The following is a 144,179-nucleotide window of genomic DNA, read 5'->3' as shown; positions in this document are numbered from 1 at the left end:
ATGTTATGAGAGCCGAAACAGTAAAAAAGGTTATAACCATTAAGGGACACTAAAGTTGCAGAAGGGTTTTTTGATAGATCCTTTTGACAGTTTGTTAGAATTTTGTTTTTGTGCAATTCATCTTCTCAGTAGTTGCTGCATGTCTGTGATAAATATTCATGTCAGCTCAAAATTTGCAGATGTAATTGCAAGTGATTCATGTGTCTCAATATGGCTGTATTCCAGTGGCAGCTGCTGGTCTTTCAAAGAGGGGAAGCTCATTTTCGGCCTACATTATAAACTTATTTACCCTATTTTTTGCACTAAATCAATCTTAGGTGTTGATCTGCCCTGCTGTTTAATTCTAATTTTTTCCTCGTAAGGAAGACTTTCAAATGGCTTCGCCAAAATCAGGTCGACAATATTAGCACCGTCTGCCATCGTGCACAGTTTCACCCGTACGACGCTAGCCTAGCCTACTGTATAAATGAATGAATGAACGAACGAACGAACGCTCTAAAACAAAATATGTTAAACTTGGTAAAACTGAAACAAGGAATGTGGTGTATAATTGTGTGAAATGTATTATGCAAATTGACTAGCAATTTCACCAAACAAATATAAAGAAATAGGTTGCAGCAGTTTGTCTTTCGACTACACTTGAGAAATCCGCGATGGGACTGAGCGCGAAATAGCTTCAGTGACTTCTTATAGTACAGATTCGCTGTCAATCAAAAGGAGATGCAGTCTTTCGACAGATCCTCCAATCATCACGCGGAAGCCCAGAGTCCGGGCCAGCCCACTCCTCATTCACCCCCAGAGATGCAGAGATGCTGAGCGTCCGTGGGCGGGACATAATCGCAGCATTTATCCAATGACCGTCTATTTTCGGAGCACTGAAAAAAACTGTTCAGAGCAGCCTCATTGAAGTCAATGGACGCTCGGCTTCAACAGGGAAATGCACTGACGCTACGGGAATGTATGAGAAGTAAATCGAGTCAGCCGACCTGCTATATGTAATGTAGCTGATTCTGAACAAACTCGTCTTCGAGATGAACGTGTTCTAACGCATTTTTAGTCAATAAATTGTTTACACAATAGTACATATTTGACCATTATTTTTTTGACATTATAGGGGAAGCTGAGCTTCCCTTGCAGTCTTAAAGAAATCCCCACTGCTGTATTCCTGAACTGCAGTAATGTTGACAAGATAAACTCAGAGGCTGAAAGATATTACATAAATTCTATTCATGTATATAAGTTGGTCCCCTCCTCATTCTTGGGTGTTGCTGCTGAGCTGTGGTTGAAGTAAATAGGATGAGAGGTTGATTGAGAAGCACTGGTCTTATTATCAGTCAGTGTCAATGTGGGTAGAACTGGGGCGCCAGGCGATAGGTGAACTGTGGTGATGTGGGCCCCGACCAGATCTCCTGGAGATGGTTTGGATAGGGTAAGGTCAAGGTCAGATGACAGGTAATGTCACTCAACAGAGGCTTGTCAAAAGTGTCTGTACAGCTGTGCCAAAGATTGCTGGAAATATACCAATAGTTTACGGAGTGGTTGAAGAGGCAAACAGAACCTATCAAGAAATAATACCCATTCATAATCACTGCATTAAATCAGTGACTGTACTGCAGTTTAAAGTAGTTTTGTATTTCATGAATAGTGCTTGCAAAGCAATAAAAGCAACCTGGTCTTTTTTGCAAAATGATTTTTATGTGGCTCCTTGTATGTACTGTGGCAGTTTCCTGGTGAAATCAACACTAGAGGCACTACAGCAACAATTACTTTGATTCCCTTTCACACAGATCACAAGTTCAAGAGTGGTGTAAGCTAACTGGTCCTTTGACGTAATCTCTTAGTCTAACATTTAAATTGCAAAATATTGCAGATAAGGTGGTTTCATTGCAGTGAGCTACAAGAGTTTTCTCTGAAACCCACCTCCACCCTAGCATCAATTGTCTAGATCTGCTACATGAGGATTTGTAATGTCTGCTTGTGCAGCATGTCTTGAGTTAACTCTAATTATGCAGCAGCATGACCACATGCATAACTCAGTTTGTCTGTGTATTTTCTAACAGTTGCAAGTCTCTGAAGTGCTCTGGAGCAACAGCAGCATAGCAAATCTAATCTGCCATGACCAATATCCTATACATATATCATTCCCACATTCAAATGCAAAATCTTTCAAAGAGTTGTCATGACTGAACTACATTTACAAGCTTGTTAAAACACGATCAAATTGTGCAGGAACTTAACTAATAAAGCACTGCACTTGCAATGCAAAGGACCGTGGTATGAGTCATGAAGGGAAACGAAAATAATAAATATCAGAAGCATCTCAAAATGACATGGTTGCTTCAGCAATTGCATTTTTCATGTCAAACTTTTAGCACCACACAGTGGACATTTAACCTCAGTACTGTTGCGATATGCATATGAAACCACATATTATAATTTAGCAAAAATATTTCAATAGACACATCATTTTCATGAGATACAGCTGAATAAAAAGAATGGTAATAAAAGTGAATGTAAAATTAGGTTTTCTGTTTTGGTTTTATGTACATGAAAAGCTAAATTAAAACCGTTTTGCTGTTGTCATATACAATATTCTGTCGGCTGTGCACAAGAATAACAGTGCAACTCTGGCTTTGCAGAGTGGCACTGATTAATAAAAGGACAATAACAATTCATAATGCAAATAAATGTTAAATATAGATATCCTATGCAAATATATCAATCAGTTGTATTTTGAAATGCGGAACATGCTTTCAATGCTTTTGGGAGATTTTATGGGAGGTCTTAAATTTCTTAAATTATAACATTTACAAAAAACAAATGTAGAAAAATAATGAAATTATTGATAAAACAAAGTTTGAAAGCTGTCTGTATGTTAAGATTTAGGCAAAAAAAATGGTGTACATTTGTAGAGAAGAAAACGAGATACAATTGAAATATAGTGCTCACCTTGCAAGTGCTACAATAAAGTGGCCTGATCAAATGTATATTCTATGCTGCAGTAATTCTGTAAATTCATTTATAATTGTAAAGTTTGACTCCACTGCCACTGTGGTTTGGATTGCAAAGCTGGTGACAGTTATATCAATATTGTATTACTATTCTAGTAAACATAGGAAATGTGGTACCCTATATAAAAAGTCAACTGTTCAGCCTTGGCACATTCCATGTGGCTTTTAAATGACAGTTTCCACTGCTTAACTGAGGACAGCAGAACAAGTTTCCATCACAGAGTTTATGGTCTGACAAATGTCAACTTCCTTCCAAAGGGGAAGCTTTGTCATCCCAAAAGAATATTCACAAACTTCACAACAATCTTGCTGCATACCATATTAAAAAAGAAAACATATCTATCCATGTTCAAGTCAAGTCAAATCAAGTCAATTTTATTTGTATAGCGCCTTTCACAACACACATCGTTTCAAAGCAGCTTTACAGAAGATCAGGCATCAACAGACGATAAAACTAATGTCTATAATGTCGATGAATCATCATTGTGTAATTAGATAAAATATGATTGTTTATCGTGTTTAAAAATAAGTAATTAAATAATAATTGTATTAATAACCCCAGTGAGCAAGCTGAAAGCGACTCATCATCACCAACTCCTACTGTTTTGTCAGAATTGAGTAGAAGGAAATTTCCAATCCAATCTTTTATTTAATTGATACACGCCATGTTCTTATTATTTGTCTGTGTTCATATGTAATAAGCAAGTTGTAAATAATATGGTTATATGGCTTACATTAGTGGCCATGTTACAGTGTAATTACAGTAAGTATTTAATATGTGTATTGCAGTTCTTATTGATTTTTTATATTAATGGTGCTTACTAAGGCAGGTATTGATTTTAGTATTATACCTAGGGTTAGGTTAGAATAGAATTAAACTTTTGTTTGTATTTGCAACTCTATAGGAACAAGTATTATGAGTATTATAGTGACATTGGGGTAGGTACTTTTGACTTGGGTCAGTATCTAGCATGTACCCAGAACACTGCTTATCAAAATACTAAAGCCACTCACATCACCTAGGCAATGCTCTGGAAACCACCTCAACATAGTTACATTGATAAAACTTGGTGTGCAAGCACAACATTTTCTTCAGAAATGTAAAAATGTAATAACAGAATTTGATGCTATTAGATACGTAACCTGAACACAATCATGTATAATATGAGCAATATGAAGAGCAAGAAGTGATGGTTTGGGGTTTATTTCAGTAAATTAGAGTCCATTGATTACTATGTCCCACTGTGCTAATGGGCTAGGTTTACTAGAACCTTACAGCATTAAGGTAATTTATTTATCACTTCCATGTGCTGAACCACAGTACAAAGCTGCTGTTATCAGTGGCTGAAGGGCAGGGAGCCACTGCAGGAGACTGGTGGTCAGGTTATCTGCTGAAGTGGGGAAAGGAATGGCTGCTCACATAAATAGCAAAGCACAGCCAGATAGAGCTTCAGCTATAAATGCATTCTGTTGCATTGCCATAATGAACTACACCCAATTATCTGTCATTGTTTTAGTGTTATGGAACAGAACAGAGCATTTAGTGGAATGTGTGCTATTTGTGGATGTGTATTCCATGTTGGTCATTTACCTAAAAAATTAAGTAGTTACCGCTGATGTTTTTTTTAACCTTGAAAATGCTTTTGTTTACAAGGGCTGTAAGATTGTCTCTAAGCTATTTAAATTCCTACCAATGACTCCCTAAATTTATCCAGTCAGAATTTGAATGGCTGGTGACATAGCTCATGTAAGAAGTTATTTCTGTTAAGGGATTAATTGAAAGTAAGGTATTTCAGGAGGTAATGGTATTGTATTTTGCTAAAAACATTCTCAGCTGAGAAGGACAGTATAAATCACAGATCTGTGATTTATTGTTATATTTGGCATTTTTATCACATTAAACCACTTTCAAATATTTAATTTCCTTGATTTCATTTATACACAATCTTTGGCGATTCTTGGCAACATTTTTTATGAGATGGTTCTAAAACAAATGGGTATTAAAGAAAAACCTTGAAACTGTCCAAGCTTCTATTATTATTTTCTTCTTCTTCACATCTAGGACCTGTTTAATAATGGCTAAGCAAACCACACAGTTTGCTTTAATACTTCTGTACAAAAAAAAGAAAGAAATCCCAGTAGACTTGGACATTCACTTTGTTCTTTCTTTGTTATGTCCTATTGAGATAGGTATTGAAGGAAATATTTATTTTATTAAACTTTACAAATAGGAACTCATTCGTCATTCTCTTATATCTAATAAATAAGACTTGTTTGAGGTTTTGTGAAATATACCTGCATTATTGAGACATGGGAGTTTTAGGACATTAAATTGGACACATTGTTCTCTAGCATATATTTTGGCAATGTTTAACTCTACGTTGACGTAACATCCCATAACGTTTACAGTATATGCTTTTCAATATGGTGTGTAAGATTGGAACTTCAACATTTACAGTATACAGTACAGCCATTGTTCATGCACATAAACACAAGTCAAGCAAGAAAATATATTGAAATGAGCTGGTTTAAAGTTCATAGAAGACCTGTTTGAAATTATGTGGTGGGTGGTGTCTTGTTTTTGGGTTAGATTTATGGTCCAAATTGCAGTATCTTTTCTAAAGGGGAGCATGTGACCTTTTATAATATTTGTAACCCTAAGTAATCCAGTACTTTCCATAACCTGCTTTCACATAACCTACAATATAGGTTCAAACCTGACCAATTCTGTCTGTAGCCATTGCTCTCCACCATTTTCCTCTCATCCACCTGCATACCTGTGTTGGCCTCCTGTGGATCTGCCTCAGTGAAGACGACGGAGGAGGCGCAGAAAGCGCGGGGGTATGCATTTGCTGTGTGGCTCAGATCGACCTTGATTCAGGACTGTGGCGTGCAGCTTCCTTCCTTCTCGCTTGCATCTGGGTTCATCCATCGACTCAGTGCTGGCCGGCGTCCTCGAATGGTTTACATCGATGGCTGCGCCGTATTATACCCGGATTATTTTCTGCACTTCCATGTTGTATTTACCCACATACTCACCGTGGCGGAGCGAATTCTCATTACCTTCGTCCACTATGTCATCAAACATAGTCTGTGAAAATTTCATCGCAGTTGAAGATGGCTCTTATTAATGCCCAGTCTCTGGTAAACAAAACTTTTATTATAAATTACTTTTTCACCTCACATGCTCTGGATTGTTTTACCAAAACTTGGAATAAGCCAGGCGAGCTTTACCCTTTTTCGGAATTGGTGCCTCATGGCTGTAATTTCTTAAACACCGCGTTCGTCTGGACGTGGAGGGGGTCTTGTGATTGTTTTTAAAGACACTTTTCATTGTCGATCTTTACCTACAGGCATATATCACAGTTTTCAGGTGCAAATCTTCCAAAAAGTTTTAGTAAATACCATTCTTATAACTCTAATATATCGTCCCCCAATATATATCTAATATATCGTCAAAGCAAGGGCTTTTTAAGTGAGTTTGCTATATTTATAGGGGATTTAGTTACTAGGCATGAAAAAATATTGCGGTTGGGTGATTTCAACATAATCTACAGACTTTCTTAATTTAATTGAGTTATTGGACTTTGCTCAATGGGTATCTGGTCCCACACACTCTCATGTACACACACTGGATTTCATTTTAACCCATGGTTTTTCAATCTCTGAATTAGAAATCAGCTGTGAAACATTCTCTGACCACAGGCCTGTACTTTTCTCTGTTCCCCTTACTGGCCGAACCCTGAAAAATCCATCACTGGCACGTCTATCACGCTCTCTCACTCCACGATCCAGAGAAGAGTTTTCTATTATATATCAGGAAGTATGCAAATCTCTGGAAATGGACTCGCAACTCCACTGTGCCCTTAAGGTTTAAAAATCATAAGCCTGTGCCAGTGCCTTGGCATAGTGATACTACACGCGCACTCAAACAGTCTTGCAGATGTGCTGAGCGTAAATGGAAAAAGGACAGGCTGCAAGTTTCATATGAAATCTTGAGAAACACCTACAACTGTTTCAGAAAGCTGCAAAGGCTGCTAAATGTGTATACATATTTCTGAACTTCACACAAACAATTGCCATAGACCAAAATGTATTTTCTCTACCATTAACTACATTTTAAACCCTTCTGAGTAACCTTTTTCTGAGTCTTCTGTCTCTCTTTGTGAAAATTTTGGAACGTTTTTTCTAGAGAAGATTACAATTTTAAGATCTCAGATGTCTCACTCAGATTATACTTTGCCTGATGTTTCACTATGCTCTGTCACTTGGTCTGAGTTTAAGACTATTGACTTGGGCTTATGTAAGAAAATTGTAGGTCACATAAATCCAACAATATGTCCCTAGGATGTCCACCTACTGTCCTTAAATCATTGACACTGTTGGTCCTGCCCTGTTGCTGCTCATTAACAAATGTCTAGCTACTGGTTCCTTCCCAAACTGCCTTAAATATGCTGCTGTGTCACCTTATCTAAAAAAACAAACCTTGATCCCTCCACTTTGTTTTAATTTTTGCCCAATTTCTAATCTACCTTTTCTATTGAAAATTCTAGAGAAAGTGTTATTGATTCAATTACAATCATATTTGACTGTTAACTCTATACATGAAATATTTAAATCTGGTTTTAAACCCTTACACAGTACTGAATAAGCTCTTTTAAGAGTTTCAAATGATATTTTCACTGAGACTGATTCAGGGAAATCTATGGCTTTAGTCTTGTTAAACCTGAGTGCTGCATTCGATCTGGTCGACCATGAAATCTTGTTGACTCGCTTGGAGATAGCAGTGTCCTACAGTGGTTCCACTCCTTTTTGACAAATAGGTGGTTCAATGTTCGTATTGGCCATCACTCCTCCTCTAATATACCTCTCAAATGTGGAGTTCCTCAGGGATCAATTCTTGGTCCGGTGTTGTTCTCCCTGTATATGCTTCCTCTCGCTGTTATTTTTTATAAAATACAGTTGCTTATCACTTAAATGCTGATGACACTCTGATCTATCTTCCACTATAACATAATGATAAATCAGCCTTACAACCCTTGGTGGATTGTTTACAAGAGTTTAATCTATGGCTTGCAAATAACTTCTTGAATCTAAATGAAAGTAAAACAGAATTTTATTTATTTGGGCCTAAGGAAAATTGTGCTGCTGACCTCAACCTGAATTCTCTTGCCCATATAATACACAATGCGCCAGAGACCTGGGTGTACAATTTGATAACAATTAAAAATTTGATAAACAAATGAATGCGGTTGTAAAGTCGTGCTTTTATCATCTTTGCCTTCTCACAAAAGTAAAACCTTTTTTATCCAAACGCAACTTTCAAACTTTCATTCATGCTTTGGTAACATCTTGTTTAGATTATTGTAATTCTCTTTACTATGGTGTCCTCAGACTTCCCTCTCTCATCTGCAGATGGTAAAAAATGCCTTTGCCAGACTTATCACGTGGACTCGCAAGTAAGAGTTAGTTACACCAATTCTAATTGTTTTGTACTGGCTTCCGGTCAAGTACAGAATTGACTTCAAAATGTAACTGTTTGTTTACAAAGCACTACATAATTTGTCCCCTAAGTATCTGTCAAACTTGCTTCAGCCATATATTCCTTCTAGAACTCTGAAATCTTCAGATTTTGGTTTACTCTCTTTGCCTAGATCTAGACTAAACAAACGTGGTGATCGAGCATTTGTAGTCGCTGGACCGAAACTACGGAATAGTCTACCTCTATTTATTAGATTATCACCCTCAGTTTCAACTTTTAAGTCTTCTCTAAAGACATATTTATTCTCTTTAGCTTTCAATATTCTTTAAATATTGTGACCGGGTTTATCTTCTTTTAATGTTTTTATTTTCTTGTAATAACCATTTTACCTTGTACAGCACTTTGGTCAACCATGGCTGTTTTTAAATGTGCTTTATAAATAAATATTGATTGATTGAAAAGTTGGAAGACCTTGAGAATCATAATCAACGAAACAACGTCCGAATTGTTGGAATCCCTGAGCATGAGGAAGGCCGAGATAATGTGAAATTCCTAGACAAGCTCTTCCCGACATAACAGGCCATAAGCTGGAAATCGAGCGAGCTCACAGAGTCCCGGCTCAGAGACCCACGGAAGGAGACAGGCCACGATCAGTTCTGGCCAAATTTTTTAGATCATCCGATAAAGACGAGGAGTAAAGTAAAGCTTTCTTGGAAGAACCACTGCATTTTCTTGTTTCTTTGAGACTTTGAGAATTCGATAAGAGAGAAATTTGAACAATTCAAGGAATGCAAGATACAGCATGAAGTCCATTTTGGCGTGCTCACCATCAACTTCGTGAACACATTTATCAGAAACAATTTCAAACATAGTAAAAAAGTGATAACTTTATATCTGTGTATATTCACAGTACTATTATCTGCTGATGTCTGACCTGCTGTGATACTGAGGCTTTACAGTTGTTAGGTATTTTTCTTTTTGGGTTGTCAATTGCTTTAAGAGAGTTTATGCACTGATTTGATGTGTGACTAGTCCTTTCTGTTAATGTTTGCTTTATTATAGTGTCTTTTAGACTGTGGGTATTTAATTGGTAAACTGTCAAATGGTAAAAAAAATTTTTTTTTAGAAGGCTTTTATTTGTGAAATAAATTGGTATTGTTTGGAAGTCACGTCTCTGCCTTTTTCATCCAATCCGAACCAGCAGGGTCCTTCATATTATTGTAACAGCATTTGGTTTAAAACTTTTGAGGGAAGTTTCACCTTTTCCTGGGTGGTATAATGACCTAGGCGGTGTAGTCTGCTGTCTTTATCCCATTAGCCAAAGGTTACATAAGGTAATGGGCTAACCAAAATAAAGTTTACAATAAAGTAATTGTTTGCAAATAACAGAACAAAAAGGAATCAGAGAAGGGACCAAGTCACACATGTGCAAGTCTCAAGTAAGTCTCAAGTCTTAACCTTCAAGTCTCAAGTAAGTCCCAAGTATTTTTTTCTTGGGCAAGTCAAGTCAAGTCAAGTCACAGGCTATGTCAAGTCCAAGTCAAGTCACAGGCTATGTCAAGTCCAAGTCAAGTCACCTTATTATTGTAATTTTACCTGCAGAATCTGATCATAATAAAGTGAAAAGACAAGATATATGTAACTGTCAGTAAATTACAATACTCATGTTCAGTAAAATACATGGAATCAAACAAAATTGTAACTTCATAAAATTATTTATTTTTCACTTCTGCCAACAGTGTTTGAAATGTTTTAAATTTTCAACATTGAGTCCATAAAACAAATAACAGCTTAACATCCAACAGACTCCTCTCTGAACACCTCCCTCTCTCTCTCTCTCAAACACAGTTACATACATTAAACTTTGTTACATTTCTCCTCTCTCTCTCACACACACTCTCTCTCACACACTCTCTCTCACACACTCTCTCTCTCTCTCTCACACACACACTCTCTCTCACACACACACTCTCTCTCACACACACACTCCCACACCCACACTCACTCTCACACATACTCTCTCTCCCACACTCCCACACCCACACTCACTCACTCACTCACTCTCGCGCTCACACACACACACTCACTCTCGCGCTCTCACACTCCCACACCCACACTAACTCACTCACTCTCGCGCTCACACACACACACACACTCACTCACTCACTCTCGCGCTCACACACACACACTCACTCTCGCGCTCTCACACTCCAACACCCACACTCACTCACTCACACAGAGTATATCCATAAGCCTATTTTTGCAATGTCTGTGAGTGGGAAACGTTGAGGTACCAGCGCGCGTGAGCGTCATGGCAGCGTACAAAACAAAGTACCTCGTGCGGGAAACACTTAGCGTAAATCGCGCGTAACTAGCGTAAATCAAGCAGGCTAGTAGCATAAGCCACGCAAGTGTTGGCGAAATAAAAATTAATGGACAGATTTTTTTTTCCAGAAAACTTCTTGCACAAAATAAATTCAAGCACTTTCAAGGACCTGTATCTATGTATGTTTTTTTGAAGAACTTTCCAGGGCCTTGAATTTTATTTTCAGATTCACAAACTTTCAAGGATTTCAAGAACCCGTGGGAACCCTGCTATTATTACATTAGCTAACTACCAACTAACCAGATAAAATTAACAAATTGACAAGCACTTACTGGGCAGAATGGCTCTTCAAATGGCGGATCGAAATTGGAGGTTGTCGTCTGGCTGTCCGCGATCTTAGCGTTGCATGTCTTGCAAATCGCTGTTAGATCTTTTGCCACCTTGATAATAATTTTTGAAGCCGAAGCGATGACCCTCGATAGCGTTACCCCTCCGGCTGACATGTTGATGTGTTATCTGATCTAAGTGGCGTGGTGTGCGTAAGGATACGAGAGGGCATGGCTGATGATAGCCTATAGTGTCAGTGATCCAGTCATGACAAAACTATTCTCAGCCTGCGCTCCAGCTGGATCAACTTTTTTTTTAATAATTTATATATTTTATATTCAAACTGAAAACATGATGTGAGTAACACTCAAGTCATTCAAGTCTTACGTGTCTCAAGTCAAGTCAAGTCCCGAGTCTTTAACTTCCAAGTCCGAGTCAAGTCTCAAGTATTTTATTTTTTGTCAAGTCAAGTCACAAGTCATAAAAATAGCGACTCGAGTCGACTCGAGTCCAAGTCACCAAGTCACAAGTCCCCATGACTGAAAGGAATAGACTGAAGTTGCTAGAATAATGTAGTCAATGATCCAAAAACAGGAACTAAATAGCATCAGTCAAGCAAACAAAAATGGGTTTGCAACTTGCAGGAAAATCTACTCGCAACCCCATCCTGGGGAGGATAAGGAAACGACTCGGAAAAAAGACTCCGCTTCCTCAGGACAACTGAACAGTTTTGGCTTTCCCTCCACCATCACTCTCAGTGTAGAAGGATACAGCAGAGAGTATTTGTCGCATCGAACTGCTGACATTTATTGAAGAGACCAGCACTGAAATCATGATAAATATGGACACGAGCACCAATATAGATGAGCTCCTTTCTCTCCCTGACCACATGTAAAATCCTCACTTTGTCCTGGAAATGTAAGAACATAACCAGTATGGGTCTGTGAGCATTTCAAATTTAATCAGTTGAATGGCGTCCCACATTGTTTGAAGGGAAATCATGGCCTGATCCATGGTGAGGAGCAAACCATTATTATCTGCATATTGGGGGTGATGGTGGTTGTTGGTGTAGAAAGACTAACTAAATTGTGCCAAAGACCAAAAAGGAACAAACATGGCAATCTACAGACAAGCCATGCCGAGCCACTGGAGTAAGAGGAAGTCTATGGGTGCAATCGACAGATTCCGCTTCTGGATCAGTCCTTTCTTTGCACTCCCTGACATTCACCGTACCAATTCACTGCGATGAAATAGAATCTGCCGGTTCGTTTTTTTTTCTTCTGTTGTCTCCGCAGGCTTTGTTGTTTCTGTTGGTTTCAGCAGGCTCCGTCCGCTTTCAAAAAGCTAAAGATTTGCTTTTGTTTAGCTCCTATTTTGGTAAATCCTGACCCATCTCATCAGTTTTTGGTGGAAATTGATGCGTCAGAGGTGGGGGTAGTGGCTATTTTGTCCCAAAGGTCTCCGTCGAACAAGAGGTTACACCCCTACGAGTTCTTTTATAATCACTTTACCCCTGTGGAATGGAACTACGACATCGTGAAAAGGGCATTACTGGCTGTCAGATTAGCATTATGTGAGTGGCATCACTGGTTTGAGGGTTCAGGGGTTCCATTTGGGGTTCATACGACCACAAGAACCTTGTGTACATCCGCACCACAAAATGACTAGATTCCAGGCAGGCTTGCTGGGCACCTTTCTTTTGGCAGATTCGATTTTACCATCTCGTATCACCCCAAGTCTAAGAATGGTAAACCTGATGCTTTGTCCTGCTCTTTTGAGACTGAGAGCAACTCGTCCTCCCCAGATACCATTATTCCACCCAACAGGGTGATGGCAGTGCTATCCTGTGAGATCAAGTCCAAAGTCCACTCTGCTTTGCATGACGTCACTATTCCTAGAACCTCTTGTCCAGAGAGTCTGCTGTTTGTTCCTGAGTCAATCCGAACTTCCATCCTCCGGTGGGGTAATTCCTCTAACCTGTCATCCAGAATCTGCTCGTACCCAAGCATTAGTTAAGCAATGGTTCTGGTTGCCCTCCTTGGTGTGGGACGTACAGAGTTTAGTTTTAGCCTGTCCGGTTTGTGCTAGCAACAAGTCTTCCAGTCGACCCCCTGTAGGAATCCTTCAGCCGCTGCCAGTACCTTTAAGAACCTGGTAGCACATTACCATGGATTTCGTTACCGTCCAATAACAAAACAATTATTTTAGTTGAAGTAGACGGGTGCGCCAACCGGTTCCTGGTTCATTTAATTCTAACAAATTTCCTTCTGCGAGGGGAAACCGTATTTGTAGTCATTGATCATGTCTTCCATATTCATGGCCTCCCGGCAGGCGTGGTCTCTAACAGGGGACCTCAATTTGTTTCTAAGCTTTGGGCAGAATTCTGCGGTCAACTTCTAGCTTGTCGTCTGCGTTCGGTCAGGCAGAATGGGCTAATCAGGTTTTGGAGAGGGTCCTGCGCTGTGTGGCATCTCGGGAACCGTCAACTTGGTGTTCCAAACTTTCCTGGGTCGAGTATGCGCATAATTTCTTCCCGGTTTTGTCTACGGGTTTGTCACCCTTCCAGTGCTGTTTAGGCTACGAGCCCCCAGTTGTTCCCCTCCCAAGAACCCGATTCTGTTGTTCCGTCCGTGCAACCTTCTCACCACCATTCCTCATCCGGGTGTCTCTATAATGAAAAAAATAGTCTCTCCATATGTGAAGCACTAAAATATAAAGTACACATGAAAAGGGTTAATTTATGTCCTTCACTCAGTGAGACAACACATGATGAAATGCTTTCATTTTTTTACACTTCTCTTGATAATTCAGCTTTCTCAGAACCGAAGGCATGATGCATCTATTCTTTTATATGTCTCATGAACGCTCTGCTTTCTCATGCTCTATTCCAGGGAAACACCATATCTCTATGCCAATTTTTCTCAAAAGCACTGTTAGCGGGGGATGGATTCACTGCTTCCTAGTCAATATTAACTTTTTATTTTAATTGGATGGCTTTATGTCCTAAAACCCTACCTCTCTTAGGCTCACAGTGAAGTGCCAGAGAAGTGACCCAAAATGACATGGTTGCTTCAGAAAATGTGCTTTTCATTTCGAGTTGGCATTTAAAAAAATTAACTGTTAGGTGTTGGTTAAGCATAAAACTCTCATTTATCTTTAAGGAAATTTATTGGTTAGGTTTAGGGTAAAGTTTTAGGTAAGGGAGGTTCATTTTACAGCTGAAATCCTCAATCTAAAATTCACATTGTCTGAACCAAGTTCATTTTGCTCTTTTTTGCTGCCCCCACTGGAATTTTTCACTTGAAAGCCACAGCAAAACATGTAATGAAGCATGTAATTTTGAGTTATACAAAAATTTGGAGTTCGGAGATTACACCAGCAAGTGGTAAAGTCCATGTCCACAATTTGAAAATACAGCGGAACATTAGATTATGTCCTTGACAATCTCTGTTGTAGCTGTTTAATGAAACAAAAATATTATGTTTGTTTTTAACTCGAAGTCATGGTTTATTTCTCAGTTATTATTATTATTATTGTTTATATTTACAATCGTACTAATGATCTAATTTTTAATTAATAAATAAGGCTAATATTCTATATGTGCAATATTGTAAATATAGTTACAGCTAAAGGGTGTTGTTAGCCATGGTGCAAAGCTGACAGACATAGCTGAAGAATAACTGTCAGCTATGGGTGCTGCGGAGTGATACAAATAGAAGTTCCATGAAGAGGTGTTTTATCATGACTATCTGTTTTATAATAGTCACTGCAAAAAAGGCCAGTGGAAGAAGTTGGAGAGAATCACATTTTGGGAGGCAAATATATAAAAAATGTTGTACATTTTATTTACATTTTCGTTTAGTTATAAATTTACTTTGAATTTAGAGATATGTTTGATTTATGTTTTTAATGTTTCAATAAATGTAATTTTCAAAGCAAAATCATCTGGTAGAAGCAAAATGCTTGCAAAGAAAAAAAAAGATCCCTTGATACACATCCAAGCATGGAAATCCGACATAATAGCTGTTAATACTAGCTGTGATTTCCACACTACCACACTATGAATGTGCTGTCTTTGTTTATATCGGTGGTGCTTGACAGGGAATGGACTATATAATAGGACACAGACAGTGCAGAGAAGAACCTCGGAATTAAATTTATGCTGGATTTGAATGTTAAGCTGGATTTGTCCAATCAGAGCGCTGGATATTGACAGACGTCAGTCAGCGTCTGCTAACCAGTGCAAGATGAATTGTGAATGCAGAATTAATATTGTTGTTTCCTTAAACAGTGAACTTATATGTGAGCAAGTTAATGACAATATCTTATCATCTATCATTCAGTGATCTTTTCACTGTGTTTAATAGTGGATATGTGTACTTTGAGTTATAATTAACTCATCCACTCATTATCGCGGTGATTCCCGCTAGCGTATATAAGCGCCAAATTTCATCAGTAGTGTTGTATACAGGACTGGACTGGTAATCTGGCATACCGGGCGTTATGCAGAACGGACCACAAAACAGCACCGCGATATGCAGAAAAGGACAGCGAAACCACACCGTTACCACTCAGTGATACCATTCTGATCCATAATACCTCCTTACTAATTCAATACCTTTGGAGAATAATATTGGAAAGGAAATGCCCAGTGGTTTGACTGTCAAGTGAATAATTGAGGAACTTTAGTAAACTTACACTCTGATTCAACTGTGTCTTAGGTGTTCTTGCCAACACACCAGTGTGGATACAAATCTACCTGTTCCAGTGCCTATACAGTCTTTACCTAAAACTCCATCACAATCTATGTATATGCAATTTCACCAAACCCACTTGCACCTAAACTTAGCACATGCTTGCACCAAAACTTACCGAGACTATGGCCATGCTCACGGACTTTGCACTTCATGTATGATTTATCACATAACACTGTGCTTAGCGCTAGTGCTCTTAAAATAGAGCCCTTGATTTCAAAGCCATGGGCATTAATAAAGATCTCTTGTAACAGCTTCCATTGTTCTGGGAAGGCTATTCACTAGATGTGTGAGGATTTGCTCACACAAAAAAGTATTATTTAATTCAGTTTCTGACATTGTGTGATATGGCCTGGCGGTGTAACAATTAATCCAAAAAGTGTTCAGTGGGGTTCAGATCTGGCCAGTCAAGATCTTCAAAATCAGACTCATTAAACCATTTATTTGCAGAACTCACATGTGCACAGGCTTGTTTTTTGATAGCTCTCATTGACTATTTAAATATGTAACTTGAGTTACATAAATTTTAGAGTCATTAGTTTACAATTGTATGCTTTATGACATTTTTTATTCAGGGTAACTCAGTGCCATACTTAAAACTTGAAACAACTAGCTTTTTTTTTTTCAAACAAAATAATGTCATGTATTAAAGAAACATTTACTTTGAAATCACTTCAGGCCCTCTCCATAGAAGGCTTACTCTGCATCAGTGAACACTAGTTATTGTGAAGTTTAATTGTGGTGTTCAGAAGTGAGTAATTAGTTCTGATTGGGGGTATGATTGTGGAGAATTTCCCTGTTATTTGGCATCATTTGACATCAAATTAATGGTGCCTGGATTCAAGCTGATTGTACAGCTCATGCCATGACAACAGAGGGAGGATCAGCACAGGAACTGAGTCGTCATATGACATCAATAATTAGTCATACACCACGGCTTTCCTGAAGAGTAAACTTTAAGGAATACAAGGCTCAGGCCATGTCCCAAATATGCACTTAATGTACACTTGAGGTCTGTGTGTACGATTCTATGAATACCACAAGACCATAGTGCAGGGGTCGGCAACCTTTGGATTACTGGAGGGGTAATCACTGGCACATGAGCAACAGCAAGAGAGAAAGAACTATATATTTTATTTATATGAAGTTCTTCCCACCTGACTGCCAATCTACCTCTTGTAATCCTTCTTTATAATCCCACAAACCCACAAACATGGCCAAATCTAGTGATTTCATATGTTTTAATGATAGTTTATATGTGTTCTATTTCAAATGTCATTATGTTCCAACACTAAGTGAGGATAAGAGGACTGTCAACAAGCTCAGTCTTATTGTTGATACTGCTGTGATCATATCATCCCTCCTTAGATACTGTAGAGGAGAGATTTAAGGCCCCAGCACACTCACTGTGAAGTGCCTTTTAGTTCTTTGCCAAAACAATGTTCAAAAGAGCTGAGCAATGACATACTATTTGCGAACAGTTAGACACCAGCCTCACTGCTGGGAGAGGCATTTAGTACATTGAAATATGAGGATGCTCAAGACAACATGTAAAACTTTAACTAATATGACATTAAAACATGTTATCAATGACTTCATGCATCATTCTATAAGTAGAATTCACTCGAGATCAGTAAAAGAAGCTGTATTAACTACTCAATGATGCTTTAAAATAATGCATAGATAATGTGTAATTTGTAATGTTGACCTTGTACATTCATGGCGCTAATGCGCTAACACGAAAAACACAACCATAAAATGTGCCGATTACACTCTGTTGTTGTAATTTATGAAGACATTGTTAATACTGCAAATAAGTAGTATAAAAGAGTGCTAATGGGTAAAATACAGACAAAACAATTATGATATATCATATAATGGCATGTCTTGCGTTAGGCAGATGTGTGAAAAGCTTTCGGCTGCAGATTTTAATGATCCTATTAATCAATCAAGATATGTCTTTATGTTGTCACCCTATAATATATAATATACTGTATAATGATCAGCAATATGATTACGAAATACACTCCACCTGTAGATCACTCAGATCATTAAACTGTAACTTGATGGTGGTACCTAAAACACAGCTAAAAGTGGCAATTGCGCCTTTAGTCACTATGGCCCAATGGAAACTCAAAACTTCACAGTCTTTTCTTGATATTCTCTTTATTTTTACTGTTTATATTATACAATGCGTTTGTTTTCTCTAAAGCACTTTGTATAATCATTTAAAAGGTGTTGTCACTGTACTGTGCGTCCTCCCTCTGTTAATTTGTCATGTCTGCCTGTTCCCCAGTTTATTTCTCTTCCTCTTGTGTCTGCAGGTGCCATTGCTATATGCTAGCCCTGTTGCAAAGACATCGCCAATTACTCCAATCAGATCAACTGTGTCTTGTTAACACTCCCTATATTAGGCTCCCTCATGTTTAGTCCTGTGCTCGATTGTTTTGTGTGTTTAGTCAGTCAGTATTATCTCTCAGTCTTTGGTCAGTTTTATGTTTACCTGTGTTCTAGTTATATTACTGCTCGGTTTTGGTTTGCCTTTTCCCCTCCACTGTAAGAGGTTTATGATACTTTTTGTAGTTTGCGTAATAAAGCCTTTTTGTTCCATCTCTGCATTTGGATCCTTCAAATCAAATCACTTTATTGTCACACTACCATGTACACAAGTGCAACAGTAGGTGAAATTCTTGTGTGCAGTTCCGAGCAACATAGCAGTCATGACAGTGACGAGACATATACCAATTACAGTAAACAACATACTTACACAACACAATTTACATATCAAATGTACACATACTTACACAACACAATAATTATATACAATGTACAGTAAACAATACTAACAATATACAATACAATAAGTAAGGAGTATATGAAATTATATATATATATATATATATATATATATATATATATATATATATATATATATATATATATATGAAGTAGTATATTGAGGAGAATATGTTGACAGTCCAGTGTGAGATACAGTATAAGATTAATAAAGTGCAGTGCTAATTATTGATCCTGATAGATCAAGTGTTCAAAAGTCTGATTGCTTGGGAGAAGAAGCTGTCATGTAGTCGGCTGGTGCGGGTCCTGATGCTGCGATACCGCCTGCCTGATGGTAGCAGTGAGAACAGCCCATGACTCGGGTGGCTGGAGTCTCTGATGATCCTCCAAGCTTTTTTCACACACCGCCTGGTGTATATGTCCTGGAGGGAGGGAAGCTCACCTCCGATGATGTTTCTGGCAGTTCGCACCACCCTTTGCAGGGCTTTGCAGTTGTGGCCAGTGCTATTGCCGTACCAGGCGGTGATGCAGCCAGTCAGGATGCTCTCTACAGTGCTGGTGTAGAACCGTGTGAGGATGTGGTGGTTCATTCCAAACTTCCTCAGCCGTCTCAGGAAGAAGAGGCTGGTGAGCCTTCTTCTACAACGGCCTCAGTGTGGGCCGGACCATGTGAGTTCCTCAGTAATGTGGACACCGAGGAACTTGAAACTGCTGACTCTCTCTACCGGTGCTCCATTGATGGTGATGGGGCTGTGTTCTCCATCTTTCCTCCTGAAGTCCACCACAAGCTCCTTGGTTTTACTGACGTTGAGGGAGAGGTTGTGCTCCTGACACCAGCATGTCAGAGTGTGCACCTCCTCTCTGTAGGATCTTTCATCATTGTCAGTGATCAGACCTACCACCATCGTATCATCAGCAAACTTAATGATGGCATTGGAGCTATGTGTTGCCACACAGTCATGTGTGTATAGGGAATACAGGAGTGGGCTGAGAACACAGCCCTGTGGGGCTCCAGTGTTGAGGGTCAGTGATGAGGAGATGTTTCTGCCCATTCTAACCACCTGACGTCTGCCTGACAGGAAATCCAGGATCCAGCTGCACAGTGAACTGTTTAAGATGAGTTTCTCATCAAGCTTGGAGGGCACTATGGTGTTGAATGCTGAGCTGTAGTCTACAAACAGCATTCTCACATATGTGTTCCTTTTTTCCAGATGGGAGAGAGCAGTGTGTAGTGTAGATGCAATGGCATCGTCAGTGGAGCAGTTGTTGCGGTAGGCAAACTGCAATGGGTCCAAAGAGGGGGGCAGAACAGAGCAGATGTAATCTCTGATTAACCTCTCAAAGCATTTGCTGATGATGGGGGTCAGAGCAACAGGACGCCAGTCATTTAAGCAAGTGATTGTGGCTTGCTTCGGTACAGGCACAATGGTTGATGTTTTAAAGCATGTGGGGACTACAGACAGGGAGAGGGACAGATTGAAAATGTCCGTAAAAACACCAGCCAGTTGATTCGCGCACGCTCTGATGACGCGGCCCGGAATGCCGTCTGGACCCGCGGCTTTACGGATGTTCACCCGTCGAAAGGATCGGGTTACATCCACAACAGAGACGGAGAGTGAATCAACCTCTGTAGCGTCAGCCATGAGTGCTCTCTCCGCGAGGGCGGTGGTGTTGTCCTCGAAACGAGCATAAAATGTATTAAGTTCGTGCGGGAGAGATGCAGCGGTGTTCACGGCGGAGTCTTTATTCCGTTTGTAGTCCGTGATGGTATTAATTCCCTGCCACATACTTCTAGAGTCAGTGGTGTTGAACTGACCTTCAAGTTTGTGCCTGTACTGGCGTTTGGCTGCACTGATAATGTTACGGAGGCCATAACTGGCTTGTTTACGCTCCTCCTTGTTAGAAGAATTAAAAGCGGAGGACCGCGCTTTGAGTGCCGCGCGAACCTCGCCGTTAACCCATGGTTTCTGGTTGGGGTATATCCGTATTGTTTTGGTTGGAACAACATCCTCTACGCACTTCCTGATGAAACACGTTCATCTTTGCAATACATCTGTGACCATAAATATTTACTTTATTTTCCTTACTTGCATTTATGATTTACTTACTCTCTTATGAACTTTCATAAGAGAGTAAGTAAATCTTTTCAAAAACACTTTTCAATGCATCAAAGCAAGCAAGGGCAAATGTCCCAAATGTTCTTGAAGAGAAACCTGCCACTTTTACTTAGATTCCTATACCTAAAATAGGTATAAATCTTTTTTTTTCAGTCATTTCTGGTTTTCGGTCAAGTGCATCCTGAATTTTCGGTTCCCCGTCTGTCACTCTCTCCACGTTGTGTCGGAGAAGCAACACTAGGGGTCTCTCTTGAGCGCCGAATATGCCTCTGATCCATTGAAAAAAGGCCAATGAGAAGTTGGCAGTCAGTATTTGCATACCCCGCCCCCGGACATACGGGTATAAAGGCGAGGCAAATACTAGAGTTCATTCAGAAATTTTCTTCAGAGCCGATGGTTGTACATGCTGTTCGCAGTGAAACACACCCGTTCCTGTATTCCTCTGACGCTACTGCATGCTGTTGGATTGAGGGCGCATTACAGCGGCGATTCTTCTCCTTGCACGGCAGTGCATATTGCCCCTGGGGGCTTCGACAGCGCAGTATAAAAAACTCAGACGAGTTTTAAAAGAGTAATTATCTTTAAAAGAGTGATTTTCTTTAAAAGAGCAATTTTCTCTAAAAGAGCAAGATACACAGCGCCGTTGAACGTCCTTTTCAGGACGCGTCTTTGTAAAGATGACTTTCCGACCCTGTGTAGTTCCTGGATGCGGTAGAGTGCGCTCCGCTTCACAGGCGCTGTCTCGTGTGTCTGGGTAGTGATCACACCGAGGCTGCGTTTGTGGATGGTTCATGTTCTCACTGCGAGAACATGACCATGACAACGTTGCGGTCTCGGCTCGCTTTCAACCGGAAGCAAGCCACTCCAGCCGCACCTCGCATTGCTCCTTCTTCCCACGGGATTGAGGACGGTGCGAGTGGCGCTGGAAGCAATTTGGGGATGGCAGCGGGCGCGGCTCCGTCGGGTACCCCCCCTCGGACCACTCGTCCCCAGCACGCTCGTTGACTCCCGTCCGTGCTCGAGGCAACAGCAGCTCGCCTCACAGCCAGCTTGCCTATCCTCTAGAGCTAGAAGTGGATGAGCTCGCCGCTGCATCGGAGAGCGCGGCGTCTGATGCGGATGACTCCCTTGGGCTGCCGCCTTCGGGCCAGCACGCCCAAGCCGAGGCTGACGCTCAGATGTCCGACATGCTTTCCCGGGCCGCCGCCAGCGTGGGTTTGGACTGGCACCCCCCGTCCTCCCCACAGCCATCGCGGTTGGATGACTGGTTCCTAGGGTCCGGGCACTGCTCACAGTCACGCCCCGGGTCCGTTTTTCCTGGAAGTGCATGATGAGCTGACGTCGCTGTGGAGGGCACCGTTCACCACACGACATCACAAAGCCACACGCTCATCCGCTCTCGCTACCCTCGACGGTGGAGCGGCCCACGGGTACACGGCCATCCCCCCAGTGGATAGGGCTGTTGCGCTCCATCTATGCCCCGGAAACCCTACCACCTGGCGCGGTCGCCCTGTACTCCCTTCCAAGGCCTGTAGGACAACATCCTCACTGACAGCGAAGGCCTACAGCGCCGCTGGAACTGCCGCTTCCGCCCTGCACGCCATGGCCCTCCTGCAAGTCCACCAGGCCAAGGCGCTCAAAGAACTGCACGTGGGTAGCCCTGATCCCGACGTGCTGCAGGAACTGCGCTCAGCGACCGACCTCGCCCTCAGAGCCACGAAGGTCACGGCGCAGTCACTCGGGCAGGCGATGGCCACCCTCGTGGTCCAGGAACGACACCAATGGCTGAACCTGGTCGAGATGCGTGAGACCGACAAGCTTCGCTTTCTCGACGCCCCAGTCTCCCAGTTCGGTGTCTTCGGCGACACCGTCGAGGACTTCACCCAGCAGTTCTCCGTGGTGAAGAAACAGACGGAGGCGATATCACATATCCTGCCCCGCCGCAAACCTGCCGCCCCGGGCCCTGCCACGTCTGCTCGCTGAGGGCGTCCCCCTGTGAGGAAACGACAAGCTGCTCCGCCTCAACCCGGGCGTAGCTCTCAGCCCACGCGTCAAGCACCCCGCAGGAAGCAGACGGCGCCCATCTCACAGACCCCCTCGAGGACCCGGAAGGCTCCCAGGCGCTCCTGAGACGGACGACCCAGAGCCCAAGATGTTAGCTCCGGAGATGGTAAGACCACTCCGTCCCCCGGTGGAGGGCCGAGAGGAGAATTTTCCTTTAAAAACTTTTCTTTTGCCGCTCCCCTTAACCGGGGCAGCAGTACCCAAATTCTCAATAAAAGAGCTATTTCCTTTGTCTCTGGGTCATCTGGCCCGCAAATGCCGTTCTCACGGCACTCTGCCCCCAGATCTCAACAGTCCCGGCATGCTGGACGCGGCCTCAGGCTGCCTGCAGCCCCACGACTGTCCCACGGCCGGCCGGTTCTGACGAGTCCAGATGACGCCACTACAGGACCTCCTCCTCAGTCACCAACCCGCCCCCTGCCGGATGTGCGGAGCAAGGTAAGTGCTTTGAGTTTTTTCTCAGCACCAGAGCCTCGGGACGCAGCCGCGCCTCCCGACGCCGTATTACCTGCTCCACCCCGCTGCGAAGTCCTGCCGGGTACGTCAAAAATAACCGTCCCCTTGGTGCCCCTAGCACGGAGATTGGATGCGTGGCTTTCACTTCCCAACCCGTCTCGCTGGCTGGCCCGGACCATCTGACTCGGTTACGCAATTCAGTTTGCCAGGCCCCCGCCCCCCTTCACGGGCGTCCGCTTTACCGCAGTGCACGGCCAACATGCCAAATTCCTGCGCGCGGAGATCGCTACTCTTCTACTCAAAGACGCGATAGAGCCTGTCCCTCCAACCGAAATGAAGAAGGGTTTCTACAGCCCTTACTTCATTGTACCCAAGAAAGGCGGCGGCTTACGACCAATCTTGGACCTGCGAGTTTTCAATCGAGCGCTGCTCAAACTACTGTTCAAAATGCTCACGCACAAATGCATCTTGACAAGCGTCCAACACCTAGATTGGTTCGCAACGGTAGACCTGAAGGACGCGTACTTCCACATCTCAATCTTGCCGTGACACCGACCTTTTCTACGGTTCGCGTTCGACGGCCAGGCGTTCCAGTACAAAGTCCTCCCCTTCGGCATGTCTCTGTCCCCTCGCGTCTTCACGAAAGTCGCAGAGGCAGCTCTTGCCCCGCTCCGAGAAGCCGGCATCCGCATACTCAACTACCTCGACGACTGGCTCATATTGGCCCACTCCTGAGAGTTACTATGCGCTCACAGAGACCAGGTGCTCAGGCACCTCAGCCGCTTGGGGCTTCAGGTCAACCGAGAAAAGAGCAAGCTCACCCCGGTCCCGAGCATCTCCTTTCTCGGCATGGAGTTAGACTCAGTCTCAATGTCCGCACGTCTCACCAACGAGCGTGCGCAGTCGGTGCTGAAATGCCTCGCCAAATTCAGGCCAGGCACAACGGTCCCTTTAAAACTCTTCCAGAGGCTCCTGGGGCATATAGCATCCTCCGCCGCGACCACGCCGCTGGGGTTGATGCATATGAGACCGATTCAGCACTGGCTTCAGACTCGAGTCCCGAGACAAGCATGGCGCCACGGCACGCACCGTGTGACGATCACCCACGCCTGCTGAAAAACACTACAACCCTGGACAGACCTCTGCTTTCTACGGGCAGGAGTGCCCCTGCAGCAGGTGTCCCGACACGTCCCTACCGACGTCTCCAGATTGGGTTGGGGCGCCGTGTGCAAAGGGCACGCAGCCGTGGGCCGTTGGAGAGGGGCCCCGCTGCGCTGGCATATCAATTGCCTAGAGTTGTTGACTGTCTTCTTTGCCCTGCGGCGGTTTCTCCCGTTAATTCGAGACAAACATGTCCTAATCAGGTCAGACAGCACCACTGCGGTAGCATACATAAATCGCCAAGGCGGCGTACGCTCCCGCCACATGTCACGACTCGCCCGTCGTCTCCTCCTTTGGAGCCAGCAGCGACTCCGGTCGCGTGCCACTCACATCCCCGGCAAGCTCAATGAGGTAGCGGATGCACTGTCACGACAGAGCTTTCCCAGTGGAGAGTGGAGGCTCCACCCTCAGTCGGTCCAGCTGATTTGGGAACGGTTCGGCAGAGCCCAGGTAGACCTGCTTGCCTCCTGAGAGACCTCCCACTGCCCGCTCTGGTACGGCCGAACAGAGGCTCCCCTTGGGACAGACGCGCTGGCGCACTGCTGGCCCGCGGGGCTACGCAAGTATGCTTTTCCCCCAGTGAGCCTTCTTGCACAGGTGCTGTGCAAGGTCAGGGAGGATGAGGAACAAGTCACACTAGTGGCTCCCTACTGGCCCAACCGGGCCTGGTTCTCGGACCTCGTGCTCCTCCCGACAGCCCCTCCCTGGCGAATTCCCCTGAGGAAGGACCTTCTTTCTCAGGGGCAGGGCACGCTCTGGCATCCGCATCCAGACCTCTGGAAACTCCACATCTGGTCCCTGGACAGGACGCGGAAGATCTAGCCGGTCTACCACCTACCGTCGTAGACACGATCAACCAAGCCAGAGCCCCTTCTACCAGGCAGCTTTACGCCCAGAAGTGGCACCTGTTCAGCAGATTGGTGTTCTTCCAGGGCTGAAGACCCACAGAGGTGAGCAGTTAGGGCAGTGCTCTTATTCCTGCAGGAGAGGCTGGAGGGGAGGCTGTCCCCTTCCACCCTAAAGGTGTATGTCGCTGCTATCACGGCTCACCACAACGCAGTAGACGGTAAGTCTCTTGGTAAGCACGACTTAATTATCAGGTTCCTAAGAGGCACCCGGAGGTTAAATCCCTCCCGGCCAAGCCTGTTCCCCTCCTGGGACCTCTCGGTAGTCCTCGCGGGCCTCCAGAGACCTCCCTACGAGCCGCTAGAATCAGTTGGACTCAGGGCCCTCTCCCTTAAGACGGCCCTGCTGATCGTGCTCGCTTCCATCAAGAGGGTCGCGGACCTGCAAGCATTCTCTGTCAGTGACACTTGCCTGGAGTTCGGTAAGGTAGACACTCATGTGATCCTAAGACCGCGACCGGGCTACGTGCCCAAGGTTCCTACCACGCCCTTCAGAGACCAGGTAGTGAACCTGCAAGCGCTGCCCCGGGAGGAGGCAGACCCAGCCCCTTCATTGCTGTGTCCGGTACGTGCTTTGCGTACCTACCTGGACCGCACGCAGAGCTTTAGATGCTCTGAGCAGCTCTTTGTATGCTTTGGGGGACAGCGGAAAGGAAACGCTGTCTCCAAACAGAGGCTTTCCCACTGGGTTGTAGATGCCATTTCATTGGCTTATCACACCCAGGCCGTGCCCCCACCCTTGCAGGTCCGAGCTCACTCGACAAGGAGTGTTGCGTCCTCGTGGGCACTGGCTAAGGGTACCTCCATTTGTAGAGCAGCGGGTTGGGCGACACCCAACACCTTTGCGAGATACTACAATCTCAGGGTTGAGTCAGTTTCATCCCGTGTTTTCTCAGGTCCGAGCCAGTAGAACTCGGTAACACGCTGATGGGCTGGCCGGGTGAATCGCTTGCGTATACGCCCTTTCCCTCGCTTGAGGTAAAACAGTGCGTCTTTTTTCCCAGGAGACTCCACTCAACGTGAATCCCTGGTTGATTCCTCCCTAGCCCTCATGGGTCCGCAGTTCGGCGGAGGAACTTGCCGACCCAATCCACTGCGGGTACTCAGATCTACCCTGTACTGGAATAGGTGCTCCACAGAGTAAGGGCCTCCTACGCGGACTCCCCCTGTGTGTATTTTCTGCGATACGGTCCCCTTACGTGCAGACCCGCATTTTCCTTGGGTAAGTTTTGGCTTCCCCCCGGTCGCCGTGTGTAGCAACTCCACCCTCGCTGAGGCTGGATCTGCCACCGTGCCACTTCCACGTGTCGCCTAAGAACACTTGTGACGTATTCACCACCATACCTCCCCAGTTGGGCAGGGGTGGTCTCCGCGGGTCTTTCCCCCTCTGAAAATATGGGAAATTGGGTAAGACCCCCTTTCCTCAGTGCGTGTAAGGGCCCCGGCTGTCTATTGCTCTATGAAAGAAACATAGAGAGAAAAGAGGCCCAGCCAGGCTTGGCCCATTCCCAGGTTGGCAAGCATCGCCTTGTTCCCCTGCCTAGGGTAACCAAAAGGATCCCGACGACTTTTCTGGGGCATTGGGGAAGGGTACGTGCCCTGGCACAGCTGGTCGTTTGGCACGTAACAAATACCTGCCCGCTCCTGTGTCAGCAGAACACGTACACGGCTCAGCGCATGGCGGATTTAAATTGGACCCCTAGTGTCGCTTCTCCGACACAACGTAGAGAGAGCGACAGACGGGGAACGTCTAGGTTACGGATGTAACCTCCGTTCCCTGATGGAGGGAACGAGACGTTGTGTCTTCCCGGCCACGTCGCTGAGCCGAACCGCTGTAGTGGCCAGAACCATTTCCGGCTCCTCAGAAAAATCCTGAATGAACTCTAGTATTTGCCTCGCCTTTATACCCGTATGTCCGGGGGCGGGGTATGCAAATATTGACTGCCAACTTCTCATTGGCCTTTTTTCAATGGATCAGAGGCATATTCGGTGCTCAAGAGAGACCCCTAGTGTCGCTTCTCCGACACAACGTCTCGTTCCCTCCATCAGGGAACGGAGGTTACATCCGTAACCTAGACGTTTCGACCCAGAATTTTCATTTCGGTGCATCACTAGTTTTAACTGATCATCAGCGCTCTTCGACCAGACGAGTTCTTTTGGGTCAAGAATTTCAGAGATGTGCGCAAATAGGAGAAATCTCACCAAACGAACACCTTAGCAGAACAAAAATGTCACTGCATTTCATCATTTGTAGGCGAACTAAGCAAAGCCTGTTCGCACAGTAAGTATAAATTAGATTTTATAATTACGCTCCTCATTGATTTTGAGAAAGTGATTACTTCCTGGTTTCAGAACCCATGTCTTTGAGGCCCCTTGTGCAACAGGCTATCAGTAATGCCACAGGAAATGTGGCATAACTCTGCAGAATGAGGTCGATGTCAGGGTACCAGAACATTCGGTGGCAACATGTCGAGTTCAGGTGTGATCATGTTGAACTAATGCAATGAAAGACAGTGGCTGGCAAACTGGCTGTTTTCTACAGTAATTAGTTGTCGTGTCATAAGTTCATGTAACATTCATGCAAAAACTATGTAAAAAAGTAGCAAAGACCTTTCACTGGGTATTCTTGTCACAAATGTCTAAAAGCATACTTTAAAGATCACTTAAATGTGGCAAATCTGATGTTGCCAGTGGTACAGTAACTCTGCAGTAAGAGAAAGACTGTAACGCCTATGTCAACTCTGCTTTGACTGAAGCCATTGTGATAACTGTAAAACTGCTTGGATAAGGAACTCTAGTCAACACACCGTTTCTGTCTCTTTTTACAACTATAAGTTATTGTGAAAGGACTGTAGTGACGTAAAATCAGAGCTCCCCAATAGCAATGACAGAACATGTTGATCTTGCCAGTAACAACAAATACTATGATCTCTGTTGCACTGTTGTGAAAGAGGCTTGGTTGAAAACCAAACAGAGTGCTTCCTAACTGTTCATCTTTATATCTTTAACTCAGCCATGTTCACTTAGAATGGAATAGCATACAAGGGAACACCAAACAGGGGTTTTCATGCTTTTTTCTATTATGTATTCTAATATTTTTCAGCTATGAGATTTCTATCAGGTCTATATCAGATTTATGCCTCTAAAACTCCAATTTACAATTTACAGTGCAAATATCATGGCTCCACACATTGCAAAGATCATGTCTTCCAGAAATAAAAGGTCAGGATGCACACAACCAACATTTTATATGCAAGTCATATCAGGGGTTCTTAAACTTTTTAAACCAAGGCCCAGTGCTAGTGCCCCACTGAGCATTTAGCCATCTGTCTGGGGGTCCGACCAACCGTTTTGGGATGTGGACGTGCGTGGCTCATTCATGAGTGTTATGATGGATGCTTTTTCACAGTGTCATGCGTGATTACATGAGAATTTTTAATTGTGTTTATTACGAAGCAATCTGAAAGTTAACAAGCTTCTCTCATCGCGTTCATGAACTGGAATCAGATGTCAAGATCGGATGCCTTCCAAAGTCTTGGAATATGATACTTTTCAGTGATTTTCTAAGCCTTAAAGTGAGTACTATTAACTGGCATGGTATTGAGAAGACCAGTATATTCATTCAACTGTTTCTCTTTGGCTCTTCGAGGTCTTCTATACAGGAACACCCCCCCACCCCCCATTGAAACCCCATACTGCTTTTCAAACAATTCTCCATTGTGTGAGGCAGCAAGGTTAACTGCGGTAAAATATAATCAGAATATCAAAGACAATTTGTCTCTGATTGGTGCAAGTGAATGGGGTATTTAAGAGCTAAACTCAGCCATCTGACTAGAGGTTTGAAGTTGACACTTTTCTGTATATTACAGCTTCAGAGCAGGATTTTCTCATACCCAAGGTTTAGTTGACTTAACTCCACAAGGATTTAACAGAATCTGGCTTTAGAAAAGGAGGCAGTTTGGCTGCTATTAGTCCATATTCATAAATACACCGATCTTCCAGTTGACGTAAAGCAAGATAATGTTGCATTTGGACTTCTTTTGCACACATCTTTGCACATTGGTAATAATCCACTATTCTTAACATTTTGGAAGTCAGAACTTAGGTCCTGGCTCAGTGTTGTTTTGGAAGGAACATTTCCCTCTCGTGCACCTAAGTTTTTACTCAAAATCTCTTTCATGTGCCAAAGTTGTGACTGACCTACCTAACTGCTTCAAATACTGACTCAGTTCTGAGTATGCATTTTCTGGGAAGTGCAGTTTGTGCAACAAGCGTATTTAAGCATGACCTAATGTATATAAGTAGCTGTGTTGAGAGTTAACGATATCTGCTGTAAGCCCTGGGTTTTGTCCTGTCTGACAACACCAACCGGATTGTTAACAGTTTAGGGTGTGAGGTGAAGGGAACCCTTAGGGTTCTTTGCTTCCTGCATGGAAATCTACAACACTGACATTTGTACAGCTCAAAAAGGAAGAAGTTCTTAGGCTCGCAATAGCACCTGTGCCTTACAGGGTTATTCCTTTACCTTCCATTTTCAGCTTAAACTCAATGAGGCAAAGGTGTGATGAGACTTCACAGATATCACTGTCAGTCAAAGTCCCTTTAAGGCAATTTATGTCACTCTGCACTTTTTGTAATGCCTCTGGACAGCTATTTTCAAGTATGCATCCTATCTACTTCAGAGGGAAAAGACTGAAAACAGCAAAAAAATGTACCTGATAACAATGGTATTTTAAATTATGCTTCTTTAGCTCAAATAACACAAGAAAACAAAATTTTAAATATATATATATATATATATATATATATATATATATTTATTTTATCTCTCTACCCTGAAAAAATATTCCTCATTCAATATTGCTCATTAAAATAAACCGATTTTACTGAAAATGTAATTCTGTCAACTTTCCTTAATTATATGCTATATGTGTGACATAAGATGTCGAGATTATACTGTACTCACAATAATAAAGAAACGTTGCTATTAATTTTGAGTGAAGCGACAATAATCTGAATTAATAAACCCAGCCTAATTGTTTAAGATTCCATGGGAAACCATGTGATGCAGAATGTGACTGAATTTTAAGCCAGCATATTTGGGGCTGGCTGCCTTTTTGGATGAGGAGAGCTTGTGGTGGACAACACAACATTTTTGTCAAAAAGTTCAAAGGTAAATTACTTTAAACATAGTGTAAAATCAGTAGAGGTTTTTGTTGTTGTTGTCATTGCTATCAATTTTCTGTGTATTCAAGTTTCTATTCGCTTAAATAAATTGTTAACTTACATTACGTTTCATTTGCAAATCTACAGTATATTAAAAAAAAATCTGCATGAGGCCAGAGGTGGCGGCAGCCAATTTTGCCGGGGCTTCAGCTCCGAATGTTTTGAGTGTAGCCCCGAATGAATTTTGAAAAGTTGACTAGTTTGTAGTAAATATACACTTTGAGGGTAGCAAAGATGTGCCAGAATAAGGCATGGAAACTGGTAACAATCAGTCACTTTACTTTAGAGAAAGTTAAAAGTGAAACATTGTTTATCCCAATGATCCTAATGAAAGGATTTTGACAGATGAACATGGAGAATTATATACAGTTCGATGCCATGGTGTGTCAATGAACTTAGACTAAAGTCATTCATGTATTTCTTTAACTTAGGATCTTATACATCATTTTGACTATTTATGTCAAAAAATATAAATTATTTATATCAAAAAAAATTTTTTACTTCACTTTACTCATTATAATATAAATCTTTTGTGATGACTTTATGTTAATGTACATGAAAATTCAAGAATCATGATAGATATTAGGGCAGTCCCACTGATCTGCTCTTCTTCAATGGTGTTGGTCTACAATTTGACATAAGCACTTGATGAATTAGTTGTTTGAAGCTGATTTGCAATAAGTTATGTGCTGTATCTGTTCTTTTGCATCACAGATGATTCAGGGAGGAGAGAGAATGAGTTAGTCGAGGATAGTACTAGAGTGGAAGATTTAGGACCTGTAGAAACAGGCCCAGCCAGAGCAAAACTTAAAGAATACCCTCTCACCAGCTTTGGACTACAGAGAAGTGGTTGCTAGTGTGAAAATAAAATGGTCTGGTCTAAGCCCCAGATGTCCTTCAATGCTGGAAACGCCTCTGCATGAGGCTAATTAGATGTGTACATGTTCACAGTCGAACAAACACAAAGGAGCCCCCACATTTTTTCAGAAGGCAGATGCTCTTCATCTTCATCTGCTGCTCAGGGCCTTCCCCTACAACTCCTCACTCGCATCAGAGAAACTTTGCAAACAACAAGTTATTCCAGTAAGTTAAATTTACTGTTAAATTTCAAATAATTTCTGAAAGCATTTCTACACCAATTTAAAATGTTTAATGCAAACTTCAAATTGTACATCTTGACACCAGCTAACATTTTCTGAGTGTTGGGTTATATTCAGCTTCATCAATTGCATCTACAATTTTAGCATCAATTGCATCGACAATGTTTGAGCTAAATTTAGCAATTTACGACGTTGCTAAATAGACGACGTTAATAAATACATACATCAATATTTGTATGTATGTAAATTATGCATTGAATGTACCAACAGATCTGAGATATTCTTCTAAAAATCTTTGTTTGTGTTCAACAGAAGAAAGTACTACACATCAGGGATGGCATGGTGGTAAGTAAATGAGAGATTTTTTTTTATTTTTGGGTGAACTCTCCCTTTAAGCATCACTTTTCTTTTTACTCTGTAATTATTAATTTTGAGGATATTTAATTGTGCAAATAAATACAATGGAAACTGTTAATATACATTTTGACAAAGATTGTTTCTATGCATTTAGGAAGAGGAGCTTGACCAAGCACAGAAAGGAGCAGATGCTATCAATGCTTTGAAGCAGGAAGAGCGAAAGTTGCCTTTCGACCCACTGGATGTATTGATTGTTCTTGAAAATGAGCTGGGGAGATTTGTCAATACTTTCATCAGTGCACTGACTTTTTGGGCTACTTTTGCCCTTCACATTAGCTACCCAAAGAAGCGGACACTTTTTCTTTCTTTTTTGAGGTCATACAGTAAATGGTGTTGCATCTTGATGATAGCAAGGTCTGGCCAAGTTGAAAAGATCTTTTGAAGCAATAGCTTAATTTATAAATACAAATTGTTACTGGTGTTTAGAGAGTTTTCTCCTACCTGCATATATTTCTGCAATGTGCAGCCTGTTAAGATGCACTTTGAATTACATTTATTTAGATTTACTGGAATTCTTTAAGTCATTGTGTAGCCCACTTGTTTTTATGTTTTTTGTTCATCGTCATGATTTTGCTAAAATTTTTGTATTTGAGACTTTGTTAGACTGTACATTTGTAAACAACAATAAAAAACTTTGACATTCACCTGTTGTCTGTTATTTCTTCAGGTCATTTTATTTTAAATTTAATTGAAAGTAAAGGAACAGAAACTAGAATTTGAAGTTGCTAATATCACCTGAGCTAAATGAGCTTAAAATGCATAGTTGGGTAAACAGAGACTCTTAGGGTTAAAAAAAAAAAACCTTAAATGCAGTAGCTGGCGTGGCACAGTAATTTAAGTAAAACATTTTGAATGGAAGATCGTTAATTTCTAGTGGAATTTGCTTAAAATGTGGGATGCAAAAATGATGCACTATATTTTTAAGCAAATCCAGCCCAATATTTTTATAAGTGTACAACTCTATCAAGAAAGCGATTGGCTCTTTAATTTTAAGGCGGGACTGCAGCTGCCACATTTAGCATCAAGTGGGCCGTCTGATCCCCTAAAAAGGTTCCTGGTATCATTCATATACCAGCCTTTTTTATTTAATTATGTGACTCTGACACTTTGCATTTTTATAAAATGCAATCACGTGATATGTATTGCGGCAGTTCCTAAGTAAAATGTTCACTCTGTGGCGCTAAAAGTCGAGTTTGAATCTCATGTGACCACGCATCCACATGTGTGGACGTTGTATTTTGGCTTCGCCATAAGCAATGCATAATTTAAATGAATTAAAACTGACTGAAAACTGTTCAAAATACTCTACAATATAATTTAGTGTTAAACTTATGGCACACTGCATCACATGACACATCAGCATGACATCTAAAAGTAAGTGTTAATTAATTAATAATCTGTTGTTTTACTAATAAAATTGGTACCATAATAAAATAGTTTAGTTGTGCGTCTAATGTTTATTTCACCAGTAAAGTACTGCAATATGAACAACATGCCACATAAAAATAATTTTGCAAAAATGTAGGTATAGTAACGTTATTCAATTAGACCAGTTTGTCCAATAAACAAGCTTCTTCTTCTGATTATCCAGTTAGTCCATCAATGCCATGACTGGGTTTCATGGCTCCAATGGTTACGCTGTCGACACATCCACTCTAGCCAGGCTTTTAGGATGTTCAACAGTATCGTTTGGTTACGTATGTAACCTCCGTTCCCCGAGGGAGGGAACGACACGTTGTGTCTTTCCTCCGCCATGTCGCTGAACCGAGACACTGTTGTGGCCGGACCATTTCCGGCTCCTCAGAAAAATCCTGAATGAACTCCCGTATTTGCGCCGCTTAAATACCCGTATGTCCTGGGGCGGGACATGCAAATACCGGCTGCCAACTCTCATTGGCCTTTTTTCATAGATCAGAGGTGGATATCGGCGCTCAAGAGAGACCCCTAGTGTCGCTTCTCCGACACAACGTGGAGAGAGCGACAGAAGGGGAACTCCAGTTTCCTAAGAGCCCCATATATGTATGTTTATCTTCAGCTTCAGAACACAAGAGATGGTAGATGGTCTGTGGTCACTCATCTTGTAACGCCTTATCCAATCACAGAAGATTGTTGTCTCAGCTCTTGGAGAGGGAGAGCAAACGTAATCCATCTTCACAGTCTAGATATTTACATTGTTCAACATCTGGATCAATTCTCTCACTCATATGAGGAAATCAGTCCTGCTCCCTTTAAGTAATGCAATACATATACTGCACACATATTAGCTTACTTTTTTTTTTTTCTTTTATTGTCATAAAATCTAATGATTAAAGCTGTGGTCAAATTGAAACAGGCCTTATCTGCAATAAGGCATTTTAGAAGCCAGCTAAATAAAGGGGGATTTCCAGTTCCACACATTCTAAATCCTCCAGTGAAGGGCTGTGGTAATGACATCACATTTGTACATTATGGGTTGATTTTTGGGTTGGGGAAGGGTCTTAAGAGATAATATGATTTTGAGAAAATGGATGCATGAGAGAATAGTTAAAGAAATAAAGGAGAGAGAACAAGAAAAAGAAAGAAAGAAAGAGAAACTAAATAATGGTGGGTTGGTTAATGAGAGCAACAGTGTAGACTGACTGAGATTCAGAGAAACCTGTGAGAGCTGCCAGTAGATCTGAGCTCATAGTAGAAACCCACTGGAGGGGGATCATAGAACTCCGTGTTCTTTATGCTGTACTTAATGTGACACTTAATCCAATGGCAGTGCTCTTTTCTGGGACAAAATTTTATAATTTTGTTTCCAGGCATGCCTATACTGTGCATGTTATACTCCATACAGTATGAGGACTTTAGGTGTTGTATTTACCCACATTTTTATCTTTTAAGGTGCAGTCAGTATTTGTTCCTCATTAAAAATATTTTACATCTATAAAACTTTTAATATTATTTAAAAAAATATATTAAAGAACTGAAAATGAAAGGATAAACAGTATTTTCATGTATATAGATCCCAAATCAATTATGACGACACATTAATAGCACCTCATTGGTCCTTGCATGTCTCGTGGCAAGATGATGTTTCATTTGATGCCTTTTTTTACTTAAATCTATTCATAATACAGAATATGAATCTTAAATTTTAGGTAAATGTTTCCTTTAAACTTTCGTCATTGACTAAAAAAAAACTTTATTTTACGTGCAAAAAGTCACTTCAAGGGGGCTGACATTTTGAGATCACATTACCAAATACAGTCTAGTCCTAAACATTCCCCCAGTCTGCTGCAAGTAGTCCGACCATAAAATAATGCCATTGTTTGAGCTAATGTTCCTTTATCAGGCTGGCCAGGATGCTCAAACAAACAGTTTTGATAGTGCCACAGTATTTATTCATTTTTTGGTAAATCAACCTAAATGTTGTCTCTGCATATCAAACTAAGAGGAAATTATTTTAACATAGGATCATCTGATGTGATGTATTTATTTTTATTGTAAGGCATCTGATATCTGAGAGTATGTAGCTATCCTATAAGTTTGCCCTTGAATCTGTCAAGTCATGGTTTGGTTTGGTTTTGAATCCTATATCAAAGTTTGGTAAAACCATTTTGCATCCTTCATACTTTGGTAAAACCATGAACATCCTGTTTCATGCATGATCATTGTGTGCATTTCACCATAGCCAAGCTTTCCCAAAATGCCACCCACCCACAGAATGTTTTTGGAGCAGAATGAAATAGCCATTGTAAACACATCTGTCTTGCCTCTCAATGTTGTCCTAACGACTTGAAATAAAGAGAGTGTTTGAAGGAATGGAGCCAGGGCTGGACTAGGAAGAGAAATCGGCCCTGGAGTTTACATGGCAACTGGCCCAAAACTTGTTGGGAGGGGTTTGTGTTCACAGTCCATTTCTGCATATCGCGGCAGCGTTTTGTGGTCCGTTCTGCATAACGCGGCGGCTCATTTTAGCTTAGCGCGGCCCATTCGCCACGTTTCACGGCCGACCCACCTGCCCGCTTGGTTCTCCTGATGGCCAGTCCGCCCCTGATCGGCCCCAAAGTGCGTCGGCCCACCGGGAAAATGCCCGATATGCCAAATTACCAGTCCAGCCCTGAATGGAGCCATAGAAGTTCTCAGTGTCTTGGAAATTCAGCTTAGAGGGAGGAGTCTACTAGCCCAGGTGGCAGAAGACTGTCTGGGCTCAACCATGTAAGGGCTGTAATACGATCTTCTAGGTTACGGATGTAACCTCCGTTCCCTGATGGAGGGAACGAGACGTTGTGTCGAAGAAGCGACACTAGGGGTCTCTCTTGAGCGCCTTTTGCATCTCTGATCTATGAGAAAAGGCCATTGAGAAATTGGCAGACAGAATTTTAATGTCCTGCCCCCGTATATACGGGTATAAAGGAGGGGAAATGCATCGGTTTCATTCAGGATTTTTCTGAAGAGCCGAAAATGGTTCGGCCACAACAGTAGCTCGGTTCAGCGATGTGGCCGGGAGGACACAGCATTTTGTTCCCTCCACCAGGGAATGGAGGTTACATCTGTAACCTAGACGTTCCCCGTCTGTCGCTCACTTCGACGTTGTGTCGAAGAAGCGACACTAGGGGTCCAATTTAAATCACGCCACGCACTGAGCTGTGTATGTGTACTGCTGACACAGGAGCGGGCAGGTAATTTATGTGCCAAAGCAACCAGCTGTGTCAGACTGCACGTACCCTTCCCCCACGCCCCATAAAATCGTCATAGCTATCTGGTTCTTTACCCCTGACAGGGGGGAACAAGGCGACGTGCCAAGCATGGGCGCAGGCCGCGCCAGCCCCGTCTTTTCTTCTCTATGTTTCTCGCATAAAGTTAAAGAGGCTGGGGCCATATTAACGCTATCATATGCATCAGGGAAGGCGATCTAACCCAGTTCCTATTCTTTCAGAAGGAAAAGACCCTGCGGGGACCACACCTGCCCAGACTGGGGGAGGTAAAGAATGGTGAAATACATCACATGGGCTTTTAGGTCACATGTGGAGAAAGGCGTGGTGGTAGATCCTACCTCACTGGGAGGGAGGAGTTTCTACAAACACGGCGACGGGGGGTCCGTGAGGACTTCCCAAGGGAGACAGCGTGTCTGCTCGCAAGGGGACCATACCACGGAAAATACACACAGGGGGATAAGTCCACATAGGGGCCCGTCCTGTGGAGCACCTATTCCAGTACAGGGTAGATTGAGTACCCACATTGGATTCAGTCATCGAATTCCTGGGAGCAAAGTTAGTGGGATCCTCTGGGATAAGAGCGCACAATTTTACCTCAATGGAGGGGAAGGGCACTATGAACAAGTGATCCACCTGGTCAGTTGTCAGCGCGTTACCGAGTTCTACCGGCTCGGATCTGAGAAAATACGGGACGAAACAGACTCAACCCTGAGATTGTAAAATCTTGTAAAGGTATTGGGTGTTGCCCAACCCGCTGCTCTGCATATTTCTGCTAGGGAGGTGCTTCCGGCCAGTGCCCACGAGGATGCAACACTTTTTGTTGAGTGTGCTTGGACCCGCACGGCCTGGTTGTGATAGGCCAATGTAATGGTGTCAACTACCCAGTGGGATAGCCTCTGTATGGAGACAGTGTTCCCTTTCCGCTGTCCACCAAAGCAGACAAAGAGCTGCTCCGAATGTCTACAGCTCTGCGTGCGGTCCAAGTAGGCACGCAAAGCAATGAAGGGGCTGGGTCTAACTCCTCCCGGGGCAGCGCTTGCAGGTTCACTACCTGGTCCATGAAGGGCGTGGTAGGAACCTTGGGCATATAGCTCGGTCGCGGTCTTAGGATCACATGTGTGTCTGCCGGACCGAACTCTAGGCAAGTGTTGCTGACAGAGAACACTTACAGGTCCCCGACCCTCTTGATGATCACGAGCACGATCAGCAAGGCAGTCTTTAGAGAGAGGGCCCTGAGTCCAATTGATTCTAGCGGCTCAAAGGGGGGTCTCTGAAGGCCCGAGAGGACCACTGAGATATCCCAGGAAGGGAACAGGCTTGGCCGGGAAGGATTTAACCTCAGGGCGCCTCTTAGGAACCTGATGATTAAGTCGTGCTTACGACTTGCCGTCTACTGCGTCGCAGTGGGCCGCGATAGCAGCAACATACACCTTCAAGGTGGGCAGGGACAGTATCCCCTCCAACCTCTCCTGCAGGAATGAGAGCACTGACCTAACTGCGCACCTCTGTGGGTCTTCAGCCCGGGAAGAACACCAACCTGACAACTACCTAGACACCCTAGCAACTGCAGAGCAATGTGCAACAAACACGGAAAACAACTTAACAACAGCATAGTATCAACCAGGCAATCAACCAGGCAACCATATACTACAGCAATGTGCTAAAACACACAGCAAATCACCTTGACAACTGCATGGCATGCACAAGCAACCATCCAGAACACCCTAATAAACACACACTGAAGCATCAATGTGCTAAAAAAACAAAGAGAGCACTTTAGCAACCTCCCAGAACTCCCTAGTTTATAAAAAATATTGTTTCATTTTCATGAGCGCTGGTGAATATACATACACATTGCACCTTGGTTAAATGTAAACGGTAAACACGTTTGATTGACTTTTAAAGTATATGAACAGATTTCCTTGAAATTCAGGAGACTGATAACAGGTTTCATAATGTTTAAGTCTAAACTTATCAAATTAATTAGTCCAATTTTTTTTTTACATTTACATAAGCAGATACTTGTTTTCCCCATTGGAGACAGACGACACAACGTCTAGGTTATGTATGTAACCTCCGTTCCCTGATGGAGGGAACGAGACGTTGTGTCGAAGAAGCGCTGAATATGCCTCTGATCTATGAAAAAAGGCCAATGAGAAGTAGGCAGACAGTATTTGCATACCCCGCCCCCGGGCATACGGGTGTAAAAGTGGGGAAATACGTCGAGTTCATGATTTTTCTGAGGAGCCGGAAATGGTCCGGCCACCACAGTGGCTTGGCTCAGCAATGTGACCGGGAGGACACAACGTCTCGTTCCCTCCATCAGGGAAAGGAGGTTAAGTACGTAACCTAGACGTTCCCCGTCTGTCGCTCACTTCGATGTTGTGTCGAAGAAGTGATACCAGTTGTCCAATTTAAATCACGCCATGCGCTGATCCATGTATGTGTACTGCTGACACAGGAGCGGGCAGTTATATCACGTACAAAGGTGACCAGCTGTGTCAGACTGCATGTACCCTTCCCCAATGCCCCATAAAAGTTGAGGACCACTGAGAGATCCCAGGAAGGGAACAGGCTTGGCCGGGAAGGATTTAACCTCAGGGCGCCTCTTAGGAACCTGATGATTAAGTCGTGCTTACACAAAGACTTGCCATCTACTGCGTCATGGTGGGCCGCTATAGCAGCAACATACACCTTCAAGGTGGGTGGGGACAGCCTCCCCTCCAACCTCTCCTGCAGGAATAAGAGCACTGACCTAACTGCGCACCTCTGTGGGTCTTCAGCCCAGGAAGAGCACCAATTCGTGAACAAACGCCACTTCAGGGCGTAAATTTGCCTGGTAGAGGGGGCTCTGGCTTGGATGATCGTGTCTACGACGGTAGGTGGTAGACCAGTTAGATCTTCCGTGTCCCATCCAGGGGCCAGACGTGGAGGTTCCAGAGGTCTGGGTGCGGATGCCAGAACATGCCCCATCCCTGAGAAAGAAGATCTTTCCTCAGGGGAATTCTCCAGGGAGGGGCTATCGCGAGGAGTATGAGGTCAGAGAACTAGGCCCGGGTGGGCCAGTAGGGAGCCACTAGGGTGACTCGCTCCTCGTCCTCCCTGACCTTGCACAGCACCTGTGCAAGAAGGCTCACTGGGGGAAATGCGTGCCAGTGCGTCTGCCCCAAGGGGAGCCTCTATTCGGGCATGCCAGAGTGGGCAGTGGGAGGTCTCTCAGGAGGCAAACAGGTCTACCTGGGTCTTGCAGAATCGTTCCCAAATCAGCTGTACCGACTGGGGGTGAAGCCTCCACTCTCCACCAGGCAAGCGTTGTCATGACAGCGCGTACGCTACCACATTGAGGTTGCCGGGGACGTGAGTGGTGCGACTTGAGTCACTGCTGGTGTAACAGAGTTATATATAAAGTGTGTGTGTCTCCACTTGCTAATAATGATCTGTTAAATAATCACACTGGAAGATTATTGAATAGAATAAGGGTTAACATGGTTTCCTATTGGCTGGCTGGTTCTCAGTACTGTGCGCCCTATGTCGCAATTATCAGTTCAAGTGTGTAACGCCAGTGCGCCAGCACGAGGAGTGTCGTATGCTGAATTATATCCACTCACTCTGTTACACAATGTTTTCTCAGTGAATAAATTGATGGGAGAAGATTTCTTGAAGTATGAACTTTATTGAACCATAACACAATGCAGAGGGGACAACAAACCAGTTACATTGGTGCCGTGATCGGTCTTCTGAGCGTCCGCGTCGAACTCGTGCCGCTAGGCAGACATCCAAGCATTGGTGCACAGCGGACGTAGGAGGAATCGTGCAAGAGGCAAAACTCTGGGCATCGTCACGAACCGGAGTTCGGAGCGTCAACGCGAGGCGGAGCTTAGAAGTGAAGACGAGGTGGTTGCGTACAATACTACACACGCATATGAACACAGAACTGAGAACAATTAATGGATTGGAATCTTGAATTATTCAAAATTTTATATTATCTGAAATATTTCCTGTTTTTGGACATATTAGTCTTATTGTAGTTTTTTTTATTTTTATTTTTTTATTTTGGGTTCAGAAAAAAAAAAAAAGAAGAAGAATAAAAGAACATGGAGAAATTTAACATGCCAGGCCTGGGTAGAGGTACATTTTCTGTAGGTAGGGGGTTTTCTGGCTACCCGCTAACTTCCACGCCACGGGTAACCTATCAAAATTGTGGGGAAACACGTCAAATTGATCAGTCTGCGGTTAATGGGACAGACGTGAATGAATTAAGGACTTCAACTGCAGAGGGAAATATTTCTATGGATATGTTGGCCACTGTTGTGAAACAAATAGGTCAATCCATCAGTGAGAATATAGTATCCTGTCTGGAATCAAGAGTAACGGGATGTGGGGAGGGATGTAGATCGGGACACGCTGGCAGCAGTGCGCATTCTGACATGCAAAATTTGAGGCTGGTATTACAGTCTGATGTTAAAGAGCCAGCTTACTATCGTGGGGATGGTTCTGATAAATGTACAATATATGAATGGGTGGAATTGATGTCAGTATACTTGCGTAAACGTGAGTATAGCCAGGAATGTCAGTCTGAAGAAGTTCTGAGTCGATTAATGGGACGGGCACGAGATGTTGTTAAAATAGCCCTACGCAATTATAAAAAAAACTGACTTGGGTAGTGGTCCCGGACCTATTTTTGACATCTTGAAGCAACATTTTGGTGACGCAGTATACTCTGCCATGCCCTTGGCTGATTTTTATGCCACCTTGCCCCTAAAAGGGGAGAATCCATTTGACTATTGGATCAGGCTCAATAGGGCAATGGATGTAGCAGATGACTGTTTGAAAAGACAAGGGAAGAAACTTGATAATTCATCTCAGGAGGTGACAGTTATGTTCGTTAGACATTGCCCAGACCCCAATTGCAGTTGATTTTCAGATGTAAACCTCAGCAGCAATGGACAGCTGCTGAAGTGCAAGAAAGGCTGGATGAATTTCAAAGAGAAAGCAAATATTCACAAACTCAGTTGTCATGCTTAGCTCAGAAACAAGAAACCACAATGCAAAACTTACCTTCTGTTCACGATGAGGCTAACGATTATAAGGTAGCAGCAGCTCAAATTGATGCTCCTCAAGTTCAGCAGTCTTTTGCTTGCAGTTCTGTTGAAACCTTAGAGCGCCTAATTACACGACTGGAACATATGTTGGAAAGGGTTCCAAGTGGTCCGACAAAATCTACAGAAAAACCTACAGCACCTACTGTGCGACCAAGGGCCAAGTATAGAGGGGATGGACGGGGTGCGTGTAGAGTTTGTGGGGACCTTAACCATTCCACCTCTTACCATTGTCGGGCAAATGGGCTCTGTTTTGTATGCTATGCCCCAAATCACACACGTTTTGAATGCCCAAATGCTGTCACTGATGGACGTGTAGGGGTTTCGCCTAGGATATTCCCCTTGGTCAGCAGGGAAACTAAAAGGCCCGCATTTGGTGGGGGGAGATGATGGGCCTTATGAAACCCCCCAAGTATATGATGTCGATCTGGAATCATTGTACTCTACTGTGTGTGAGGAAATTGACCAAAACATGACTGTCATAGTTCAAAATACACAAAAACTGTCAATGCATGAGGAATTGTTTTATACTGATGTTTTGTTGGAGAATACATTGACTGTTAAAGGTATGATTGATTGCGGTTCTGTGGCTTGCACTTTGAGTCCCGTGGCTGTGTCTCAATTACAGGATGCTAGTGTAACCTTGAATGCTTCTGTGTCTCCATCTGAGGTAGTACTGGTCGGCTGTGGTGGGTCAAAAACGAAACCAATTGGTATGTGTGTCCTAAACATGACTGTTTATGGGTGTACGGTTCAGGTTCCAACCTTAGTTGTAGCCGGCCAAGTTGATGACCTCATTGTGGGCAGTAACGTGATAAAACACCTGATCAAAGAGTTAAAAAAGCGTGGAGAATTGATGGAGAAAATGACGTCCAATGTCGATAGGAATTCTGAGGATATCAAACTTATTCAGTTGCTGGCTAATGTTGAGAGGTGGAATGGAACAGTTCTCCCAGAAAAGGTTGGGACAGTTAAACTGAAGAATTCAGTAACACTTGAACCTTTACAGGAGCATTTAGTTTGGGCAAAACTTTCTAATCTAAACAATTTGTCAGCTGGCAGTGCCATCATTGCAGAGCCATGCAGAGCTCGCTCAAGACCCAGAAATATCCTTATTGGCCGCACAGTGGCAAGGTTGTGGGCCAATGGGTGGGTGCCTGTTAAGGTAATTAACCCCTCACCATTACTGGTGAGGGGTTAATTACCCCTCACCAGTAATGGCCATTACTCTCAGACGTAATGCAAAGTGGCCATTACTCTCAGACGTAATGCAAAGTTGGCTGACATTTATCCATGTTTGGCATTGGAAGATTTTGACCCTGACGCGAGTGACGCAAACATAGGGTTGCCAATCACAATCAAACAACATGCCAACAATGTAGTTTCCTGACAATTCAAGTGCTGGCAGTTTGTCTGATATCAGTGTACCCAAGGAAGACTATGAGTTCCGTGATAGGTTAATAAACCTGGGACTTGCAGACGTTGATTTGAGCTCTTGTCAGTTGTCTTCAGAATGGAAGGAAAAACTTGTTGAGCTACTTGCAAAGTAAGAATGTGTCTTCTCTAGACACAAACTTGATTGTGGCAAGGCTGAGGGCTATGTACATCGGATAAGGCTTAGTGATGAGCATCCATTTAGACTTCCATACAGACGACTTCCACCTAATCAGTATGTTAAGCTCAGGCAAGTTTTGGACGAAATGGAGGAGAGAGAAATTATCAGGAAATCTAGCAGTGAGTATGCTTCCCCTCTGGTAATTGTTTGGAAGAGAAATGGAGATTTGAGACTCTGTACTGATTTTAGGTGGCTCAATGCTCGAACTGTGAAGGATGCTCATCCACTGCCACATCAAGCCGACGCTTTAGCTGCGCTGGGTGGAAATGTTTTTTTTTCTACTATGGATCTGACATCTGGTTACTACAACATTGAAGTACATGAGGAAGACTGCAAATACACTGCTTTCACATCTCCTTTTGGGCTATATGAGTATAACCGCCTTCCTCAGGGCCTTTGTAACAGTCCAGCGACTTTTATGAGAATGATGCTCGGAATTTTTGGAGATCAGAATTTCCTGAGTCTTCTCTGTTATTTAGATGATGTGCTTGTCTTTGCTCCGAACGAAGATTTGGGTTTGAAGAGATTGGAGTTGGTTTTTGAGCGCCTGAAATCTCATAATTTGAAATTAGCTCCAAAGAAATGTCATTTTTTGCAAAGGTCAGTAAAGTTCCTTGGTCATGTGGTCAGCGAGGCAGGTGTGGCTTCAGACCCTGATAAAATCAAAGTAATTATTGAAATGACTGAGTCCGACCTTATGGATAACACAACTGTTGTCCCATCTCAACAGAAGATACGTTCTTTTCTTGGGATGGTTGTATATTACCAGCAGTTTATAGAACAGTGTTCAGTACTTGCAAGGCCCCTTTTCCAGTTGATTGCTGGTCCTAGGGCTCAGAGAAGGAAAAAGGGTAAGAAGACCATGTCGAAAAGAACACTCACTGCAGAGGATTGGACTGACGATTGTAGGCAGGCATTTAGTTGTCTTAAGCAGGCCCTGATTGACTGTGTTTTATTGGCTCATCCAGATTTCAACAAGCCGTTTCTAGTTTCGGTGGATGCTTCCAGTAGTGGCCTGGGTGCTGTACTTTCGCAAGTGCCAGAGAATGGGGGTACGGCAAAGCCAGTTTATTTTGCCAGCAAGTCACTTTTGTTTGCCCAGTCAAAGTACCCGGCACATCGGCTAGAATTTTTTGCATTGAAGTGGGCTGTATGTGACAAATTTAGTCACTGGTTGAGAGGTCGGCCCTTCACAGTATGGACCGATAACAACCCACTGACATATATCTTGACAAAGTTGAAACTGGATGCTTGCGAGCATAGGTGGGTTGCCAAGTTGGCTCCATATCAGTTCGATATTAGGTACATACCTGGTTCAAGGTTCATGTTGTGGCGGATGCTCTTAGCAGAGAGCCATTTGTGAAGCAGAGCGCCTTGCATCGTCTTACTAGGGTACCTTATAACTCGCTGTTGAAGGAAGCATCAGCAGTCCAAGGGGAACAAGTGCAAGGAGTTTTCAGATGGTCTGCGCACCCTTTTGAGCCTGGCGCAGAATCTGAGATTGAGCCAGATCATGGCGTGTTGGTAGTAAATTCTCAAACAACTGTAAGTAGGCCATCTGGTTCTTGGTCTGCAATGGAAGTGTCTGCGGTCATGGAGGCAAAGAGGTCTCATTTGGTTACCCCACATTGTGACCTTTTGTTACTACAGTTGATTCATCATGTTGTTCCCACAGATCAACCAAAACAAAAGGGTCTGTCCTACGAAGAGTTGGCTGAGAGGCAGCGGACTGACAGCATATTGGCTAGAGTGATTTTTTATGTGGAGAGGGGTAAGAAACCGTCTAGTCGTGAATGTAAACGGAGATAGTGGAAGTTGTGAGGCTGCTTAGATCCTGGAATAAGTTTGAGATGAGAGCAGGGATTCTTTACAGAGTTTCAAGGGATGTAGTGTCAAAGAAAAAGACATTCCAGTATGTAGTTCCAAAACTGTTGGTGGGGACAGTGTTGAGGGGTGTTCATGATGATGCTGGTCATCAGGGCCAACAAAGGACCTTGTATCTGGTGAGACAACGTTTCTATTGGCATAAACTTGAGAAGGATGTGAGAGATTATGTCAAATGTTGTAATAGATGTGTCTATGGGAAATCCCCTGAGCCAGAGGCTAGAGCTCCTCTTGAAAACATTGTCACATCTGATCCCTTGGAGCTTGAGTGTGTTGACTTTTGGTCAGCTGAGGACAGCAGGAATAAGTCAGTGGATGTTCTTGTTGTCACTGATCATTTTACGAAGTTGGCACATGCTTTTCATTGCCCAAATCAGTCAGCCAAAGCTGTTGCCAAACAGTTATGGAACAACTTTTTTTGTATATATGGTTTCCCCAAACGAATTCACTCCGATCAAGGAGCAAATTTTGAAAGCGCTTTAATTGCCGAGCTATTTTCTGTTGCAGGGGTGGAAAAGTCACACACCACTCCGTATCACCCAATGGGCAATGGAGGGGTGGAAAGATTTAATAGGACTCTCGGAAACATGATTCGCGCGCTGCCCCCCGCAGCTAAGCAAATGTGGCCTCGAAAGCTCAAATCATTGACATTTGCGTACAATTGTATGATTCATGAAACTACTGGATATGCGCCTTTTCAACTGATGTTTGGCAGGACTCCAAGACTCCCTGTTGATGTGGTGTTTGGGTCAGTTTTGCGAGACAGTGATGTTGTTGACTATGATGAGTATGTTAGGGATTTGCTAAAAGACCTCAAACAAGCGATGACAATTGCGAGGATGACTGCTGGAAAACAGCTGAAGAGACACACTGCTCTTTATAACCGAAAGGTTAAGGGTGCTCCAGTAGAGGTTGGGGATAGGGTCCTGTTGGCAAACAAGGGTGAGCGTGGGAAACGAAAATTGTCCGACTGCTGGGAGAACAGTCTGTACATTGTAGTTGACAGGAATGCTGAAACCAATACTTTCAAAATTGAGAATTCTTCCACAGGCCATTTGAAGATTGTTCACTGCAACTTGATCATGCCTGTAAATTTTCTGCCTCTTCCCGATGATGTTGTAGAGGGACCTTTGAGTGTGGAAGGCTGTGTTGGGAGTGAAGAAACCCAAATGTTAGAGCACTTACCTAAGCCGGCAGCTGGTGAGAGAACTGTGCTATGGGTTTCAGACCTTGAATGTTCAAGAGGTTCTGAAAAGTGGCCAGAGATGTTGGAAGATGAGGTTGGTAGACAAAGAATGATTGGTAGTCATGATGGTTCCAGTGACTCAGTGGTATTGGCTGGGTTGGAGGACTCTGTTAGGATTCCATATTTAGTTGATGATGAAATTGATCTGGACATGAATTCAAATTTGACTGCATTGGATTGGCCATCTTCAGATGTTGACTGTCAAAGTGATGTAGCTACTGTAGTGCCAGTTCAATCAGTTAACCAAAATGATGTTGGTGGTTTGCTGACTTCAGTTAGATCAAGAGCTGGAAGGATTATCAGACCAAGGTTTATTGAAACAATGCAGGTACAAAGAGTTGATAACCAGGTTAATGCACCTATGTGGATCAAAAAAAAAATTCCCTCTCTTTTCTTCTGTTTGTTTTCTTTCTATTTTGTGCTTTGGAGTTGGGAGTGTATCTGGTCAGTATACCAAGATGTGATTGAAAGGAATGCTTATGTGTTGGGTGAGTGTACTAAACATGTAACAGGCATGTTGACCTATGAGTTTGGAGAGGCGTAGCTAACCTCTCTTTCCTCTAATTCTTCGTAAGAATAGTCTATGAACTGGAGTACTCATCAACATTTGGTTTTCTTCTAAGAAAAGTATTTGCATTGGATTCAATGTTATTTTTTGTGTGTTTTTTTTTTTTTTTTTTTATGAATGTATAAGTATATATAGATCTGTTATGATTACTGAAGTTCTTTGTACCTGAGTGTTACCTGATTAGTTGTGGGTGATGTATTATGCCATGATTCTTTATTTTTGTTTATTTGCAAGAGAAGTTTAGAAGGGGAGAATGTAACAGAGTTATATATAAAGTGTGTGTGTCTCCATTTGCTAATAATGATCTGTTAAATAATCACACTGGAAGATGATTGGATAGAATAAGGGTTAACATGGTTTCCTTTTGGCTGGCTGGTTCTCGGTACTGTGCGCCCTATGTCGCAATTATCAGTTCAAGTGTGTAACGCCAGTGCGCCAGCACGAGGAGTGTCGTATGCTGAATTATATCAACTCACTCTGTTACACGATGTTTTCTCAGTGAATAAATTGATGGGAGAAGATTTTGTTGAAGTATGAACTTTATTGAACCATAACACAACACAGAGGGGACAACAAACCAGTTACACTGGCTCCAATGGAGGAGAAGACGGGTGAGTTGTGACATGTGGCAGGAGAGTACGCCACCTTGGCAATTTCTGTACGCTACCGCGGTGGTGCTGTCTGACCTGACTAGGACAAGTTTGTCTCGAACTAACAGGAGAAAGTTCCGCAGGGCAAAGAAAACAGTCAGCAACTTTAGGCAATTGATGTGCCAGCGCAGCGGGGCCCCTTTCCAATGGCCGCGGCTGCATGCCCATTGCATACGGTGCCCCAACCCAATCTGGAGGTGTCGGTCATGACCAGGATGCGTCGGGACACCTGCTGCAAGGGCACTCCTGCCCGCAGAAAGCAGAGGTCTGTCGTCAAGGTTTGGCAGCAGGTGGGGGTGACCATCACACGGTGCGTGCCGCGGCGCCATGCTCGTCTCGGGACTCAAGTCTGAAGCCAGTGCTGAAGCGGTCTCATATGCATCAACCCCAGCGGCGTGACCACCGCGGAGGATGCCATATGCCCCAGGAGCCTCTGGAAAAGTTTTAAAGGGACCGCTGTGCCCGGCTTGAAGGTGGCGAGGCATTCCAGCACACGCTCATATATATATTTCCCAACATAAAACCAATGTCACCTAACAATAATTGATTTTGAGTTACAGTAGTTTAAAATAAATATACAAACATCAATATATGTGTGTTTATATATATAAACACGATCAAGAGTATAATCTGGGGAAGAAATTAAAAAACTGCAGATATACAGTAAAGACACAACAAACTCACATAGTGAAAATATGCAATTAATAACAAGCAATTAATCTGCAAAATATCTGCAAAGATCTACACTTTAAGAGGTAGGTTTATTTCTTTACATATATTTATATTTGTTTATGTTTATATATGTACATATTCTGGCCTAATGTTTTTTTTTATAAACATATACAGTTATGTGAGTAATTGACATTAAATTGTAAGTATTGTCATCAGTGTTCTGCTGTGTGATACTTTCTTCATCTATTTTAACTATTTTAAACAACATTTTATAATCTTGTGATTTGTATACACCTTGCAGGTGCAACCTAGACACATCATCAGTGATGTAACCTGGAGTCATCGGGTGTTTCGGGTCTTTCAACATCATACACCCTTGCCCAGGCGACCCAGCCAGGGGTGATCAGTCCCCGACTTGTGACTAGGTAGCATGTGTGATCCACTTATTCCCAGGAGCTTGAGGGCCCTGTAGAGCGACTGGCCGGTAAACCCTCAGCAGCCAACCTCGATGGGGAGGCAGCGGGTCTTCCATCCTCTGCTACGGCATTCACCAGCCAATTCCTCGTACTTGGCCCTCTTCCGTTCAAACACTGGCACAGTCAATTCCAGTAGGACCACCTGCCTTGATGATTCTGAAAGGAGGACCATGTCAGGCCTAAGTTTAGTTGTGGTAATGGTTTCTGGGAATTTGAGCTGCCTTCCCAGGTCAACCTTTAGCTGCCAGTCCCGGGCTGTTGCCAGAAGTCCCCCTGCTGGGTTCCTGCTCTGTGGTGGTTTCTCTCCAGCCCTGACAAATGCAATTGAGCACTGTGCTGGCTGCTGGTGCCTGCTGAGGGAGATCGCTGTGCTGATGGCTTCTGCAATGACCCCAAGCACCTGAGCGTGGCGCCACCGATAACGTCCCTCTCCCAGGGCTTTAGGGCAGCAGCTTAATATGTGCTCCAGGGACCCTCTTCTTTGGCACAGAGGGCATGCGGGGGTGTTTATCAGCCCCCAGGAGAAGAGGTTGGTTGGGCTGGGGAGGACATCATAGACTGATCGGATGAGGAACTGGATCCGGTGTGGCTCCGCTTTCCACAACTCCGACCACGAGATCTTACGGTTCATTATCTCTTCCCATCGAGTCCACGCCCCCTGTTGTCGCATCCCCACCATCCTGCTGATGCGTCTTTCCTCCACCCCTGATCAGATTTCTTCTTGGACCAGTTGACGCCTGTCCTTTCCCTGGGCCTTGTCGTATCGAGGTCTTTGGATACAACCAAGCCCTGCACGTCCTGACGCCACTGTCCCCACCAGCACACTGTGCCGCAGCCGCGCTTCAGCCTGGTCAACTGCCTCCTGGGCCCTCCACTTCCTACCCGTCCTCACCTCTATACCAGCCGAGGAGATTTTGATGTCAGTGGACTCTCTGTACAGCAGCACCTCTCTTTCCCGGGAAACCATGAACTCCTCTGACAGACTGCTAAAGGGGAGTTGTAGCTTGTTCTTTCTCCCATACAAGGCTATGCTGCTGAGGCAGGCCCAACCACCTACGCAGGGTGTGGCTGATCTTCCTCTCAAAGCCCTCAACAGTGGTTAGGGGGACATCATAAACCAACAGTGGCCAGAGGAGTCGCGGCAGGATGCCATGCTGGTAAATCCAGGCTTTAAACTTGCCTGGCAGCCCTGACTTGTCCACTGCTGCAATCCAGGTGTGCAACTCCTTCCTGGTTTCTTGATGTGTCTGTGTCCCTAAATGTTCTGTTGAAGACTTTCCCCAGGCTCTTAACTGGCTTCTCTGTGATTGATGGAATTTGGACTCCTCCCAGAGAGAAACGGAACTTGTCTGTTATGTTTCCCTTCCTCACCACAAGGGATCGGGACTTGGCTGGTTTAAAGTCCATTCGGGCCCAGCTGATGAGGCGTTCAAGGCCTTGGAGGATCCATCTGCAGCCCGGTACAGATGTTGTGGTCACCGTCAGATCGTCCATGAATGCTCTGATGGGGGGCTGTCGCACACTTGACCAGGTAAGTGGGCCTCTGCATTCCACCTCTGCTGACTTAACTAGCATATTCATGGCTAAGGCAAACAAGATCACTGAGACCTTTTTCCAGCCTATGAAATGCAGATGTTGTTGATCCAGAGGTGACTCTCAGACTGAAACCGTTATAATAGTTTAAAATGAGGTCCCTGGTCTTGTCTGGAACATGATGTCGAATCAGCGAGGTTTCCACCAGCTTGTGAGGGATTGACCCATAGGCATTGGCAAGGTCAAGCCACAGCACTGCCAGATCGCCATCGCCTTCTCATGCTTCCCGGATTAGCTGGGTGATAACGCCTGTGTGCTCAATGCAGCCTGGTACTTTTGGGATACCACCTTTCTGTACAGTGGTGTCAGTGTACTCATTCTGCAGGAGGAACTCAGTCATGCGACGGGCAACGATACTGAAAAATATCTTTCCCCCCACACTGAGGAGTGAGATGACTCTGAACTGCTCGATGTTGCTTGAGTTCTCCTCCTTAGGAATCCAGACACCCTCTGCATGTCTCCACTGATGCGCCACTTTTCCCCTTCGCCAGATGACCTTGTATATATACTGTACATGTATACTATATTATTATTAAACTTGTTGTTTCCACAGCCTCACAATAGTTTATTTGCACTTCTAGAAAAAAGTTGAAAGGTGATTAAGATCTTTATGCTGACTTGTCACGGCACCTAAAATACACACTTTCCCTTATACTTTCATTCATGTACATTTTTACTTAACATCTGTATGTTATTTGTCTGAACTATAAAGTGCTTATTTTAGTGCTTGCTCTAAAAATACACTCATCACATTTACGGTGGTTTTATATGTTTTAAAGTTCTTAAGTGGGCCATTCTGGGCCAGAAAGTCCAGGGCCACTTTTTTGTACAACATGACACTATGTGTAATCGAATAGCTGAAGAAAGGATGTCAGCTGAGGAATGACTGAGAGGTTTTCCAGTGTGACCCAAAAGCAGGCACAACAACATGGAAAACTTTAAAGCCATGCGCATTTCTTTCATTCTTTACGCATTGATTTTGGTGCAGATCAGAATTATGTTATTCATTTTGCTTATAGTGATGTCCAAAGGCAGAAGACGATGCAATTTGCTCCTGGACTATACAAGCTCTGCTTTCAATTCAAAATGACATTTTCCTTATAAACTGAGCGTAAAGCATAATAATAACTTTAGGATGAGGAAAGATGTTGTGAATACACAGACTATTAGGATAAATAATAATAAATGGTTTGTCTATATCTTCCTAGCGATAGCTGGTATTTTTGGTTGTTGACTAAATTAAAACAGTTCTGCATTTGTACCTGTCATTTGCTTCAGAATCAGAATCAGAAAAAGCTTTATTGCCAAGTATGTTTTTTATGCATACAAGGAATTTTCCCAGTCAGACACACTGCGCTGGGAGAGCTTCTCCTGGTGCAGAGCCGGGATGATGGTGTTAAAGGCAGAGCTGAAATCCACAAACAGGATCCTGGTGTAGGTCCCTGCGGAGTCCAGGTGCTGGAGGATATAGTGGAGGGCCAGGTTGACTGCATTGTCTACAGACCTGTTGGCTCTGTATGCAAACTGCAGAGGCTCCAGGAGGGGGTCAGTGATATCTTTGAGGTGTGAAAGCACAAGGCGCTCAAAAAACTTCATAACCACATAGTTCAGGGCGAAGGGTCTGAAGTCGTTAAGTCCTGTGGTCCTTGACTTCTTGGGAACAGGGATGATAGTTGAGGACTTGAAGCAGGCTAGCACGTGACATGTCTCCAGTGAGGTGTTGAAAATGTCTGTGAACACTGGAGACAGATGATCAGCACAGTGCTTCAAGCTGGATCGGGAGACAGCATCCAGCAGCTTTCCGGGGGTTCTGTCTCCTGAAGAGTTTGTTGACGTCCCTCTCATGGATGGAAAGAGTCGTCACTGAGGTGGGTGGGGGGGTGGAGGGGGGTACCTTTAAGGTGGGCATTGGTGGGGGTGCCCAGGCCCCTGCTGAGGTGGGAGAGGTGGAGGTGATGCACTGTAGCTGGAGCTGTTGGAAGTTGTCTTGGGGGATGGTTTCAGGACTGTCCCTTTGTTGGGAGGTGTCATGGGGAATGGTTACAGGACTGTCCCTTTGTCTTTCAAAGTGGCAGTAGAACTCGTTCAGGTCGTTGGCTAGGCATCAGTCGTTCATGGCCTGGGGGGCTATAGGCTTGTAGTTGGTGATCTGCCTGAGCCCTTTCCAGACAGACGCAGAGTCGTTGGCTGAGAGCTGGTGTTGGAGCTTCTCAGAGTACCGTCGTTTAGCCTCTTTCACCGCCTTGCTAAACTTATACTTCACCTCTTTAAATCTGTCTTTGTCCCTACTCCTGAAGGCCTCTTCCTTATTAAACCTTAACCTTCTGAGTTCAGGCTGCATATTATATAAATATCATGCTTTCTGCCTCATTCTATGAATGGAATCCACATGAGATCAATAAAAAAAGCTGTTATAATAAGATATACAGTATGCTGTAGATAATGTGCAATTTGTAATTTTACATTTTGCATTCATGGCTACCATGCTACCATGCAAACCTTTGCCATACTAAGCTCTTTTGTTGTATTTTATGATGTACAGTAATTTGTGAATAGTCAACTTATGATCATAAAAAAGTTTTTTTTTTCATACTTGTTTACTTACTTGCATACTTGTTATTTGTGTTCTTTTAAAGAAAGATATTTGATGCTACTGCAAAGATTGGTGTTGGGTGAGATGAGTGTTTCTGTGGCAGACCGATAAGAGATATGGTCAGTAGACAAAATAATTGTAATTAAAGGCGCATCAATGTATCACAGTTGTGAATGGTTTGCAAACTGCTGAACTGTCAAAAAAAATGTCTCCCTGTGTTCCAAATTGGATAAATAAGCCTCTGATGGGCACTTTGAATGAAGACCAATCATGATAGCCATGCTGTAAATCGCTTGAATTTCCAATAAAATTGCTTAAAATGTGAGTTCAGAATAAACATTAAAGCTCTCCAAAAGCTCATCCAAAGCTCTCACAGTGGATAATAAAGAATTTGTATGGAGTAGGGCATAGGGATAATCTGTTATGATTTCAGTCAGACTGACGTGTTTACATTACATTTTAAAAAGAAAAATGATGCTTTCTTCCAACTGAAATCAAACTTTTAAATTCCATGTAAACACACTAATTGGCTCAACTAATGGGGTGGGTTTGATGATACTGATGTGGCTATTCATGATTAATTTGATTAGTTAATTTAATCAGATAATAAGATGAAGCAGACTATTCTCTTGTCGGTATGGGCTGTGTACAGAGCTCCAGTTTACACAACAGTGAATTTCCCTCTGTTTTGGCCACATGGCATATCTGTGCATGGTAATTGCCAGGTTTAAGGTTGCTAGACAATTGGTTTACAGCAAAAAATACTTAAATGTCCACTCTGATCTCATTTTGGCCTTTAAGCCTGAATATTAATGTGCAAGGTTTGTAAACAGCGATCTCTCATTCTGACACCAACCCCTCAGGGTCTGGATCAGACCCAACTTGCATTAAAGACCAATAAACCATGCTCTGAATCCATGTATTTCTAAAGTAAGTGGTTACCTCTCAGTGGGTGATTGTGCATGTTATTGCACAAATAGATCACCACATTTAGCAATAGTAAAACAGACCCACTGTTTCCTGGAGAACACATTAAATTCTTTGAGGGATTTGGGAGGGTTCATATTATCAGATTGATTACATGTGGAGACTGTGTCTCAGAGATGTAGGGTCTAAAATAAGCATGTATTATGATTGATACTCTTCATGTTATGTTATGACAGCCAAAAAATAAAACAACAATTTCAACATTTAGAGTGTAATGTGGCTGAACTATATTAAATACAGTATGTTTGTTAACTTATTAAAACATATTAAACTATGATTTATGACCATTTTTATTTACCATATTAGATTCATTACATTTACTGTAATTAATATTGGTTCATATGTATAAAATGCTATTATATCTTTTAGATTTATTATATTATATTATATTTGTATATGTTTTAAATGTACAATTTTAATGTAGCTATACTGTATACTTTTATTTCTTCTCATTTATTAGTTTAATTAAATGTAATCATATATTTCACTGAAATTCTACATTAAAAATGGCTTTTCCAGTTTTTCAGATTGAAGAGAATTCATCATCTTCTTCATGCTTTAATTTTAATTATGTCATAGTTATAGAAGAACACTTTACTCCAAGCTGCATTTGTAAGCACTGTGTGGCTTGTAGATTTAATAGCACATGGCTTCAATCCAAGTCTGTGTGCCAAAATCCTAGTCTAAGTTTAACTTTAGCTTATCACATGCTTCCCATGAAAAGAAGTTCACACCTCTCAGGCAGTAACGGCTTGTCATACGATACCACCTAGAAACGTTTCAAGAGTAACCACAAAAAAAAACATTAAAGTTCCATAGTGCCACTATTCAAATGAACGTCTCGGTTATGTATATAACCTCGGTTCCCTGAGACGAAGGGAACGAGACATTGCATAAGGAAGCTGACGCTATGGGAGTCTCTTTCTATATGACCTAGTTGAAACCTTTCTACCATAACACTAATTCTAAAATTGGCTATCATGTTTAAGCCCTGCCATTTTAGGCACAAAGCTGTCTGTATCAAAGCGGGCATGCAAACACCATTCCTCAGAATTTTCTTCCATCAAGACAGTGATTCATCTCTCATCTAGGGACAAGAGTACCTCAAAGAACTCTGAGTCTGTAGTGCGTCCAGCTTACGCAAAGTCTTGTTCCCTTTGTCTCATGGAACCGAGGTTACATACATAATCGAAACATCCCTTATGACTCAGTACACTTGACATTGCGCCAGGAAGCTGACACTATGGGGAACAGAGTCCTGTCATGCCACACTACACGACATAGCCTTCTAGACATAAAACATGATGCCACAGTCCTGTGGGACAGAGACCAACATGAGTATGCTGCAAGTGAATGACCCTCATGGTGGGCCAGGATGGGAACACTCAGAATATATATATGCTCTATAGTCATATAGTATGAATTAACCCCTTCAAGAACCCAGTCGGGAAAGAAGATTATTTGTAATGAAAGATCCTGTGACTTTTGGGAAATACAATGGTCTAAATGCTGGCAGATGTTTTAAAAGTCAGGGAGCCCGTGCTTAAAAATAGGGGCATCAGTATACTGTATGTTTGGCCAATGAATTAGCAAGCGCTCTAGACAAGGGATGGGCAACTGATGGCCCACGGGCCATATACGGCCCTCTGTGTTGTTAAATTCGGCCCATCGGCCAAGACTGAGGATTGATTTTATTTCTTTGAAAAAGGGATTATGTAAAGATTGCATTCAGTTTATGATGTTATTACAACTATTGACCAGAAAAACTCGCTTGTTCTTAGAAGACCTGCTGATCACTCTAGGATTCTAGCATTCAACATCTTACACTTGCTCATCATTTAAAAGGTAAATTGAACTACATTTTACCTCACCTTGTCAGCGACTAAGTGCACGCTATTGTTAATGTACGCAGGTTTTACCCATGTCTTTTGTTTGCCTGGATACGAAATCTGTCATTAAAGATTTCAATTTGATTCACAAATAGACCATTGAATAGACCAAGTGATCAAAGAGGCGTACAGTATGAGAGATACATACACCAGATATGCTCTCCTCACAGATGTAAAGGTTAAAAGGCATCAAAGGTTTTTACGGAATCCAAGACAGTGCGGGAATCACCATAGATAGGGTGACCATATTCTGGTTTTCCAAAGAGAGGACACCTTTTTTTGATGGGGATTGGGGTAGGGTGTAATATTAGAGTTCAAAACAGTGTTACTATGAATACAAACTTTAATACATTGAAAAAGACACTCTATTAGCATAATATATTATATATATAATAAACATTTCCAACATTCTTTTGAATGTCCATGTACTAAAATAAAATATTTGATGCCATGAGTGTACCTTCATTTACTGTTATTAGGCTACTATTATTTAGAATGGTCATGTAAAATGAAGCAATGTGATAACAATTTTACCTGGTCGCAAAAAAGTAGTCCATTAATTTACCTGATGAACTTTCACCTTTTGCTGACCCTTTATGCATCGCAGAGCTAATGTGTGCTTCTAAATCACTTGCACCTTTATTAGCAACTGACACATAAGTGCCAGCTTTACAAGTCATACTTTCTGCTTCCCACGGATCTTGACCTGGATGAAAGCATGGGAATTTTTTGTGCAAATCTTCTGTAAATTTGCACTTTCGTTTGGGCATTGTTTCCACTCAGCTGTCATTTGCTGCTACTGTCAAGCAACTGTTTGATGCTGAACACAACAGTTCAACAACGTTCACGGAGAGATTGACAGGCAGGAATTTGGCCAATAGTTGCTGCAAGCCTCTTCTAATCGACCAATTGGTGTGCGAGAAGGTGGGACTTAAAAAGACTGGTTAAAGCAATGCAAATATGCGCGCACACACAATGAAGTATTAGACCAGATGCACATCATAATGCAACTACAGCCGAATCCCTGACATTTTTGCAATTTAGAAATCCCGGCCGGATCTGCAAATTTCCGGGAAAAAGAGGACGTATGGTTACCCTAACCATAGACATCTAATGCTGTTTCGCTCATGCTTGTGAAAAATGAAAAAGATGTTATAAGAGGGAGAAACTTTTAAGAAATGGGTGTTTGAGATGCCTGACTGATTGTTGAAAAGTCTTGCATATAGTAAGAATGTTCTCTAACACACAGGACTGTTTGTTTCATGCGTGTATGTTGTGGTGCTGAAATGTTATGTTCTTGTATCCAGTATTGTTATTGATGATAAAATTTAGATTTGAACTAATATATATAAGCTGTTTTTTTGAGGTGAGGTTGAAAATGTTGTCTGTTCATTTGTGTTTGTCTGTTGCAAATGTAGACAATGCAAATTAGATAAATTTTCTTGAAAATGTAAGTCTGAAGTATATAGCTAGTCTATTGAACATGAATTTGTACATGTGAACCTCATGTTTTAGTAAAAACGCAAGTTACAAAATAATTATTAGTTTTTATAAATATTGTTAAATAAAAATGTTTTAATATAGGTATCAAAATCTTAAAAAGAACATTGCATTAGTTGTGCATAGATTACCCACAATAATGAGGAAATTGAGTAAAGGAGACTCCAGCCACCCGAGTCATGGTCTGTTCTCACTGCTACCATCAGGCAGGCGGTATCGCAGCATCAGGACCCGCACCAGCCGACTACATGACAGCTTCTTCCCCCAAGCAATCAGACTGTCGAACACTTGATCTATCAGGATCAATAATTAGCACTGCACTTTATTCATCTATAATCTCACACTGGACTGTCAACATATTCTCCTCAATACAACTACTATATATATTTCATATACTCTTACTTATTGTATATTGTGTATTCTATATTGTGTGTATTGTTTACTGTACATTGTATATAATTATTGTGTTGTGTAAGTATGTGTACATTTGATATGTAAATTGTTTTGTGTAAGTATGTTGTTTACTGTAATTGGTATATGTCTCGTCACTGTCATGACTGCTATGTTGCTCGGAACTGCACACAAGAATTTCACCTACTGTTGCACTTGTGTACATTGTAGTGTGACAATAAAGTGATTTGATTTGATTTGTAATCCGGCCCCTTGGTAGAATGGAGAAAAAAAGTTGGCCCTTGTCCCTTCAAAGTTGCCCATACCTGCTATAGACAGAGATGAGTTGCTATGAGAACTATGTTACATCTAGGTTGTAAAACTTTGCGAATGTGTTTTAAGAAGACCATCCTGCTGTAAACACGTGTCATGTAAGGACACACGGTTCGTCCATTCCCATGAAAAGGCCACACCTCTAGTTGAGTGTATTTTAACACCAATTGGGCAATTCGCACCCTGCTACTCGTAAGAGTAATGGTAATTTTATCAACAATCCAGTGAGAAAGTCTTTGCTTGGAGACAGACATTCCTTTTGTGTGTCCTGCATAGTACACAAAGAGCTGGTCAGACAGTCTGGACTGGCAGGTGCACTCAGCGTATGTGTGTAGCGCTCGCAAAGGGCATAACAAAGGCAAGGGCTGTTCCTTATCTAAATTAAATGGAGGAGGGAAAAAGGTTTGAAGGTTAACCACCTGCATTCTGAAAGGTGTTGTTAGAACCTTAGGCACATAACCTTTTCTGGGTTTGACAGTGGTTTTTGAAAGACCTGGACCAAACTCCAGACATGAATTGTCAACTGACAGTGCTTGATAATTGGATAGGGTGCATTCCATTCCGAAGTGCTCATCCGTATGCTCAAATCCCTCCAGAGTGTTTGCCCTCCAGAGTGAGTGATTCGGAGGGTTGAAGGGTGTAGGGCTGAAAAATATCAGAACCATTCAGAACGCACTTGAGCGTCATCTATCCAAGCCAAATGAGCCGCTACCATCGAACAAAGGCTGACGCTAATGACCATCATCTGTACCTAATCAGAAATATTGATATATGATTTTGCCTTACTATGAACTATTTTGCAAACTGAAAATAAATGCTTTAAAACTTTTAGGACTTTATGAAGAAATTTAAGCTTCATGTTTAAATATTTGCTTTATTCAAAAAATATAAACCAAAAAAATTAACCAGTATACCAATGTACAGTATATGTTCAATTATTAAATAAATAAAATGCCACGGTGTATATTTCTTTTATTTCAAACATCAACTTTACTAGAAAAACAGATCAATCGAATTTACAGGAAAATAAAACAAACATTAGCCAGTCTCAAATAAAAAGCCAGGGGTTTAAGTGTTTTTAAAAAGTTCATTAAAATAATTAAACACCTTTATAAACCGCACGTATGTTTTGTTTATAGAATCAGAAGGGCTTTTCACACTTGAAATCCTTAATATGGGTTATTCTAATCCTGGGTAAATGGAAAACTGGGTATTCATGTTCCAATGTTTCACACTGTACATTAGACTTGTAGTCGAGACCGCCTAAACCGAGACCAAGACACTACCAAGACCAGAGGGTATCGAGACCAAGACCAAGACCAAGACAGACCAAGTCGAGACCGAGACCAAGTCGAGACCGGAGGGAAAAAAAACTTTTATGCTGCCTTTATTTGATTTTTGGAGCTTGAAAGAACTGTTCTCTATTCACTTGCATTGTATAGACCTACAGAGCTAGTTGAAATCTTCATTTGTTTTTAGCAATTACATATAAAGTAATTCATAATTTATAGGCTTAAGTGCAGGATCCGAAAGTTGGTCGTTTTGTCGCTATGGTTACACGCACACACACACACCCACCCACCCACACAGTTGGTGGTGCGCTCAAAGTCATCTGTCAGTTGTGCAGTTACCCAAAATCTCGTTACTTAGCATGTAACGTTAGTTACACTCTTCATCAGGTTAAAGTTAGTTACGTCCTTAGAGAGGCTTGCAAAAAATATGTCCCTAAATAACTTATACCGTACGTGTAAGAAGAACACATGATAAACAACAATAATTCAGCAGATACATGATCTGTTTGGTCATGGGAGGTTGGAAAGGTTTTACCTCAAAGAGTTTGAAAATGCGTAGATAGCTTTCCCTGCGTTTACGCTCCAGGTGTCTGAGTGAAGCGCTTGAGGTGGTCCCGGCTGTCTCTGTCAAGCAGACTTTGCAGAATCTACATTTCGCCGAATGCTTCTTTTTATTTGACGATGTGCAGAAGAACTCATTGTGTTCTACGAAAGCAAATTTTATGACCAAGGAATTCGCTGACATGCTACTGACTGACTGTGCTCTTTACGCTCTATGCTACACTCACTCACTGAGGTATAATGTTATATGAATGGATGAGCGCCAACGGCTGTGTCACAAAAAAATACATGTGATTGGTTGCATTTGAAGGGCGCGAAATAATAATACTGTTGCATTATCGAACGTTGTGTCGTCGTGGATATTGTAGTATTGTATTGCTAAATCCCCTGACCACTATGTCGGTCTGAGACAGCGAGACCTAGACAAGACCGAGAGGTCCGAGACCAAGACAAGACCAAGACCAAAGACCGTATAATAGCATGAGGGTGTGTTGGGTGATGGGAGAATTAAAATTTTTATGTGAACTAACTGTTTAAGTTTTCTATATTTGTACCCCTTTGGCAACTTTTTTCTAATTGTTTTAAGCATAAACCCTACTAAATTTGATTGCATTTATGCTTAAAACGTGAAAATGAAGGGGAAAAGATTAATTGTGTACATATACAGTATTTCACAATTAACAGGTGCTTGTCTTATTCCAGATCCCGCTGATGATAGAGCTGCAGAAATAATTAAAGTGACAAATTAAGCTGTATAGGCCATGTAATTGGATTGGAGCACAACATGATCCAAGCAGAGGAGCAGTGTTTGCAGAGAGCGTAGCAGCCACATTAAGCGAACGGGACATGCATATACATACATAAAAAAAAATTTGTCCTTATGAGAGCAGCCCAGACAAAATCTTAATCTGACATTTCAACTACAAGAACAGGCCCACCATCACTTAAAATCTTTTAAAAATGGATCAGCAAGAGAATCATTGATATAGGTCCATTATTAACTGGCATGAAGTAACATGTGTGCAGAATCATCTGCAATGGCCACTCATTTATAGGGGTGGAATTCAGCAGGGCCCTAGCAATATGATATGTCAATATTCCAGTCATAATACTGTACAATAGTATTTCTGTTTTTTACTCTATCCACCTTTCTCCTAATTTGGACTTTGGTGTACCTTCAGTTAAGTATTCGAGTTATTAAATGTTTACAATGCCTCTCATTCCATCATGGTCACATTATTCTAAATGGTACATGTACATGTCTTTGTCAGTTTGTTGAAGCTGTCTGGAAACAATCCATATGAGGTTATTTCTCACTTTACATGTATGCATTAGGATTCTTTTTGTTATATTTTGTAGGCTACAGATGTTTCTTCAAATGAAAAACCCACAAAATGGCTCCTGGGAATTTACTGGAATCGAACTCTTTATTTATATTTTCATACTAAAGTAAATAATTTCATATTACTTTTTCATTTTGAGACAAAACATGTTAAAATGTTAAGGGATTGGGTCACACATGTAGCAGTTTAGGCATGTTAAAGGTTAAAAGACTAACGTTACCTTTCATTGGTACCATCAGCTGAAATATGCTTGAGATTAATGGTCACATCCTCACTGAATTGTATGAGGCCTATCAATTTACTCAGCAGTCATACAGGAGAGGATGATGAAAATTAGGAGAATTTGTCACTGTGTCAGTCCTATAGACCCTATTCACAGTAGCACCATCTTTGAGTTTTAATGGGAATGACAACAAGGCTGTGAGGGATAGACTTACAATCTAATCAATAGCACGAACGGTATAAAAGTACCTTGATCACATCTGATATTCCACAACTCATGTTGTCTGGAGTTCTTTGCATACTGAATGTTCTTGGACAGATATTTTATCAATGTCTTGTCTGCAGAATGATCCAAAAACAATTGAAACTGCAGTACAGCCTATTGAAGTCTATCCCTCACAGCCTCGTTGTCATTCCCATTCAAAGATGGCACTAGCGTGAATAGCCTGATTCCCACATCTTTACTGCCGTTAGTAAAATGCATAGCTCGTTAATCAAGAGCGGCCACTGGTGCCTGATAGGTGTAAGTTCATGTGAGACAGTCTCTCAGCCAGGTCAAGAACCATGACATTATACCGTTGTGTCCGTGTGGCATGTGACATACTGTTTAACCATTCTTCATGCTCTCCCTCTTTAAACCGATGGGCTTCAGTTTTCCATTCTCACATTACACTCATGTGCTGCTTTTATGAAGAGCAAAACAGTTTTTTTACTACCTGTGCCAGACATGGAGGTCTGAATGGGGTTCACATTTCAGCTGCTCTAACTGATGTAGCAGGCTGAACTGTGTAGTACTGATTTTGTGCTATTATAATTTTTTAGAGCATAAATCTAAAGGAATAGTTCACCCCAAAAATGAGCACTCGTTCATGAAACAATTCTAATTCTTTCATGAAAGAGGATCTCTTGAGAATTTGTAGATACAATATTTGTATGTAAGGAATGTGTTGTTTACACTCAGGCTTTTGTATATTTGGATGGGCACTGAAAATTCTAAAATGTAAGCGTTGTTAAGCATATTCGGTTTGAGAGATGTACGAATCTTCTTCTGACTGGTTGGAATTGAAATTTCTGAAACCTTTACAATTACATTGCTGCTGGTAAAAAAATAAATAATTGTTTGTTTTTCAAACTTTTTATGGCATATTTATGTGTAAATGACTAAAAGATGTAGAAAAGTCTTACAACAGTATAATAATTTCCACTCTTTGTATGGCTGATTTTAATTATCATCAAACCTTGACAAAAAAGAGATAAGTGAAACATAGCCAATGCTGCAGTGTGATATTAACGTGTGTTTCACTCATTTCCTGATTCACGAATCAGGAAATATCACAATTATTCTGAAACATCTGATTCTTTGAACCCCAAATTATCTGTAAACAATTCTAAGTCTCAAAAGTTGTTCAAACATATGTCAGCATTGTATGTTTTAGTGTCTATATAAACGTTTGAAATTGTACTTGTGAAAGAAACACATTTTACATATGAATACGCAGGCCTGCATTAATGCTTGACATCCAAGGCATCCGCTACTTATTTCTCCCCGAGTGACATTTGTTCCCCAGTTCAGCATAAGATGGTAATAAAGGCTGCATCCGAAAACTGGAAAATGCTGCCTCTGGGGGCTGAAGATTGAGGTTGGATGAAAATAAGGTGCCTTAACTGTTTTGAGACCTAATTTCTTTAAGAGTTCCAATCATTCAAAACTGCTGTTGGTTAACCCGTTCAAAAATATTTGTATTCTGCTGAAAAAGAAAGTCATACTCATCTGGGATGGCATGAGGGGAAGTAAATGATGATGTACAACACAGTATTTTATCCAATCATCCTGTCATGCCTAAAAAGGTAATCACTGGTCCCACTGTTTGCGGTTGTGGTGCTTTACTAATGCCTTCTAATTAGCTAACAAGCAATGATTAATCTTAAGTATTCTACCTGTGGTAGGCAGTTCTGCAATTTCTCTTTAGAGACCTTGTGGCCTCCTGCTAATTTAGAGAGCAGTTTGATAGAGTGTTGGTGACATTGCTCTAATGTTGTTGAACAAATCAAAAGATCATCTACATATTGTATCAGCGTGCTATCCAATCTAAGATCTTCTAAATCAGTTTTCAAAACTTGATTAAACACATGTGGTGAATGTTTGAATCCCTGGGGCATTCTGGTGTATGTATACTCTTTATCTTGATAGGTGAATTAAAAAAGTTGTCTGATTTCTCTGCTAAAGGGATGCTGAAAAAAGCAGAGCACAGGTCAATGACAGTAAAATAATTGGCAACAGGGAGAACATTAGTCCACAGCGTATATGAATTTGGAACTTCTGCAGGCCAGTCTTCTGCTACCTCATTAACAGCTCTAAAACCATGCACAAAGCACCATTTTAATTTGTCTGCCTTGGCAACTGGCAATATTGGTGTGTTGCAATAACTTATTTCACTCAGTACCCCTGCCTTAATCAGTCCCTCAATAGTCTTTTTAATTCCTTCTACAGGTTCCTGTTTCAATGGATATTATTGTTTTGTCTGCTGATTCGAAATTTAAAGGATTTTCTGTCTTCCCACTTTTTCCTTTCTGCTCTTTTCATCATTGGTCCTAAATATTTTGCCTCACTTCCCTTACTTGCATATACGTTAACATGTGGAGCTGAATTTGGCACTTGGAACCATTATTCAATGAAGCTACATTTCTCAATTTGTAGTGCAGCTCCCTCTGGTCCTAGAATTATGTATAGTTAATTTAATAGAACTTCTTGTCCTTTTGTGTCACTTAACCATTTCTTTTCTAGCTCTGTATCCCTACCTGGATCATATATTATAGTACAGTTTTTGACAGGCTTGGTTCACAAAGCTGTTCCTTGATGTATTTTCCCCATTTGTTTAATATTTCTTCTACATCTTTCCCTATATCCCCTTACTGCTATTTCTAGACATTTATCCTGCACATGTTACTAGGCACGATTATATTTTATTTATCAAGAAAATTCACGTTGGATCATAATTTTGGATGTTGGACCAAATATTAGGACAAAAATCTTATTTTGATAATTATTTTTGTATTGTTTTCCTGTAAAAATATCTAAAAATCCTTAAAACAAGATCAGTTTGATATATGTTGTTTTAGAAACAACACTGCATAAGATATTTAGGTTTTTCAGAGAATGTATTTTTAACACTTGTATTTTGTCTTACTGTACTGGCAGAGTTTTTATAGTCAAAACAAGTGAAAAACTCTTTCAGTGCTTAAGAAGTAATCCAAAGTATTTAGAATACATTACTGACCTTGAGTAATCTAACGAAATACGTTACAAATTACATTTTACAGCATGTATTCTGTAATCTGTAGTAGAACACATTTTAAAAGTAACCCTGCCCATAGGATCCTATGGGCAGACCTAGTAGCCCTGTTGTGGTCCATGCCATGGATTGACTAGACCTGGTTCTTGAGTTTGGTATTCTTGCTGCCATGGATTACTGCTTGGACTTGGTGGTTGGTTATTTTGCCATGGATTAGTAGGGCAGTCTCTTCTGTTGTGTCCAGGCTGATTGCATCCCCAGCATATTCCTGGTGGGCCATTATTTCTAGGTCCAATATTCTGTTTTCCTCCTCCTCTTGCTCCTTGTTGTGGTATTTTCCAGTTTCTGTTGTTTATTTGTTCTGATTTTATGTAAATTACAATTGGTGCTGGTGGCTGTGACGCATTTCCAGCTGGTGACATTGTATTCTGGACAACAGGTACAGGTGGTATTTGTGCAGTCTGGACAACAGTTACAGACTAGTTTACAGGAGACATTACTTCTGATTATTCTACTTTTTCTTTTACTGCAGCTTTTACTGAATCTTCTTTTTTCCAGTTAGTTCATCAGTGTCAGCTTTCTCTGTAGTTCTCGTTCGTGGTGCTTCAGTCTCAACTCATTCTTCCTGTGTTGATCCACAGCATGAGTCACATGTTCACAGAACTCCCTGTGTGACTTGGAGTTCAGTTCAACTACATCTTCCAATTTGTCCCTCACTGTGGGTGACATAGCATCAGCTATGGCCGTTCTGAATAATGTAGTCATCACTGGATCTCCTTCTGGATTTCTCTCCAGCTCTTGCTTCCATCTTCTCAGTTGTCTTCACCTATTGGTTCACCTCTCAGGGATTTCGGGTCCATTCGTGTTGGGAATTCTTTTCTCAATGCCTCCTATATTTAGGTGCGATATCTGTCAGATGCGACCCAATCCAGTCTTTTATTATCAGTTGCTCCACTTCGATAAATTTTCTAAGATTCTCATTCATCTTTGAACCCCTCAAGCATTTGGCCAGCAATGCTTTGATGTCTCAAATTGCTAGTAATTTTCCCATTGTTTCCTCTTCGACCATTCTGATCCATTTTCCAGCCCCCTCATGAATGTCTGGGAGACAGGCTATAAGTCCATCAAGATTCTGATTGGCCCATGGCACATACTGTCCTTGTGTGCCTTTAAATAAAATTGGAAACTGTCTTAGATACTTACTGGGATCTCTGCATCACTTATGGAATATTGTTCCAATTCCTCACTATGTGGATGTATGTCGCTTGGATATACTCTGGGTCAATGCATGTAGTTAAAATCTTCTCTGGGCATGTTCATGTTGCTTGAATATTTATTAGTTAGGCCCAGGCTGCTTAAAAATTAATTGGTTAGATGCACATTGCTTGGGGGGTTACATGAGCACTACCTAAAAGGTGTAGCATAGTGACAGGTTTACAATGTTTACTCACTTGGTAGATCCAGGCTTTTTGTTCTTATTAATCTGCCTTCTGTACTCCTTTTCCAGCATGGCTTCTCTTTTGGCACATCCTCAAGGAGCAAGCTGTCTGGAACATATTTATATTCTCTTTTAGGGCTGTTTGAGCGTGCTCCTGTAGTTAAGAGTCTGCGTCTTACCCTAGATTCCAATTTTGCCTGGTCTCTTCTTAGCCCTTGCCCTTTTCTTGATATTTGTTCCTCAGTCTCTATTATCTCTTGCTCTAATTTCTTCACCATTTTTGTTAGATCTCTTTTGGGTGTAATTTTTTTCCTGTGACCCTTGCCCTGCGGAGGTTTCTCCCGCTGATTCGGGGCAAGCATGTCTTGATCTGTTCAAACAGCACCGCGACGGTAGAGTGAATATATCGCCAAGCCAGAGTGCGCTCTCGTCATATGTCACAACTCGCCCACCATCTCCTCCTTTGGAGTCAGGTCGCTGCGCTTCAGTTATATCCCTGGAAAACGCAACATGATGGCAGACGTGCTGTCATGACAGGTTTCGCCCAGCGGAGAATGGAGGCTCCACCCCCAGGTGATCCAGCTGATTTGGGGCCGATTCAGCATGGCACATGTAGATCTTTTTGCCTCCCAGGATAACACTCACTGCCTGCTCTGGTACTCCCTGACAGAAGCCCCTCTTGGGACAGACGTGTTGGCACACAGCTGGCCCCGGGGGCTGTGCCAGTATGCATTTCCCCCAGTGAGCCTTCTTGCACTGGTTCTGTGCAAGATCAGGGAGGACGAGGAACAAGTCACCTTGGTGGCTCCTTACTGGCCCACCCGGACTTGGTTCTCGGATCTCACGCTCCTCGCAACAGCACCTCCCTGGGAAATTCCCCTGAGGAAGGACCTTCTTTCTCAGGGACGGGGCACCCTCTGGTACCCACGCCCAGACCTCTGGAACCTCCAAGTCTGGCCCCTGGATAGGACATGGAAGATCTGAGTGACCTACCACTTGCAGTTGTAGACACGATCAACCAAGCCAGAGCTCCCCCCACCAGGCAACTTTACACCCTGAAGACCACCGCGCAGTTCGGTCAGTGCTCTCATTCCTGCAAGAGAGGCTGGAGGGGAGGCTGTCCCCCTCCACCTTGAAGGTGCATGTAGCCACTATTGCGGCCCACCACGACACAGTGGACGGCAAATCCTTGGGTAAGCACGACTTGATTATCAGGACCCTTGGAGACGCCAGAGGCTGAATCCTCCAAGCCTGTTCCCCTCCTGGGGTCTCTCAGTGGGCCTTCAGAGACCCCCATTGAGCCGCTTGACTCAGTGAGCTCAAGGCCCTCTCCTTGAAGATGGCTCTCCTGATAGCGCTAGCTTCCATAAATAGGGTTGGAGACCTGCAAGCATTCTCTGTCAGCGACACTTGCCTGGAGTTCGGCAGCATACAACATTCCAGCACATACGTTATCCTGAGACCGTGACTGGGCTACGTGTCCAAGGTTCCTACATCCCCCTTCAGGGAACAGGTCGTGAACCTGCAATCAAGCTGTCCCGGTAGATGGCAGACACAGCCTTCTCGTTGCTGTGTCTGGTACATGCTTTGTGTATCTATTTGGACTGCACGCAGAGCTCTAGATGTTCTGAGCAGGTCTTTGTTTGCTTCGATAGATAGCGGAAAGGGAATGCCGTCTCCAAACTGAGGTTGCCCGCTGGGTCAACGACGCCATTTACTTGGCCTTCCAGACTAAGGCCATGCCCGCCCCCTTGCTGGTTCAAGCACACTCGACGAGAAGTGTGGCATCCTCATGGGCACTGGCCAATGGCACCTCCCTAGCAGACATCTGTAGAGCAGCGGGCTGGGCAACATCCAATACTTTTGCAAGATTTTACAATCTCAGGGTTGAGTCAGTTGAGTCCCGTGTTTTGTCAGGTCTGGGACGGTAGAACTCGGTAATGTGGGCCATTCACCAACTTGGTGAAGTGCGCTGGGTGCAAGCGGAACACCGGCTGTTCTGCTTGCATCCAGCGCCCTCCACCAAGTTGATCCAGTGCGCTTTCTCTCCCAGGTTAGCCACTAAGCGTTGCTTCCTGGATGTTCTTCCTCCCTAGCCTTCTGGCCTACGAATTCAGTGGAGCAATTTGCAGCCACTACAAGCCACAAGTGTTCCGTACTGGGGTACTGCTCCACAGGCTTAATTCCCTCTTCAGGCAACTCCCTGTGATGTATTGTCCACGGTACGGTCCTCCTGTCGGCGGACCTGCGTCTCCCTTGGGCAGTCCCACTTCCCCCGGTTGCCATGTTTGTAGAGCTCCTTCCTCATCAGGCAGGACCTACCGCCGCTCCCACGTGTGTCTTGACAACACACCTGGTGTATTAGCCACATATCACCTCCCCCTAGTTTGGGCAGGATGTGGCCTCCGCAGGGTCTATTCCCCTGAAATAATAGGATCGGGAAAGGACACCTTCTCCGATGCATTTCATAGCGTTACGATAGCTCCAGCCGCTTCACACCCTATGCGAGAGACATAGAGATAGAAAAGGCCGTGGCTGCCGGGCTTGCTCCCATGTTGGTCACGTAGCACCTGTTCCCCCTCAGAGGTGCTGGGAACCTAAGGTCTGTATATGACACCTTTTCTGGGGCATTGGGGAGGGTTACATGCAGCCAATATAGTTGCTTCTAGGATGCAGCAGCCTGCTTGCACCTATGTCAGCAGTTCACGTAACATGGGTTAATTCATGGCGCTTTTGAATGGGACCCCTTGTGTCACTTCATTCGACACAACGTCGAGTGAGTGACAGAAGGGGAATGTCACGGTTGCTGTTGTAACCTCCATTCCCTGAGGGAGGGAACGAGACATTGTGTCCCTTCTGCCACGGCACTAGGCCTACCACTGTAAACGGCCATACCTTATTCTCGGCTCCTCAGTGCAAGAACCTGACTGACAGACACATGCTCGCTTCCCTTTATACCCGTATGTCCGGGGGCGGAACATGCAAATTCTGTCTGCCAATTTCTCATTGGCCTTTTCTCAAGTTCAGAGGTACGTGAGGCTCCCAAGGAAGACCCCTTGTGTCACTTCATTCTACACAACGTCTTGTTCCCTCCCTCAAGGTACGGAGGCTATAACAGTAACCGTGACGTTCTCTAGCTTCATACGCTAAACCTTAGGTTAAAAAATGGATTACTGGACAATGAACTTAAGCTGAATAAACAGGTTAGAGATGTTGTTAAATCTAGCTTTTTCCATCTTAGATCACTGGCCAAAATAAAAACCCTTTCCTTCATTTAAAAACCTGGATTTAAAAAAAAAAGGTGATCCACGCATTGATTATGACTACCAATTACTGTAATGCCCTATACATGGGAATCAGACAAGCATCTCTTTCCCACCTACGACGGTGCAAAATGCAGCAGCTAGGTTTGAAGTTCTGGAGTTAGGAAACGGGAGCATATTACACCAGTTTTAATATCATTGATTTGGCTGCCAGTTCCCCAAAAAATGTATTTTAAGATCCTTCTGCTGGTTTATAAACCTTTAAATGGCTTAGCATCAGGTTATATGTCAGAATTACTTTCAGAACATCTCCCTGGGAGAACGCTAAGACCAACTATCCAGAGGTCACTATCAATCCCGAGAACAAATATGAAATCAAGAGGAGATTGCGCATTTGCTATGGTTGCACCGAGGCTCCCGGTTTATATCAATATGACTGAATTTGTTTAAAGCAAATCTTAAGAGTTATTTAGTCTTCATGGCTTTTAATCAATGTGGATTTTATGCTTAATATTTCAGATATATTTGATATAACATAATGTTTTATTTATTGGATGTCAATTTTTATAATGTTTTATTTTTGTTTTATGCTTCGATGTACAGCACATTGGTCAACAATGGTTGTTTTGAATTGTGCATTATAAATAAATTTGACATTGACATAAGATTGGACACAGATGATGGAATGATGGAATGATTGCCATTTCCTTGTGATTTGTGTGTAAGGGAAATAAAGTTGTTGTAGTGCCTCTAGTGTTCATTTCACCAGGAATGTTCTGTGATATGTACAACGAGCCACTTAAAAATTATTTAGCAAAAAAATATAAGTAAAGACCAGGTTACTTCATCCTCCTCACCTGTTAACAAGTGTGAGCCAGATTTAAAAGAGTCAGTGCATAAATTAGCTCTATTTACCTCAAATGTCTATATTAGTTTCTCACTCTTTCAGTTTCGTATTATAAAGCATACAGACCTTTTTGATAGTTTTTAAATAACTATCAAAAATGCAAAAGCAGATAATTCAACTTGTTGAAGGATGCATTTCACATAATCCACCATCATCCTGTCCCAGAGCCCAATTGGAGAGTGAAGATGGGACAGAAGAGCCAGTGTGCTCAGCGCTCCTCTCTAGACGAGGGCAGTTCAACCTCTTAACGGAAGCTGGAAGCTGCTCTTGGCCTGAGAGAGAGGAGCAGAACATCAGGTGCTACAGATGCACGATAGTCCCAGAACTAGACCAAAGACTGCTGCTGATCACACTAAACCCTTAGCTCAAGCCTCAATCTCTCCTTCCTCAATAACACTCATAGCACCCTCAGCTTAGATCATTTTAATGTGTGAATTTATATTTTACATGTATAGAGTGATGCTGATGGAATGTATGGAATATTTATGGATATATGAAATACTTGATTATATATGTTTGTATAATGACCACTAAGCAGCTTAAATATGATTGATATATATATATATATATATATATACTGTATATACACGAGCACGAGCCTACATCAGAATTGCTGTGATTCGGCCACAGGCCAAGTGCAATGGGTAATGCAGTGCTGATGTAAGGCCATATAGCAAGACTGCGAGTGTAATATTGCTTATTTATAACAGTTCAATGAACAAGTAAATTGAAAAAAAAAATGAAAAACTGAGCACGGTCATAATATATATATATATATATATATATATATATATATATATATATATATATATATATATATATACCATATATCTTTAAAAAAAAAAAAAATGTAAGTAGTAATCAATGAAAATAAAAAGAGAAACCTAACCTAGTAGCTCCAAACACATTTAAACATCTCTCAATTTTCACAAATGATCAAGCTCTCAGTGATGGAACCCCCTGAACAGATCAAGAGCACTTCCACAATAAAACATAATTCTTAGAGTGACACAGAAGTATGGGCCTCAACTTAATATGTAGAGATCTCCTTCATATTACTCCAAACATGTGTGTTGATTTTTCAGTTTTCTTTGCATGTGGTCGCTTGTGATATTTGCCTTGTTTTGCCCATGCAACAGCCCTGTTCTGTGGTAACTGCTCTGAGAGAGCAGGGAGCAAAACTATCATTGTGTCCCTATTAAAACCACATGTTTGCAGTTTGCACATATGGCTGGTGTTAGAGAGCAAAGGTATGACAGTTGCTACTTTTGTGCTTGGTATCTAAAATATAAATGAAAATTGTCATTCCTTTCAGTGAAAACACACCTCCATTCAATGTACATGTAATTTGTCACACAATGTTCAAATGATGGAGGAGAGTGGTATAATTGAATATGTATATAAATGCACAACCTATCACTCAGAACAAACACAGCAGTAAATTTTTTCTTACACATTCGGCAGGCAAAGTTAGAGGGTGTCTCTAAAGTGTGAAATGGACAAAGGCTGGTGAAAAAACTGATTGCTCTGTGGCTATAAAAACATGTGGAGCTTTATCCAGATGTAACCTAATATTGTCAAACAAGTTAAGTAGAAATATATGGTATAAAAATATATGTATATATTTAAAGCCATAAATGGCATATTCCCTAGGACATGTAATGATGTTATAACAATGTAATGTAACTGAAATTGCATTTAACTTATAGCTAACAGAAATAGATGAATGTCAGACCTCCTATAGCACATGTATATACAACAACTTTCCTCCTTACATGACTTTTATTTTGGAATCGTAACATTATGCATTCACACACACCTGACACACATCTTACATTACTTAGAGTTTGGGGATATGATTTTGTGTATTTTTTATTAATTTAAAGAAAAAATCAAATCACTATAACTTTCTGGTCATGTGACTGGGAATTTATATGAATCTTTTAAATACAGACAGTATAAGTATTTCACAATAAGAGTTGGGAAGGAAGAGACTAATAAGAAGCGCTCTCAATTTTGACATCGGCCTACATATCAACGGTTGTATCCATATTACAGCAGATAGCCCGCTCATATAAATGAGCCTGGTCTCATCTGCTGAGTGTTGTGACAATTAGAGTGGACCTGTGAGGAGAGAGAGGCCACATCTAGGTTAGAAAACCTGGCAAATGGGCTTTTGCAAAGAACAACCTGATGCTAAACATATGTCCTGCAAGGACACGCTGTTTACCCATGCCCATGAAGAGGCCATGCCTCTGGTCAAATGTGCTTTCACACTGATTGTGTAAGGATGATAAAAATGATGTAATACTGATACATTGTATGGGTTGATATAAGTTAAAAGATACTTAAAATTGTCCATAAAAAGGGTAAAGTAAAAACTGTTAAGTTAAAATGCTTTATGTTTGTTTAAGAAACTGATCATTCAATTCTTTATAAAACAGGAGAAAGTTGAAATACAATTAATAGGATAAAAAGACGATCTGTGTTTAAAATGCTGTCTTATTTAACCTCTTTAACATTTTGGTGAAATGCACTTTAAATTACAATATGCAGTGTTTGCTTGTTTACATAAGTTTAACTTTCTTTTGCCGTAAGTTTAAAGGGTAACTAAACCCCTGCTCAGAGTCTGACTCCACCCACTAGCAATATTTGAAAAATGCTGGAAAAGTGGGCAGACCCCAGCGGAGATAGAGGGGATGAAACGAGGGCGGGGCTGAGCGGGGGGGCGTGCACCTGAGACCCGTAGTGACGGATTAGTTGACAGCTGCTGTCAGACTCTAAAATGGAGAGTGACTGGAGTGACGCAAGTAGCTTTGCCACGGAGCGGTCTTTTGAAGTCGAGGACTTTTCTCCCCCACCTTCACCTGAAGTGGAGGAGGGTGAATTGTATTACTATTATGTTATTATTATTCCTCACACGGTCGCAAGACGACCTGTACATGAATCTGATTAGTTTTATCGAGTTGATGTCAATTAGCACGCGCTCTGTAGGTATATTCATATTTTGCCGCTATGTGAAAAAATCCAGCAAAATGCGTTTGTCGACCCCTGAGGATTAACTTTAGCCTAACCATAAATTGTGATTAAAATATATATGATCACTCACCTCAAGACGCCGCTGCGGTGGTGGAGTCCATGCAGGAGGAGCAGCGTTTGGCGGCGAGCTGTTTGGAGAAGCCCATTTCCACCTCCATTGCGTTGGAGAAGCAATCCCGCATAAAATGCAGTTTGCACACTCCTCCAGCTATAGGCGGGAACTCGCGGTCTTCCAGCCCAAGGACATGCAACCACTGGCGCCTAATTTCCAAGTCTATATGGAAAGCAATACAGTCCAGCAGTGCTGTTGCAACCAGAAACACTACACCAACGTACCATCCTGACCACTGTACTAAATACAGATAATCTACGCTAACTTGAAGATATCCTAATTGACGCAATACTATGCTACTAACTAACTATGCTTCTAACAATACTACACTAACAAATATGCTAATTAACTACCTAGGCTACACTAAATAATCTGAATAACTATATAAATGCTATGCTAAATAGATGCTAAAATATTCTATCCTGATCGTTTTCAATACTCGCAATTCCAACTCCTGACTCGCTACAGTGGTTTTGATGAAACGAGATGGTTTTTATACTGCCATGGGCGTGGTAGCTCGTACCAAGGGCGTGGTGAACTGGAACCTGCTTACGTCAGCTGTCACCGCTTACGTCACGAAGTACCGCAAACAGCCAATAGGAAAATTTAACTGCAGTAGCCACCGTTCAACCTGAAGAGGGCAGCACTCAGACGTTTTTACACCATATATTGTAGAATTAAAACACTTTATACACAAATGTCAAAAAAATTACTTGAATCAATGACCAGTACTAATAAAGCCCAATTCTTACAGATCATTAACTAAAAAAAGTTGGTTTAGGGTTTAGTTACCCTTTAAGTACCAGTTTGTGATTGGAGGATCTGTGTGCGATTGCTAATGCCTCGTTCAACCTGTGTACGGAACGCGTGGCTTACGTTCGTCCATTACAACATTGGACTTGACTGAAGCTACATCGTGTCCGTGTTATAATTTCTATTACCCCTTTTACAGGTAAAAACGAGGGTTGTATTATGTTCAAACGATTTATATATGTGTTTAATACTGTAAGGAACATGTGAGGAGTAAATCTTAATGATTGTAGTAATTTAGGTATGTGTATTTAGCAGGCTAAACGTGAAGTATTGCTCCAGTGTAGCCTGTATCCTAGCTTTGTCATGTGGACCGAGGTTAAAGCATGGTGGTAATGTAACACTGCTGGCGCCGCCAATTTCTCTGTGTATTTGTTTTATATCATAAGGATAAGGTAAACGTGCTAGTGTTAAAGTTTAAGAAAAATGAGTGTTTAATGTGAAGAGGCAAGATACTTTTTATGTTTAAGTGCAACACTACTACTGAAGTTAAAATGTTAAGTGTATTCTGAATTAATAATAACCATAAAACAGCAGTATTTAGCATTACTGAATATTTTTCTATTGTGCTGTTTATTTTTCTAAACACTTTTCAGGGTAAGTTAAATCTATTTTGTTTAAATAATCTGTTTATTAAAAGTACTGTTTCAAGGTTATTTGCCAATGCTGTTTTAAGATGCTGTAAACATATTTTGGTATATGTACTCACTTTAAAGGGTAACTCAGGTATTTTAGTAATAGGGAGTTATAACTGACCAGCTGATATTTTTCCTAATTGTGTAGTTTCTTAGAATGACATTATTATGTTGTGAAAAGGGAAAATTACATGTTTAATTGTGATACTGTGTAAACATGTTATTATGCTGTTCATGGTAAATACATTACAACATTGGACTTGACTGAAGCTACATCGTGTCCGTGTTATAATTTCTATTACCCCTTTTACAGGGACGTAACAATTGCATGATACTGGGCATTGCATCGACAATCCAATGAAAGAGTCTTTGGAGAAAGACATGCCTTTTGTGCACCCTTCAAAGCAAACAAAGAGCTGATCCGACAGTCTGAACTGATGGGTTTGATCCACATAAATATGTATGTAATAACAAGTGCAGCATCTGCTCCTCATCTGAATTAAACGGCGAGGTGGAAGAAAGCTTGTATGTGGACGATCTGGGCCCTGAAGGGTGTGAATAAAACCTTGTTTTCTGGGTTTGAGAGTGGCCTTTGAAAGACCCAGCCCGAACTCCAGACATGAGCTGCCTACTGACAACGCTTGCAAATCACCCACACATTTAACTGAGGCTAGAGCCAGCATGAGTGCAATCTTTAGAAAGAGCACATGTAACTCAGATTCCAAAGGCTCGTGAAAGTTTTCAGCACCAGGTTCAGGTCTCAGGTTGGAACTGTAGCAGGTTGAGGGGTTTTGGTGCATCGCTCCCTTGAGTAACTTAATAATTAGATCATGTCTGCCTATATAGGAGCCAGACTCTGGGGTGTGGTATGCAGAGATAGTCTACATAGACCTTAAGCTTTGACAGGGAGAGACCTGCGTCCATCCGCTTTTGGAGGAACATTAGGATCTCAGCTAATGAGCTATTCGCCGGGTCTTTGCCATGTGAAGAGCACCGATTTGCAAACACATGCCATTTTAGCATGTAGAGGCGTCTTGTGGACAATGCTCTAACCTGCAGGATGGTGTTCATAACCAATTGAGCTAATCCTGGAACATTTGGCGGGCTCCATTCGGGGGCCAAACGTGCAGGTTCCAGAGCTCCGGCTTGGGAGGTCAGATCGTGCCATGTGCTTGAGAGAGGAGATACCTCCTTAGCAGTATTTTCCGAGTGGGGACGACCAATAGCTCCACCATCTTAGTAAACCATGACTGATTGGGCCATTTTGGTGCAACCAGTAGAATCGCTTCCTTGTCCTCTCAAATTTTGCAGATGACAGAATGGAGGTGGCGTACCAAAGGAAATGCATACTTGCATTTTGTGGGCCATTTGTGAGAATGAAGCCTCCATTCCAAGTTATAGCTCCCTGGTGGGACATCAGATCCACGCCACAGTACAGATGGCCTGGGATGTTTTTCGCATGTAAGGAAAGGAGGAGCTGCTCGCTCCAAAGGAGGAGCTGCTGTGTCAGGCTCAACATTGGCAGGGATCAGATTCCCGAAGACTGATTGAAACTACTTCTGTTGTGTTGTCCAATCGAACACCATGTAAGAAGCAGCCCCTCCGACCTGAGTCCCCAGAGTAGGGCATGTGCTGCATATTTGTGAGCTCTGCGTGGACCTCCGGGGAGAATGGCACTACTCTTTGGGACACAGTTTTTGACGGCAGCCGGACTGTAGGAACCATTCATCCAGGCGAGACCTTTCCGGCTTGACTGGAGGGGACCACCGTAAGCTAAGCTCCTCAACTGCACGTGAGATTACACAAAGCAGCTCAGTATTAGTGGCATGTGGAATGCATATTTAATAGCAGCAAAGCAGCCTGAGATGTGGCCTAGTGGGTAGTGCAAGTGCAAGCCATGATTCATTAAGGAAGGCATGCTGGTAACAGAAGTTGAAGTCTGGCCTGTGCCAAAGAAGTTTGATTGTTTTCTAAATATTTAGAAATTAAAATGAATAAAAAATACACATTTTAAACCAAAATCCAATTTGTGTAAGATGTGATATGGGTGTTTGTGAATATATTACAGGTGGTGTGACATCATCAGGACACATGACCAGGGAGTTGTAGTTGACCAGTAGAAAATGTCAAAATTTCATAAAAAATACACAAAAAGTTGTTAAAGGTGTTTGTGAATATATTACAGGTAGTGTGACATCATCAGGTCACATTATTTGGATGTTATATGGATTTGAAAATGTCAAGAATTCATAAAAAACACAAAATAATATTTGTAGTCCTGTAAGATGTGTGTCAGTTGTGTGTGAATGCATTACATGGGGTCTGACATCACTAGGTCACATGACCAAGAAGTAATATAGATTTAAAAATGTCAAAAATTCATAGACATACACAAAATCATATTTCCTTAAAAGTTGTTTAAGGTGTGTGTCAGATGTGTGTGAATGTATTACAGGTGGTTTTGACATCACTAGGTCACATGACCAAGAAGTTATTTAGAGTTGGAAATGTAAGTCATGTAAGATGTGCTATAGATGTTTGTAAATATATTACAGGTAGTGTGACGTCATTAGGTCACATGATCTGGAAGTTATATGGATTTGAAAATGTCAAAGATTTATTTAAAAAAAGTTAAATGGATTTTAGTATTTTATAAATTCCAGTAAAATACACAAAAACATATTTCCTCAATCAAAGGTCATATGTAGCAGGTGTGTATAAATACATTGCAGGAGATGTGAGATCTTTAAGTAAAAAAGCCAGACAGTTAAATAGATTTATTTAATTAAAGCATTCAGTTGACATTAAATAGTTATAACTGGGATATATAAATCATAAGAACATTTTAAATGATCTAAATTTTACTTAATTTGTTTACCAACATAAACATAACACATGTAAAAATAACCACTTTTTAATGTAGTCATGGACTAATATATCTCTTAACTGATATTTGTGCGTTTTGCACATTTGAGACACTTCCTAACTTGGATTGCTCTTGTTGGGATTGCTGTTTTGCATTTTCCAATTTTGATGCTTTAAACAATTACATTTATCGAATAACATCATAATTACTATGCTATAATGATTTACATAGTTATCTGAGTGAGACACAGCATGAACCGCCATACCAATTAATGTTAAAGGAAGGATCGAATGTCTAACGAATATATAACATAAAAAAAATAACCGCAGTACAACAAACCCGCAGATTAAAAAATGCATCGTCCAAAATTTGGGGGCATTTGTTTGATGCCCCAATTCGCATAATTCCATTAGTACATGAAGTGCAAATAAAAGGCTCTTTTTTTAGTGAGCATTAATTATTCTTGTTCTTAATTCTCCCCCCGTAGTATTTCTCCTTTAGACACCTGAAGACACTATCACATTTACCTTAGCACAGTGAAATTCCATGGGCGAAGAAGGTGTGGGTGGAGGTTAAACCAGAAAAAAAAAAAAACCGAATTGCCAAGCAGCCTTTTTTTTATTTTGATTGCCCAATTCCCATTGCACTCTGTCCTCATGGTGGCATAGTGACTCAATCCGGGTTGCAGAGGATGAATCTCAGTTTCCTCCACATGAGACCGTCAACCTGCGCATCTTATCACGTGGCTTGTTGAGCGCGTTACATTGAGATGACTGCATGCCGAAAATCTATGGGCAAAATACAAAGGCAAATGTGACCACACCTTTAGTTATCTGTAGACATTTCCAAACTGATGTCACTGTGAATTCAGTGACAGAAGGTTGAAAGTTCTTCAGCTAAAATCAGTCTTTGCTTACTGAAATTCAAACCAATGCCCCCAGTGGAAGTGAAAGCTGGAAGTGCTGTTGTATGAATGAGGTCTAGTTTTTGGGTGAAATGTCCACACTGGGGCTCAAAAAGCAAGTTGGTTTTAGTTGTAGATTGTGTAATATGTTGAATTGGAATGCATATTTTATTAACCATACACCCTGGCCCAAACCCTAACCCTAACCGTTTATGTAGTAAAAATGTAAACTTTGAAGGAATATACAGTACAATAGATGGTGCTTGCCAGTAACTTAGCAGAATAGGTATCACATTATAATAAAGTCTGGTTGGTATTAGATATCGGTTGCTGTGATTTTGTACCAGGCACATTCATTCTTGTTAATCGTGTTGTCGCTGCACAGTAATCAAACACTAACCCTGATTCAGGACTGCATTTTAGACTCCATCTCCAGGGGCTTGACATTACCTCAGGGCCTCTCAGTTGGTGTCAAGGAGACTTGTGCCGTTTCCCACAATTCTGTCACTTATTTTTGTGTCAGGCAAAACTTAAGTATCAGGTAAACCAAAAGGAATTTTGGAGGGAACAAGGGCCATTTCTCTAAATTCTCTTTAATGTAAAACGTTGTATTAAAGAGAAGCTGAGCAAGAATTATGTACCTTATTAGGTGTCTCATTAGGAAATGTTAAACAAATCTGTCTTTGTAAATGCACAACGTAAATATATATTTTTTACATCATTAAACATTCAAAACCTCATTTCTGCCATTAATTACAGTATACAAACATTTTCATTTAAAGTCACTTGCCCTAATCTGCTCTCATTCTTTTGAAGTGATGCAGCTATTATATGTGGTCAAAGGAGTCCCTTGATTACAACAGACTGTTTGCATGAAACGTGCAATAAATTTAACACAATGTTCCTGACAAGATCTGTGCTATTTAATTTTTTTCTCAGAACACTAAGAACTATTATTGCAAGCAAAGAGAAAAGTTGTGCCTCATTCAGGAAGGACACATTATGAGAGTGCATTAAAGGGGTGGAGGCCAAGTTATAATTCCACAGGAGGTATAACTTTATTATTACTGGGACCTTATACCTGAGATGTAAACCACCTGTTCCGAGGCAGTTGGTAGGCTTGATTTACCTGACATTCCGAACACTGTCTCTGTGGGTATCCCTATCCTCTATGGAGGATTCATTTTACAGAGTCTGGTAGACATGTTTAGTCATGGGTCCATTTTCAAACTATAGGAAACTACGGAAACACTGCCTATATATATATATATATATATATATATATATATATATATATATATATATATATATATATTTTTTTTTTTTTATTTTTTATTTTTTATTCCAATACAGATTACAAGTTGCTTGTGGTCTTTGTAATTCATGCCTCCAATGCATAAGATCTTAGTGCATTGAAATGTTGATGTTCCTTCAATGCTAATTAAATGCAAATAGAGCCAAGAAGTCAGCAAATCACAGCTTTAGAGAATATATATTATCATTAAGGACTTCTGCAACATAAAGAACAAAAAACCTGTCTAACTAAAACGGTTCTAATCATCACCAGCATACACTGGTAACATACTGGACCCTGCCAAATATGAGACACTGAGACTTAATTGGAATACTACATTTGTTGAGTTTGCTGATCACAACAGACAAACAAAATTATTAATCCTTATACACAAGAAATAAAAAGTATAATTTGAATATTTACCCACTGAATGACTCAAAGGTTTGTGTGAAGAAGCTTTAATGATAGTTCAGACAAGCTCTTGGGACTTTCCTCATCATTCATTTAGACATGTATTCATTCTTTATTAATTTTTTTCTGTTGCATCATTATCTAATGATACCTCATAGACATAGTGTTGAAAGTTTGGTTAGTCCTCCTTAGAATAACATCCTCTAATGAGGTGCCTTAATTGGTTGTTGAAAGGTCACATGAGGGGTCTTGGGGTTGACCAAACACACATATCTCTCTGCAAAGGGATTAATGGGATGATGGAGGCAAGAACCGGCTTGACAATATAAATAATATTTTAATGAATTTTAAATGAAAAGACAAACACACAAAGGTGTTGGACAGCTGCCGTAAATCTCTCTCTCTCTCTCTTGCACTGCAGCCTCCAATTGGCCTTTATCCCTCTCGGAGGCTTGATTAGCCTGATTAGGGGCCGGGTGTGCAGCATCACGACCCGGCCCCATCCTGTGACACTCATATTACTGCAACCATTCAGGGTAGAGTCACATGGGGTAACATCCTTGTGGCCGCTATAATGTGGTTCGTTCTCAGTGGGGTGCGTGGTGAGTTGAGTGTGGATGCCGTGGCATGCTATGTCTCCGTGGCAATGTGCTCAACAAGCTACGTGATAAGATGCGTGGGTTGACAGTCTCAGACAAGGAGGCAACTGGGATTCGACTGGGATTGAGGTGAATCACAACGCGACCATGAGGATTTAAATGCACATTGGGAGGGGGGAAAAGACAAACTTTGATGTTTGCTTGACAAAGACCTGACTAAAAGTTGAAACTAGTTAAAATCAAAAGAAGTTTGAAGGTTACAGATATAATAGACAAAGATGGGTGGGTGGATGGATGGATGGACGGACAGACAGATGAACGAACACAGTAGATAATAGAAAAAGAAAGAGTGAAAGAAAATTAAAGCAGATAAAAGGACTTGTTTACAAAAATCATTTACAGTAGGACTTTGATTTGTCTTGCTCGTATGATGGTTTGGTTAATGGAATATTCCGGGTTCAATACAATTTAAGCTCAACTGACAGCATTTGTGGCATAATATTGACTACCACAAAAATATTTTTTGACTTGCCCTTTTCTTAAAGTGCACCTATTATGCCATTTCACAATATGTAAAATCCAAAATTTAAATCGTTGGTGTCCCCAGAATGTGTCTGTGAAGTTTCAGCTCAAAATACCCAACAAATTATACCATGTTGAAAATGCAAATTTTTGGTGGAAATAAAAACGAGCTATTTGTGTGTGTATGTATGTGTGTCTTTATGCAAATGAGCTGGTGCTCCACACCCCTTATCCACAATAGGGCGGAGTTTTGACATCTCTGCTTTGGATAACTAGATATCATAAGCAACATGACTGATAGTGAAAATAGTAGCGTTCAGCCCTATATGTTTGAACCGGAGTCACTAAGTAACCACTTTGAGAATGAACCAGGAAGTTTCTGAATGGTTATTTGATCAATTTATTTATTTGAGTTTTTTCAGCAGTTTTGCAACATTGGATGAGCAACACACACACAAACAAATACTGTTTCAATGTTCGCTATGCGCTATAATGAAACAACACATACAAACAAACATGTCTGTCGGCAGTGTTCGTCAACAGTTGTGGGCAGAGCCTGTACAAAGTGACGTCACTTTGTACAGAATCTGCGAATGGCTTGTTCTGAGATTGTGCTTATGATAAATGGGGATTAAAAAAAAAAAGGACAGAGTGGATTTTTTATCATTATGGGGTGGTTGTGTACACACACTGCCAACACACATTTATGTTCAAACACCATGTAAAGGTGAATTTTGCATATTAGGTCCCCTTTAAAAAAAAAAAAATGGGTTACACAAGGCACTTACAATGGAAGTGAATGGGGGGCAAATTTTTTAAGTTTAGCCACAAGACATAAAACAATATGCTTGTAAACATAATTTAATGTGATAAAATCACTTAACCTATTCTGTGTCAGTTATAGCCAATTTTGCAACTTCTTTTCCATGGCAATGTAATGTCAATAAACTCTAAAACAACTGTAAAATGTCCATCAAACAACTTTACAGCTCAAATAACACGAGTTTAAACAGAAGAATTATTGTTAAGTGCTTTTATAAAATTATAAGCTTCAGATTTCTGCCTCTTAACCCTCCAAAAATTGGCCCCATTCCATTCCATTGTGTCTCACTGTAACCCAGATTTTTCCTTTTTTTTTTTTTTTTTTTTAAAGAAGGGACGAGACAAAATACATTTTTGTGGTAATCAACATTATGCCACAAAAGCTGAAGATTAAATTGTATTGAACACAGAATATTCCTTTAATGCAAGTCTATGGGATTTTGGGGATATTTTGTAGCCCGCTGTGCAAAAATGGTAATTCTGATAAAATACATAAGTCGTAGCAACCCAACAGATTCATCCTAAAATCAAGAGAGATTTTGATGGAAAGACAACAGCTTTTAGAAGTCCATAACTACATTTAATATCAGTCTAAAAATGTATTTCTTCAGAATTAGCTCCAGTGAAATGTCCAAACGTCTGTCAGATAATATTGTAATCATTCATAGTTATAGTGTTATAGATAGCCCCACACAAACACCAGAGGTGCACCTTCTTAAAAATAAAAGAGCAGCATTTTCAGATTCCTTTTTTTTTTTTTATTTACACTGAATTCATCTTGACTGTGGGAATATAATGCAGGATGTTCTGCTGGTGTATTTAATGGCCTCTTGAGGAAACTTTGAGTTCCTCCTCCTCTAAATAACGTCTTGAATTGCTTCCATGAGTCTGGGATGGAGAGTGCCAGCACTGTTTGCCAGTATCAAAGACGCCATCGTGCCCTGAGTGATTCAGTCTTGTTCCTCTATTCTCTGGGAATTTACTACACTCTACTGGACTGCTAAGGCATAACAGCTATAACTGTGCTTGAAACTTTGTGTAATCTGGCACTGCAATGCTAGCAATCAGGAACCATTGCATTGTCCTACCTGTTTTTGTAATTATCACTTACACAATAAAAGCACTTTCTTGGAAGCAATTTCAACAATAAAGCATTTTTAATATGGCTGAATCAACCAAAGTGCATGAAATGATACCAGCCAAAGTCATTTTTAAGGGTGAAATCAAGTCTAAATAGATCCTTATTGAAATACTGCTTTTTGTTTCAGTGAGCATATTGCTGTATTTGTATATTGTCTTTGCAATGTAATTTAATTTTTTCATCCCATAAGCTCTTAATGTCACCGTCTTAACAATTAAATTTAAAGAACACTATCACTTAACTGAACTTGTCTAAAAAACTTTATTAAGATTCACACTCATATCGGTCCAATTCAATGGCCAAACATCACATATGTTTTTTCCATATAAACTGGGAATGTATCAAATAAAGTTATGAAAGTGCAAATACCATTTCAAGGATTGGATGCTTAATATAAAATCTGCAATGGTTACAAAATGTGCACCCCAAACAATAGCTTTGACACTTGAATGGCCTTGTCAGGAAAACATGATCTATTCTTATTATAGTTACTTAATGAACAGCGAACTGTCACATACAGGACAACTTTTTTTATTGATTTATTTTTTGTCATGTCTGGACAGATGTTCAGAATCTACCATATGCTATATAAAAACAGACATTAGCTCCACCTCAACCTTTAGCGACATACATTACTCTGAAGATATACTGCAATTTATCAAGCTTAAATGATTCGGATCACACATGCATAAAGTTAAAAACAATGTGTACACCCGCAAATTTTCACGAATCCTGTGAAATTATTTCAAGTCTCAAAATACCTCTTTACAAACAGGTTTGCCTTCATTTTGCAAAGTTATAATTATGCAATGCAATTCTGCTTTAGGTCATAAGGTCAGACTCAACATACATATTCCTTTAAGCCTACAGTAATACATCAGACACCTGCTCAATCAAATCAAGTTAAAAGTGCCAAAATGACAGCAAACCTATCAAATAAAGTGGCTTATTTGAAGGCTGAAGTGTGTGCTAATTTTGTGCAATTCTTCTGAAGTGTTTAAAATTCAGTGCTGCTGTGATTAAGCTGAACAATGTAGCTGAGTTTCATTTGATATAAAGTTGGCCAGGTGTTCGCAGTAAATGAAAGCAAATGAAAAACATTCTGTAAATTTTTTTTAACGGCTTTTAACACTTAAATCAGCCATCACATTTTTAATAAGCAAATATTCAAAAGTGGCAATGTGTTATTACAGTTTGATATATACTATATCTATATATATATATATTGTTGCTCATTTGTTTTCTTTTTTTCTTTACATCAACCTTCAATTTCATCCACTTTATAGAATGACCTTCAATTTTAAACAATAGAAATTTCATTTCCATAATTTATTGAAGATAAATACCACAGTTGCATTAATTGTAGAAAAACTGAATCCACCATCTGTAGAAATGTGCTATCTACAGCTAATACAGCTGCTTGGCATCATATAAGTGTGCCTTTGCCACACACCTTTAAAGGATCCATTGATAAGACCTGTATTTATTAAAAAAAGATAACAGAAGTGTCTTGAAACAGAAAGAGAAATACATGAAATCTTGATTTTCCTGGTTCTATTTCTGTTTTACGATTCTTGGAAGAATGTATCTGACATGTATCAAGATTGCATCTATGGATTTGTAGTGGGCTAAAGACTTTTTAAAGGAATAGCTCACCAAAACAATACTGTTATTTTTTACGTGCCCTCGTGTTGTTCCAAACTCATATGGCTGTCTTTCTTCCATGGAAAACAAAAGGAGACATTAGGCAGGATTCTTATGCTTAACAGCTACTGGTCACAATTCAGTGTCATTGAATAGAAAAGAGCAATGTGATCATTCTGTTTAACTTCTTTGACTGTGTTCTTACAGAATAAAGAAAATCATAAAGGATTGGAACAACATGAGGGCGCGTAAATGATCAGATAACATTAATTTTTTTGTATTAAACTATACCTTTAAAGTTGGCACTCATTGATTATCCCCTTTAGGCCTACCCTTGTAAACCCTGAATGTTACACATTGTGGCCACATGTCTTGTATACCAAATTAGCATGCGGTGTATAGTATCTCCACATTAAATATAGATGGATATAATCCAGGTAAATCGCAATGCGTCTATGAGTTAGTTCATTCTTTCTGTTTGAAATAATTCCTTTAACAACACCCAGGGAAAAGGGACCAAAGGCATGCTAAAGGACAACTGAACATATACAAAAATGTCTTTTAAAAACATTGACCTCAGAGGCTGTTTGCTAAATTGCCACCTGAATGTACAATGATGTGTGATGGAACTTCACACACTCTAAGCTCAGAGCGCAAAAGAGTGTGGCTATAAATAAAGAGAAGTTTCACAGAAAAGGCACTGTGATAAGTTGTGAAGAGAAAATATTTGACAGAACCAGCTCGGCACTCCTACACTGAGTTCAGCCTCGCCAATACTTTCAATTCAAATTTACCAGTGACGGATTACAGTGATTACGATTGACTAAAACAAGAAAAATAGACTGCATCTAACTGTTCTCTTAATTGCTGGAATTATCAGAACCACAGAACAGCCCTGCTCTTTTGAGAGAGATGCCAATGTATACTTCTCTAATCCTACAGGTCTCGTTCAAAGGAAGGATAGTGTACTCGACAGGGCGACTAAGCCCTCAGCAGCAGACAAGATCAGCACACGGTCCACTGGGAGCTAGTGAACTCGGCATGTGCTAAGCAGTGTTTTTGGCACATACAGTATGTTTTACATCCTTGTAATCATGGATAAAAACAGAAAACACACACAGATGTCTGTACCGTCCTGTTCTTTGCAGTAGATTTTTCTCATTGATAGCAATCAGACAGGAACCCTACAATCTGGCTACCTGCACAAGATTACCACACATCCATTTCTGTCTGGGATTTCGTAGCGCTTTCTGGTTCAGTTGCTGACTCTTTACAAGTGTTTAACACTCCATGACTGGAAAGAGTTTTCAGTAAGCAAAGAACACATTTACAGAGGTCAGTCACATTTGTGTACTCTTAAAACACGGCTTCAAATTCTACATATCTGACATTACATCTACGAAAGCTTATCTTGTCATGATTAATCTTGTTTCCTTGGGTTCAAATCTGTCAGATACTTCACGTCAAAAAGTGACTTAGCTAGTGGGTGGAGTCAGCATTTCATACAAGATGTACTTGTCCCTCCCATTCAGAGGAGCTACTGCTAGGCTGGTCAGGGTCTGAGTCACATTTTGCTGTGTCAGAGTGACAGGGGTTGGAACCGCTTGGAGTTTCCCCTAACTCGACAGACGAAGGAGGTACCAGAGACACATCAAGACCTACTAGGTCAAGCTGCGTAGGCCTTACAGGTTCGCGCTCTCCGGTGGCGCCACTGGTGCCATACTCGCACTCTTGCTCTCTACTGCCCACCGCTGTCCATTGTGGAATGGCACACTCTGCAGTCTGATGCTCTGATGTCATCCTCGCTGACTGTGCACTGAATTCTTGATGCGTTGCACTGGCTGAGGGAACCAAACTGATATTCTGGGGATTCATGTCATGAAACCAGGCCATGATGTTGCCTAGAAGGTTGGCGTTGTCTGAACTGAAGTCAGAGGTCTCCATGCGTCCAGACAGAACCTGGGAAGGGGCCCTCTCCAGACTCGTGGATAGGATTGTTGAGGTTGTCATAACGCAGAGGGAGATTCTGCCCACTGATATTACCCAGCTTCTTCAGACTGTCACCCACCTCCAACAGCTCAGAGCTGCTCAGGGCAGCACGGGGCACATCTATCCCGCACAGCACCGGGTCCAGTCGTGTAGGTAGGGATGTTCCGATGGCCCCCAGTGATGCCTCACTGGCGAGTATCTCTTGAGCATCAACACCAACACTACTTGCAGCCAGTACAGACTCCTGAAGAGATAGCTGGATGGCCAACAGGATATTTGGATCATCCTCATCCAGGGAACTATGAGGCTACAGGGTAAAAGATCAGATGATACTCTCAGCTGAGAATCCTCTGATTAACACTTGCATATATCTAACTTGCATGCATATATCTCAGCTCACCATTGGCATTCCCTGTCTCTGACAGTCACCAATCTCTTGTGTGTCTGCAAGAGAAACAAACAAGACTATTGGACAAATCATATTTTGTTTAGTTTGCACTTGTGTTATTGGTTTTTGCATCCCACGAAACAAGTAAAAAGTACACACACGTAACACAAGCAATGATTTTATGCTGCATCAGCTAACACAGCAAATCAATTTATTTCAATGGGAATGGTGCTTCGCTAGGACCTAAAGGAAAAACACAAGGGTTTGTGATTTCAAACTGACCCAGCTCTTTCCACCCACCCTCAAAACACATCTCGTACATTCCTATCTGTCAAATGCTCATTGCTTTCTTTCAGTCTTTAGCATATAGCAACGCATTAGCATAACTGAAGTAGAAGGCACACATTAAGCTTTCACACAGACAGCGATTCCGCCTGTGTAACAGAACTGGAGCTCTATACAGAAAGGGATATCTGGGTTGCCACATTAAATATTTTCTTTCACAACAGACATAAATTACAACTCCGCACTAAGGATGTCGGGATTATACAGTTTTACAATTAATCGTGATTAAAAATGTCAAGGTTAATTTAACTAAGATGTGAAATCTAGATTTGTACTTACACATGGATTTTTTTTTTTTTAAATAGTGTACTCTTACTCTCTCTATATATAAAATTATATGAGGGGCTTTCAGCAAATATTTGTATATGCGATTAATAATCGGGACACCATTGGATGGATGGATGGATGGATGGATGGATGGATGTTACTATGGTTACGAACAGTGTACTCATGCTGCTTCGCAGATTTTTGCGGTAGTATAAAATAAATGACTTATTTAGGTCTAATTTAAAAAGGTTTGCCCATGACATGATAGTTATTTTTAATCACAAATAAGTACCTAAAGTGCTGTGGCTTAAGTCGTCAGGATCCGGTGTGTTGCTTCGGAGGCTGGTCATGTCTCCACGCCTGCGTTGCCTGTGTCTACGTCTGTACTGGAACTCTGCATACTCCTACAACACAAATCCACACACAACTTCTTTTCTGAGCTGCCATCAGAAGTGCTATCAGCATTCCCCCTGGGCCCTGTGAATAAAAGACTCGTAGGAACTCTATAACTCTCTGCAGGAATAGAACTGTTGTGTGACAGCATTAAAGTTCAGGGTTGTTGGCTTTGACGAGTCTATGAAGTTTTAAAGGAATGACATTCAGCCAAAAAAATTATTTCTATCAACCACCCTCAAGTTGTTCCAAACCAACAAACTGATTTATTAATTTTTTCCCCTGAAAAACCACATCCCTATATTCCATTCCTCCAGCATACAGGTTTGCAATGACCTGAGCATGAGTAAATAATGAGCATTTTAATTTTGGGATGAAATGGGAACTTTTAGTGTCTTAAATTAATGATGTACCCAAACAGCTTGATTCTTTATCATGGAAATTACTTTAAAACTAACATGATATGGTGCTTCATTACATGTGTGTCTGCTAAATGTATCAAGTTAAGCACCAATGATAATTGGTCTATTTCTCGCTCATTCCAACTTCACTTACCACAAGTCTTGGCTTTACAAAACAACCAATTTCCCAAAAAAAAAAAATTCTCTATCTAAACTAAACTGAAGCTGCATGCAATATGCATGCAACAACCGAGCAAAAACTTAAAGAGAGTTACCGTTCAAGCATCAATAATTGAAGCCTTCAATAAAGTGCATCAGGGGCGGACTGGGACTAAAAAGTGTCCCTGGACATTCTGGCCCAGAGCGGCAAACCAAACCTGGCCCACAATAGACCACACCGGCTCATTGATTTAATTTTGTTGTTCAATTTCAGATTTTTGTGTTGAAGGGAAAAAAATAAAAAAATGTATTGACTGCTAGTCATGACAACAGGCTTCAGTAGTGCAAAAATTTTCATAATGTTAAAACACATAAAACCACTGTAAATGTGATGAGTGTATTTTTTTTTAGAGAAAGCACTAAAAATAAACACTTTATGAGAAAAGTGAAAAGCACAATGCTGTTTCTGCTATCATTTTTCATGACTTCTTTTCTGCATTTTTATCAGGTGTGAACATTATTAAGCAAGCTGCACTTCTGCTCCCAGAAATGATTTGCGGCATGAATAAAATATACAACTCACTATGTACTGCTCATAGCTTTACTGTTTGGCAATTTTATTTACACTGCTGTTAATGTATTTGTTGTAACTTGCAGTTATTTGTCATTTTGTGATTATTCAGAGCTAATCTTAAACTTAATATGTTGTTTTTGGTTGTCAACATTATTGTGATTTATATGTCACATAATGAAGTCCATGTGAGTTATGGACTAAACTTGCACATACGGACACCGTGCCACTGTGTGAGTGATTTTAAAATTAAAGTCATTACATGATTTCAAAAGCCAATGTATTGTTTTGACCTTATTAATTTTATTGAATTCTCGCTCTGTTACAGGTTCCACACAGTAATGCTGGAGCCCAGGGTGGCCACCTATATTGCCTGTAGGATGGGATGGTACTTGCATAGCAGCGGGCTGTCCCAAATTAGCCAGATGCCCACCGGGAAAATACCCGGTGCTCCTGATGGCCAGTCCACCCCTGAAGTGCATTACTATTATTACGCCTTCAAGCCATAAATCTAGAGGAAAATAAAATGGTGCTATAGACTTCATAAATGATTAGAAAAGAAGGCAAGCAACCAGCATTACAGACTGAAATGGTGGCCTGTTTCACCTTGGAAAGTCTCCAAAAATGCATATTTTATGACCTCTCATTGTATAGCCAAAGCAAATCATGGAAACTGCCATCTCAAGTTTCAACACCAAAGGAATCTTTTAGAGCACCTTGTCAGGAGACATTAATGATTCAAAAAGAAAAAGATCAGAGTTTCCAGATGACGTTAATACGGCATCAGAATTCTAAATCTTTCAATGGAGTGCACAGCAATCTTCACAGCTTCAACAGAGTATAAACAAAAAAAGAGAGAAAACATGCAACCAAATAAATAAAACAAGTGGACAATGACAGAGATGGAGTGTACATGATAGGTGCCATTCCACTGTTCGTTCAGCTGGTCCTGAGATGGGGTCTAATGAGCATTTACTGTATTAATACCTGCGAATGGCTTCCTGTATACTGAAAGAGCTCTCTCAGATCAATTCCCCCGAGAAAGGCATGATTCCTCTGGATCTTTAGATCAGAACAAAATAGCGGTACACTGTTTAACTGCACATTACACTTCTCAAACATTCATAAAAAATGCAACTGGACTAAATCTTTCTCTACAGGCCTGTATGCACTACCAAAACTTCAGGCACAATATGCCAACTTTAGAAGTTGGCCGCAAATACAGATATACCAAAAACATTCAATAACAAAGTATGCCCCAAATGGTTTTCCTATGAGTTCTAAAAATTTTTTTTTTATATTACCTCTGGAGAGGCAAAACCCAAGTACTCCCAGTCCCATGTTCCACCAGCAAAACTGTGAACACATAAAACAAACTAGCATTAAGTTCACTGTATTCATGTACAGTATTCTGCATATGAGAACGCATTTAATGTGAGGCAACAGGTGCAAGTGAACGTGTGTTACATATAAAGAATGTAGCTGATAGAAAATACAATATAGTAATGAAATACTTGACCTTAACATGAAATCAAAATTACCTTATTTACTTTCTAAATAAACGTTTCTGATCTTATGTACATGATTCATCAGTGCACATTATTTCACAAAACTTGTGCTTACTTTGTAAACTTTTATCAAAATATAATAACTTGCGCTGCTTTTGACACCACTGGACTTTTGTCAGCTATCACCTAGGTTAAATATGGCCACATAGGTTGGGAAAATAATGTTAACCATTGGCAACATAAATGCAGTAATTTCATGTTGGTTAACATAACGTTGTTTATTCAAGTTTGTAAAAAATGTAATATGTAAATAAATAGGGACCCGCCCCAAAAAAAAATTTCCCTCATTGAACATTCTTTAGTACATCACAATACTAAAGTAAAATGAGTTGAAAATGCAGTTTCATGGGAATGGAACGTACAGGGTCATAAGTGAAGAGATTTTTACCTGCGTCGAGGGGCCTCAGGTGAATCGTTGGGGGCCACACCTCTTGCCACAGAAGCCAGAAACTCCTGCCTTTTTTGCTGCACCAGGCAGGCAGCACGGATTATCTTGTGACGAGGGGTGCGGAGGTAAGGCCGGTTTACTTTTTGTGCAAGGTCTTCAGTTACCATTTCCAAGTCAGTCTAATGAGAAGAGAACGAGTATGGAGTTGTCGCTAACTTAAAACAGAATGTGGTAAGCATTTACCACATCTAGCACCAAATTATTTACCGAAATTAAGAGCTACAAGTAATATAATCTTGAAGAAATGTGCCAAAAAAAAAAACAGTCCCCCAAGGTTCAGTTCTTGATCCTCTTTTTCTTAATCTATATGCTTTCTCCAAGACATATCAGCAGTCTTCATCAGGTATGTTACTGACCTGCATAAGTTCAAATATTTCCTTCTTTGTGCTTTTGGGCTCCAGAAAGAACCCGTAAGGGTAAGAGCATTTGAGAATACGGCGAGTCTTAAGTAGTTCATGCACTGCATCTTCAATGAAAGTAGTGTCTGGAGGGCCTCCTTCTCCTGCAACAACACAATTAAGACAAGACATAGATTGAAAATGTGTTTGAAAGTCAACAGTTCCAAGCATTAAGCTCAACCCACTCCTAAATAAATTAGAAATCACTGTGAATGGAAAAGCAAGTTTCATTCTGTATACTGTACTAGCAGTCAGTACATTTTTACAAAGGACATGAGGTTAATCATCCATTAACATGGCTAGGAAATTATTCAAACACATTATATAGGTGTTGTTGTGTCTTACTTCCACTAAGAACTTTGCTCAGTTGTTCCATCTTGTCTTTGGCCGTCTTAAGAAGGCGTTCTTCTAACTGTGGGAGAGGACCATAAAGATACCCGATTTTAAAATAGAGACCTCTGGATCACATGTCATCAGGTAGCTCTTTTGAGACTGTTTTACCTGGTAGCTGTGCTCATGATTCTTAAAGCGTGAGTAATAATGCATGAAGCGGTCCAGTTCCTGGAAGTTTTTGTGTTTCTTCTCAGCCTGCAAGTTAGTAAGATGGTCAAAACAGAACGGGAACATGCAGGCATAGTCATAATCATTTGTGATTACGTTTTCTGCCTTAAAATGTTGATACACTACATGGTCAAGTATGTGGACACCCAAACACCAAACCCACATGTGCTTGTTAAATATTTAATTACAAAACCATAATCATAAATACGCGTTGGTCTTCCCTTTGCTGCCTATTTAGACATAAGATCCTCAGTGAGGTCAGGCACTGATGTTGGGTGATGGGGTTTGGCTCGCAGTTGCCGTTTCATTTCATCCTAAAGGTGTTCAGTTGGGTTCAGATCTGGGCTTTGCTCAGGCTAATCAAGTTCTTCCACACCAGACTCAGTAAACCATTTCTTGAAGAACCTTGCTTTGTGCACATGGGCATCGTCATGCTAGAATAGAAATGCTCCATTCTACTAAAATGTTTGTCAAAGAATATTGCATGGCCGTTTACTTGATTTTATGAACCTGTTAGTAAAGGGTATAGTTGAAATGGCCAAACCTGTTAATTAGAAGGTGGTCTATTTAGCGATAAAGTGTAGGGATGTGCTGAACAACTAATTTCAATTACTTTTAAATGGAAATTGTGAAGCCGACTTGTCTAAAAAGAAACCAGTAGACCCATTTAAAATACATAATCTATTTCAAAACAGACACTACATTCCACTGAAATGGGGCATTTATCTGCGACTGCTTGCCTTGCATTATGATCATTGTACATTAAATATAGAACATGACACGCATTCACTGAATCAACGTTAGTGAATATTTAACAGGCATATTTATTGAAAACAATTGAATGAATAGTGCAGGACCAATAATTCAACCCAGACAGTTCTAAACGGAATTCACCAGGTAAACGTTACTTAACATACTAAAACAGTCAGGACATTTTTGAAAATAACTAACAGGTAGGCTAGGCCAAATCTATGAAAAAACAAATTGCACTGAAAAGTTGTGCGTATTTCATGACGTGCAGTCATGCATTAGCCATTGATCTAATATGACAGATGTTTCAATTCAATTTTTTTTTTCAATTCAAACATTTTATTTCGGTCCACAAATACAATTTTCCATAATAAATTTAAATATACATAACAACCGAAAAAGGTGTAGGCTGAAGCATTTGCTTATTGTGCCTACCCTTTTTACATATTTATCTAATAAGCGTCACTTTTCTCAGTGAATTTGATTCATACAAGACAAACAAAACTGTAACATAAGACATTTCACAAATGTGCATACACAACATTCAGACATTAATACAATAGTCTAAATATTATATACAAAAATTATTCATATTGAGGCATATAGTTATTTATCATCCTTTTTTTTATTTTAATTTTTTATTTACAAAGTGAACTACACATTTTTAATTCCTTGTCACAATTATTCCATAGGTTTACCCCTTTCACAGATATACATCTATTTTTAATATTCGTTCTTGCCCTTATTTTTTTAAACATGTACATTCCCCTTAGTTTATACTGGCTTTCTCTTATTTCGAACAACCTCTGAATACAATTTGGAAGTAATTTATTATATACTTTATACATTATTTGCGCAGTGTAAAAATCAACCAAATCAACAAATTTTAAGACATGTAATTCAATAAATAATATGTTTGTTGGTTCATAATAGTCTACCCTTTTTACACTCCTTATTGCTCTCTTTTCTAACATATATATTGGATTTATGTTGGCTTTATATACATGACCCCATACCTCCACACAGTAAGTAATGTATGGAACTATGAGCGAACAATACAATATATATAATGAGTTTTCATTCAAAATATGTTTTGTTCTATGTAATATTGCAATGGATTTAGACAATTTTGTTTTTACATTATTTATATGTGGTTTCCAACTTAATTTATGATCTATTATAACACCCAGAAATTTATTTTCATACACTCTTTCCATTTCCTCATTATTAAGTCTAATTATAGTTTTAGTAATACATTGCCGATTACTAAATATTATGAACTTTGTTTTACTTAAATTCAATGAAAGTCTATTATCAACAAACCATTTTTTTAAGACTATCAATTCATTTTCCACTGTATTCAGAAGCTGTTCCAAATTTTTACTGGAGCAACATAAATTTGTGTCATCTGCAAACAGGACCATTTTTAATACATGACACTCTGACACAAATCTGAGGTGGAATTCAGCTGTTTCTGAAGACTCTACTTTCTTATCAAATAATACTCACATAAGAAAGTAATTTCAAATCAAATGATTTAAGTGGCAAGTAGCTATGTATTAACAGGATAATCTACAGTCAGATGGTCATTTATAGCAAAATAAAGCCATTCAGAGAGATACAAGACCCCTCCGCTCTTTGTTGGGGTTTATTTTGTGATAATGACCGACTGCAGATTATCTCTTACATAATTATTTAATACTCTAATGCAATCTCCTGGATGTAACTGTCTTCAAAACTACTGTTGCTTTAAATGTATCAAACAAGTGCATGTACTGCATTTACCTCAACGGTCATCTCTTTGGACTGCTCCTCCACCTGCTGAATGACCTCATAGCGTGTGCAGCGGTAATATCCTCCAGTAGAGGAACTGTGTTTTTTCCACTCCTCCAGACAGATCCAGCAGAAATCATATTTACACTGTTCAGAAACATACACAATATATTCACAATGGCTATAGTAAAACAAAGTAGTCTACTTTAACTGTGTCACTAGCACATGCATATATCAGTCTAGCAGGTAGTATGCTGGGAGTTGTGGAATTCTGTCAGCAAGGATTATGCCTCTTGCTAGAAAACTATCTTTCTCACTTGTATTTTTGGAGTGCTAGTATTTGCCATCTCTTTCCCATTTAGTAATCTTGTTGTAGGATAAAAAAAAAATGGACTTAACAGTAATGTGTTCCTTCCCAAGGCACACACAGATTTATTGCTCTTTTACCAGAGACATGTATCTAGCTTTTCTACTCTGTCACAACCAGATGCAAAACTGAGATTTCTTACACATTAGCACACCGTTGGGGAGACTACATTTAAAAAAATGTACCTCAACAATAACATTCAATTATGATCACCAATTATGCCATTTCTGGTGAAAACACAGCATTAAATTATTGTTCGACAAGTGCTACTATTAATACTTTATAAACTTAACATGTCAAACATAACCTGACAAAAGCACAGACAAGTGGCAATTGCTTAAATACATTACACATTTTTATGGACCCTTCCAATCTGGTTTTCACACAGAATTCCACTTCTGAGAGCCATGATATACACTCTTATTTAGTCACATCCACTGGTATCACTGGACCTATGCTCCCAGTTAACTTCCTACCCTGGAGGAAGACAATATTTTAACTCCATTCAGAAACACAACTCCTCCACTCACGGTGTCCTCCAAGGTTCTGTTCTAGGTCCACGTCTTTTTCAGAATCGACATGCTTTATCTAAAGTCATATAACCGTCTGTATGGTCTCAGTTGTAATTGATTTCTGATGACACAGATTTATCCACAAGTCTTCTCACCCATTTCAATAACAGTCCATATCAGTGACATCAAAACAATGGGTGAACTCCAATTTTTTCAACATTAACACCAACAAGACAGACGTACAATTAATTAGTGTGTGTTGATGTCAGAGTTTTCTTCAAACACTCCCAAACCACTCAGGACCTTGATATTATGTTTGACCTATTTTTCACTTTCAAATTCACACCAGCTCTCTTGTTCTGCCAGCACTCTTCCACCTCTGCAAAACTCTCTGCCTCCGCCCCATACTTAACCTGGTTTATAAACAAATTATTTTTATTCTTATTATTAACAAATAACCTTGGCACATTGCATGTGGTTACAGCCCTCATTCTTCTGAATGGGAGATTTGCAGTTGGCACAGGGTTTGGAGTTGGTGAGTAACCACAGGCAGTTGGCAGCATCTTCATATGCCTCACTTACATCTGCCACTGAAACATAAAAAGCCAGAAATACATAGCTCCGACAAGATATTTGTACAGGTTTGAACAGTGTAGCACAAGTGGTTACTGCAGATTTAACTGCAAAACATGCTCACGTTTTTCTGGTTTCATATCAGTGACCTTCTGAAGCCACATCTTCCATGTTTGGCAGCCACAAGGTTCATGTGCTTCTCCTTGGCACTCCCTGTAGGGAGAAACACCAGCGTGAAGTCAGGCTTGAACATGAGGGAAGTTCCATTTATAGAGAATATCTTATTTTTATTTTGAGTGTTTGTGTTGTTAGTGCAGTAAAAATGTAGCAATTACTTTTTGGGGATAAAACAGCACTGTGCAATGCAGAAATTCAACTTGGGTGTCAAACATGAGCAAATCATTAACATATGCAAACATATTAACATAGTACAAATAATGTAACAAATTTTAGGTTCCTTCCTTGTACACTCCATGACAGTTTTGGGAATTTCCACTGAGTATGAGATGATAAAACACAATGGGGGAATTCACTAAGAATAAGATTATAGTTAGTTTATTTGAATGCACTGTATTTTTTTTGGCACCCGGTTCACTAAATGTTTTATGCAAATCAGGATAACCCCCCCCCAAAAGAAAAAGCTTGCAGGTCGGTCCTGAGTGCTTTGTGCAGCAGATTTTGAAATAAAGAGAATGCATCTGTCTACACCACGTTTCAAGATAACTGGTCATAATGCTCTTTTATATAATTTTGATGAATCACTGATGCCATGATCACAAGAAAATGTACACAAACATCCCTTTTAAATAAAATTTACAATAGCTCAATTTTGCGGCAATATTTTTATGGAGTTTTGTCAATAAGACACGCACGCAATCTAAAATTATTTACATAGAAATGAGGCATGTTTGCACAGAAAGCCAATGGCTTGATTTAAATACACCTGCCTCAGTCCTAAACCAGCAGATTGCGAGTGGTTAGGGAGTATGATGCAGGTTTCTGCTGTGAAATTCTACATGCAAATGTGTCACAACTATTTAGTAAAATCAACCCAATGTTGACTACTGAACACAGCCACCTTTAGATGACAGCTTCAGCTTGGGGAATGCTCTTCTATATCAGGTCCAATCCAAATTCACTCAGACAGATGTAATGTTTGTTTGTGTGTGTGAAAGAAGGGAGGGAGTATAGAGTAAAATCTAATGCTCAGACCTGGCACAGAAAATGATGAGATACGTGCCCACTGAGTTGATATGTATTTGTGTAGTGGGGACAGAAGGCCCAAAGCTGTGGGGAATAGAAACTGCATCTACAGGGACCACAGTGAGCAAAAAATACACTCTAACCCACTCTTCCTTCCTTTCTATATATTTGACACACTTGTTAATAATGTCTCTGTAACATGAGTTGCAGCAAAACTCCCTTCTTAAAGTGTAAAAAAAACTGAAAACAGGATTTTCCTTGCTCCTGTGAAAAGAAAAAGTATTTGATCGTTTTTTGACCATACAGACACTAGGTATACTCTAACCTTCATAACACAAATCTCCCTCAATGTTGGGTAGTAATAAATACATAAAATATGGATTACATAATCGAATTACAAAAACTAAGAACATGTAATTAAATCTAACTATAGGTACTTGGATTTCTCTAATGTGATTACACAATCCAGATTACGTGTGCATTAAATTTGAAAATATGCAAAGTAATCATTATGATTACTAATCAATTACATTTCCTATCAGTCTTGACTTTCAAAGAAGCACAAAGGGAGGGAGGGGGGACTGACAGCAAATTGTTATTTGATTTAATGTTTACTAATGTTGAATGAAATAACCGTAAATAAATACACTTAAAATTTGATTTTCATCAGAACATGCAATAAATATTCCAAATGCAGCCAGATTGGATTAAAGTTTGAATTAATAAGATTGCTTTACTGAATGCAATTTTAGTTGTGTAATCTATAATCAGTTCAAGATGCCAGATTTTTTAATTCAGCAAATCAGAACATGATAACAAAAAGCATTAATTTACATAAAAAAATATTAAAGGTAAAGTAGCCAAGACTGCAATCTATTTTCGTCACAGGTCACAATGCTGGACTGGTCAACTAGAGGTAGACTGATTTATTGGTTTATAAATCAGTCTACCACTAGTAAATCGATAGATGCTTTTTGGAGCTATCGTTATCATTACAAATCTGTATCAATAGCTGCTGATAGTTTTTTCATAATTTAATCATTTTAAAATAAGAGTATCCAGTGTATTTCGGGCTTGTTTATACTTAAAAGCCCTGCATTATGCACCAAATCTTAATTATTTGTGATTATTTTGGGGATTTTGGTTGAACAATAAACTGCATCAGAGATTTTATTCATTTAGGACTTTTTTCTATGATTAAGGTAAGGAAAGAATAAGAATTTTTTTTTTGACATTCTAAAAATCGATTTTAAAAACTTTTGGCCGATTTATCTGCTTCAGTAATTATCAGTATCTGCAAAATCCAATATTGGTCAACCTCTATTGTCAACTAGCTGTTCAACTAGTTGCTTATCAAGATTTATTTATTGTGTAGTGCTTTAGCTGTCAGACAGCATGGTAAAATATTCTTGGAAAAGTTGCGTTTTTAAATTCATCTCCTTTAAAGCACCACCACTACAGCCATGCACATTCAGATGGACGTTTTTGCATCTTTTTTTTGCTTTAAGATGGTGGGTCTCAAGACCCCTGTGTTCTGTTCCATTCTTGCGCCTTGCATGGCAGCACTGCCGTCATTGGTGTATGAGTGTGAGTGGGACACAGTGTAAAGCACTTTGGTAACCACTAAGGTTTAAAAAAGGTGCTATATAAGTAGACCATTTACCATTCTTTTGCGAACTAACTAGCTGTTTTTGAATGGAGGAACACATCTAACGATAACATCCCCTGAAAACCGCAAACAATCAGGGTCAGTTGAATCAGGAACCATCCTAATTATACAGGCCTTCTTTAAGACTGATTAATCCACTAGCCATTCAAGCAACCAACTTGTCTCATTTAAAAAATATGTAGTGTTAAAAAAATAATATGCTGCAAAAGGGTAGAATACACACCCTTAAAAAATGCAATTGGAGCCTAATGCTCCAGTGCACTAGAGTCTCTTTCTTAGTACTATGGCTTGAAAGATTTGTATTAGAGACTGGCACTGACCAGCAGAAGAGATGGCCCTTGCCACAGTCCACCGCAGGGGCCTGGAGAAGAGGGAAGCTCAGCTGGTCAGAGGTGCTGGCACCTGGCCCCTGTCCGGCCAAACGCACCGCTCTATCACAGCCAGCCCGCGGGCACCACCGGATGGCAGGGTTATTCTCAACAAATGCCTGAGAGAGAGGAAAAGAAAGTGTGTGTGTGTGTGTGTGTGTGTGTGTGTGTGTGTGTGTGTGTGTGTGTGTGTGTGTGTGTGTGTGTGTGTGTGTGTGAGAGAGAGAGAGAGAGCGAGAGGACAAGTGAAGGAGACATTAAACCCAAAGTAAAACAAAGCATCTTTCAACACTTCATTTAAAGCACATACTAAATGTGTGTGTGTGTGTGTGTGTGTGTGTGTGTGTGTGTGTGTGTGTGTGTGTTCTGCGCCATTGGTCAGACAAAAACATAGCCCCACCCCAAACTCAAATCATTGGTTGAGTCAAGGTTGTTATGTCAGGCTAATCAAGAGCCTCAAAAATCAGAGCAATGTTTTGATAGTGCCAAACTTTTATTGTTAACACTATTTGGGGAATCAAACTACAAATTACTTCTAGTTGTCTCTGCATATTTAGCTGGGATAGGAGAAAGCATTTCAAGATAAAAAATATATAAATAAAAAGAACACACTTCACCTTTAAACAAACAGACCAATTTCTGAACTTTTTATGTTGGGTAAAGTTTTAAAAACTTTGCCTTAATAGGTTGGAGATAAAACTAAACTAAACCAAAAATATAATGTCTTGTCATCAAATCGGTTGTCTTGTCATGATGGAGGGATCAGAGTTAATGTTTTCCAACAGCTCTAGAAGTCTGTACACTCTGACCCTGACTACAACAGAGTGGCTACAACAGAGCTCATCACCATAGCAACATAATTAAAGGCTTGGGACTCCACAGCGTGAGAAGTATCATTCTAATATGAGAGGTGCGATTGTTACAGTTACTTCAACCCTCTCAGCTCACATTTCGATGTTACACCGTTCTGGACCGACTTCACAATAACACAAACTTCATTGAAAGGACAGATCTGTGAAGCAGGAAAACTACACAAGACTAAAATGGAGTTAAAACTGGGGGATAGTGCAGACTGATTGATAATGTTCAGCAAGGTAAGCATAACTCCAAAACTGAGCACTAACCCAAATAGAGCTAAAAAGAGCCGTAAAAATCTTTCTGCTAAAAATAAACCGAAACACCTAGACAATAAAAAAGGTTCACTTACTGTAAATGTCTAACATGGACTGAGAAAGTCCAGGGAAACAGTCACTCAAATATGACACAAGGCTCTTAGTAACACAAGTAACTAGTGAGATTAGTTTTATTAACAGGGCTGGATATTATATTGAAAATTCACAATATACTTTGTAATTATTTTGTTGTGGATATAAAATGAAGTGACGTAAAGTTAATTAAGTTCCCTAAAGAGTTTATGAGAGCCTTAAGACGGATGTTTTAATCACATCTCTTGGCAAATATGGCAATAAAGTTCTAAATTCAGTGAATAATTTCAATCTGTCAGATTCAATGAATTGATTAATAACTTTGATTCAACAATTTGTTTGCTTTATCACTCAGAAATTTTTCACAGAAGACTCTGCATGACATTTTCATGTTTAAAAATGTTTTAAAAGAAGTATGTCCAAAAATTGGTGTTTATTAGTATGTAGGTTATATTTGTGCATATAAATGAAAATATAATTCCTCGAGTATCATCGAAAGGCTGAAAAACACTTATAGTTCACCCGAAAAGGACATTTCCCTCATCATTTACTTACCCTCATGCCATCATAGATGTGTATGACTTTCTTTCTTCTGCAGAACACAAATGAAGATTTTTAGAAGAATATTTCAGCTCTGTAGGTACATATAACGCAAGTTAATGGAAAAAAAGCCTGCCTCAAAAAGCACATAAAGACAGTATAAATGTAATCCATACAACTTCTGTGGTTAAATCCATGTCTTAAGAAGCAATATGATAGATGTGGGTGATAAACACATCAGTATTTAAGTCATTTTTTATTATAAATTCTCCTCCCTGGTCAGTAGGAGGCAATATGCACAAAGAATACGAATCGCCAAAAACAACAGGAGAACTCTCAGGAAAGTTAAATATTGATCTGTTTCTCATGCACACCTATAATATCGCTTCTGAACATATGGATTTAACAACTGGTGTCTGGATTACTTTTATATGCTTTTTGAGCTTCAAAGTTTTGGACCCTGTTGACTTAACATTGTATGGGCCTTCAAAGATGAGAAAAATCTTTGTATGTGTTCCACAAAAGAAAGTAAGTCAAACAGGGTGAGAATGAGAAATTTCATTTTTGGGTGAATTATTCCTTTAAATAAACATGCTTCAGATAAATAGCACAGACCTAATTATCAATTTTCTTTCTATTAAGGCAATTTAAACTAGTGTCTTTGATTCTTTCAAATTACAGACTAGCTGCAATTGAAATGCAATCATGATAATTTATCTTAAAGTTAGCTTTAATTCACCACATTAAATAACTATGACTATGCATTTCATCATGTGATTATACCTTGATGTCAAACTGCAGATAACGTTTGTCCATCTCTCTGGACACAATGCTCTCAATGACCTCAACAGGAACCAGCTGGAAGCAGTCATATGCTGGGCAGAAGATGTTATGGGCCTCCCCCTCCTGGATCTTCAGATTCAAAAAGCTGCCCGGGGAACACACACATGACTGAACTTAGACTATTACAGTAGTAGTGAGAACTGAAGATGACTGAAATTTGACAAATACTGAATGAAAAGGGAGGCTTCAATAAAATAAAAAAATAAAAAAACCTTTCCCAGCATCCTCTGCAGAACTCGTGGCCACATGGAATATCAACAGGCTCCTCAAACATAGAGGCTGCACACATACAAATTCCGCACTGGAAGTAGAGAGCAAAACAACTTTACTAAGAGAAGGTTTGTTTTCCTCCAGCCAACCATCCAGCCATCTGGACATAAAATATATTCTATATATATAATAAACCAAAATAAGAATCAAAATAACCAAAGTTTGATTAAATATTGATTGATTGTCTCATATCATTGTAACAAACTGGACTATCCAAGACATTAGCAAATTAAGCATCATTATGCCTATTCGGTCGGTTATTATCAAGTTTGTTTCTGGTGTAGACTGAGGCTTTATTGTAAACTTCAAGTGGTAATAATGCACTGAGGAGCCCATTTTTTTTTACAACAATGTCTGTATTGTAACTGATTGTGCTCCAACATACTAAGGCATCTCTGAATGCTTATAAAGCAAGCTTACTAGATGCAAAGCAAAAGGGAAAAGAGTTAAGTTTCATAACACACTGGAGGATGGTCCACTGTGAATTTGTTGGTTCTATATGTGGTAGATTTGTGTCACGAAATACTTATATTTCAGATTTTTCACCCTTTTAGATCAATACATTTCCATGACTTTGCAATGAACTTTCCAGTTATTTGTGATTGCTGGATACACAGATTTTTTTAAAATCATTTAAATTCCCTATTTAATCAACACCGATTTGAGAACCTCACTGACAGATTAGTTGAAATGGCCCAATTCACTCTCAAATCAGGCATCACTTTGGCCTGTGAGTAAGTTCTACTCAACACAAGGAAAATAGTACCTAACCTAAAACCTTTGAACCACAAGGCTACAGCACTTCAATTTAACACCTAAGTGTATATGATTGCACAGATTTCAATTCTTTAATTGAAAAAGTCTGCTGATGAAAGAGGAAAAGTATTAATAATAGAACCAAGTAACTGGACGGACATGACGCCATGCAAGTTTTGGACGGCGAGCTCTGCACACTTTGCTCGTTTTAACACTATTATTATCATAAACCTGTGAGATTCGATACACTCTGTACCATAACTGTTCTAGGAAGACAATATGTCAAAGAATTCAAAATCCTCAGGCTCTGGAGACATTAAAAGACACTTACGTACTCAAGCTGACACCCCTGACAAGGTCGCGGACCAGGGAGTCGATTTTGCCGGTGACGTGAAGAGATTTTGCGAAAAATTTTGAACCAGTCTGCAATGCTGATGAAGGTCCTTGCTGACTTGGAGGATCTTGCTGACTTGGAGGATCTTGCTGTTATACGTCGATCGATCACTGCCATGGAGACGAAATTCACTGATGCGGTTACAAGAGTGGGGGATGTCGAGAAATGGATGGATTATATGGAGTCATCGGAGAGGGAATTAGCTGCTAACCCGCAAGCGACCAAGGCAGATTTAGAGCGCGTCTAGGAGAAGCTGGATGATATGGGAAATCGTAATCGCCGGAATAACGTCCATATTGTTGGAATTCCTGAGGGAGCAGAGGGTCAGAATATGGTAGAATTCCTGGACGGGCTCTTTCAGAGTCTGGTCGACATAACAGGCCATAAGCTGGAAATCGATCGAGCTCACAGGGTTCTGGCTCAGCGATTATCAGTTCTGGCCAAATTTCTGAGATCATCCGATTAAGATCTTGTTTTACGCAAGGCAAGGAGCAAAGGAAGGCTTTCTTGGAAAAACCACAGCATTTTCTTGTTTCCATACTTTCGAATTCGTCAAGAGAGAAACGTGATAGATTCAAGGAATGCATGTAACTCTTACATCGACGGAATGCCGCTTTTGCACTGATGTTCCCGGCCAAATTAAGAATAGATGCTAAGGATGGCCACAAGACATTTACATGCCCACAGCAAGCATTGTCCTTCAAAGTCAATAGAGTAAGTTATTTTGTGGTACTCACATTGCAGCAGAGTGGGCCTGACTCACTAAATATTCACTTGACTGTTCGAGGAACTCAGTGCCTTTTTTTGTTTCTTTTTGTGCTGGTTCCGGAATAACACTCTTTCAGGAGAGCTTTGTGGATGATCCACATGTTCTTTGTGCTTATGCCTCCTATTGGCTGGAGTTTGTTTTGTGGAGTATTTCTTGTAAGACATTGGAGTGATTAGGTCATTTGTTGGACTCATGTAGCAGCCGAATAGGCAGGCTCAAATAAAATTTGTTTTACTGTCCGAGGAAAATTATTATTTATTTATTTATTTATTTTTTTGTGCTGGTTCCACCTAGCGGCTGGAGTTTGTTTTGTTAAGGAACACACCTTCGGGACACTTATGTAGATGAATCTACACATTCTTTTTAACATAAATGTTTCCATTTTATGCATTGTACCAGATATAGCCAAAGGCTAATTTTAATCCGCAGTTCCCTGGCAGGTCATCACTAACATAAATTATAAAAAATAACACAAACAGTGCCTGCATACAAAATTCTTATGTTCATTCTGCCTATTGGCTGGAGTTTGTTTTATAGATTATCTGTTGTTGTGTAATTCTGTCTCACAAAATGTGCATAGAAACACCGGACTTGAGCATTCTGATGACAAAGGTTTCGTGGGGGCTCTTGTAGGCATCCATGGACTGTTTGAGTTTAGAGGGATGGACGCCAGTTGGCGCTGTCGTGCAAGGGGGTTAATGCACACATTTTTCTTTTTTCTGTTTGTGTGGTTCTGGGGGAAGTTCGAAGTTTGTTTGTTGCTCTAATGTTGGAATGTGGTCTTTATAATTTTGTTTTTGACACACAATTTCTTTTTTCTTATATGTCAAAATGTCAAATGTTAATATGAGTGGATTGTCTCTCTCCACATGGAATGTGAATGGGTTGGGTCTATATAAAGATTAAGTTACTTTACAGACATCCAGTAGTGGTGGTACAATCAAATTGATTCATTTCAGATCATTTTACTATGGAAAAGGGCACCAGGGAGGGTTGCCCTCTTTCCCTATTATTGTTATGTCTTGCCCTGGAAACATTAGCAGCCACGATAAGAAAGGAGGATGATTTTCCAGGGGTGGTGGTGAGAGGTGTGGCGTTTAAACTTTTGCTTTACACAGATTATATTTTATTATACAACTCCGTCCCTACTTGATTTACGCCTTGCCTCCACCGAATTATTCATTCCTTTTCTAAATTCTCAGAATACAGAGTAAATTGGTCTAAATCTGAAGCTTTGGCTCTGACAGCGTACTGCCCGGTAACGGCTTTTCAACTGGGTATCTTCCAGTGGCCCAAACAGGGCATTAAGTATTTGAGCATTTTATACCGAGAAGTTAGTTAATTTTGACCCTTTAATAAAAAGTTTTTTTATAAGGCGATGTGGACAGGTGGGCTTCATTACATATATCTATGATTGGGAAGGTTAATGTTATTAAAATTAATAATTCAATTTCAACCAATTTGATAGCATAGCGAAGTCCTTCATTTGGAATGGTAAACGTCCCAGATTACATTCCAATAAATTGCAAAGGCCAATTAACATAGGTGGGCAAGGCCTACTCAAGATTATGTTTTATTATTATGCATTTGGTCTCAGACATTTGGCTCATTGGTCGCTTCCATCTGATAGAGCCTCTCCCTGGTTTTGTACTGAACAGGAAATTCTTGCCCCTATTTCACCATTGTAAAGCCTTTCTATCAAACTAATCGGAAAAGATAAGTTACACCCCATTATCACACATTTGCACTCGGTATGGACAAAAGTGTCCAGTTTGTTTAATTCGGACATTCATTTTAAGGAGATGGAAGTTGGCTGTAGACCCCTCATTTCAAGAATGGTGCATGGAGATGGGAGGGTGGCAGCTTTCGAGGAAGCGTCATGTAGAAGGCTGGGTAGATGGGATTCATTTGATGGGAAATAGGGCAGCTACTTGGCGTTTTTGTAGGGCTCTCAGGGAGGGTCAGTGGAGAGAGAAGTTTATATTTAAATCTGTTTGATTAGTTTTATATGGTTTTTTTTGTGTCTATAATCATTTGTGACCACAGGGATGTTGGTAAGGATCAGGGTGGAGTTGGGGATAGGGATGGGTAATAGTGGGGTTAAAAGTTGATTCTGTATATATATATATATATATATATATATATATATATATATATATATATATATATATATATATATATTAGTTTTGTTTTTCTTTGTTATCTAAAAATAAATGTAATAAAAAAAAAATGATAGAGCCAAGTTTGGTTCCTCACCAGGGAGCGATCATCGTCAGCAGGGGTCAAGCTGATCTCGTCCGGGGAGGTGATGGATGAGCGAGTTGTGCGAGGTGTACGGGGTGAGGGCAGCGTGTCCCAGGTGTTGAAGCCTCTGGGTGGGGGAGTGGGCATCTGAACACCTGAGCGTTGGCAGCAGTCTTCAGCGTTAGACATCCAAGCTTCCAAAAGTTTCTCCCTGTCCCAGTCTAAATATTGGATGGACATGTGTGTCAGTGTTCTTGGCAAGAACGAGTACACAAAGAGTTACATTTGTTTTGAATTCCAAAAAAATCACAATCTTTAATTTTTTAAATCCCATGATGTACTCTGCTGCAAATAAGCTGATTCGGCGGACCAAGCTGATTTGGTCCGGGAGGACCAAAAATCACTAAAGCAGGTTAAGTATGCTACAAGCAATAATGGGTAACTATTATAAAGAACAATTCCTTAGTAGCTCCAGTTTTCAAAAAAAACAGAAGAAAGCTTCCCCTGTTCTAAATTATTTCATGGTTTTTGATATATATAAAAAGATGTATACTTTGATATCTTTGAATGACCTTATCGGTCACTGGTGTAAATGTAAGAAAAGATAAGAAATGTCACTTCAGGAAATCTCAGAGACAGATTGCAGACACAGAGCGATAGATAACACGGTCAATAATCCATGATCTCACAGAAAGGTAATTAATAGTAAGCTATTAAGCCAATCAACTGACCAGGCAAACAAAGCCCCAATACCGCCCAACAGGAAGTCGGGTATTTTGAATTTTCTGAAAATCGCAGGCTCTGAACTTTTAAATACTCCAAGAGGATTCATGTGACTGGCACCAAATTTGTGCAACATCATGCCAAGACATTGTAGATGCTAAATTGTGAACGGATTATTGATATTTTGAATGGTGAAGCAATACATTTAAGGCAAAAAATGGAAAACAGGAAGTGCCTTATATCTGGGCATGCAGGGGGGCTCTGTAGCGGCCACTTTAAAATGGGTGTGTAAGACGGCCTCTGTAACACCCTCATTTTCACATACAGTCACCAAAATTGGTACAAATATAGTTCTCATCAAGCCGGACAACTTTCATAATTATTTATTTTGACCAGTTGTGCTCGAATTTTTTAACGGAGGATCTATTATTGCATGCATCAATCATTATGTCAATGTGTTAATGCATGATATTGAAGCGCAAAAAAAAGTATAAAAACAAAAAGCAGAAAAAAATGCAGTGCGTCGTTTCTGCCAGTTACACTTGCATTTAATCTAAGCGCAAACAATATGTTTACAGCAGAACTGTCAGCTATTTCAGTGGAGTACCGATATAAACTGAACTTTAGATGTGTGTGTTACTCATCTGTGTCATCTGCATGTTGATATCAGACACAATGAAGAAGATCCGTAAATTGTGCATGTATGTATTAAAATTGTTAAAATGTTCTGATCAAATGGTTATTTGCTTTTAAGCCGTACATAACCGGCAAAGTTAAAAAATGTTGTTTTAAAAATGTCCTCAAGTTAAGAACAATTCATTCATTATTCATACCGACCAATCTGTGAATCGGTTTGACCAATTCATTGAAAAGAAACATCTGAACATCTGAACTAAAAGAACTATTGGCACACAAATTGGATTGCAATATGGTGTAGAAGAATTTTGATTCACTATAAAAAATTTCCATGACTTTACTTGTCTATTAAGATTTAATTAATTTACTTTTCCAGCCCATGAAACCTCAATTGTACAATTCCATATTGCCCGATTTCCAGATTGTCCATGTGGACCCTGTGTTTAATATCACAGTTTGGGAAGTCAGAAGTGTGAATTTGGGTTTAACATTAAAAGAAGGCGAGACCTCATATATGAGCCTTGGCTGGTGGTCTCCAGAGAGGCCATGGCAATAATAGCAGCAAGCATGAATCAGAGCTCTGCCCTTTTCTCCCATGGGCTCCAGTCATCTGGAACAAGGCCTGCTAGACCGACTGCTCACATAATTGGAGATTATTAAAGAAAGCACTGGTCCAATTATGAGTCTTGTGCCAGAGAGCCTTTAACAATTTAGCAGCTCTTAACAAGGGTGCTCTTGTAAAAATAAGGGAAGAAAACATCCTGGTGGCTTTCTGATAAACAGAAAAAGAATATGCACCTTTCTCACCCTCTTTCAGGGCTGTAAATCTGTAGCAACTTTGAATAAGTTTTCTACAGCTGCTTTAAATACACATGAATTCAGATTTAAATTCAGATTGAGCCTAATGGTTATGTAGTCTGTGCCCGCAGAATTCCTCAAAAAGCTCTAAAAAATATCTGCAGGAATTGAGCGGCCATCCCTTACAATGTGAAAATTATAATTAATATAGAGAAACTTTTAAGAATTGATAAGGGGAAGATTCAGAGTGAAATACAGTAAAATAGTTTGCTTCATCCTTTGTTCTCTTTCAAGCACACGTTTCGATGTCTCACTATAGGATACGCCCCTTCCGCGTATTCCTAGAAGCCCTATTACATTATGCCAGCCACTATTGGCTGGCAGAAGTGATGCTTGTGTCAGGAGGAGGCTCCACTTCCCTATACAAAAGGGGTGACACAGCATCACCACGTCATTCAAAAACCTTTTCTCACATCACTTCAGTAGTCTGGATCTCTATTCAGATAGTCATCAACCAGTCTCCACACTTTTTCGTGTCCATTTACAGGCCACCATGCCGTTTTTCCATTTATTCCTACATTCTGCACACCAGCTCATATATGAATTTCTTAGCACTTCAGCTAAAGGGCTGCAGCGATGCAGAGTACCTTGGCTAGCATGGGGGACTCTTTGTGACTTTGCTCTTATGGAAACAGGATCTCACGCAAAGACACACCAGGTCTGCTCTGCATGTCTTGAGCTGAAACATGCTCAAGCGGCGATCGACAACCTCGGATCGTAAGAGCACTGTGTGCACTTCACCATGAAGAGCCTTCGGCACAGGCTAGCATGCCAAGCTAGTCTGTGGGGCCAGGATCCCCTCGTGTCAGCAAGCCCTGTTTTGGTTGTCACCCCACAGGTATCCATTCTTGTAGAGTTGCCCACCACGGCATCATTGTCCAGGGGTGAACAGCTTGATGCATGCGTCCCTTTGCCCTCTGTGTTCAGTACAGATGAGGAAGAGGAGGTGTTGGATTATGAGGACAAGGGGCAGTTGTATTTTCTCCTCTCTGAGGAGAAGGATGATTTTGAGGACACCCTTTGTAACCGACATAACCCTCAGCTGCAGCGGGAACCATGGAAGAAGCAGGCGGGGCACCATCATCTCCACTTCTCAGCGTTGATCTGCAGGATGTGTGCAAACACGCGGCAGAAAGACTATAAATTATTTGGCTGACTGTGGTAGTAGAGGCTGCAAAGTCTCTCTATGAGGGCAAAAGGCTGTCGAGAGCAAAACGGGTGGTGAGACAGCTTCTTCCTGTATTCCCAAAGCTGCTGGAGGAGGTTGTGGTCACCTGGAAAGATAAATCATTTACCAGCAAAATGCCCATTCAAGGGGGATCCGTGCTCAATGTGGAAGAAATGAAGGAGGCGGGTCTCATCCTCATGCCTCCCATGGAGCTGTTAGTAGAAGCACATCTACACCCCACACTCACAGTGGCAGCGAATTTGACATTGCCATCCAAATCTGACCGTTTCCAGTCAAACATGACGGAACACGCTTACAAAGCGGTCGTTCTCTCTGTTAGGGCTTTGAACATGATCTCTATGTTAACCGCATACCAAGCGGAGCTGCAAGATGAGGTGCCTGCCATGCCAGGCCAGGCACAATGGGACTCTCTCTCCATCTGCAGAGATGTGCTATTAAGGCTGTGGGTAAAGCCATGGCCACAATGTTTATACAGGTGAGAGCATGATGGCTGAATTTGGCTAATCTTTCTGACAGGAAGAGCGAGCCTATTTTAGATGCACCAGTGGTTTCAGATGGGATTTTTGCTTCAACTCTGACATGGATGTAGAAGTGGTGTGAGGAAAAGAAGAGGGATGATGAAGCTTTGCAGCTCTATCTACCCTGGAAGACACAGACTGCGTCCCCTCCACCACCTCGGCAAACCTTCGCTCAAGTGACGGCTCATCCACCTCCTAGCTACCACATTCCGAAGCAGCAGCGGGTTAGAGTGGAGTTCCAGAGCAAAAGAATGCTTGGCCCAGGAAGAACTATCCGCCTGCTCCAGCTCAGATGGAGCAGACAGCTCCTCATCACAATCAGGGAGCGAGGATGAAAGAGAAGGCACCCTGATGGTTCTTTCCAGTGGATATGGTATGCTTGGAGTTCCCAATTGTTCTATGTGGCAAATAGAGCCCAGCCGGGCAAGGGGATGCAGAGCAGAGAAGAGGACTGGTGCACACCCACCCACTAGTCACAAGCACTTTACACTCTCAAAATTCAATAAAGTTTTCACTGTACCCCCCAAAAATGTCTCACTATGAGGTGTTGAGCCACTTAAACTCTGTCCGAGTGCTAAGTGTTCACACATGAGCAGCGCAGAGCTCAGACTCAATCATGCCTCAGCCACAAAATGGTGACAGAGTGCTGCATATAAGCAATTGACGAGCATGTACAAAGTCCCACTGGGTATTGAGGACAATACAGTTCAGGTACAGACTGCAATTTACTGCTCGACCCCCACAATCTAAGGGACAATTCACTCTCGGGTTTGGGGGACATCAGTTCATGTCCTTCAAGAGAAAATTTCCTCCTTGCTGAACAAGAAAGCAATGAGTGGTTCCACCCGAACAAAGCCAGAGCGGCTTTTATTCAAGGTATTACCTCATTCCAAAGAAAGGAACTTTGGCTCTCCGTCCAATATTAGGTCTGCGAGCACTGAACAATTATTTAAGAAAGAACAAATTCAAAATGCTCACTCATTCAACACTCCTGAAATTGGTCCGTCCAAGCAATTTGTTCATGTCCATCGATCTGAAGGACACATATATTCACATAAACATATACCAACCCCACAAAAACTTCTGGAGGTTTGCGTTTCAGGGCGTAAAGTACGAATATTTAGTTCTACCAGATGACCTGTCTCTCAGCCTGAGGGTCTTTGTATTAAAGTTTACTCAATATCTGCCAGAGTTTCGGATGGGAAACAGTGTTTCCTTTCGAACATGCCTCAGACTTTTGCGGTTAATGGCCTCAGCTCTGATAGTTATTCCACTAGGCCGATTATTCATGAGAGAGTTTCAATGCTGGGTAGCCTCTCTGAGACTGGACCCATTATGTCACTCTCGGAAGATAGTGAGGGTTACATCGGTATCAGTGCTGGCATTGGAAACACCCATCCTTTTTGATTCAAGGGGTCCCCATAGTCAGGCCAGAAAAGTCATTACTATGGACACTTCACTGTCTGGTTGGGGGGGGGGGGCAATCATGAGGGCAGGACAATAAATGATAAAGAGACGGGGTCGTCATATACACTACAGTGGTAGTGTATATAAATCACCAGGGAGGTCTAAGGTCACTCCTTCTGCACACATAGGCATGCAAACCGATTCTGTGGAGCAATGCCCACTTCCTATCACTGAGAGCGATGCACATACAGGGTATTATGAATCAGGGTGCGGATTTGATTTTCAAGGGGCAATCCTCTTTACGGGGAGTGGAGACTGAACAGAGAAGTGAATGAGCAGATTTGAAACCGGTTCGGCAGTGCGACAGTGGATCTGTTCGCGTCTCAAGAGAATGCCCAGTGCCCTCTGTTCTTTTCTCTTAAGGATCAGAATGCATCGTTGGGAATAGATGCGCTGGCACATGAACGGCCTCGCATTCTCCTTTATGTGTTCCCACTGAAAGCGTTGATATCTCCAAACCTCTCCAGACTGAGAGGGAGGGGATTGAGAATGATATTAATAGCTCCATGCTGGCCGGGGAAATACTGGCTGGCGGAGATCATACATATGCTATACGAACAGCCGTGGCCTCTTCCGTTGTGAAGAGACCTGGTATCGCAGGAACGGGGGAGATTTTTCATCCTCATCCGTAGCGCCTGAAATTGTGGGCCTGTCCCGTGAGTGGTTAAATTTCAACACAACTGGGTTGCCCCATAATGTTATTAGGACTATACAGAATGCTAGAGCATCGTCTACTAGATCTTTGTATGGGTTTAAATGGAGCGTTGGTGCACAGATAAACACAATATTCCATATCAGTGCTCAGTTACTGTTATACTGTCATATCAAGTACAAGATTTGATGGATATGGGCAAAGCCTTCTCAAAAGTGTTTCTGGCTGCTATATCAGCATGTCACAAAGGCTTTTATGGAAATACAGCAGGGCAGCATCCTTTAGGGTGCCACTTTATGAAGGGTGCACATCACGCTCTCCCAGTTTCTAAACTGCTTTCTCCCTTATGGGATTTAGCAATGGTGCTTGATGCTATTTCAGGGCCTCCATTTGAGCCTATGCACCAGGTTGATTTTAAGATATTGTCATTCAAGACGGCAATACTTTTAGCACTGGCTTCAGCTAAATGAGTCATTGAGATACATGCACTTTCTGTACATTCTGCATGTATGCAATTTATGCCAAGGGATGCAGGGGTTTTATTACGAACAAATCCTGCATTCATGCCCAAATGTATCCAATCTTTTGTTCCTCTTGAACTTAAGGCTTTTTGTCCACCACCCTTTGCTTTATCAGAGCATCAAAAGTTGAATGCATTATGCCTAGTATGTGCTCTACACATTTACACAGAGAAAACTGGAGGATTCAGGAAGAGCGATCAGCTGTTTGTTTCCTGGTCGAAACGCGCAAGGGAAAACCGATCACCAAACAGCGCTTATCGCACTGGAAAGCTAAGGCCATGTAAGGGTCTTAATACCCCAACTGAGTTGCGTGCACATTCTAAAAGGGGAATTTCTACATCATGAGCTCTCTTTAAAGGGGTTATGATACAAGTTATTTGTGAGGTGGCGAGATGGTCTTCACTGCACACATTTGCAAGGTTTTATAATTTAGATGTTACAGCATAGACTTTAGCACATGCTGTACTGAGCATTGGCTCTTGAGTCCGCCAGGACTCTCCAGCCCTGGATAATTATATGGTTGGCAGAGGGATTCGAAATAGGTTGTCTGGCAATACAGGAGTTAAGATATCCCATAGTGAGACACCGAAACATCTGCTTGAAAGAGAACTATAGGTTACTTGCGTTTTTAGTTGCATATTTCCGGTTCTCTGATAGCATTAAGTGAGGTGTCACACCAGATCACCCTCCTTGCTGTGTGAAGCGAGGAAGAGGTGTGCTTGTTTTGAATGATGTGATGATGCTGGGTCACCCCTTTTGTATTGGGAATAGCCTCCTCCTCCTGACACAAGTGTCAATTCTGCCAGCCAATGGACTGGCGTAATGTAATGGGGCTTCTAGTAATACGCAGAAGGGTGTATCCCATAGTGAGACACCTCACTTAATGCTATCAGAGAACCGGGGTTACAAAAACCACGTATTTATTTAGGGGCTGCTCACATAGGATGTTATTTGACCGCTGCATTGCATCTCACTGTTTTTCAGCATCTCAAGCCACAAGCACAAGCAATGCATTTTTAGGACAACATCGCTGCATCCGAATATCCATACTTGCCTACTATAAATTGTATGTCAAAAACAGTATGCCAATGGATTAGTATAACCAAATCCTCAGTATTCATGAGCAGTGCAGATCGGCTGGACACATTACAATCCCATAATCCCTCGGGAGCTGAGGATATGCCACGTTCAAAACACTGGATTTAAAAGGATGTCGGTGAACTGCGAGTCGGACGGCTCATTTCAACTTTATACAAAACTAAGAAACTTAAATAGCACTTGTTTTACAAAACTAGAGCAGATTATTTTAGCGGTTGTTGTTACGTAATTTGTCATCATATATCATCGGTATATCTACATCCCCGGATGAAGTAATTTCGAAATCTGTTCATACTTGCATATACACCTAAAGAACATACTGTTTTACTGGCCGAGAAGTGTGTCCATCATCAAATACTGTACATACTGTGACAGTTGACACATGACGTGTCAAGTTAAAGGTTTAACGTTTTAAAGCTCGTCTCGAGACCCCTCCGTTGTATTCCATCTTGCTGTTTTTTAATAAAAAAACGTATCCTATGTGACCAGATTTTACTCCACAATCAGTACGGGAAACGTTTTTGCAACACAAAAGTATGCAAATTGCATTTGGGCCTACCGGCTGGGTAATGGGGTGACTCTCAAAATACCAGTCAAGAAAATGTCCTAGGCTTATTTTACTCCAAAATGTAAAGAAACAAATAAGAAATTACATTTTGTATAAAGAAAATAAAGCCTATTTTAGGGCCATTAAGATTCGTTAAATTGTGACATTTTTTCATGGCCTTACAAACATTTAACCCCCCAATTCTCATTACCTAAATGCAAAATTTTCTCATTTCGCAACATGATAAAATGCTATACTATTAAAACTGTAAAGTATTTATACATCATAGTAGTACTCCCTTGGTATTGCCTTTCATTTTCACTCATTTTACTTTAAAGAATCATTGTACAACAGCATCTTTTTTTTTTACAGTACATACAGAATGAGAATCATCATTGAAAAAAATGGGAATATGTGGAATAATTAATGCTTCTCAACAACTTCTCTGGTGATGTAATGTGGAATAATGAAGGCCTCTTTTAAACTTCTTTTGTTGGGGGTAGCTGCAGCTGCTCCCTGTTCTAAAGATGTTCTAAGGAATGTGTTTTTTTTGTCTCTACTCTCACGTTTCCCATGTACCTCAAATGTATGTCACCCCCATATAAGGTAAAGAACTATTTCATTGGTGGGGGTCCAGTGGAATGTGGTTTTTCTGGACCATATAATAGAATGCTGAAACAATAAACGTTGAAGAGGGATTTGATACCATTGAATCTCTGTGTAATTTCTTTCTTCCCTCAGCTGAGCCGTATCGAGACGGGGATTGCAGATCAACAAATAAATTAAATATATTGGATGACAAAATTATCTAACAGAATAGTAAAAGTAAAATGACCAGACGTGTTACAGTAATAAGGAATTGAGGGGTAAAATGAGCTGAAGTGTCCTGAAAAATAAGGTCACAATGCAAGAAATCTTTTCTGTGAGAAACAAAATATTTAAGTAATTTTATACTCTAAATCTCCACTTTCACTTTACTTTTCAGGTGTGAAAGTGAAACTAAACAGGTGCCACACGTGACTTTCAGATGCAAAAGTGAAAGTGAAGATTTAGAGTAAAAAAGGCCTTGTATCTGTTTCACACCCACAGCTATTATATCACTTCTGAAGATATGGATTTAAACACTGGAGATTACATTTGTGTTTCCTTTATGTGATTTTTGGAGCTACAAAGTTTGATCACCATGCACTTGCATTGTATGGACCTACAGAGCTGAAATATTCATCCAAAAATCTTTGTTTGTGTTCTGCAGAAGAAAGAAAATTCATACACATCTGGAATGGCATGAGGGTGATTAAATGATGGGAGAGTTTTCATTTTTGGGTGAATTCCTTTAATTGTCCTAAATGTAGGTTTTGTTATATTTACGCATCATTTATTATTATTCTTTGTTGATTTGGGATTAACCAATTGACCAGGAACTTTTTGACAAGTTTTGTGAGAATCACCCAATGGCAGTCATGAGCGTGACACAAGAGTACCATGAGCGCGGAGAAGAGCCTCTGCGGTGAAGAGAGGAGCTTGCAGCATGTCTGCCGTCTCCACTATCAACATGTCCTTCAGTCTCCTGAGGTCCTGCACTTGCAAACCTTCATAAAACTGAAACACACATAGAGCCATGCATCATATGCACTAAACATTTATATTTTTACTAGTCTAAACAAATTCAGGATAATATCTGTAGCATCTGTACACCAGGCCCTGAGGTCAATTCCCTGATGTCGCAAGAAATTCCACAGTTTGTTTGGAGAGCTCACCTCCCTGCGGTCTAAAGCAGCATACTCTGCCTCGATATCCTCAGCGTGGGGGTCGGTGGAGAAGACCATCTGAGACTCCAGACTGAGTGCAAGCTCATTATGGTGCTGCCTCTCCGAACAGTCACATGGGGTCTCCTTGTATTCATTCTCAGCAAATAGGTCTGCACCACGCTTCACCAAAAACTGCAGAAGCATTCAGACAAGAGTACAATGTTGTTAATATACACAAAAAGATCAATCAACTAAATAATGGAAACACTTACTTTTCATGAAATAGGCAGCATTATCTTGATGTGGAATGGAAACTATAAAGGATGAAAACCATGAAGAATTTTGTGCTAACATCACTGATGGTTCAGTCACTGACTTTGTGTGGTGTAGTTCAGGTTTTAAAGTTTCAGAACTATAAAATAAAACAGGTTTATCAACTAAAGGAAGGGACATTAAAGGGATATTTTACCCCAAAATTTAAATTCTCTCATCATTAACTCACCCTCATGCCATCCCATATGTGAATTACTTTCTTTCTTCTGCAGAACCCAAACAAAGATTTTTAGAAGAATATTTCAGCTCTGTAGGTCCTCACAATGCAAAAAGCACAGAGGCAGTATAAAAGTAATCCATAAAACTCCAGTGGTTAAATCCATGTCTACAGAAGCAATCTGATTGGTGTGGGTGAGAAACAGATACAAATGCAAGTCTTTTTTTCCCCAATAAATTCTACTCCCTACCAGGTGGCGATATGCATGAAGAATGTGAATCGCCAAAAACAAAAGAAGAATGTGAATGTGACAGTGGAGATTTAGGACTAAGGTCTAAATATTGACCTGTTTCTCAACTTCACCTATCATATTGCTTCTGAAGATATGGATTTAACCCCTGGAGTCGTAAGCATTACTTTTATGATGCCTTTATGTGCTTTTGGCGCTTCAAAATGTTGGTTATCGTGCACATGCATTGTGAGGGCCAAGAGAGCTTAAATATTCATCTAAATACCTTTGATTGTGTTCAGCAGAAGAAAGACACACATCCGGGATGGCATGAGGGAGAGTAAATGATGAAACCATTTTCATTTTTGAGTGAACTATTCCTTTAAAGCACATGCTTCAATCAAACTCTACATAATTTTTTCACAAATCCATCTTTCACTTGATAGAAGCTGGCCAGATTAGACAAATCCCAACATGGACAGTTTGCTTAAACTGCCATCATCCTCGAAAACCATGAATAAGTAAAATACATGAAATGTAGTTCATGGTAATATTAACATATATTTATGCTTGATTTAAAAAAAGCATTTTGTTTACTTTTGTACGATAACAATTTTTGTACTGTATTTATTCACCACTTGATGTCCAATGTAACTTCTGAGTCCTGAAGCAAAACCAGTTGAGAACCAATTTTGTCCATTTTTGTTCTGAACAAAAAAACGACATCTATAATGAAATAAGCACATAAGCTTGTACCTCCACACATGTCTTCATCCCTGAGGCAGCAGCGTAGTGCAGTGGGGTGTTCTTCTTGTTATCAGTGGCACTGATGTCTGCGCTCTCATATTCACCACGATCCAGTTTGGCGCCAGTCCATTTTAAGATCATCTGGAGGCACTCAGCCCGTCTGCGCTCATCTTCATAGCGCCAGGCCAGACGCGGCTGCAGTGCCCCTTCTGATAGCAGGATATGCGGCCCCATGCACAAAACGTGCAGTGCAGTCTCATTATGCACATTTCGTTTGTTGGGGTTCCCATCTTTGCTGAAGAGGAAGGACCTGCACAAGAGAAAAGCATTACATTCTCAACTTTACACATATACAGGGAAAAGGTAAAAAAAAAAAAATTAATAATTAAATATTTACTATGATCTTAGCAGTTTTTAATGCAGTATATCCATAAGTAATATAAATTAGAGATAAACAGAGACTAAATATCAGTGGAGAAACCATGTTTTACCTGAGTATACGTGTCATGGCATGTCTGGCAGCATAATGGAGCGGGGTGTTGTGTTGGTAAGGTTCCCCATATGAGGTGTTGGGGTCTAGAGACTCTTTGAACTGAGGGTTTCCCTCATAGAGCTGATAGGCCAGAACCTCGTCTCCACTGATCAGTGCCTTGCGGAACTTGGTGGCTGAGTTCCCCATCTCTCGGTTCCCAGCACTCCCAACTGATCAGACCTCTTCAGCCTGTGGGCTCGTGGATAACCAACATGGTGGACTTCCTAGGAACATCAATAAAGCAAAGAATGTGTCCACTGTGTAGAAAACTTAATCAGATGCTTGTGCATTACAGTCATCATCGGAAAAATGTACCTCCACCACAGAGCAAAGTGTTATGCAAAACACCATCTAAAGCAAGAGAAATCCTACTTTAAATTCTCTTAAAAGGGATAGCTTGAATTATTTGAGTTGAAATTATTGTCATTATTTGCTCACCACCACATTGTTCCAAAATTGTATAATGTCATGAGAATTTGAACTCTGAGAATTTTTCATGCAACTCTTTTCCATACAACGATAGGGCTGGGTAAAAATACAGATTTTCGGATGCATCATGATCTTCATTTGAACAATCACAATATTGAATCATAAATCCTGAGACCAATCTTTTAATCTGTGCTAGAGATGTTTCGTTCATGAAAGAAACTTCTAAGTAAACGAATCGTTCTCACTCACCTCCACACACCGATATTTCTCAATCACTGTGTTCTCTGGTTTGATGCTTTTCATGCCTGTAAATTATAGCATGAGCCAACCACATTGGAGAGCAGGCTGTGAAGGAGCATATCATTGGTTTGACCAGCTTAATGAATACACCCCTTCACACTGAACTAGTCAAGTGTGTCATTTGAGTCTGAATGAAATGAGACATCTTGTTCATGAAGGGTACACTCGCTCGAGAACTAAATTAATGATTCAGTCATCTCGTTCATGAACGTGAACTTAGATCTCACTTACACTACCGGTAAAACTTTTTGAAACACTTACTCTTTATTATATATTTATATATTTTTTTTTTTCTTCACATTTTAGAATAATAGTAAAGTCATCAAAACTATGGAATAACATAAATGGAACTATGGTAATTATGTTGTGACTAAACAAAATCCAAAATAAATAAAAACTGTGTTATATTTTAATCTTATATCTTCAAAGTTGTCACACTTTGCCTAGAATTTGCAGAAATGCACTTCTGACATTTTCTCAAACAACTTCTTGAGGTATCACCCTGGTATGCTTTTTAAACAGAACTGAAGGAGTTCCCATCTATGTTGGTCACTTATTGGCTACTTTTCTTTATTATTTGTTCCAAGTCATCAATTTAAAAAAATATATAAAATTTTAGTTTTATTATCAAATAAATTAATATGGTGGTACAATTATATTTTTGTCTCCAAAAATTATTTCAAACATTTAAGCTACGCCTTCAGATCAAAAGATTTTTAGGATCATGAGAAACATTTCAAAACTTTTGACCGGAATTTTGAATGGAATTGTACTTTGGTGCACAGTGTATTATAAGCAAGATATTACGGTAGGCTTTTCTTGAACTTTTATCATGTCTTTATAAAGTTCAGCATTAGACAAAATATAGGAAAAATAAGACCTGCCATTTGTGGTGAAAACAGATATGTGGCTTAAACTCATCTGTAGACATGCAAATTCCATTTGTGTTGCTTTGTCCTGCTTTTAAAGACTGCCTTTAACACGAGCCAATAGCATTCGATAGTGCGCTGTGAAGGAGCATATAATTGGTTTGACCAATAGAAACAATACACCCCTTCACTGAACCAGTTGGTCATGTTGTTCATGAACAAACTGAATGTACTTGTACACTAATTTGCAAACTAATTGAATTAATCAGTCATCTCATTCATAAATGAGGATCTGCTGACTGGCAGAACGAGTGGAGGAGGAGCTGTATCATCTCGTTCAACAAGAAAAGGGGCCGGACGAATTATGAATAAAAGTGAGTGATGACCACACATTACAATGACATATAGACATTATTAAAAGTCAAGTAATTATTATTTGTATAGCACCTTTCACAACAGACATCGTTTCAAACAGCTTTACAGAAAATCATGCATTAACAGAAAATTAAACTGTAATATCCATAAAGTCTTAAGAGTCATCATTGTGTAGTTTGATTAAATATGATTATGAAGGGTGTATAAAAATAAGTAATTAAATAATAGTTGTACTTAGAAACTCAGTGATCAAGCCAAAAGCGACTGTGGCAAAAAACACAAAACTCCATAAGATGTTGGTTTATAAAGAAAAATAACCTTGGAGAAACCAGGCTCATTGTGGGGGCCAGTTCCCCTTTGGCTAACAGCATGAATATAATGCAAATATTACTTACTTATGTGCAGTGCAAGTCATGGTTTAAAATTATTAAACCTTATTAAGTATTACGGGCCAGTGTTTAAACAAAGATTTTTAAAAACTGTAAGATTAATGACTTATATCTTTGAAGTTCATCCTTAAGTGCAGAAGTTCATATAGTTGCATTGTCCTTTGTTAGTTGGCATAAAAAGGCTTTTGATGCCAATTTATTGATAGTCTATGTATTCAATTTTAAGAGTGTAGTCCATCATTAGACCAAGGTGATTCAGACTGAGATTAGTGAGGTGCTTCGCAGTTCAACCGACTGGTAATTTTGGTGAGGTCTATACTAAGTCCAAGGTTCAGGCAATAGCATATGAAGTATCCCATGTCTTATGGTTTGAGTTGGCATCAGATTGTCCTCTGAAGTAAAAACATTGAAGTGATGTCTGGCTAGCACCGGCTGCATTTTGTCATCATCACTCAGAGACACATAGTAGTGGAGTCCAATACCAAGCAGGAATGGAGCTGGATCCGGACGGTTCTGATGACCTCGGGATAGTGGTCCCAAGGTTGAGTCATGGAAACAAATAGAATAATATCAGCGTAGATGCCATTAAATTTTTAACAGAGATATAGATCATGATCCATGTTTCAGATTCCGGTAGACCTAACTAAAGCAGCCTAATTGTGTGGTGAAGAATAAATTAGGTGTATGCCTGGTTAAAAAGATGAGGCTTTAGTCTAGACTTAAACTCAGTGAGTGTGTCTGTGATCCTGAACAGTGTTAGGGAGACTAAACTATTCCCTAGTTTAGGAGCCAAATAGGAAAAGGATCTACCTCATTTTGTGGATTTTGATATTCTAGGAACTATTAACAGGCCAGAGTTTTGTGATCATAATGAACGTGAAATGGAATATAGCATGGTAGAAGGTCACTTAAGTACTGTGGAGATAGACCATTCAAAGGTTTGTGTGTAGCTAACAGAATTTTAATTAATAGGAAATATAAGGTAGCCAATTTTAGGTAGCCAATGTAACGACTATAAATTTACGAAAAAATTATGCTAAATTATATTTTAGTGGCTTTAGTTTTTAGTGGTTTTTGGTCCAATAACTAGTACCTCTGTTTTGTCAGAATTGAGTAGAAGGAAATTTCTGACCATCCGATCAATATTTCATTGATACTCTCTAATAATTTGGAGAATTGTGAAATTTAATTGTTTCAAAGTAATATAAAGTTGGGTATCGTCGGCATAACATTGGAAAATTATTCCATGATTCCTGATAATATCTCCCAAGGGAAGCATATATAAGAAGAACAGCAGAGGACCTAAAACTGATCCCTGTGGCACTCCATCCTTAACTTTTGTTTGATTTGACAGTTCCTCCTTTACATAGACAAAGTGGTAGAAATCTGCTAAACAGGACCTAAACCATACTAATGTAAATCCACAAATGCCAACATAATTCTCTAGCCTATTCAAGAGAATGTCGTGATCTATCATGTCTAGATCTAAAAGCACTAGAAGAGAAATGCAGCCAGCTTATCAGATGATAAGAGCAAGTCATTTGTAACTCTGATAAGTGAAGTGAAAGTATGTGCGATTAAAGATTACAAATGTAAGATAATTGTTTAAAAATGACTAGACCCACATTCCGCAAGCGGCTTGTGCCAACCACAGTAGAGTTTTCTGTGATGACGAGGTCCAGTCAGAGAGAGAAAGGTGAACAATGGAAAAAAGTATTGGTATAGGCGACATCGCATTTTATTTTAAGCAAAAAAGAGACTAGGTGAAAGAGGAATTTGGCGAGGGGAATTCGCAAGGTTCAACTAATGAAGTCTCTTCAAAAGGTTTACCTGAGACGGCTAACGTTAGGGATGCTGAGAACAACATTAGTGGAGCTACCGTGACCCCAGCTGTCACTTCAACGTCCACTGTAGCTGGTGAAGGGAGAACATATAGATTCAATGCAAATTGGCTAAAACTTTACCATGGCTAGAGTTCGAAAACAACATCATGTTCTGCAAAAATTGAAGAGGGCAGAAACAGGTGGGCAACTCGTCCTTCGTGTCAGGAGACCCGCATTTGAAATAGTGATGGGTCGTTTGCGAACGAGTCGGCTCTTGTAGGTGAACGTTGTGAGCCGGCCCGCATATCAGAATCCATTTTTACAATTATTTAAAAAAAAAATAAGATATGAATAATCAAAAGATTTAAAAATAACAAAATAAAATAAAATAATATAGGCCTAAATGCTCAAGCGCACACATTAGTTCGGACTGTTCACTCATACTAAAAGCCTCACCTGTTGTTTCTGTCAATCAGACATGCCGTGTCAACCAATGAACCAAAAATGCGTGAGGGAGGGCGGAGCCAACTTATGTCGTACAGATTGTATTTGAATTGTTACAGTTATATGCACTTTGTTTATATACATTGAAAAGTTATACTTTAAATGCGCACGTGAAATAGCATCCTTCTTTTTTACATTTATTTCAATTTGAGGGATGCTGCAGTTTTCCAAATTAATTATTTTTCTTTGATATGGTGCATTATTCTATTATCAGTACCGCCGCTACCAACATGCACACTATGCAGTTTGCATAGGGCATCAACTACCTAGGAGGGCACCATCTTACCCTAGGATGGCACCAGAAAGTCCACCGGCTGCCCTTACTCGCTTGCTATACGTTATTCAAGGACCCGAAAGCAGTTGCGAAACACAGACAATCGCTTCACGCTCATATCACATGTAGGGCATCAATTTGGCCAGCGGTGGCCCTGTCTATTATGCTGTTCAGATTGTATTGGTTTTGAATGGTTAGATTTATATGCACTTTGTTTATATACAATAAGTTATACTTTAAATGCCAATGTTTAATAGCATTATTTTTCATAACAAATCAATGCATTTTTAAATATATTGTGGTTAAGGTAGTGTAATTACATTTAATAATTTAATTAGAATTGTTTTAACACCAATTATGAAAAGAGCCGGAATGCCCATCGCTAATCTGAAAAGAGATAGTGTAGCGAAACATAACATCTCACGGCGGCATATCCAGTGCTCTGGATGAGAGAGGAGAAACCATCAAGCTTGGTGTCAGCAGCCTTGAGAAGGCAAGTGCTGCAGTCTGAGGAAGAGAAGATGAAGCAGCTGAAAATAAAGATAAACATTGCATACTTAATTGTGAAAGAAGAAGAACCTTTCGTCAAATTTGGGCTGCTTATCAGACTCCACCGCAAAAACAGAGTTGACATTAATCCCACATACGACAATGTGCGGAGATGATCTGTCAAATTGCTGACATAATGAGAGATCGCTGGCTGACCTCCAAGTATGCCAGATGGTCAACATACAAAAGCAGCTGGACAACTGATATCCTTTGATTCTAGTAGGCATGGGTCAATGTGTGATTTGGGTGGTATGTGCTGTTCCACAAATGTGTGTCCCTTAGTACACGCACACACACTCATACATGCAGTATAAATATGTATGTAATAAATTGTTTGTTAATAAACTCTGCATTACATTTTCACTGTGCTCCTAAATTTTTTCATTTAGGAGGACATGTACTCCTTGGGAAAAATGTTAGCGTAGAGCTCTGATGTGGCTTAAATCATGACTGAAATTGTTGATATATACTATTTCTGTAGAAATGAACATAATTGGGAGGACACAACAGGAGATTTGAAATCGGTCTATAATTAGCCAATTCTCCAGGATGAAGTTGTGGCTTCTTAATAAGCAGTTTGATAACTGCCATTTTAAAGTTTCTTGGGACATATCCTAAGGACAGCAATGAGTTAATAAAATTAAGAAGAGGTTCTGAGATTATAGGGAAGGGTTAGGGTTAGGGTTAGCCCTAACTCAGTTAGTCAAATACAATCAATATTAAGACTATGAGCCAAATTACTAGAGAGGAGAATGGCACTTTCCCTGGAGGGATGCAGTCCATCTCATTTTAGCAGGTTAATTCTCTATAAATCATATGCTATTCTCCAGACTCTACTCAGACATCCAGCCGTTCAGTGACATTAATCTACTATAAACCTTGTCATCACAATGAGCAGGGAGGGGGCCAGAGCATATTATATATGCATATATCAGTGTCTGACATAATTTTGGCAAGTTCACATACCTCTTTAACATTATCTCTAGTGATCTCTGACTGGCGAAGCCGGACATTGTTAGTGCTGACATGAATAACAATTTTAGAAAATCTAAGTTTAGTATTAGCCAGCACTTGTAAATTTGATCTGATGTCAGATGCTCTGGTACCCAAAATGCATTTAACAATAGTGGCTGGAGTCTCTATTTCCATGTTCCTTACAATAGAATCACCAATTATTAGGGCTCTTTCAACATGATTTTTATCATGTGGCATGTATTGCAGGAAGCAATAACATGAGTGGATGCCATGACTTACCGCAATTGTTTGTTGTTGGTTGTTCCTGATAAGGAACAACCAACGGCAAGGTTTTGAGATCAATGTGAATCCCTCACGCAATTGTTTGTTGTTCTTGATAAGTGGTGCTTTGAGATTGATACATTAATCCGTGTAACACAGAGGAGAAAATGGTTGTGTGCTGTAAAATGCACACAGTTGAATCACGATAAGAAAATAATGGGGGGGGGGGGCTGAGGCGTGCTGAAAATGACAGATATTAATGATTAAAAGCTGCAAACAGATAGATAAGTGATGCTTAAAAAAGCTAGCAGGCTACAAACACAGACTCGAGCTTGGTGCCAGCAGCAACAGGAAGAAACTGATAATTATTTTTGATAGTCAAGCTAGTGTTGTGGAACATGATCATGTTTTACAAATGTATGACTTGAAAAAAAAAAAAAAAACCTTACTAATATTATAAGTGAACCTCAAGGAACGTATTATAAATTAATTAAAAATAACATTTGGGGAGTGAGGGAATATTATTTTTTGTTATAATCTTTTTATAACAAAAAATATTTTTTATTTCTAAATGTATAATTTATAAATTGTAATTATTTTCATAACAAAAATGTCATTGTTAAGTTTTATAGGATTTACCAACCATGGTAGTGATAAACCATGCATGCATTGTCATGGCCTTATACTAGGAATACCACTGTTATAAAATTTAAAACATAGTTTTAAAACTATAGTAAATATTCATAAGTGTTATGAATCAAGGAATCGTTTTTTCTTCAGTCTAAAATCTGTTCAAAGCTCTTTGAGTGTAGGAAACAGTAACTTGCTTTGTTTGTCTTCAGAATTTCCCAGAGGAAACTAACTAATCAATTAGAGTCCCAACACTGTTGCACTGTCAGAATATTACGATTTAGCCATATATAAACTAGGTAGGTGTATATAAAATAACTTTTTTTTTAATGTTCCTAATCTGAATCCCATCTGAATCCCAACTAAAAATATATATTTTTTTTTTTTAAGTTTTACTGTTGAATGAGTGACTTGTTTGTCCATAATTTGTCTTGGTGGCACCAGTATGACTGCTCTGAAATGTTAGTCTGGAAACTTTTAAGATACTTTTGGCTGTTTTTGTTATTTTTCAGCTTATAAGCCATGGTCTGGTCACTATGAACTGTCATTCAGAAAAAAAACGGCATGGAGTTTCTTTAAAAGTCACATTTTTTGTTCTACCAAATAATGAATGACATACGGTTTTGAAATAACATGAGGGCAGGTAAATAATGACAGTATTTTCAATTATGAGTGAACTATTCCTTCAAATGTAAAAACTCAAAGTCAAAACCTGCATGAAAAGACCAAAAGTGCCTATTAGGAGTGAATTGTTTCCAATCACAGCCAAACAGCATTAACAAAGCAAAATCACATGTTCAACCACATGAGAGGCCTGACAAGAGCAGATGCTAAACATGTCCCACTTCACATGCCTGCCCTTTAGAAGACTGCAAGAGAGTAACTGCCTCTGATAGCTCATCTGAAACCAGCATGTCTACACAAATCCTTCTCAATTCTTCTCAAGAGAAAAACTTACACTGGTCTTGGATCAGAAGCAAGCAGTTTATTGTTCCAACAAACTGACTCATTCTCCACAGGATCTTGTGTGTGTGTGTGTGTGTGTGTGGGGGGGGGGGTTCAGATTTCCTATAACACTAGGAGCTTCCGGCTCCTTCTGCCAACTGCTGTCTACCTACTGAGAGTAGGTTCTGTCGAGGGGCAGGATACAGCAAGGCAAAAGTTATGGCCCCACAAATGCCATCTGTCAACATGGACACCTGAGGTGTCAGCTGTATTAATATTTTCATTGCCATTATAGGTTATCTCAACAAACAGAGCAACATAAACCAGATTTCTTTGCTATTGAGACAAAGAACAGCAGAAAAAAGTAATCTAGGGCCATGTACAAAAACTGACTTAAGTTTCACTACAGACAGGCAACCTCATGGGAAAAGCACAACTCTACTGGCCCAGTTTCATGGCCAACCTTGTTTGGGTGGGCTTGGATTGGCATATATTGAACGATTAATGTGAACACATCATTATAAACTGTTCCATGGCAAAACTTTCATGAATATAACATAAGAAATAAAACCACACTGTCAATAATTAAAATGAATGTGAAAACAGAAAACCACTCTGTTGTGTTAGGCTTAACACACATCTTTTTATTTTTGTCAAATTAAAAGAGCAGACCATTTTAATGCACCTGTCAAGTGTACCATTACAAAAATATAGGGCAAAAATATGGTTGTGATGAAAAAAAATATGGACAGCGCACCTCCGTCCACCCGCAAGATGCCTAAATCCACCACTGTACCAGTACCGCTGTAGTTGTAGATTCAATCAAAGAGTAAAAGTGTCCAATAACAGGGCAGTTATTGAGATTAAGTGACTTGTTTTCAGCTGGGTATGCATTCTTAAAATGGCAGCCCCCATGAGGGGACCCTCTCTAGGTAGAATAAAACAGTTTTCATAATGTTACTCTTTATCGCTTGTGAGTGTTCATAATTTTATACACATGCTTTACAATTATAATTCATTTCTTTTGAGAGTAAAACTTTTTAATGAAGAAAGAATTAGAGTGCACCTTTAGAGTTTATTTTCCACAGGGCCAGTTCAACAGAAAGAATTGTAGTAACTGGGGTATGTTGGCGCAGAAACTACGGTTACCATGGTCATTTTCGTAAAATATATTAACGTTTAACCTGCCCCGTTTGAGAGTGAAATCATCGGCATGCACGAAGTCAGCTGTTGTGTTGTGCTGCTCCAGATTCTTTGCGCTGTTTATAGCCAAACGTCGATTTCCTAGAAGGGGCCGGGCGATGTGTTTACAGTCTCTTCCATTTACATACACATTATTACATAGATAACAAACTAATATCACGAGAAAATCGCCACTCGTGCCTTGATAATGTCTGTAAAAACAGTATTATTTACACAGACAAAAATAGTCACCGGGGCGTGTTTTTCGGCTGGTAGCTGGCCACTTTTAGCTAAATCGTTTCCCATGTATTCCCATTGCGCAGAAAAGCTGATACTTATAGTTGTAAAATTAATACAAAAGCTTGTTTGAAGTTCTGATCAAGCGCGATATTAATCTCAACTGATTTAGCGTGGTAACTTGTCATTATAAACCCAGATGTCACAATAAAGACATAAATAAAGATGATTTATAGGCAAAACTATAAGAAATAAACTCTATTTAATAGCTGTCAACCGGTCGATTAACTGTTATTAGATGTAAACGTCTTAAAACATTATTGCATCTCGCAATAAACAAGTATTTCCCCGATCTAGCACCAAAAAAACAACAACTAAATAACCGACTTACCCACTTATCAAGTCGATAGCGGTCGTTTTTTCTCTTTTTGACCCGGAATAATATAGCGGTTATCTGATGAAACTGCGCTGACTCAAAATAAAAATCTGCTTTTCGTCTTTGTTGTGAACGGTCATCAGCCGATGTGAAGCCTGCGTCAATCACGCCGTGGCTTACACTGAAATTGCGCTTTTCAAAATAAAAGTCACAATAGAAAGCAACCGAAAAAGCCCGAGTAAGCAAACAGGAGTATAACACGGAGTACATTTTCAGTACTATTCTCACCCAAGTCTGACAATGACAGTGGTGGATAATAAGTTAACACTGTTTTACTTTCGTAACTAACAACTGTAGCAACTGTGGTATTTTGGCGGAAACTATGGTAAACATGGTATTTATTTTGTAAGAGTAGAGATTCTAAGAGAAACATTTCTTTGCACATTTTAAATAATTAAGTATAAGTAAATGTAAGAAAATAACAGCAGCGAGCAGCACTTTGACCATTTCAAGATTTGCTAGGTACTTTGGTGGTCATTTTGGTGCTAATTCTTTAACTGTTGGAATATCTAAATTGATTTTTTTTAATGATATTAGTGATAACCGTCAATTCATTTTTGATAAGCCTATATCTCAAGTCAGTTACGCGTCATACTAACTGGTGTTTGGGGAACAACCCCCTCAGACTCTTTTTTTTTTTAATTATTATTATTTATTTTTTTAATAAAGTATGCAACATAAAGTCTGCTTTTAAAAAATATATTTATATGATAAAAGCCCTCTTTCATGTTTGATTCTTATAGCCATAGTGTAGCCTACTGTTTTTCAGTCAATCTCATATCAATTAATGTCTTTAATGTAGAAACTGTTATTTATTAGACATCACCCCATCTTCTTCTCAAACAGCACTATTTATATTCAACATTTGGAAAGTATGACAGCCCTAGAATGTTCCTGTCATTCAGGTAGGCAATTCAACTTATAACAGGAGGGAAAATATGACAGTTATGCCTACAATATGTTTATGCTCCTGCTGCACTACCAACAATATTTTTTAAATAAAAGCCACAGATGAGTAAATAATAGTTTTAAAAGAATTAGCGGTTGAGCTCTAAGCTGATTGCTGATGGTTTAAACCTGTGGATATAACTGTTTAATTCACGAAAGCAAATCAAAATGCTGCCATTTTTATGGTATTTAACCTCTTGGAGATTGTGTCATTACTAAAATGAAACACCAGATGGAAGTGGTGTAATACAATTCCACTTATTCCTCATACTTGATGTTGCACATATTTGCTTGAGGTTGACGACAAGACATCAATAGCATTAGGTAACAAATTTAAATAATAAATTATTGGTAGGTATTGTCATATAAATCTGTATGTTTATTATAAATTATAACAGTATTTAAAATTATTTTGAAATATGGTAATCTCAGACAAATAATCATACATATATGTTACCTCATTAGCTGTCGCTTTCTCATAAACTCTAACTTTATTGTGAAGTATATTAGAAGTGAAGTCTAGTTTCAATAGATTTTCTTGTCAGATCATATGTGTCGCACATTACCTAATGTCTCAGATTACTCTTATAATTCACCATCTATTTTGTGTCTGCTGGTTTAGTATTTAGTATCAAAACAAAACTTAATTACGTGATTAAAAACGTCACATGTTCAAGGGTGTTGGGAGGTGGTGGTGAATGGTGGTCAGGCAATATCTTTTTATGATTGCTATTGGATGGCAAGCATCTTGCCATGGCTGCTTGTAAATCATTTGAGAATAATTTAAGATGTTTTAGTTTTAGATTGAGCTGTAGATCACAGATTAATGGGAAATCTTTTCACTTTGAAAGATCTGTATTGGTAATTTGTTAAGCTTACAACACTGCAGTGAACATGATCATGCTTTGTTTATTTTTCCTCACATCTGAAGAATCCTGGCTCTCATCAGCTAACATGCTGCATAGCCTACTGATAATCTGGTAATGGCAATTCTAAATAATACTGATTGTAGACTGTAATCAAGGTAAGATCCAGGAGTGCATTGATTTCCTTTGAGAAAACTGAGAAAAGACTGTTAAAGGAATAGTTAGCCACAAAGCTGCCATTTACACAGCCTCTTGTTGTTCCAAAGTCATGTGGATTTCCTTCTGTGAAAAAAAGGATATAGAAAGGCATTTGTTAGTTTGAGTCACCAGTCAATTTCATTGCATATTTTTCCTTAAAGTGAAAGTGAATGGTGACTGAGGCTGACAGTCTGCCTAACATCTCCTTTAGTGTTCCACAGAGGAAAACATAGTCATATGGGTTTGGAACAACATGAGGGTGAGCATCTCTTTAAAGAAATGAATTTGTTTGACTCCAGCCTTAGTGATCTTGGTGATTATCTTTTTAACAGACTCTATTTGCAAACTTCTACTCTAGATTTTATCAGGATATATTTAATGGTATTTATACTAGTGTTATTTTACTGAAATATACATTTAATATTATTATTTGTTATTCAGTTATTTTCCAATGCCTCACGTTTTCTTTCACATATTCGATTCTTATATTGGCAAAAGAAAAAATACATCCAAGGCCCATTTTTAGTTTTTTTTTTTTATTCTTATTAATGTTGTTGTTTTTATAAAGCTAAAAAAGTATTTTATTGCAAGAAAACTATTAATATTTCACAGCAAATTAAGAGAAGTTAAATTCTACCATATTCAAATCGAATGAGTTCTTAAACATCTTTCTCGTATGTTCTGATGGCGACCACATCATCCGTGTTGCATTTCTGAGGAGATGAATGTGAGAGAGGAAGAAACAGAGATTAGCAGCACTCTTAACAAAGGCAGTAACACTTGGATGTGGCCTAATGAACACTCAACAAGTCATGGTTTCCTAATAAAATTAAATAATAAAGAGAACAATTCTTAAGTCATTTTGAAATATGTCAAAGGTTTCCATATTCAGTAGCTTGCTGTTTCACCAGATCAGGCAGAGTGTTAATCATTTGTACACATACCACTATCATTTTTGACTCTTGAATCTCTCTTACGATTATTCCCCTGCCAAGTCTGCTTTTGAATAAGTTTACCATCTACAAGGCTCATGGTAGTCTGAAGTGGAGAATAATGGAATGAATGAAAATGAAGGTAAACATGATTATTGCTTAAGAAATAATGAACAATTAATTAATTTAAATTGATGTTTCAATTATAATCAAAGTATGGCATTACCCTCACTTTTCTGTCATCTGCTATTGTCTCATCAAATTCTTCATCTAATTTGAATTTAATTCTTTAAAATTTTTGCCAGGTTTGCTATTTGCCGAGAGGCAAACCAGCACCTGTGTATACATACAAGTTTTCTTGGCATACAATTGAGCAATTTTTGAAACAAATACCGCAGCACTATCCAGTCACTGTGATTGCAGCAGGTGCATGACCATATAACTGGACAATTTATATAACTGAAAATTTGGATTCCAAAAGTCAATTAAAATTTTTTATTTTTTTAACGTAACAAAATATCAATTCACACCTAATCTTATATAGTCTATGTCTGACTTACCTACAGCTTTCCTGTATTCATAGGGGGAGGGGGATTTAAAGAGTTTAGAGATAAGAGTCCTCACTCACCGGCCAATCATGGACGCTGGATATGATATTAAGGAATTTGATTGGTTAACACATTTTGAAAGGGGGAGTATCTGATAGACTATTATAGAATATATTATAGAATATATTCTATTCTATTATAGAAGTATTATAACAAATACTATATAATAGACAAAGGAATGTCTTTTAGCTTTATATTATTTATATATTATGCGAGCTAAAAGACCAACATCAACAGCAAAACCTGTAGCTTGTTAAAGACTTTGTTTGTGTGAACATTGTCAGACAAAACCATGTAGGTTTAGCTGTGTCACATCTAAATAATGCATACATTTTGATATTCAATTTAAATCATGGTTTAATCACTGTCTTTCAATTCACCAGTGAAATTGCATTGTGTCTTGGAATTGTATTAGTAGTAGTTCATTAGTAAGTGTAGGCTATAGTTACTACAATGGGCAATAAATATGTGTCTATGTAAGGCGGTTTGATTTTATGTTTTCAACATTTATACTTTATGTAAACAAAACAATGAAACAATTATGCATTTTTATAGATTACATTTTAAGTACAAGGAAATGCTACTTTACCTGGGTATATGCTGTCAATATTTCTTCCAATAATTCATCCACAATTTCCAAACAGATTCCAATTGCCTTTTGCCATTGTATTGAGTCATTCTTATTATTTATATATATATATTATTGTTTTTTTTATTGGAAGTAATGTTATTGTTGGAAGGCATATGTCTTTGCCTTGCTATGACTTTTACTTTCTATGGCTTGAAATATCTCAAAACCTAACACACTCAAATACACATTAAACACTGATGCCCGTTCTTTATAATTTTCTCATTTCTATTATATGTTCTTTATTAGTGCTTTTTGACCAAATGTTTCCCTAATAAAGGATTGATGTTCTTGTTCTTGCGCAATTTTATGGCTCTTCCCATTTCTCTCCAAGACAAAATGAGGCTACTAGATAATGACCACTAAAATCATTAGAATATTATTTTCTCTTTCCATGTCTAATTAGCATGCTCAGCTGTGTAATTATATACTGACGCAATTTACAGCAGTGGACTTCTCATTAGGAAATGTAAAGACTCATGTTTCAGTTTCATTTCAATGCATTTTTTCTGAGACAATTTGCCTTGGTGAACCCAGAAATGATACATGGTATGTTTGGTGCACAGGGGCTTTGGCATGGAACTCAGATTCAATTTATAGATTAATTACACAGAGAAATTGTTTCCCCTAATTATTCATGTAAGTGTTGATGTCCAGTCTCTGACCTACAAGAGTCAATTTAGTAATAAATTATGAACAAGCGTGGCTGTCCTTTGGACTGTCAACAGTCCTTTACAACAACAAAAAAGGTGTTTGCATTTGCATCAAATAAGAGAAGTCAGTGATTGAATGTGAGTCTATATGCACATGCATAAGAAATGACAAATTAACTTGCTCCCCTCACAAACAGTGTAGTGTGGCACTTGAAAACAGCACACATACATTTTCATTGGAATTGATAAATTCTTATTGGAATTATTGGAAATTGAGAATTTGGAATAAACCATAATAATGAAGCACAGAATACTTTAAATGAAAGAGAAGGAAGGGAATTGTCAACAGAATCTGAAGAGAGGAAAAGAGGGGGAAATGTGTTGAGCAATAAAAGGCTTTTGCATCGAACTGGATATTTTATTGATTGTTCTACTGCCAGCAAAGTTAAATCAATTAGTGCCTACTGCATATTTTCCAACAGGTTGGAATTTGGGAAGAGGACACTCTCACTGGTAGAGTTGCATGCTGTGTAGAGCGGATTACACAAAGTCCACACATTTTCCTAATAAATGATTGCAGTCATTAGTTCATTTGATTGCATAGATTGCCAAGCAAAAAAAACTGGGAGAGTTATAATTAACAAAATATTTATCTTAAAAAGCCATGTAGTCCAGTAACCTTCAATGTTGTTATTTTACTCTCTCATTTCTAGAAACAATTACATTGATTCATTTCAATATCCATAGGCTTAAAGTCAGATGTGCATTTTGAGAAGACAATGTGATAATATCAAATATATTATTAGTTTATTAATTACACCATGAAATATAGTCATTAATAATGCCTAATAGATTACTACTAGATAATAATCTAGTAATCTAGATTACTAATTGATTAATAATGACTCATTTATCAAACATTAAAATCAAGCATGTACACATTTAGTCTTTTAAGATTACTAATCTGTAACCACTGGGTGCCAGGAAAGAATATTAGAGAGCTAAGAATATAGTCCAATCTTTCTTATACCTTGGAGAACATCATAAGTTTTATGGTATTCATTTTATGGTCTTTTAGATTGCTGAGAAGTGAATTTGCAAGAGATTTAAATTGGTGGTTTGGGATTAATTTGATCTGTGCTCCCTTTTATACCATCTTTTATCTGGTTGCATACTCAGACCTCTGAGGCCAGAGTAAGGATAATATTGTCCCACTGTGCCAAGGGATTTTTGTACAGTTATTGTATCATGGCAGAGACACACGTGGAGAGCAGAGGGATACCATCTTCACAGTGTTTTTAAGGTAAGGGCTTTTCTGTTCATAGCAGGCAATTTTACTCAGTCATCAGAGGTTTGCTGTCATCTCCTGATGCAGCAATGCCATATGTATGCATAATTTAAAAAAAAAAAAAGTCAAATAACAGCTTGCCATGGTTCACAGAACTCCAATCCTTTATTTTCACCAAAGTTTGCACACAGAGAAATGAAGGGGAGGGGGGTAAATTTGGCAGCCGAAGATGCTTCAAGCATATTTATAGAGGAGACAGTGATTTAAAAAAAAAACAATAATAATCATTCAGTGCATATTCTGCATCGTCCTATCACTTCACTTCCAAAGAGAAAGGACACAAATGCTTGGTCAACCTAGAATGGACATGGACAGACACACACACACACACACACACACACACACTCTTTACATCAAAATAAATAAAATAGAAAATAGTCACACATCAAAGGCTGTACTTTGGAGCAAATGAGGACACATTCAGCTGGTAAAGATACCAAATTTATCAAGCCAGACAGATGACAAAACATTCGGGGAGAAACAACTCCCTTAATTACACCGCTGTACTAATGAAGATGTCTACTCCTGCCATAGAGAGATGACAAACATCAACCTTGAGTGCCAAAGGCTTGAGTCATTCAATGTAAGGATGTGAGCCAAGTTAACAAAAAGAAAATCTGTGAAGGAACTGTTTGTTCTGTTATTTGAACTGTTATTATGAAACTATTTTTCATAATAATCATAACACAGACTAAGTCAAGCTATCTAGTCAGAAATCCAAAAAGGGTGCTGTGTATCCCAAAGTCAGACAATGAAAGAGTAGATTTGCAGAAGTTGACATGCAGACGTTCATAACATTTCAAGAGAGTGATATTTAATTTGACTGAGGATATTAAAACCAAGAAACTAAAATACATGTGAAATGTAGTTTACCAATTAGTTACTATTAAAGGATTAGTTCTCTCATTATTTTCTCACCCTCATGCCATCCCAGATGTGTATGGCATTTTTTCTTGTGCAGAACACAAATTAAGATTTTTAGAAGAATATTTCAGCTCTCATCTCATACAATGCCTATGAATTTGTGGTCAGAACGATGAAGCTTCGAAAAGCACATAAAGGCAGAAGAGCAAACAAATCCATACGACTCCAGTGTTTAAATTAATGTCTTCAGAAGTGATATGACAGGTGTGTGTGAGAAACAGATCAATACTTGAGTCCTTTTTTACTATAAATCTCCACTTTCACTTCCACATTCTTCTTCTTTTGTTTTTTGGCGATCTGCATTATTTGTGCATTTTGCCACCTACTGGTCGAGGCTGGTCAAAGGTGGAGATTGATAGTAAAAAAGGACTTAAATATTGATCTGTTTCTCACAGACATCTATCATATCGCATCAGAAGACATTGATTTAACCCCTGGAGTCTTATGGATTACTTTTATGCTGCCTTTATGTGCGTTTTGAGTTTTGGTTAACATTCACTTGCATTGTCTGGACCTACAGAACTGAAATATTCTTCTAAAAATGATAATTTGTGTTGTGCAGATGAAAGAAAGTCAATTATGTAATTTATGTGATTTACAGAGAGTAAATGATGAGAGAATTTTCATTTTTGGGTGAACTATTCCTTTAAAATGTTTTATTTATTTCAGTACTCATCTTTCAAGCTATGTTCAGGAAAAAGTATCTGTGTCTTGATCATGCTGTAAATAAACTTAAGTGCACTGTATATTCATGAGTCTTGGCATGTTGGCATGTTTGATTTAAAAGGTAAGCCTATACCTTGGGCTTGAGCACTGAAGCTTGTTGCATTCTTCACAATTACACCAAACTTTACATAATTTAACACCGCAAATGTAAGCAAGCAGCTTACTCACATCATCAACACCTTTCACATGATCAAACCAGACGTGCCTGAACAAACTATAATAATGATATGATAATAGTCAAATAATTAACTTAACACTTTATCGCATAGATTTGATACATTTGATTTGTTATCATTCAATCTGATCAGATAGATAGATAGATAGATAGATAGATAGATAGATAGATAGATAGATAGATAGATAGATAGATAGATAGATAGATAGATAGATAGATAGATAGATAGATAGATAGATAGATAGATAGATAGATAGATAGAGATAAAAAGGTATTTACAAAATAAAACTTGTGTCTTCCCATTAGTCTATGAAATCAAGCAAGAGCTTTCAAACAGTATGAGTGTGATACTAGACGTTTTTGACTGTTTTTTCCAGTGTTTGTGTGTGAGTGTGTGTGAGCAAGATAGGATGACAAGTTGGTTGATGAAGGGTGTGAGGAGGAGAACTTCACGCTATTAGCGCTTCCCTCAGCTCCTTGTTCCTGCGGACGATTGCAGCATGCCGCTCCTGACAGGGTCAAAAGCATGCTTAGTACGACAAACACCATAATATTGGTTATTCATTCAACACCGGAAAGTGCTTCTATGAATACCATAAAGGCATTTTTTATCAGCAGTGAACACTGGCATGCACAGATCAACGTAGAAAATATAGTCTCAAGTGTGAGTGTCTTTACTAGTGGTTGACTAAAATGGGTTTTTCAATGGCCGATTCCATTGCTGGTATCTAGAGAGCAGAATAGCTGATAGCAGATACAATGCCGATATATTATACAATAATAATATGATGCCAATGGAGACTTCCACACAATTACAGAAATAATAATTTATTTTACACAATATTTACTTAAAATTCACACACAAATATATTTGAAAACAGAAAATGAGAACTCACACTCATTTTATTGGCCAAACCAATACTGATGATCTAAAAATTCCAAATATTTTGGTCTATCAACAGTTTTCAGTATTTTATTATAGCTGACATGACTGAGGAAACAGCATTTCTTGATTCTACCTTGAGTCTCTGCTAGTTTTACTCACCTTCTCATGCAAACGTTCCATCATGGATGCCAGGTGGGCCTCACGGTTTTCCTTGATCTGCTCCATCTTCTGAATGAGCTTCTCCTCTGCCATCTTGCTGAAGTTGCTGTTTTCCTCCATGGCTTTGAGGAGTACATCCCTCTCGTGATCACGTTTCTCAGCCAGAGCTTTGAGCACCTGAGCTTCCTGGGACTGTTGCAGAAAGTCATTATATAGATAAGCATCAAACAAACAGACAATACATTTCATGAAGTTAAAATTTTAAAGGGATCCTTCACTCAAAAATGAAAATTATCTCATCCTTCACTCACCTTCATGCCATCCCAGATCTATATGCCTTTCTTTATTCTGCAGAACACAAATTTAGATTTAAAAAAAGAAAATCTCAGCTCTGCAGGTCCTAACAATGCAAGTGAATGGTTAAGGATGAAATATCACATTAAGGCAGCATAAAAGTAATCCATATGACTCCAGTGGTTAAATCCATGTCTTCTGAAGCAATCCAATCATATCTGTCTCTTTGGTGATCATGATTTCGATGTTGATTACAATTCCTAGGACAATATAGAGCTCTGCACATGCATCGAGCACCAGGAAATCTAATCGAGCTTGAAATCATGATCATGCCTAGAGACTGCAATGGCAAGATGTTCAGTAGAGTGAAAAAGGAGTTATATTTTGGTTTGTTCTCAACCAAAACCGATTGGATCGCATCAGAAGACATTGATTAAACCACTGGAATGGTATGGATTACTTTTCTGCCACCTTTATGTGATATTTCAACCTTAACAATTTACTTGCATTGTGAAGACCTACAGAGCTGAGATATTCTTCTAAAAATCTTAATTTGTGGTCTGCAGGAGAACAAAGTCACACTCATCTTAGATGGCACGAGGGTGAGTAAAAGATAAGAGAATTTGCATTTTTGGGTGAACTATTCCTTTAAATGTAGTTGGCTTTGTTCTTAGTCAAATATTCCCAATAACATTCAAGACACTTTCTTTATACAAAGTGGTATACTGTATATTTGTACCTCACAAAAAACACATAAATAACAGATTAAAATATTAATACATTAAGTTATGTCATTTGAAAAGTTCCACCCACCCTCCGGCGATCCTCAGCAGCCTCCAACTTCTTCTGGATGTCCTCCAGCGAGACATCCCTCTTCTTTGGAGGGGAGGTGATGCTGTGAGTCACATCTGACACTGGTGAGGGTGGTTTCAAGATCACCTCAAAAGCCTGGCCTGAGGCCCTTTTGTTTATGGGCTTTACTTCCATATCTACAAGACAATCACAGATGTCAAATAGCCATACTGTATACATAGAACTCCAGTGGTGTAGTAGAGACTGAAGAGGTGTGCATACTGTGTTTTTATCGAAAATAGGCACCACTGACTGCAGTAAAGACAGAAAGAAATGACATTTGATATAATTATGGGACAACTCGTCATCTGCAAAGAGCATAAAAAACTAGCACAGGTGGGTATTTTCCCCAAGTTTAATAGCATAAGTTTTGATTTAAATGCAGTAATATTTTCACTTTGCTGTCAATATACAGCACAAAATAATTATGGTGACTCCAGCACTGCAGGCACATCTAACTGTAAATGCTAGAAATATTGTTCAAATCTTTTGCGGGATTACAGGGTTACGTTGTCATGCAGCAAAGTTGTAAAATTGGCTCTAACTTTACACAGAAAAAGTTAGTAAGCGATTTTATCACACTAAAATCATGTTAACACATGCATCGTTTACATCTTGTGGCTACACTACATTTGAAATAGTAAGTTAATGTTTATAGCTTAGCCCCATTCACTTCCATTGTAAGTGCTTCAATGGAACACAGATTTTTGCTTTTTTTAAAGAAAAGGACAGATTTGTCTAAATATATTTTTGTGACATTCAATATTATTCCACAAATGCTGTCGATTGAGCTTGACTTTTATTGAACCCAGAATATTCCTTTAATCCAAGTTTCAATTAATTTATGTTGTCAATGAAGAGCTGCATTAATTAAGATTCTCATGATAAATATTATTATTATTATCATGAAAGCATACAGATAAATCATCAATAATGGTAAAATATAAGTTACAAATTCTTGCAAAATGATTGTATCTATATTATAAGGGACTTTGGATAAAGGCAAACATATTTTTTTAAAACAAATTATTGATCTCTTAATTACCTTCAAATTCATGGGCAATGTTGTTGCGTATCTGTGGGCTGAAACAGGAGCAAATGAGCGAGAGCATGGACAGCTCCTTCATCTTTTCCTTGTATGCTGGAACAAGAGAAAATTGGACTCTTGTTAGTAATAATCACATGTCTACTAAAGCACAAATTTGATGAAGTTTCCAAGCTAGAGTATATTGCCAGGTCTCTCTACGACTCAGTGGGATTCAATTGGCAGATATAGTATACCATGTACTTCACTTTATACAACAGGATCCAAACATAATCTCCGTGAATGGCTGTCTGATACTTCAACTGGTTGATACATATTGTCTAATGATTGGCTCTGCTACTTTAACTCAATTAGCTCATTCCAATAGGATGTGGTTTTAATTACAGCAGGGGAAATTTTAATCTTATTTATGTCAAAAACTGAATTTAATCAGTTAATTTATTTTTATATTGTACTGTATCATGTATAGTATAGTATAGCATAGTATAGTATAGTAAAGTATAGTTTACAGCCAAGGTATACTGTATGTGAAAAAATGTCAATTCTGGTACCTTGCACATACTGGCAAATAAAAGACACTCTGATTCTAATGTTAGTATTTCAGTGGACAACCAAAACGATTTGGAAAATTTGTATTTCCCAACACCATATATAGTTTCTGATAAGTGATAATAAACTGAAATTGAGATGTAATAAACCAGCTAGAATACCACAAAGAATATCAGGAAACCTTCAAATTACCATCAAACAGTCACACAAATGGCATCCACTGTACATTCAAGCAAATTGAGCTTGTAGACTCATGAAAAATGCAGAAGGGACACTAATGACACTGCTCATTTCCTGCCCCTCTGTAGCCTTTTACAGATTACAAGCACATCCTGAACAGCCCAGCTAAAGAATTAAAGGCAGAAGCAATTCAGACTAGCAGACACTAAACAATTTTGTCCCACATTGGGACAAAAGACATGTGAAGACAATAGTCGCCAGTCCCATACTTTCACATTTTATTATCTCCAAACTGGTCTCAGATTAACATGCAAGAGCAATTTCCTGCCAAGACACGCAAACTGAGACAGGAACCCTGTATGAAATATCCGGCACTGTCCACATGCTGTCAATACTTAATTGTCTGGTGCTGCAAAGGCCACCATGTGCAGCATTCCATTACTGCAGGGCTGGCCAGCCTCCCAGTCTGCATCCACTCAGTCCCCTGCAAATCTCTAGCCATTCTCTTCAATATCAACAACCAGGCCTGCTGCACGGAGCCCTCGACTGAGATCAATAAATCCTGACACAACAGGCCCATGATAGATTCTGAAAGGTGACTTTACAGCATCTCTAATTTTACAGGCTACCCGAATCCCTGTGTTGAAAAATAAACAAATGAAACAGTGAAATCATAGTGCCACCCATGCCAGCTGGTCAGAAATGTATGGATCTGGAAGACTCCACAATTAAATACAGGTTGGTTGTACTGTGGAAATAAGAACAAAAGATCAGAAACTATTATGTAGCCTTTAGGAACATGTTTCCCTAGGTTAATCACTGAAACGAGAGCTGTATCAATGTTTTATTGATGCTGTTATATTTAAACAGGTCTGTATGTAATGATTTGCTTCCAAATGAAAGAGAATTGAGCTTGGCCTACAGTATTTGCTATTTCTCAGATCAGCCATATTAATCCGTTTTTTAGTCAATAAAGAAGCTAATTAATCATTCAAATGGAGGTAAATGGTATAAGCGAATCTGTCACCTTGATTAGATCTTATTCCAGCCTATGTCAGCACTCACACTACATTTCTTTGAAACAAGGACGCTGACATTAACGCATCCGTAATAAAAAAAAAAAAAAAAAGAGGGGAAAAGGCAGATCTAAATGTCCTAATGAGTGAAAACAATAATCGCTTGTTAAATTTGAGTTACTCTGGTAAATGCTCTATAAGGAGGTATTTGTAGGGGTTTTCTGGGTAAATTGCCTGGGCTGTGTTAAGATGCCGATTTCTTGGGTGCGGTCTTTCTGCATTATGATATGAGGCAGAAGGAGCAGGTGCGCCATCGCCAGTCTTCCAACAAACAATGTCACTTAAAACCGTACACTATTCATTTTAATTGACATTTCACAAATTACATTTAGTGTGTATTATTAAAGACCATAAAAAAACGATACGCATCTTATGATGCCTCCGAATATCTCGTAGGATATGCATATAGTCCACTATATGGAAACCCAAGCCATGCAAAAACATATTTAACAAATAGTAAAAAATGCTTTTCGTAAATATTATTGCATCGCTCGGTTTTGACATGGTTTATAACCATCGGTCCGTTCTTTTGGTTAGACTCAACCCCCATATTTCCAAATGCACCAATTAATTAAAAATAATGTAGGCTTATCAAGAAATGCGCAATACTCACCGATAGCTGTTTTGGCCATGGTATCCTTTCTCGAATGCGTATTAATTTCCACAATGATCGTGGATTGTGCCAGTGGCGTTGAGAGCGGCTGATGCTTAAGGCACTGAGTCAGCAGAGCACAATGAGGAGAGCAGAGGGATGTGAGGAATGGGAGCGGCTGAGTTATGATCCTCTCCGCGCAACCGGCACCACTTTACTGACGTGTGCAAAAAGGGACAAAATTGGCCTGCATCTAACTGAGCTGTAACTATCACAAAGCACAATATTAGGCTCTACAAGATCATTGCGTCTCTGCGCTCAGAAACTAAAGGCACACTGTATCAATGTAGGCGTTCCTAAACATGCAGCTAAACAGACTGTCATGTATGTGTAGTGTCGAATATCTTTTTAAGCATTTCATATGACATGTAACAGAAAATTACTATTTAGATCAAGAAACTACGTTATTCATTAGTGTGGTTTCGCATTATGAAGATGTAGCCCCCCCCCCCCCCTTATTTTCTTACTTAGTAGCTCTAATAAAAAATGTTGTCATATATTTACATTATTTCTCAGTGACCACTAGGTACACCTGTACACCTACTGTATTTATTTATGCGATTATCTAAACGCATAAAATCAGGCAGATAATGCAGATCTGCAGATCAGGAGCTTCATTTAACGTTCACAATAACCATCAGAATGGGGAAAAATGTGATCTCAGAGATTTCGACCGTGGCATGATTGTTGATGCCAGACGTGCTGGTTTGAGTATTTCTGTAACTGCAGATCTCCTGGGATTTTCACACACAATAGTCTCTAGAGTTTACTCAGAATGGTGCCAAAATCAAAACAAAAAACATCCAGTGACTGACAGTTCTGCAGACAGAAACACCTTGTTGAAGAGAGAGGTCAACGAAGAATGGCCAGACTGGTTCAAACTGACAGAAAGGTTATGGTAACTCAGAATCAGAATCAGAATTAGCTTTATTGCCAAGTATGCTTACACATACAAGGAATTTGTTTTGGTGACAAAAGCTTCAAGTGCACAAACAAAGACAGAGATAATAATACAAAAAATAGAATAAAATAAAAGTGAATAAAAAAAAATATATATATATATATATATATATATATATATATATATATATATATATATATATATATATATATATAAAATATACAAATATAAGTTTGTTATACAGAAGCAAGGGTGTGTAATGGCAGAATAGGTGTAGTATGT

General features: G+C 40.0%; 2 protein-coding genes across 2 annotated transcripts; both read right to left on the bottom strand.

The window, feature by feature from the left end:
* Nucleotides 1–82,363: 82,363 nt before the first annotated feature.
* On the bottom strand, nt 82,364–129,399 carry LOC127657571 (ankyrin repeat and IBR domain-containing protein 1-like). Its single transcript, XM_052146428.1, is given in 21 exon segments — nt 82,364–87,394; nt 87,396–87,736; nt 87,830–87,873; nt 88,722–88,833; nt 91,258–91,309; nt 91,910–92,088; nt 92,326–92,471; nt 92,713–92,779; nt 92,869–92,955; nt 95,464–95,598; nt 96,790–96,920; nt 97,028–97,116; nt 100,096–100,262; nt 102,672–102,816; nt 102,944–103,032; nt 107,177–107,385; nt 116,855–116,972; nt 117,131–117,313; nt 118,597–118,897; nt 119,079–119,343; nt 129,253–129,399. Coding segments are annotated over 20 exon segments (3,237 nt in total). The 5' UTR covers nt 119,267–119,343; nt 129,253–129,399; the 3' UTR covers nt 82,364–86,940.
* A 6,165-nt stretch (nt 129,400–135,564) lies between these two features.
* Nucleotides 135,565–143,235, bottom strand: LOC127657575 (stathmin-2-like). The gene is made up of 5 exons (XM_052146432.1): nt 142,958–143,235; nt 140,540–140,635; nt 139,456–139,631; nt 138,349–138,540; nt 135,565–137,812 (listed from the first exon to the last, which is right to left on the bottom strand). The coding sequence occupies exons 1-5, from the start codon at nt 142,974–142,976 to the stop codon at nt 137,753–137,755; spliced, it is 543 nt and encodes a 180-aa protein (XP_052002392.1). The 5' UTR covers nt 142,977–143,235; the 3' UTR covers nt 135,565–137,752.
* Nucleotides 143,236–144,179: the final 944 nt, after the last annotated feature.

The sequence above is a fragment of the Xyrauchen texanus genome, chromosome 17 (genome assembly GCF_025860055.1).
Source record: "Xyrauchen texanus isolate HMW12.3.18 chromosome 17, RBS_HiC_50CHRs, whole genome shotgun sequence".
Classification (NCBI taxonomy): domain Eukaryota; kingdom Metazoa; phylum Chordata; class Actinopteri; order Cypriniformes; family Catostomidae; genus Xyrauchen; species Xyrauchen texanus.
This window is presented reverse-complemented; position numbering and strand designations above follow the sequence as displayed.

What these genes read in the sequence shown, in the direction of transcription:
- LOC127657575 (XM_052146432.1), bottom strand. An exon ending in CTGCTGAGGATCGCCGGAGG is followed by an intron (nt 138,541 to 139,455) that starts GTGGGTGGAACT and finishes TTTCTGCAACAG; the next exon opens with TCCCAGGAAGCTCAGGTGCT. An exon ending in TGGAACGTTTGCATGAGAAG is followed by an intron (nt 137,813 to 138,348) that starts GTGAGTAAAACT and finishes TGACCCTGTCAG; the next exon opens with GAGCGGCATGCTGCAATCGT.